General features: G+C 35.6%; 1 protein-coding gene across 1 annotated transcript; it reads right to left on the reverse strand.

Moving 5' to 3' along the window:
• Positions 1-2,559: 2,559 nt before the first annotated feature.
• On the reverse strand, positions 2,560-78,122 carry LOC145694882 (uncharacterized). The gene is made up of 14 exons (XM_081771597.1): positions 73,163-78,122; positions 69,990-70,044; positions 66,160-66,289; positions 52,819-52,905; positions 50,139-50,249; positions 46,979-47,117; positions 39,838-40,034; positions 37,906-38,009; positions 37,159-37,195; positions 28,838-29,811; positions 20,148-20,316; positions 11,927-12,094; positions 8,492-8,661; positions 2,560-2,905 (listed from the first exon to the last, which is right to left on the reverse strand). Exons 1-14 carry the CDS (start codon positions 77,763-77,765, stop codon positions 2,788-2,790), a joined length of 7,062 nt encoding a protein of 2,353 aa, XP_081627723.1. The 5' UTR covers positions 77,766-78,122; the 3' UTR covers positions 2,560-2,787.
• Positions 78,123-102,823: the final 24,701 nt, after the last annotated feature.

The following is a 102,823-nucleotide window of genomic DNA, read 5'->3' on the forward strand; positions in this document are numbered from 1 at the left end:
TATTTTTGTACATATGCGCAATAGGTATCCTTCTGTTCTTTTGACTTTTACGGCAAAAGAAAGCATTACCCATACTTCATTTTGATTTCGTGACATGTTTTCATTGTGTTGCGCATCTAATAACGATATGCAACGATCACATGTTTATGTTTAACTATGACGAAAAGTGCTTTCTTTCAGAAGAAAAACAGACGACAAAAATCATTCTGGGTGTTGATATAATACATCTTGAGATAAAAATTGCTTTAACGACAAAATATTACTGATAGTATTTATTTCTATCAGATTAGTGCAAAACAATAAATTACTTAATTAAAAAGCACATTTTACTAGTGGTGCTTCTTTTCCCAATGGTAAAGTTAACGAACCAATGTCTAAGATATTTGCTTATAAGAGTACATCGTCCTAATCTTGCATTTTTATTTCATTGTAGGTTTAAAAAAAAGTGCGAAGCGACTCTTACAAAAGATGATACAGAAAATATACCTGTTTTCTTTTTTAAAAACGGGTTAAATACAATTTACGAGAATGTTAAATTCGCTTGTGGGTGGGGAACTATAAAGTTGGCCTGCCCATTTATTTTTATAATAAAAAGTGTATTTCTCCAAAACTAACGTAAACTAATGATAAACTAACGATATTAAGTAGAAATTTACGAAAACTATATGGGCGGGCTAATTTCCAACCTGTAGGACAATTTTATTTCTTGAATAAAAAATGTATTTTTCCGAAACTAACCATAGATTTAGCAAACCGAATCTAAACTAACGATATGAGACGGAAAATTATGAAAATTGTTTATAGGCGGGCTAACACAGTACGAAACTATTTCTGCAATAAAAGTGTAGTTTTGCGAAATTAACGATAGTTTTGGCAAAGTTAAACTAAACTAACAATATAAGTGGAAGAATCTTGAAATTCATTTATGGGTGGGAAACCGTGAGGTTCACCTCCTTATTTGTTTTTCCACTAATAAGTATATTTTTCCGAAGTTAACAATAGTTTTAGCAAAGCTAACATACACTAACGATATCAGGTGGGAAATTATGAAAATTGTTTAAGGGCGGGCTAACTTCCAAGTAGGTGGGCAATTTTTTGCTCGAATAAAAGCTGTATTCTTGCGAAACTAACAAGTTTTAGGAAAAGTAACGTAAACTAATTACAAACTAACGGTATGGGGTGGGAAAATGTTGAAATTCGTTTGTGAGTGGGGAACCGTTAAGTTAGCTTGCCTATTTATTTTTCCACTAACAAGCATGGTTTTCCAAGTGTCACACTACTATTTGCTTGAAACTATTGAAGTGAATAAAGTAATCAAAAGTAGGACATACGTGTTTTTCTAAATCGGCTAACGTAGGGGATGAAGTGGACAAACACCCCCTAAACTGTGAACATAGGGCAATATGACATCTTTTAGTAAGGCCATAAGTAGCAACGCACAATGCGGATTTGCTTGAAACTCCTGCAGTGAATAAACGAATCAAAAGAAGGACAAATATGTTTATTTATTTATTTACTTATCTATCTATCTATCTATTGCTAAAAGGTGTCATATTGCTCTATGTTCGCAATTTAGGGAGATATTTGCCGGCATCATATATATTGTATATATGTTATACATATATGAAGCGGGCAAATATCTCCCTAAACTGCGAACATAGGACAATATGACACCTTTACTAAGGCTATAAGGTTAACTAGCAACGCAGAATGCGGATGAGAACCATGATCTATTCAAAATCAGGAACATATCCAAAGCTTTACTGGATGAAAGTCGTTGATGTTATCATGAAACCCAAGATTGTGACGTGCTTCAAATAACGGGCTTACCAATAAGAACGCCAGAACTTTCAAATCGTGTTTTGGGAATACTGACTGGATTGGCGAGATTAAGCTGTCATAGCTGTATGCAGTAGTTTGTGTGGCAAATTAGCATGGAAAGATACACTCGGTGAAACTTGCCATACAACTCGCCAGACTCTGGGCTTGTTGCAGGAAAAGTTCCCCGGACACGTTATTGAGAAATGGTGTGTGACCTGGCCGCCTAGAACATGTGACCTCTTCCATCTGGATTATTTTCTATAAGGTTATCCCTAGTTTTAGGTTTCTAAGCATAACCCAAGAACAATTCGTGAACTGAAAGGGAACATTAAACGCATCACTGCGAATTTATTACGCAAAATATGTGCCAAAAGTGGTGCAAAATTGGACCTTCAGAATTGATTTCACCCATCGAAGGAGCAGATGAAGACATTTGACAACATTATCTTCGAAACACAATGTCACTAATTACTTTTCACAGTTTTAAAAAAAGTGAGGTGGATAAGTAATAAAGTGAATGATTCCATACTAATTGGTGGAATAAGAATGTGGAAGGAAATGGGAGAATCTTGAGAAAACAAACGGACACAATGTTGTTCACCACAATCTCTCATGGCCTAGGATTGAACCAAGGACTCCTCATATCAGAGGTAAGCACTCTACCATGTTTATTTTATGCTTTGTATAGGTGTGTGTTTCATTTATTTTTATTTTTAAGATCATTCACCAAAAGCAGAGTAATAGACACAAATTTATTTATTATACATTTAATAAATACACCACAGACTGCTTTCAAATGTTTGCTGTCGTTTTACCCACAATATGTAATAAACAACAGAATCTTCAGGACCGTTATATCTTGCAGAAACTAATTATAAAGTGAAAGAAAGCTAAATAACGTACGCACACATACGTTTGTTGTACTTTCACTAAACACATTCAATGAAGCAATCACATTACAGATGTTCATACTATCTCACTTGGCAGATATTCATATGCCTCTTCGGGTATCATCTTCAGTCTATGAAGTTCCTTGAATACTTCAACTGCCTTTATCAGATTCCATTCAGTATCCTGCAAGCATCTGTATGAAAGAAAGACAAAATTATTATATGGTAGTGTGGCAACACGGGAAGGAGTAACATATATACTAACACATATACGTGTATATACGGAAAGATAATAAAAACAATTAACACAAAGCTGTTCCCCGTCTTTCGAGTTCATATCCTCTGGCCAGAGATTAAGCTGAAGCTTTGAGACGAAAAGAAAAAAGGAATTTTTAGATTATCTTATTTAAGGCTTATTATTACTATCACAATTAATGTTAAAAATTAGAACATTTGCATTATGTGTGTATTTTTTACACAAACTACAGGGTGCCCGCACAAAACCTGTACGCCTCGTGCACCAGTTAATCATCTCTAGCTAAATTGCTTGTGGGGTGAAAACACTGTCTCGAAAGTTGGCTACACTGTATTTTATCGGAAAGTTGGGTGTAGCAGTATTCCAACAAGATGAAGCAATCGCCCACACATCTAACCAAAGTATGGCCCACATCAGCAACGTGTTCCCCGAAGACAGACTTGGCAGTAAAGGTCTTTGGTCCCCACAAGGTCACAGGACTTACCATTACGTGATTTTTTATTTATGGGGCATACTGAAAAGCAAAGTGTATGCTGACAATCCTCACACAATAGATGATCTTAAACGGAACATTACTAGAGCAATTAACAACAACACGCCTGCAAAATTACAGCGTGTTGCTGGTAACGTCATCAAATGAGGTCAGCGATGCCTGGATGCCCATGGCTACCACCACTTCCAGCGTCTCTTATAAACTGGTAACTGTTTAGCGCTACTATTATCTATTCATTATTAGTCAGCTCATTGTTGCTGTTAAAGTGTTAGTTGAATCTCTGCGCGAGGGTACCGGTTTTTTGTGGGACATCCGATATAATTATTCTCACACATTGCCAACGCAGTTTAAATCTTCTCTTTGACAATTGCTGTTATACCTTCTAAATTAAAATATTACTGTGCATTATATATGTTTAAGAACTCTCTCTAGAATGCAAACTTTCTGGGCGACCGACTAAAACGATAGCGAACAACCAGAAAAAATTAAAATCACCATCCAAGTTTTTCATTATTTACTAGTAACCACTTATATTCTTCCCTTTTTTTGAGAATACACTTCAGGTTATTAAGAGGACGCCGTCCCCCAGCGTCCCCCTTATACAGTTTCCTCTATTTTCTCTTCAATTTTTACTCTTACTTGTTCATTTGTATGTAAATTGCTTGTAAGTTCTCAGCTTTCAATTGCAAATCAACCTTTACTAGCTCTCCTATTGGGAAATTGTTCATTCAGTAAGGATTTTCAAATCAATAAACAATATATATATAATTCTTTCCTTTAAACAAACTTTCACTAATTACCCTAAGTAAACCAAAAGTGTCTTTTTTGCTCTTTATTTTAAACATAAACTGTTCCTCCTCAACTTCCCCACTTTTTCTGGCATACTCTTCCCAGTACTTCGAAGTACAATATTCACCATATGCTACATTAGACTAGATCTTCTGTATTACTGCTTACCTTTACGTTTTCTTTTCCAATAGGATGATCGCGGCCTGTAAGAAATTACCTGGTTACTCTTCAGTTGTATTTCAAAGCATATACGAAACCGTTCTTTCTACCCTCTTCCACCAAATTTTTCATTAACTCAACAGGTATACTACACACCCTAGACGCTTTTCCATTCCTCAAGCCTCGAAATTACTATTCAAATTTCCTTGTTATTCACATTCAAATCTCGAGTACGCACTGTGTTCTTGCTATCATGCGATTCCTCTAAATATTCCTTCCATCTTTCTAGCACTTCTTTCTTTATCATTCCCTTTCCATTCTTAGTTTCTATCTTATTTGTTCTTCCCTTCCTCCGGCATATTTCCATTGATTTAGCTTGTGATACCAATTGCTCATATTCTCTTACTCCTTGAAATTTCTCTCTCTCTTCACACTTGCTTCTTTGGCTTCCTCGGTTTTCCTTCTTAATTCACTATTCAGCTTCCAGTCCATTCTTTTCGCTTCTTCGGAATATTATCAATTTTCCATATTCTCATTTCATCTATTTTATTTAAAAATCTGTTTTACACAAAACTTGAACATCTTCCGCCGTTCATTGCATCCTCTGCCTATTTCTTCTGAATCGGAATACTTCCCTTCAAATTTCCGAAAGGATCATTAAACTGAATAGCAAAGTGGACAGTTCCAGATTTCATCTAACGTGTCTGCCTCAGGCAGAACCTTCGCGTTCTTTAAATTATTTAAAAAATTTTCCCAAGTCATGACTAGCAACCGGATGTTAGCAAAATGCCTATTCTTTAACATTAAAGGTATCACCAAAAATAACGTTTTAAAGTTTATATGGGGAGTTATATTTTCGATTTAAGCCAATTTTATTTTGCCTATTTCGCCCCTTACGGCCTAAATAATTGCTTTAGTGCCTAATGTTGTCTATTCTATGCATTTTCTTCAAAATAAGCCTTCATTGGGAAAATATATAATTTACATATTATAAATAAACCACACATTTATATATTAGATCTTTGTAAACGCAAGCACTGGTATATTAAAAAATATATATAGACTTATAAATATATACAGGATGCACCGGAGTACATGCACTCCCCTCTTTATATATACACTATCTAAAATAAAAAGCTGGTATTGAAATAGCAACACTTTTCGTAACTTTCTGCCGTCATATTTCTGTTTGGGTCTTAAAAGAAAGCGAAGTTTTGCAAAAGCAATAGTTTAAGTCGATTTTCTGAAAGTTGAAGCAAAAGGATTCACCGAACAAGGCATTAACAATTATAAATTTAATTCAAATGCAATGGTAGTTATTGGTGCACCCCCTCAGAAAATTCTGAACCCGGTCCTCTCTCTCTCTCTCTACCCCCCCACATATATATATATATATATATAAAATGCGTATGCTTCGTTTTTATATATATACAGTAAAAGAAGATATTAACATTCTATATTCTTTGAACATTATCTATGACTTGAATCTATTATTTTAATTGTATTGAGTATTTATCTTCATTATTTCGAGTTATATTTTAGTGCCTTTTTTTTTTTTTTTTTAAATTTAGGGGCTTATTTTCCAGGTTTTTAATGTCTAAACAACCGGTCTCTAATCATGACAATCTATCTTATGTCTCTGTCTATCTATTGGAGATCTTTTTTCTGCTGTTGAATTAAATATTCCACATTACTTGTGAGTTCTGTTTGCAAAACCTAACCAATCCTTCTCCTTTCTCATTCATTCTCCTAAACCGTATTTACTCCTATATTATTCTCTTGTCCTACAGAAACAAAATTAAAACTCCTTTTTACATTATGCAGGCACCCTTTTCCATCCTTGATTTCTTCCACTTCATCGTAATTTCTTTACATTTCTTTCGTCGTGTACATTTATGTAAGTACGAGATTTTTCTCATTTCCCTTAAGTATGTCTATCATAAATCTATCATCTACAAACTATCTTTTCATTAATCTTCTTTTTCGGTCGCTTTCCTAGAATCATTCCCGCACTATTATGACGGTGTTTTCTGAGTAAAACGTTCTATAATTCTACGCGGGCTGATCAATAAATAATGATCATAAATGAATAAAACATAATTACCTTTACTAATCCTCCAAATGTTGAGGGTCTTTTTCAAAATAGTCCCCATTACATTCAATGCACTTGTCCCAACGTTTTTGCCAGTCATCAAAAACATGCTGGAAGGCATTTTTGGACAGATCCTTCAAAATCGCCTCCGCAGCTTTCACCACTGCCCCTGAAGATGCGAAACGCTGTTCCCGGAGGTGCTTTTTTCAAAGTTGGAAAAAGAAAGAAATCACAAGGGGCTAAATCAGGGCTCTATGAAGGATGGGGTACACACGGAACGTTGATCTTTGCAAGATAGTCAATAACAACATTGGCAATATGGGGCCTGGCGTTATCATGGTGTAGCATCTATCCTGTTTATTTCAAATGTGGTCGTTTCCAATGAATGTGTCCTTGGAGAGTTTGGAATATACCCTTACAATACACTCCCGTGACAGTTGTATATGGTGGGACGACATGTTGGTACACCATGCCTCGAATATCGAAAAATGAGATGACCGTAGCTTTGTTAGCAGAAGCAACCACTCTTACTTTCTTGGGTGTTGGTGATGAAGGAGACTTCCACACAAAACTCTGCTGCTTGGACTTACGATTATAATGATGAAGTCAACTTTCACCGGCAGTGATGATTTTCGACAGAAACATGGGATCATTTCGCAGCTTTGATTTCCACTCCGAATAAACCTCCACACGCACATCCTTTTGATCGGGAATGAGCAATCGTTACCACCGCACACACACACATGACATATGCAGTTTTCTGTGAGCAGCGTATGAGTGGAACCAAATGAAATGTCCATTCTTTGCGCTCGTTCTCTAACCGTAATTCGACTATCTTCTTTCACTATCACAGCAGCGGTGTTATGTTCACTTCCGTCACAGCAGCTACTTGAGCGCCGGGTACACCTTCCTTTGAAGTTGATTGTTTCCCATCTTTAAACATTTTGAACCATCTTCACGCTGTGCTATAGGGAAGAACAGACTCCCCATACGCCTCCTGTAACATTACATATGCTTCAGCTACTGTTTTCTTCAAGCGAAAACGGAATTTCAATGCATTATACTGTTCCTTGCGTGTCACTTCCACGTTGCCCTATGCGAAACTGTAATTACGTGAACTTGAACAGCTACCAAGGTTATATTCCTGACGTCATGGTCTTCAAACTTGCTCATCTATTCGTCACTTCTCCCACTACACAGTCGTGTTTCGTTTTCTGTGCCTTGTTGTTGCATTCACCTCATAAACACTGAAGATCAGTCGTTACTGATCAGTCTACGTATAATTTCCGCTTCAAATTGTTCTACTATCTTCCCACATAACTTCACAATTCCCATGAAATCTAAATTATTTCACTTCATTTCTTCCCTCCAATTTTCTATTTCCCTGGCTGCATCATGACATGTACGTTAGATATTCGTATTCCTAATTAGCAACGTTAATAGAACTTACTAGTCACAAAATACTCGCAGTAAGACCAGCGATAATATCGAAGTACCAGCAACCGCTAGCATAGATGGCAGCTATTATTTAATGCTCAATGGAAGAAAAGAAAAACTTCACAAAAATTTGCTTACGATTGTGAAATTGGTTTGCATAAAACGTTCACATTGTTGATTTGTCAACAGACACTTTCCATAAATTCACGGCCTTAACGATGAAAAATGCATTCGAAAGTGATACTTTATATATGTATTGTGGATACAGTTATTAATGTCAGAGAACGGCTTCAGTGGCTTATGCTTGTTAAGTAAATAGACAAAGGGATCCTTGAGAAAAGATGCATCAAAGATTAACAAAAACTGGATTTTACATTTTTTTCTAACAAGTTAAATCTAATAAATTCGCTTGAAATATTAATAAATTTGTCAGGAAATAAAATTTACCCCTCTCCTTCCGACTGAAATCCTGGCAAAGAACATATCGTTACGTAATAAAAGTGCTCAAGTAAGGTACATTCATTGTAAAAAGAAATGCAATTTTAAAAACTTACTTTAAAGCCCAAACAGGCTGTAAATCCGTAAAATGTGCTAACGTCTCTATCATCAAGTACTTGGTATATTCATCCAGCTTATCTTCGGGTATGGCGTCCTTTACGCTAAGCAAACTTGAATCTCTTATCGAACGGTAATTCGTATATTCAGGTTTGAATGGAACTGATACCTGGAATAGAAGTGTAAGTGCTTGAAATTACGTTAATGGAAAAATATACTCAATTCTTAACAGAACAAATGTATGGCTAAAGTTTAAGTGCTTGAAACTACCTTAATGAAAAAATATATAATTCTTAACAGAACAAATGTATGACTAATGCCCATATATATAGCCAAAGCAACATTCGAAATGTTCTGTGTAATGAGCACCGTAATACTCTCATTTGGTAGATATGTATTATACTAGTGTGCGCTCTACAAAACCTGAAGATCCAGTGTATTTATTTATTTATGCAAATAAAATTGAAACCAATGATATTTGGCAGCTAACTCCTCTTAGACCGCTGCACCGATTTTGAAGGTTTTTTGAACAGAAAGTGAACCATGATTTTTAGTACATTAGTTTTCCCAAGAAAGTTCACTAGGGGGGGGGGATGGTTCTAGCAAACGGCATTCAAATACTAACATACGGGATAAAATTTAATAATTTATTTAACTTCCATAACATTTAGTTCTCTTGTTTGTTTTTAAACACATTTTAAATACAGCAACGATGAAAAATTCGGTCAACGGAAATTCTCATGTTAAACTACTTCTATTGCCGCTACATACGATGGTAGGAATGAAATGTTTTCCGAAAACCTATTATCCCCGTGCGGGGAACGGGTATGTGTCATAGCTTCTGCTAGCACTTCTTTGCACAACAATGTGTAGAAGAACGGATTATTCCACGTTTTTAAATTGTGGCTTATGTTTGATCTTGGCAGTATCAGAGAATTACATACGGCATGTCATGCTGTATGAATTTCACCAGGGACATTCGGCAAGCGCAGCAGCACGAAACATCAATGTCGTATATGGTCAATATGCTATGAATATACGAAAGAGCCGCAGGTGACTCCAAGGTTTCGGTCTGAAGATACCAACCTTATCGATAAGCGATGAAAAGGAAGACCTGCACAGCTGGACTACGATACTCTGTGAACGGCAGTGGAGGTAAATCCATTGCTTATTCTTACCATGTGAACTCCATGTCACATATTCAACCATTCATCGTCATCTGCAAGAACTTGGGTACATGACGAAGCTCGGTAAACGGGTATCTCATGCGTTAACTCCTCAACAGAAGCAGTGACTGGACATCTGCAGTTCCCTGTTCACCCATCACATACGTGAGTCATTTCTGGATAGAATGATGACAGGGGATGATGAAAAGTGGATCCTCTACCATAACATCACACGCAAACGTCTGTGAGTACCTAAAGATGAGGGTCTAAGAACTGTGCCAAAATAGAACTTTCATCCCTGCAAAGTGACGTTGGGTGTTTGGTGGGATATCCGTGGAATAATCCATTTTGAGTTCTTGCCACGTAACCAGACAATCAATGCGGGACCCTACCATCAGCAGCTTGAATGCATACAGATTGCACTGTTGGAGAAACGTCCTGCTCTGGTTCATTTACGGTGATAACTTGCGCCCACACATGGCAAGGACCTGTGCTAAGATCGCGGAATGTAGTTAGAAGAAAATCTGCCAGCCGGTGTTTTCACCATCTTACACCAACAGTCTACTGTCTTTTTCGCAGCCTGCAAACCTTCCACGAAAAAACTGCAAGATGAGGATGACGTGGGACGAACAATTCTTTGCCTCCAAAACTGGTTACTTCAACTGTTGACACGTGGCAAAGTGTTGTAGAGTCTGATGGAAACTATGGTCCTGACTAACGGTGGTGTCCCAGGTAAGTTATCGTTCTTTTCTTCATGGTGCAAAAATATGACATTACTTATGGGATGAACCAAAAGAAGCCCTCCTGTTCGCTGACCTAAAGGCTAGCGCACTAACATTTAGCGCACGGAGTTTCGAGTTCTATTTTTCGATGGAAGGACAATGAAATTTGAACGCACTGCAGTGTTCGGAATCAATTTTGGATTCAACGGATTCAACTTATATAGCCTCGGTGCTGATAGGAAGATCAAAAATCCAACGGAAGACTCAAAGAAAGAACATGCCATGTTCAATAAAAACAGGCATTTTTCAGGAAATAATAGGTTTTTTTTTCTTTTTTTTTTTTTTGAGATGTGAGTGAATTCACCCCTTGCTCTTGCCTACTTTCAATCTCATGCAATAGAGGTAATACTTAATTCTCAAAGAAAGCACATGCTACGTTTCACGAAAATCGAAAAATTATGAAATTTATCGTGAAACAAAATTTTGAAGATAGTGTAAATTCAGTCCCCCTACTCCCCCCATTATTGATTAATTTTAACGAAAGCAACAGGGATAATTTCTAAGCCTGAAACAAAACATATGCCTTATTTCTTAAATACCGAATAATTTTTTGCTAAAGTTATCACATTGCAATTTGTTTCTAAGGTGAGGTCAATTAACCTCTCACCCTATTTCTTTTATTCTTGATCGATTCCATGCCTTTTTCAGAAGCATCAACCAAAGAACGCGCCAGTTTAAGTAAAATCGAATAAATTTTATGAAAGTTATCACTGAATTGATAAAGATACAATGCATCTCCAGTCAAACGGCAGAAGTTCATTTCAGTACGGCGAAAAAATAATAATAATAATAAAAAAAAAGATATATACTTTGTAACACAGTAAACGGTACACTGAATTCAGGAAATAGAACAAACCTCACATAATGATACTTCTTTTTTCATCTTTTAGCTGACTTTACTGTGAGAGAAAGAAAGATAGCTGTACAAAAGACTACATACTTCACAACACTTACTACTGAGGTTTAGTTGTATTTATGGGCTATATTACAACTGGGGCTGCATGTAACGTCTCGTGACTTAACTATTTTGCCCCGAAATGAAAATTTGTCAAAGAAGTGGTCTGGCTATTCTATGTTATTGTACTATCTCAGCAGTTTGATTTTGATTGCCAATGAGATTTATAACGTTCAGGTCTGACGTTGTAGTATAGGTACCGTCTCATATAACTGCGATGCTGGATAAAAGATGTTAATTTCCGTCGAAGAAACAAATCAATCAACATTTGTCTGGTATGCCTGAGTTTATATATATATATAAAAGTCTTAATGACACGTCCAACTACCAAGGTTGGTAACTCTTCAAATTTTGCTGCACAATATATAAAATAATACACAATGAATTTTATAGGGTAGAAAAGGAAGGTTATTCTTATAATTATAACCTCGTTCTGAGCGTCTTAATATCGTTAAACCACAGTACTAAAATTATGTGACATAAAATGATAATCCAACTATAAGTATTATTATAGAACTATTATGGACTTACGGTATGTTGCTCTGTTGTAGCATTGGTAACATAAAGTAATTCATTGACGATACTATATGCTTCGTCCTGTTGTACAAGAACGAACACCCTCTTGAAAGATCTCAATGGCATTGTGGACGTTTGCGGCTCACGATACACTCCGCATACGGAAATAACAACTAAGCATGTCTGGAAAATAAAGAAGCAATGTTAGTAAAAATGTTCTTTACTTCCCCTTCGATTGAAACAAACAAACAAACAAAGGTTACTGCAAATACACTTAATTGCCTTTCTTGATTTCTGATATATACAAAGTACTTAAATTTTTTTTACATACTAGCTGAACCTGCGCTCTCTACACAGCGCATCATTCGCATATGAGCATAAATCTCCTTCTCATTCCTCACAACATATGTACATGTCCCTTTACACACACAAGTGAAAGACGTCTTGATAAAAAATCGGCAGGGGGTATCATAAAGGGGAGATTTTTATGATTATTTTTTCTCAATATCTCGCACCGTTTGCAAGATTTGAGCCTACTTCCGGTTGGAGTTTCTAATTGAATGGGTGAGTTGAAAAAGGAACATATTCCAAAAACCTCAACTTTCAAACACTGGGTGGAAACATGAACACATTCCAGAAATATCGTCGATTTTTCACACATACGTTCCAATAGACTTTAGTAAAGAGGACCTAAAATTAATGAATGCGTTCCTTGTTCCTCTCAAGCGGTGTAGGTACATATAAAATGAATATAACCATCTCAGTTTAACTTGCCTATTTTCTGGAATGTGTACCTTTTTCAACTCACTCGTTCAATTCATGTATGACCAGTGTTTTCTTTCTTCTTGCATGCAGTATGTAACAAGCAAATACATCACATACACAATTAATTATATTGTCAGTTATATATGGTGTTCATTGGGCAAAACACTCAAAAAATAAAGATTTATCTTAGACTCGAGAAATGCTTATCCTTCCTTTTTCATTATTATTTGGCCATGAAACATACGCCTGAGACATATACAACCCCAATATACAACAATGTGGTGTTGGAATGTAAAACGCGTAGGATATGATGCTTTAGTTTTTTTTTTTTTTTTTTTTAATTTCAACGCTTCCAGTGTACCCTAAAAATGTAAAAGAAATAATCCCATGTCTTTTTTAAATATTCAATTAGAACTGGATAATCTACGCAAAATTTGCAATCGATCAGTGAAAATGTCATCTTTCTAGAGCCTGTAGTTTCCGAGATCTCATTGTCGAAAGAGTTGGCCACAAACATATAAATTTCCAGAAACATATAGTTTAAAAGAACTCCAAAGATGGCAGCATAGTTCATTTGCATTCATTTTGGAGAAGGCTTATTAAAATACAAAGGTTTTAAACACTAATTTCATATCATAAACTTTATGAAAAAGTTATAGTTAACTAATTTAGACTATTTAAAGTACAAATACTTAAACTGTTTGTCTCTGTTAAACGTGAAATCACACATAACCGTAAATGAAAGATTTGAAAGCTAAAGTTGTAGGTTGGAACTCGGGCACTTTTAATTGCTATTGTAGCATTTTAATAGATAGATAATTTAACACATGGTATCTGCATACTCTTTTGTAAATTGAATTGAATTATCATTACAATGTGTAGTATGGTGTTTCCTCAACAGATGTTGGTACTTTCGTGGCTGTAACATGCGACATATGATAGCATAATGAAACAAAATGGTCGATGCACATTTGATATTTAAGAAACGATAGTATATTTTAAAGCTGTACTTCAATTTTGAAAATGTCGCTAACATCAATGGACTTTTTTTTACATTTGGACGACCATGAAGGAGGACGTGTATCGCAGAAAACCCGGTACACTGGAGGACCTTCGTACAGAAATCACAGCAGCACGTGCAGCAATACCTGCGAATACATTGACAGAAATTCTTCAAGTAACTGGTCGCCGTTCATATGTCTAACAGCAACTACTTTGAGCATCTTCAGTAGTCCAGGTCCAGGAAATTTGTATTGTGCTTTATTGTAATATGTACTAAACTTGTGATGTAAAACTAAATTTTGCGTTAACAGTTAAACAATGTAGTTTGCTTTCTTTACAGTGTTTAAATAATATGTACACCTTTGCTTCTGCAGTTTTCCGGTAAGTGGTGTTGGAAATAAACAGATGTAGGCTTCATACAATAAGCTTGGGCATTTGACACATAATCTCATCGAAACATTAGTCGATTTGTGTCCGTATCGTAAAGTTATTCTTGATTGAAAATGTCAGTTTACGAGCCAAATTCTCGTCATTTGAGGGAGGGTTTAATTTTTACTTCAATATGAAGAAATTTGCGGTGGAGACCGCTATTAGTGAAAGAACGTGTCGTGAGTGGTTTCAACGCTTCAAGAACGGCGATTTTGACATCGAAGACCGGCATAGTGGTGGAAGAGAGAAGGTTTTCAAAGATGCAGAATTGGAAGGATCATTAGGAGTGATTCAACAAGCCATTTCAAAATCCTCAAAGCCATGTAAATGATTCAGGGTGCCGTAGGAGTTGAAGCCAAACCAAATGTTGAACAGCGTTTGTTTGCTTGTGAACAGCTGCTTGAAAGACACAGACGGAGGGGATTTCTAAATCGCATTGTGACTGGGGACGAAAAATAGGTTCATTACGATAACCCCCAGCGCAGAAAATCATAGGGATTTCCCGGTCATGCTTCCACGTCGATGGCCAAACCGAATATTCACAGCTCAAGGTAATGCTCTGAATTTGGTGGGGCCAGCTCGGCGTAGTGTATTATGAGCTGCTAAAACCAACTGAAACAATCTCAGGTGATCTGTATCGAAAGCCATTAATGTGTTTAAGTCGGGCATTGAAAGACACGAGAGACACTGCCATACAACGAGAGACACGATAAAGTGATTGTGCAACATGACAATGCTGTATCCCATGTCATAAAATCAGTCAAAATATACTTGGAAACGTTCAAATAGGAAGTCCTGCCCCACCTGCCGTATTCTCCAGACATTGCTCCCTCCGACTATCATGTGTTTCGATCAATGGCATACGGCGTGGCTGAAGAGCACTCACGTTCTTAAGAAGAAGTAAAAAATTGGATCTATACGTGGCTCGCCTCAAAGAATGTGTACTTTTTTTCTACGCTATATGAACAGCGAGCAAGAAATAATGATGAAGATTCACTATTGACTGAAATGAAAACCAAACTATTACACATATAGAAACGAGTAGAAATTTGCTAAAGAACATGTTTGAATTCTAAATAATGACCTAAATATACACAGAAGGGCTTAAAAATGGATGATAAAACTTGCATTTTCTCCGAATTGTGACTAATGAGCTTTCATCCTTCTTTCCTTCGTACTCCTCTTGTTCCTGATCGTAATCATAAATACCATTCATAACCATAATCCACGTCGATCTTCCGCCAATATTCTTTGTTTTACTTAACAATTATGATATTTTACCTTTCACCATACCACCAGCATACTCCCTATTAAGACATTTTTTTTTTAATAATTCTCTAGCAAATTTCCTTTTCTTTATTTGCAACACTGTTCCCTTCTCTCTCAGCCTCCCTTCCTTATCGGTCTTCGGTTTCATCCAGATAATCTTATCCATTCTTCTCCAGATTCAAATTCCAAACTTCGTATTTTTTAAATTGTTCTTCCAAATCAGAATGTTTAATTTCTGATTTGCATGGCAAAATGCACCACACGAAATATTAACGGCCTACAAAATATGCTTCTCTTTCTTCTTTCTTTTACCTTTACGGTTCCCTTCGTCACTCCTATCTCTTTTGTACCTTCCGTCTCTCCTTCAATCCTCACTAATATTACAAGGTGCAACGAGAACGTTGTATTGTTATTATTAAGAATGCTAGGTAAGTCAAGAAAGCATGTGATGAACGTTTGCAAAATCAACACTAGCCTTAGGATAATAATAACAATAATAATAAAAAGGAACAATGTAATATTTTAACATGTATGTTAGTGATTGGCAGTTATATGTGCCATTATTCAAATATGTGTTGATATTCTTTAGATATCCTGATCAAAGTCGGATTAAAAATAAAATACCTATAATTCTTGTGAATGTATTTTATCAAATGAACCAGAAGAAAGAAATGATTGGTATATATGTAAACCAAACCAAACCACTTGGCGTGGCGGCCCGATTTGTTGGCCTGAGCCGCTCTACGCCATCTGTTAGCGATTGATCGAACTACGGCCAACCTAACGACGAACGCGTGGTCAGTGCGCCGCGTCGCCCTATCGCTAGGAGGCGTATCGGTAGCTTTCTAGACCTATTGGCCGTCACGTCTATTATTCACGTGACTCCCTCACGACGCTGAGTGGACGCCGAAGATTGGGGAAGCACGGCCGGGAATCGAACCCGGAACCACGCGGACATGAGTCCAACGCTCTAACCACTAGAGTACATGTAGATACCGAGAACTAATTCTCTGTTCAACATTCCCCTCACCTACTTCTATATTGATGCAATTCTTTTCCAGTGCTTCCTTCTTTACAACATTTATCTTCATTCCACACACTTTACTGTTTCTTCCTCTCAAATTTTCTATCATCATGTTAATTTTCGTTTCAGCATCCGTTATAACAGTTACATCATCTGCAAAGCGAATGCACTCAACCATTCTTCTTCTTCCTATCAAGAGCCTGATTTCAAATATGTACACTCATGTCCAAAATGATTATCGCATATCTATAACTGACTTCTTGTAGGAATATAATTTGATAATGATTTTCTAGGGTACTCTTAATATTGATACCGTGTGTATAGTCGGGAAATGTGTATTTGTGGTAAATTTCATAGGAAAAGATTTATAAATACGAAAATTAGAATGAGTGAAACAAAATGTTGCTAAATGGACAAGAAAGTTTTATTTTAGCTTTATTGTTCTTATATACTGCTCTTTTGACATGAAATTTTCCACATACATGTCTTTGCTGATTATGCACATTCTAACATTATAACAAATACGGGTGAATTCGTTATCAAATTATATTACTACAACAACATATTTATAGACATGTAACACTAATTTTGGACATGAGTGTACATGGGGCCGCGGAGGCTCAGTGGTAGAGTGTTCACCTCTGGTGCTTCTGGTTCCTGATTCGATCCCAGCTCGCGCTAAGTGAACTTTGTGGTGGACAAACACCGTGTGCGTGGTTTTCTCGGGGTTCTCCAGTTTCCTCCCACTTTCTTCATTCCACTATTTCATTCATTATTTCATCATCACCGTCTCCCTTAGCCTAGTTGGCATAACCGTGGGATGTAAAACTCAAAGATTTCATTTCATTTTTGTTCAAATATATACACCCTTCTATATTGAATATTTTGACTAACTGCAACACCCATTACGCACTTTCTAACTTTACCCTAAAATGCAATTTCTACCTGTTCCCTGAAAGGTGATTTGTACCCTATTTAAAATGTGATTTCTACCTTTTCGCTAGAATGCGAATTTCTACTTCTCAAAATTGCAATTTTTACCTCTTCCCTAAAATGCAATTTCTATCTTTTTCCTGATTTCTACCTCTTTCCCCAAAATGAAATTCCACTTGAACGAATGGCGTTTTAACTTTATCGATAAGATTCACGCGGAATCATAACAGCTCTTGAACATGAGGTGTTAAGACAGCGAACTCCAAGGAGTTCTATAAACGACGGAAAAAATTACTGAAATCGTTGCATAGTAGTACTTTGAAGATAATAATGAAAAATAGGATTTAAAATATTTTTTCTGATTTTTACGAGGAAGTTTACGTATACTTCTTCACAACCTGTATACGTTAATTTTTATCTTCTGATTGTGTCTGCGGCAGTATGGCGTAATTTTGGAAATCTTCATATATATATATATGTTCGAGTCCTCGTCTGGAAACAAAAATTGCACTATGTGGCAACGTCGCAAATAAAGAACCATAGATTACATCTACCAATCTATTAAATAATTTTATCAATTCTTTCCAGATGGCACCTAAAGTCGATATTAATTGACACTAGCGTAACTTATTAGTATAGCAATCGATTCAGCTGCTTGTTATACTCGTAGAGCAATGCTAATGGCTCAAGTTAATCTGAGACGTTGCCACATTGTGAAATTTTAATGTCCCGTAACGGCTGAAGGCCCCGGAGGGCATTTCATCATATAACATTTTCGCTTTATTTTAGCCTTTTGAATAGTGCTCTGTGGTCCGTGGGCGCCATTTTTAATATATATATATAAGGCTTTCCAATGCTCCTATATTTCCTACTTTTCCTACATATTTGCGTCTCTTCCTATAAACTCCTATATTTTAACGAATCCTCCTATATTTTTGTGTCATTGCTACTTCCACTTGTGAAAATAACATAACAGCATTAACAGATGCTGTGCAGAACGCCTGGAGAAAGTATAAAGATTAACTTACCTAAAAGAGTGCACATCTAAAGAGGCCGCAGTGGCAAAGATTTCCAGAGAAGAAAGTGCGTTAAGAAATGCGAAACAAGAAGCTATATCAAAGGAAGTTTCAGAATGAATCGCCTGAAGAAATTAAATGAAATGGACGAAACAGTTCAGAAGGAAATGGCAGTAGCTATTAGACTGATGATAGATGCTCAGACAAGATTATCTTCTGCGCTGTCAAAAAACGTCACGGCTGACGTGAGTGTTGCCCAGGGAATGATCCAGACCGCATCCTTGAAGATAAATGAACTACAGAAAATTCAAAACGAGCAGAACAAAGAGAAACGGAAGATGGCAATATGCATATTCATTAACTGAAGAAAATGAAAGTTACACTGGTATATTTACTGTTGTATATATTTCCGTAGGTGTACTAAGTTCTGTGTGCAATTGGTATTTAGATACTTAACAAACCAACTCTTCGTATCATGTGTTTTATGATCTTTTAAATGAATTTTGTGTTGATTTTTACAACTTATGTATATTATATATTTTTTTTAAAAAAAAAAAGTATATTATTTGAAAAAAAAAAAAAAAAAGGAATTAACATAGACATGATAGAATCTTGCAAGTAATTAAATTAGTCACATCCTGGAGAAGTATATTTAAAAACACTGACTTTCTGATTCAAATCCATTTTACACTTTCCTTATGGTCGTTGCTTAGTACTGTGAGCTACGTACGAAAACACTAAGAAACTAGTATAAAATTTTGCAACGAGATAATTATCCATTTAGTTATATTTAGAGTAGAATGTATGTTCATATAACAATTGGTGTAATTTCCATGTGATTTGTTTTTTTATTTCTACCTATTGGATAATTGAAATGTTCCTTCCAATAGGTAGAAATATTGTTATATGAGTTTCTTTGTTCCTTGTTCTTTCAAAATGTTCCAAATGCACAAATGTTCCTTCAAAATGTTTCAGCAAATAATTGAAATCTTCCTTCTTCCTTTTTCACAGCTTCACGAAACCTCCTATATTTTTTCGTCGTGATTTCCTATATGTTTTTCCATTAGCATAAGCCTTTGAAGACGAAGCACTAGAAGTGCTTGACAATGGCTTTTTGCCACATGCACTTCAGCACGATGTTATCAAATTTCAGTAAAAATAAAAGAGAAGCATTTGATTTACATGCTCTTGAGATACGTATTTAATTGTACACCTAGTTACACCACCAAAGTGTCTTCGGTATCACTGGGTTTTGCAATCTGAACAACATTTACGAACGTGTCAGAAAATAGTACACGCTCCCTCACGGCTACCTAGGTTTTCGTCTCTTATGTAGCAACCCGGGTTCGATGGACAGTGTAAAACGGATTTGAATTATCCGATATGGTTCGATCCCACATTAAACCTGTTCATCCACGTCTCATACAGACCCGATGCTCGATAGAGTTAATCTTCAAACAAATGATAAAAATAAATAAATAAATATTTTAAAAAAACGTAATTGTTGAAATATTGAACAGTTTCACGCAATAACTGATCATGTGACAGCAAATATGATTTACATGTACCGTACTTTTAATATTTTATGAACAGGAAATTCCATTCATTTCTTTTCCTTGTAGTATTCAATACTTTAAAAAGATCGCATAATACTCAATATAGACAAAAAAGTTCCTTATCAAGCAGAGAGCTCCAATTATCACTATCTGCAACTCTGCACCCAACGGAAATAAGAACTAGACTTTCTAATTTGGCAACTATAACTCTAATCGAATATAATCTAATCATTAGTACTTACTGCGTAGAAAATAAGGTCTACAGAAAAAGTTTCCCTCTTATGCTCTGTTGGAGGAAGATTTTTTAGACACGCAATAATGTTCTTATTTCCCTTATAAACATTTTTCATTCTGTCTTCAAGATTAAGTCTCTTGTACAAATTATGATCATGCGTGAAGTAGTCAGCAAGCCTACAATTAAATATAATTACATTAATTTTATTTTAAGTATACTAGTATTTTATATCTATCTATATCTATATACAGAGTGGATCACTTATCTTGATCGGACAAAAAGGCATCAATTTTGTACCATACAAATATTGGTAGAGGGACATTGTTTGGCATACTTTGTGATACAAGTTAACAGTGTTGACAACCCAACATGTAAAGCGGAAACAAATACAATCACACTTTGCACACAGTGTTGCAAGCTAAGAACACTACAGTATCACAAACATCAGAAAAACAACAAAATTTTGGAAGGTTCTAAAACAGTAACGAGTGAGACGGACGAGGTAATGCTCATACAAAGTACCTTAATGTCGAATACTACGATCATCTGGAAACCAAGTTATAAGGGATTGAAAATCTGACTTTTTTCAAATGATTTTATTTCGAAACAGTGTTTAGATAGGCATCATATCGAACTACATAGATGGTTTTAAGTAAACATAAAAATCATAATGCTATTACAGCAATTTGATATCTCAAACCATTCGAGAAATATTTTTAAAAAATGTAAAATTTGATATATTGCTTAAAATGGCGTATTTGTAAGAATTTTTAAAGACAATTTTCTATTTACTTTACTTCTATAACATTATAACAATACTTTTTGGTATGTGTAATCGTGTTCCAAATTTTAACAGTTTTTATTTTTAATTATGTCTCCAAAACGGTTTGATATATCATATTGCTGTAAACGGCACTGTGATTTTCATATCTATTGAAAACCTATGTAATTAGATGAGGTACTTATCTAACAGTTTTTTCAAAATAAAAGCTTCTAAAAAAAATGTTGAATCCCCTGTAACTTCGTTCGCATTCATTCGAAATCTAGACACTGAAGTATTGTGGCTGTTCACTGTCCCGTCAATCTCATTTGTGTTATTACTTCTGTAGTGTTCATCAAAATTGGGATATCTGAGACACTGCAGTGTCCTCAGTTTGCAGTACTATATAACAAGTGTGATATTGTATCTTTTAATTTTACATGTAGAATTGAAATATGTAATAATTTGAAGTAGTGATATTTGAAAGAAATACATCACAGAGTATGTCGAACAATGTTCCTCTGTCAATATTTGCATGATACAAATTTAAGCGTTTTTTATGTATTAGTTTAAAAGTTACAAGGGCGTAACAAGATAATTGGTCCATCTTGATATTATATATATACATATATACGAGGGGCAGTCAAAAATTTCCGGAATGTTTTTGTAGTTCTGGTATTGTGATGCAATCATAAGAATCTTGTGCAATACAGTCTCTAGGTTACCTAATTCTGAATTGAACAATATGAACACGTCCTAACAGGCAGTGTACGAACAGTGTAGCTAAACGGAGGAATGTGTAGTAATCAGGTGGTGGAACTTCACACATCAAGCCACCCTCAAACATCAAGGTCATGTGCAAATTGGGGAATATCTGGTTCAGAGAATTTGTTAATTTTTTTAACAAAAGAGACACTGACCAAAGCTTAAAACCCACTTTATTTTAAATTACAATTTGTAACTGTTTCGGATATCTAGCATATCCTTCTTCAGACACTATCGAAAATAAATGAAAATAATAATAATAATAATAATAATAATAATAATAATAATAATAATAATAATAATAATAATAATAATAATAATAATAATAATAATAATTGTTAATTTTAAAAATAATTTAGCATCATCGGATGTTTGGCTCCTTCCGAAGCTACAAATGGGCCTTTTTAGTTACGCCAAAGTAGAAGAGATGAGCACCAATGCGACGACGGCTGAACTTCGAAAGATATCAAAAGAAGCCTTTTGTGGTTGTTTCCACCAATCGTAGGAGCAGTGGAACAAATGTGTGTGTGTGTTCCGAAGGTGCCACCAGCTTTGAAGGCGATTAAGTAAATGTGTAATAAGTGTAATAAAGAGCTACAAGAGAATTCCAGGAACTTTTCTTCCACTGCTTCTCGTATCTAACTATATACATATATAAAGCGAGTTCAACAAAAGCTCTACAAACAAACAAACAAATATTATTATTATTATTATTATTATTATTATTATTATTATTATTAATAATAATAATAATAATAATAATAATAATAATAATAAAGTGCCTAAAACTAGAAAATAATTCATTACTAGGTATGTTGCAAAATGATACGAACTATCCAAATATGTGACATAACTTTGGTAAGTGCACGTCACGGATGAAATACGTGATATGTAGAGATGTATAAGGAGGATATGTATACAGATCATGGATTGTTCACTCATTTTCACGGCTAGCCAAACTGAAAACAAAAAACAATCAAAACAACACGATCATGACTGTTGCAAAATGATACGAACGCAATACAAAAGCTAGTTCTAATAGTCAATAAATGAGCCACTGCATAACACCAGCTTGAACATTCGATTAAACATGATGTTTACCAGCGTTTGCTGGAGAGTCACATCAATTTGATTCCATGCAGCGATGATGGCATCCTGCAACTCACGAATATTGTTGTACTGGGTACCGATGGCGATCACTGGGCAACACAATATTTCCCATAGATTTCCCATCGGGTTTTTGTCTGGGAAATTGAAAGGCCACTCAAGGCCAATCACGTCTTTCTCCCGAAACTAATTCCTGGTAGTTCCAACAACGTGAAAAGTGGCATTATCCTGATGAAAGATCCACTCGGGACCAGCAATTCGCAAGGCAAATGGCAACAAATTGTCTTCAAGTATTGTTTGGTATGTGGTTGATGTCATACGAGATGTAGGAAATTCGAGGCTTGTTGTACCATAACAACCGAAGCTTCTACACACACCATTACCGACTGTCCTCCTTGCTGTCACCTTGAGAACATCTGATCCTACTTCCGCAGATCGTGTCAATAGCATCATCAGCCATCGGGACAACCTAAATTAAATTTATTTTTGTCACTGAAGATGACACGATGCCAGTTCTGTTTCCAGGTCACATGTATTTTGGTCCAGATCACCTGTCGCTCCTTGTGCTATGCGGTGAGTCGTGGCTGACGCTTGCGCTTCTTTTATCAGAGATGATTACAGTGTTTCACAGCTCTTGATAGAGTAGATTTATGTACACGAACGTTAGGGTCTCGTGCCAACTGTGTAAGGGATACTCCACCACAAGTTAGCTTTCGAACAATCTGTCTTTGCTGTTGTGGCTATAGTTAACGCGGCCTTCCTGATGATTTCCTTACTCCATACCGCATTCCAAATTTAAGAAAATTCTTCAGGACACAAGCACTCTGCCCAATTCGAAGTGCGATTTCATTAACAGATACACCTTCTTCTTTATATGCCACTATTTGCCCCTTTTCACACTCTCGCCACCTCACACAGACGTCCTCGCCGTAGTACACTAGCTTACACTTCTACCACTCGTCTGCTATACATTTCGCCTTCTCGTCTAGCGCCCCCTATGTTCCGTAACAGCGACCTAGCTACATGTTATTGCACTAAACATGTCATAGTTCGTATCATTTTGCAACACTTCTCTTGGGCTGATATTTCATTTTTGTTTCGCCCTGTCCTCTGTACGTTGTCTATTTCTACAATACCTGTTTTCATGTAACATAAATACAACACTGTGTCATTCACCCTCCCTTCCATTTTCCGTTTCCTTTCCGATCACATAATATTACGATATCTGGTACCGTTCGTATAATTTTGCAACGCACCTTATTATCTATAAAAAAATTTAGGTCTGCCAAGCTAAACAAATTAGTGACTAACATACAAATTAGTTTTGATGGTAACTTTACGAGGCATTAATTTTTTTGCCTTAGCACAGACTTCAAAAATTGTTATAGATAATAGTAGTGAATTATTTTCTGGTTTTAAAATTTTATTATTTTCTGCTTTTTAGCGCTTTTTTGTTTATATTGTTTGCAACGAAATTATAAATGTGTTACGCCTGCACCTACCTCAGAGACTGCCGAAATTTCCTAGGAGACGGAGAGTGTGAGTTTTGTATAGGAAGCGCGTGTGTTTCAAGACGAGCGTGCGAACTCATCAACGGATTTTGAAAACGACAAAGCTAAATATCGGCAACTTGTTTATGATCCTGATCTAAAGCGTAACTTAATAATACAAGGACCACATCAACCCTTGATACCCTTTTCAAGAGCTGAAAAACAACGCTGATTTTTAAATAGGTATTGATAAAAACAGGAGAAGTAACACTTACGTTGTAGCTGTGCTACTCTATGAAGTTTGATAGTATTTATTGTGAACCACGCTAGCTATGGTATTCGTAATTGGCAACGATATTATCAAGATAAAAGAAATGAAAATACTCGTTCCCACTTGTACGCATGGGTTATTTACGAGATGTGGAGACACGGCGCTTCAACTGACTTAAAACTTACCATTCAATATAAAAAAATGTGAAAAGTTTGGAAACAATTATTCATGCAGGTCGTAGACGTTATCATTACTTTAGCTACACAAAATCTTGCTTTCCGTGGTACAAATGACAAAACTGGGGAACCTCTTAGCGGAAACGGGGCCGCGGCGACTCAGTGGTAGAGAATTCACCTTTGGTGCGTGGGGTCCTTGGTTCGATCCTGGTTCGCGCAAAATGAACTTTGTGGTGGACAAACACCATGTGCGTGGGTTTTCTCCCACTTACTTCATTTCTTTCATTTCTCATCATAACTGCCCCCTTTAGCCTACATAGCATAACCGTAGGACATAAAACTGAAAGATTCCATTTCAATTTTCTTATAACGGAGACTTAACAGTTATTGAATTACTTTCGCGGTACGACTCTTTATTGAAACTGACTCCAGTCAAACAAGTCTATGTCACAGTGAATTAGGATGACCATGGTATTCCTCTGACTGTAAATAAATCTTTTTTTTTTTTTTTTTTTTTAAGTGACTGATTCCAGTGTGGAACTGAGAGCGAAATTATAAGTATACGCGAAACTAATGGTGTGACCATATGCAAATGTCGGGGACAGGGATATGATGGACTAAGCACAATGAGCGGAGCAAAAATATCGAAGAACTAAACATCTTTTTCGTACTCTACAACAACTTGACGTTTTCTTTGGTGAAAGTAAAACACGTGGGGATGTTTTAGAACCCATTTCAGTGAGTTCTGTCACTCTTCATTCTAAGCTCTTCATACATATGATCAAAAGTGCAATAAATTAACTGACTCACTGCCGTAATAAAATCCACGAAGATAAAACAATGGTATCTAACTTAAAGAAAACCAGTGACACCAGTTTTCAAATCAAAGCGCACTCTCTCTCTCCCTCGCAGACACACACACACACAGACATTCACACACACACACACAGAAAAAAAAAAAAAGCTTTAGTGAAGACGAACGTAGAGAAGCGTTTTAGAGGGGAATTGTTTCCACAGATTTTTGACGTTTTATTCCAGTTAAGGAACAGATTCTCTTCAATGGGAAATAGCGCAGAAATGTTTTCTGTTTATCTTGAAGCCTACTGAGTTCTGCGTCTCACTGATGATGAATTGCTGCGATCAGTAGAAGTTGGCTTGATTTTCTAAAGATGATTTACCATTGGAATTTCCTTATGTTTCCTATCAGCACTCAAAGACAAATTAGCAAAGGTGCGGTCAGGATCAGTAAAAATGTGGGTGATATTCTTTTTTCTTCACATCTGTCCCTTATGTACAGTGCTCCAGACGTTGTTACAGCTATACAATTATTATTTCTCACGCTGCTTGTAACTGTAGCAGCAGCTGAGCGATCATTTTCACAACGTCGCATAACAACAACAATAATAATAATAATAATAATAATAATAATAATAATAATAATAATAATAATAATAATAATAATAATAATAATAATAATAATAATGTTGAAATGTTTATTGGGAACAAACAGCATTACAGCCACAAGTGTCCCAAAAAAGGTTTAATGATAATAATAATAATAATAATAATAATAATAATAATAATAATAATAATAATAATAATAATAATAATAATAATAATAATAATAATAATAAACTATTTGAGAAGTTTAATGTCCCATGAAAACTTTTAGGATTAGCATTGCTGAGCATCGGAAGTGAGCGGACAGAAAAGTCGACAACGATAAAATAGTAACTGACTTCGGACTTCATAGATGTGCTTGCTTCCAGTAGAATTCCACTGGTGGTGAAAAGTATGCCTGCATTTTATTGGTTACCTGTTCTTATTATTTATTTCCACATATAATACCCATGTTAAAGGCATCTCCTATCTTATTGTAGGAGATTGTAAATTTTCCGCTACGGCCCTGGCGGCAGACAACTATCAGACTTTTTCCCAAGAAATTCGTAAGTCATTGTAATTGATTAGTTGTTGTCTATATTTGCCGTATTTCATATTAATAATGTTGCGTTTTCTTATTGGAGTACTTTTATTTTTAATACAGTCAGTAAACGAGTTAAGAGACTTTTTATAGTGGTATGACTTGTACTTGAGAAGAAAATGATCACACAAGAATTTTGCAGAATATGCCATATAAATACAGCCTCACAGATACTTTTATTTTATTTACTTTTTTTTTTTTTTTAACAGACAGGAGCTTCTCCTTCATTTTCCCAGGTATTTAAACACTGAGTGTGACAATTATATACAGTAAAACCTGCCTTCAACGGACACTTTATTAAACGGAAACTTACCTTAAACGGAAATATTTCACGTCCCTTGAAAATAGGAACTAAAGACGTGTTACATTCCCTTCATTAAGCGGAAATTGTGGACAACGGAAATCAAAATAAGCCTTCTGACGAAAAATTTAAGTTCCGGATTGCAGCATTTAGAAAGTTTTAAAATATTTATTGAGAGGTACGATACATATACACAAGAGACTACATTGTCAGCGAAACAGAGGGACAACTGATGTAGATGTCTTAGTTGAGAAATATACGGAAAATCTGAAGAAATGCAGGTAAAGAAAGAAGAGAAATATGGCATCCAGCTGTAAGAAGAGTGTAGGGTAAAGACTTATGCTGGTGAAAGTTTAAAGGAACTGTAGCAATTCACCTTGAGTCAAAATGACACTCATATATATTTAGCGCGGTTCCTCAGGTTAAAGTGTTTGTGGGAAGTCGGGCAGCTATGCAGTAATGTGTACAGAAAACTCTCCTTGACTACGGAAAAATAAAGCTAATACACGTACAGTATTTTTTCTGTTCATTGTAAGTTCTACATGTATTAACTCGTAGTAGAAATAAATACTGTAAATTAATTAAGGTACATCTACATATTACTTAATCTTGGTATGTCCATTGTATACATGTATTTTCTGCAAGGTCTACTTTCCTTAGCCTGAAACCTATCTTTAACGAAATTTTTACGAGTCCCATTCGATTCCGCTGAAGACACGTTTTACTGTATTAGCCTATATTTACATTTACAAAGAATACGACTGTATACTGCACACAATTACTTCGGAAGCTATGAGTAATCTGAATTTGTATACCCTCTCTGTAACAGACACTTCTCATTTACGGACAAATAATCATACTCTATTGGTGTTCGTTATTGAAAGGCTAAACTATTTTAACAATTTTACTCCAGCTAAATTACATGAAATTAAGAAAAAAAAGAGAGATCTTGTTAGCACGATAAAAGATTAGAAAGGATCGAGCCACGTTACATCTAACAGCAAACTTTTCACGAGACAACAACAATAATTATGTTTTTTAAAAAATGCATGAGCATTTGAGTTAAACAAATATTGTCAGAAAACAACTGGAATTCAATTAAAGTGATTATTGATTTCATACAAAACAACGGAATACCACTTTTCTTTTTTTAAAAAAATGATACCAATTGTCTGAGGAGAAAACATTAAATTAAAAATTGCAGAATTAAATATATTATTATCAACTTAAATTTGATTTAAACTAAATTTTGATTTGGACTCATAAGAAAAAGTGGAAAAAGTGCATAGTTGGCAAAACAGTTACCCGTTAATAATTTTTACAATAAGCGTATTGTATTGCTCAACGAGTAGTTTAAATCAAATTTAAGACTCTAAAAAGCAAAGCTTGTACTATGGAGAACATTATTATCAACAAAACAAATGAGAGTTTTCATATACATCACACTTTACTAAGCATATCCATGAGGCTTAGATTCAAATAATAAATAAATAAAAATAAAAAAATAACATAAAATAAAAATCACGAAACAATTCGGAAGGAAAAATTCAGAACACCATAATAGATGTAGGAGACAAGACTTTAGTCTGCGCTAGAAGCAGCATCTATGTAAAAGAAGAAAAGGCGACAAGTACTAATACTCTAGTATGTTAACTAAGTTCTCTACAATTGAAATGGAAAGACACTAATAAATTCTAAAATTTAAAATAATCTTTGACAGAGCGCTTATGAACCTTACAGTAACATTTTACATGGAACTTTATCAACGAAATGTAGAAAATTACTCCAGGATGTAACAAAGTAAAGTGCTCAAAAGCAACAAATAAATTTAAAAAAATATACTTACTTAGCTGTCATCGACGTGCTTTGTCCCGGTAAAAAATTGGAAGTTAAACTGAAAAGGCTCTCTTCATGGTAAAGATCAATCAACAGCGACCTGTCTACCGTATCATATAAAATAAAATAATGTTTCAAAAATCCATCAACAAACTGTGTAATTTTCGTATTATTGGTACCCAGATATCTTCGAACAGATTTTGGTACCCCACACGTCCTACTTTCACGAGTAAAAAAATCAGAAGCTTTTGCGGATGGGGGAATTAGTTTAACGGTACTTTCTGGCTTATTCTGAGCACTAATCTGCACAATTTTCTCCACAAAAATATCTGTATCAATAGATGACTTAGCAGCAGAACTGGTCGTTTTAACTGTTGTACTTGCATCACTGCCACACACATGAGTTTGAGTAGAATTCCCTACATTTGTTTTATCCCATCGGTTTTCAACAAGTGCTTTCTTTGTCTTTTCACTGTTAGTAAACACACTTACCACTGCACCAGTTTTACTTTTCGTTTTCCCAATATTCATATTACTTTCAGTTTTCTCATCCATTTTAACTGTTGTACTAACACTGCTGCTCTTCACAGAGGTTTGCGCAGAATTCTCTACACTCATTTTATCCCTTCGGTTTTCAACAAGTGCTTTTTTTGTTTTTTCACTATTAGTAAATACACCTATAGTTTCGCTCCTAGTCACATTACTTTCAGCATTCTTATGCGTTGCACAGTCTGCTACATCGATTTTCTTTCCCAATGTGACTTGTCCCTGTTGTCCAGGAACAATCTTCAAATGTTGGTTACTTTTATCAATAGGAACTTCATGTTGTTTGGTGGTCTGATTTGTAATTTTATCACCAGAGCTATCAGTTTTATTTGATTCTTTATTCGGAGATTTTGCTTTAAATAGGTCTGCTATCTTCAATTCAGGTACAGATTTCGATGGCATAATGACATTTCCTTTTTCATCGAAGCTGAATTTATCCTAAAAACAAACAGAATACTTTGTAAATACATATTTATCAATGGCAATGGCGATTCTTATCATGAAGTTCTAACCCATTAACAATAAAATTCTTTTTTTTTTTTTTTGTTACAAAATGACATTTCAAAAATATATTATATTTTACATACTGCCACTGTGTTAAGAAACACTTGCTTACCTAGAATGGAATTATTGAGGATATTGTACAACATAAGAAATTCATGCTCTTGTTACAACAAGATTACCACTGGAACGTCAATATGAACTTTCCACATAATTTCCACTGGCTGGATTAGAAGAAAAAGAAAAGTACAGGCCATTGCACTAAACTTTTTCGTTTTAATTTCTTAAACTAAATCATGTTGTGCTGCAGTTATTCCTGAAACATTTATTTGTGAGATACGAAGAAAATCATAAGATGTTTTTGGAAAATTTGGTTCGAAGAAAATTCACCTCAAAAGTAAACTATCCTTGTTGGATATTTTCATGAGAAGAAATTTACGTAATATTATACCAGAATGCCCCCACTGACACTCGAAACATTGGAAATTTGTTTCGATATTGGAAATAATGAAAATGTACTAGAAATTATTGTGTAAAACTGGAGAAATGAAAAATTCCCTTTGAGACCCCTTCAAGATGGCAACCCAGCATTTGCGTATAGGTGGTGATAGGGCTTACTGTTCAACTACTAAAGAATTGATAGGATTAAAAAATAAATAAATAAATATATAAATAAAAATAAAAAACAGTAACTGAAATACAAATCTGTGTTCCAGCATACAAAAGAGGAAGCAGAAGCATTGCAAACAAAGATGGACAGCTTCAGTATAATAGTCAAATCGTAACCTGAAAATGTTAATTTTTAACTTATTTTATATGCTAAGACAATAGCACATCTAAATAGGTAAGCATCATCATTAAATATTACTCTTTGATATTTGTTACTAATTGGTCTCCTACTTAACTGTGTATTCTGTCAAATGTAATACAAATGTTAAAAGAGTCTAAATATCTTTAATACAGTGAACCAGGTGAGGAAAGGGTTGGCTGTGAGTGGAAGCAAACACAAAAAATGTAAGTATACATTACGATAGGCATTTTGGGAGAAAAACATCCAGAAAATACTTACTCTTTATTTATTATTTTCTTTAATCCCACTTAATTTTTGTGCATTTTTTCTATTAAAATATTGAAAAACATATTGCTTTTTCAACATAGCATACAGTCGCATATGGCACTCATATTTTTTTTTTAAGTCCACAAAAATATACTGGATTTTTTTTTAAGCAGTACACTGAAAATACCCAAGTCAACTCCAGTAGACACAGTGTATACTGTTATTAATGAAATATTTATGTATGAAGCACATTAACAGATCTCATGACTGTATTTAAGGAAATCGTAAGAAAAGAAACTCACTCCCTAGACTAACCAACCCTTGTGAATTTTTTTTCAAGACAAATGAGTTCTGAAATATTGTCAAGTTTTTGAGGAAACATTTATTTGCGAAACACGAACAAAACTGCCTGATATGTTTTCGAGAAAAATCACCAGAAAAAAAATTAAATTACCCCTTTTGGATTTTTTAAAGGACAAATGAGTTATGTCATATTGTCAAAAATAATTAAACATTTATTTATGAAACAGGAACATTATCGTCTGTTAAAAAAAAAAAAAAAAAAAAAAAAAAAAAAAAAAGTGTATTTTTGTATCTTTTCAGGTTAAACGAGTTATGCCATACTGTCAGGTTATTAAAACTGCTGTAGTCATTTCTGAGAAAATCGGCCTAAAAATCTCACACCCTCAAGAGTAAACTAACCCCTGTGGACTTTTTCAGGACAAATGAGTTCTGACATATTCTCAGGTCATTAATGAAATATGTACAAAATCACCTGCAATAAACTAACTCTCAGGAGTTAACTACTACTTCTAAATTTTTATTTAGAAAGACGACATATACCATATTATAGGATTGTAATGAAACACTGACTTATAAAATATGAACAAAATCGTTAGAGCAGATTATGAGAAAATAGCAAATTTTGATTTTCACTCTTCAGTAAACCAGTGGTGCCCCCCCCCTTATGTCCATGACGCACCCCCCCAATTGTCTATCCGTAGGTGTTCTTCCATGAAAAAATCTTCTTTTCGATTAATTTTACCCCCCCCCATCAAACATATTTATATAGATTTTTAACCCCCCCCTAATATTTCAATGACGCAGTTTGCGTCATAGCCCCCCCTTGTGGGCACCCCTGAGTAAACTACCCTTATTTTTCAGAGTACGAAGAAAATTCGAAGAAAAGCACCGAGCGAATCTTCTGAAAATTTTAAGTTTAAACTTTGGTATCGATACACTGACTAGTATGGCCTTCAGGCGAGTTAAAAGGGACAAAAGAACGGACAGGCATTCAAAAATCTGTTTTTCAATATGTAGAGGCTATGAAACGTATAAATCTACTGAAATATCGAATTCAATTCTGGTCGCCTTCAATAAACTTTTTTTCCGCCTACAGGGTGTCTACTAAAATTCCAAAATGAAATTTCGTGGCCTTTTCTTTACCAAACCATAGTATTACGTAACATTCTCACGAGGGAATTTGGGTGCGAATTAGGCCGAATTATCATTCACGCAATAGAAGCGTGTTACTCTTGCGATTTGGTAGCGTCTAAAGCCGACCATAGACATTTTTGGTGGTGAATTTTGACGTTTTACAGAAAAAAAATTTCCAGTCTGTACTTATATGTGTACAGATTAAAAATATTCGTGACCCAAAAGCTAAATTTCTTGACTTTCATTGATTTCATGACCGTTTTCTGATTCCGTGACTTTCGGAACTCGTAACCGATAGACACCCTGTCCTATCGTCGCTCGAAAGTAAAAATTTAGAATGATATTATTAGTTATATGCCCCATGGTTATGTTCTTTAGGCTAAGGTGACGGATGGTTAATAAAGGTGAATGATAATGAAAGAATTGGTGGAATGAGAATTGAGAAGAAACGGGAGACACCTGAGATATCCCATATGGTTGACTAGCGACCTTTTTTGCATCGAGGCTGTGAGACGTGAATCTACAGCTTCCAAACCGCATGAGCTCTCACTGGGAATCGAATCCGGTCTACCGTCCGGAAGGCGATTATATTAATCATATAGCCACAAGTGAGTTCTCGCATATCTGTTTTCCCTGGACGATTTCTCATAATTGCCGGTTTCCTAAAACATAAACGCTTTCATATATTATTATTATTATTATTATTATTATTATTATTATTATTATTATTATTATTATTACGTATTCTCCCTGTGGCAAGTCCTGGGACTAACGAGTTTTATTTTTTATTTTTTTTTTAATGTTTGGGCCTGGAAATATTTCGTCCATGTTTCTCGATCTACAGCTTTCTCTTTTACCCCCCAATATTATCTTCTAGTTTTCAAGTTATCTTCTTCTTTTTTCCTATTCTTGGGGGCGGGGTGGCTCAGTGGTAGAGATTCACCTCCGATGCTTGGGGTCCCTGGTTCGATCCCAACTCGCGCCGTGTGGATTTTGTGGTGGACAAACACCATGCTCGTGGGTTTTCTCGGTGTCTTTCCGTTTCCTCCCACTTTCTTCATTCCACCATTTCATTCATTTCTCATCATCACCGTCTCCTTTAGCCTAATCGTGGAACGTAAAACTGAAAGATTTCATTTCATTTTTCTTTTTCCTATTCCTCGCTTTTCTTCCATCTTTCCATTTATAGCGGTTGAAGGAGACAAGAGGACGTTAGTGAAACTCATGAGATTTGTGCTATTCGGAATATGGCAGTCTGTGAGAATCTATTTCCACAACATGTTATGGCCAAACGACTACATGTAAGCCATCACAAACTGAGACTGAAAACTGTCCGAACGGCTGACACTTGTGATACGCTTGGTTGCATAACTCGTACTGGTGGCAACCAATGCAATTCCAGTCTGAAACTCAATCAAGATAGTCAGCCCCGGACTGAATATACCACTCACAACCAAATTTTCTTAGTTGTAGAATCCACTGCAAGAAAACAAAGGCAGTACTTAAATAAGAAAATCATATAATGTTAAAAAAGCGAAATTTCAGTTTTTTTTTCTGAAAAAAGAGTCCCCTTTTTTGCATCTCTAGCTATCAACTACAGAGGTGTTCACGTACCAAGACTGATGTAATATTGTGCCTTAATACAAAGGAAAAATCTGAAGTATTTTATGGTTGTTACCGGCCTTTGGAACAGAGAAAAGCTAAAGATTTGTAAGGTCAAAAATGAAGCCAAAGTCAATTATACTGTATTTATTACCAGGATTATGTCCTATCCCAGTTTCCAGACGAAATACTAGTATTGTACGCCGACGACACTCATCGTGTGAAATTGCAGCAGGACAAAACTTCGAAATCACACGGCCTAAAAATCGCTGGCCTTCTACTAACACAACTGCTGCAACTAGCATCCACAATATTTCGTTCGAGGATATTCTCGTTAAAGCGTCCCGATGGCAGGCAGTCTCATAGATTATTGTGCTTTAGGACTTTTCAAAACTATGCTGTCATGTAATGGTTGACAACAGGATTCATCACATCGAGATCGATAAAAGCACATTGGATTATCTTAGGTAAACAACAACTTTAAGTTATGTGAATGGAAATGGATTTCTCTCTCTATAATTTGGCACAGAATGGTGATTCTCAGTTCCACGAACTATCCACAGCTTTTCTTGATCTACAGACATATAAATGTTCAAATAACAATACCACGAACAGTTAATCTCCAGAAGCAAAGCCAATCCACCTTGACTTGACTTGAGTTTGAGTTTTAACATCTCTTTCAGCAGCGAGGCTATATGAGACGGAATCTACTGATTAACGTGGAATCCGAACCAGATGAGCTCCCGCCAGGAATCAAACCCGGGTCTCCCACGCCAAAGGCGCGTACGTTAACCACTTAGCCACGAAGGAGCTCCCAATCCACCTTGTACGGACAAAGAAACACTACCGAGTAGTACTTTTTATGCCATGCTTAGAGATTATGATTTTTTTTTTTTAGATGAAAAATTTTTAGTGCATCGAGATACAGTGTCATCTCTCCAGGACATGATTTTACTCAAGCTATTTGATCATGTTCGACCTGAATTGAAATTCTACGTAGATGACTTGATTTGTTCTTCTGATAAAGTACTTTAGGAAGAATGGAAACTACGGAGACAGAAGTGGAGTGGTTCAAAAATACATAAATAAATAAAATAAATTAAATGTTCTCGCCTCATTACACGAAAAATAAAAGCATCTTTTCTGAATATAAAATATACTACTTAAGACACTTGCTGTACTTCCTGACTCTACAGCCTCAGTTGAACGAAGCTTTTCACAAATGAAATTAATTAAAACGTGTTTGAGGAATAGAAAAAGCGAAAATTGGTTGAAAGGACTTGTTTTAACATTTATTCATAGAGATTTTGTTTTAGGTATCAGTAACGACAAAGATAGACAAATTTGCTGGATCTGAGATTGCAAGAAGTTTACAAATCGTGTATAGTCTAGATAAAAATTTCGAATATCTTCATAATAGTATTAATCTTTTGTTTAGTCAGTGGAGAATCTAAAAATTGCGGGGGGGGGGGGGGGGGAGCCAGAACGCAGACTATGATAGGTATATCATGGGTTTACTATAAACTTTCAAAAATATATAAATAATAAATTATTTTTGCCACTTAAAAAATCCGGGAGCACCCCGCCTAGATCCGCCACTGTGTTTAGTACTGTATTCCTACAATACCATAAGAACTATCCATTATGAAAATTTTCTCCAATCTTTTTAGCTGCTGTTATAGAAACAAAAAATGAATAGAAAAGGAACAGAAAGAGTTGTTTAAATATAGATAAAACTTATGTAACCTCACTACTGAAGTAACATTATGAAGTTTAAATATGATAATATTCATATTTTGTAGAAAAAATGTTTTGAAAAAAGTAGAATAGTATGGAACTTTTTTTTTTCTTTCATTTTCTTACTCCGATGAAAGGTTTTGGACTTGATGAAGTTAGACAATGTACTGTACACTTTATAATTCCAGCACACACAAAAAAAGCTCGCGTATGCCAGTGTTTAACTATACAATTGTTCAAAAAGGATAGATCACATCGAACTGAACATAATGACATATCTGAGGGTAAATACTCATGCGTAGTTTTCGAGAGCATGAATTTTTATGTCGATAAAAATAAAGTACGTCATACGCTGTCAATCTGATGCTGTTTGTAGTTTTTATTCTGCTGGAATAGGCTAATTATATATTTATTTATTTCCTGTTTATAAAAAATATACATTGTTACGTAGAAGATATTACTTTCTTTATTGTCTAATTTTTCCTAACAGTGACAGACATACTCCTAACAGTGACGCATATACTACTTGAATTTATGCATTAATTATATGTAATATTTCACATGGTTTTATTTACAAACAACTAATACATAGTTATATTAACCAACATTAACAATGTGCGTCTTACTACAAATTACTATACTTGTAGACTACATTGACACTAGCGACACTACTGGTCATATGACGATGAAAGAGACAGCGCCACTGCCTTATTTGGAACTTTTATACAATTAAAAAGATTTCAGCCACAAACATTAGTTTCAGGCTAGTTAAATTTTCTTTTTTAGCTTGCAGCGAAGCTTTGCAAAAATTTTACTTAATCTTAAGTCTTTAGTTTGCAGTAGAGCTTTAGGATTTTTTTTTCTTTTGGCTTGCAGTGGAGCCTTGTGGAAACTTTTACTTTTTCTCCGCTTGCAGTGGAGTATTGAGAGATTCTTTATTACAACACTCGCTTAGCTAGCAGTAAAGCTTTGTTAAAATTCTAATCTTTCTTTATTTGAGTACTGAGTGTTTTATTCGTCCTGACGTAGCTTGCTTTGTGAGGAATCCTTCCCGAAACCGTCAGGTCGAAAGAGACACCTATTTTTACCCAAACATTTAAAAAATTTATGCTTGTTTATATTACAATAAAATTTCATAACAAATCTAATAATAATAAAAAATATTCAGACTGCAATTTGTTCTACCTATGCTCTATGTAAGTATAACACAAGCAACCTGACAATATATACACAATATATGTCGAAGTTCTTTAACTGAAATATTCCTAACATTGCTAGAGAGAACTGCTGATCAGTGCAGTCTGAGGAGTAAAATGCAAGTCTTCTCGCAGATAGCTCAAGTTTAAAAACAAATAAATAAATAAATGGGAGATAGAAATTAGACTTCTATCAGCCAACCAAACGGGAAGATTTTTATGTGTTAGAATCTTTGCAGATAAAATATTACTTACCAGTCTTCTTAGCTCAGGAAGATATTGTTTAACAGACCTGCAAAGGAAGAAATATAATTATTGTCAACTGAAACAAAGACGACCCAATTATGTAAATTAGCGTAACTCTTAACCATTATCAAATGATCTTATATCAGAGATGAAACTGTTTACGGAAAGGAACTAGTTGCTTCATCACTAAATTACAGCTCCATAAAAACATTAAAAAATTCATTTCGTAGTAACTCAATGTTTACAAAATATCACCGAAGTAATAATTATTTTTATGGCACTGCTTATTGCCGAAAAATTTCACTTTGTACATACCATGGTGTGATAAGCTAAGAAGTGGCGTAATAAAGATGCTGATACGATCTACTTAAGCACATGGTGTTAAAACTATCTTTACTGCACTGAAATATTCATGGAGACTGAACTTGAAATAACATTCGATAATAACTTAAAAATTTCAATGTTTATTGAAAAATGTAACAGCTTTATATATATAAAAAAAATTAATGTGTCTTTGCTAAAGCGTTCAATACAGATAGAAGAGGACAAGTACTTATGTTTCTGACTTACACTAAAGTTTTTTGAGCGAAGCTGGTACTAATCAAGGGTTGGAAAAATGGCAAATGCGAGCTTCTGAAATACCCTCATATCACGAGCAAGGAATATATTTTAAGATCTTTATTAAGCTAAAAGTTCTTTTAAAAATAAATAAATAAATAAATAAAACAAAAAAGATATTCTTATACATATCCTTACCTAATGAATGTGTTCGTAGGAAATCTTTTCATCGGATTGTTTTCCAAGTCTATCTCTTTTATTGGGCAGCCTTGTAAGAACTGAAGTTGTGATATATCTTTGATCTGCAAATAAATAAATGCAATCACGAGATTTTAAACGAATTATATCCTAAGTTTGAGTCTATATGATGCATGCATTTTTTAAATGGAAAATATTGGATATTTGTCTCATAGTAAGAACATTCCGACTTAATTTGCCGGTATATAAGATGCACTCCATTTTATGTATTCAATTTTGAGGAAATAATATTTTAACACCATATTATATAAATTAAATATAATTTAATACAAAGTGGTATTTCAGCAAGAACATATGTGGAGTTACGAATGTTAAATGTAGAATTGTACTTGCTTCTGAGAATGTCTACAGCGCATGTACATACTATGAAACGATAAATACAGCGATTGTAGCCAAATTACATTTACTGAGTCACTGATTCTGTCTACACACTGTACGAAAACAAAGAACACATCAAGCAACACGTATTCGGTATTGAAATAGAATTAATCAAAATTTAATTAGCGGTATATAAGACGCATTCCATTTTTGGACTTACTTTCAAAGAAAGAAGTGCGCCTTATACTCCAGCAAATACTTTCCAAAAATGTATTGAAGGTCTACATATACATACATTAAAAGTTTGCATAACATGATTCAAATTGAAATTCTGATACTGATTCCCCTTATTTTCCTTGAATTATTTTGACAAAGTAAATTAGACCCACGATATTATCATTTACGTCGACCTCCACCATTCCCATAGCCGTCCAACGCTCTTTATTTATTTATTTTTTATTTTTAAATACCGTATTAGCTAATTTAAATACTCATAATGAGTAAAACCTCCTGTATTTGGAATACAATAAGACATTAATGTCAAACCGTAATTACATACTCATAAACATAAAAAAAGTAAAATATGTCGTATTTGGCCTATCGTTTTATTTACATCCAACAGAACTTTATTATTTTCTTCTTCTGTAGCATCTACATTTCTGATCTGCTTTGTTCTTCTTTCAAAGCCTTGAGTCTTGAGCAGCTGTAATACTTGTTAACATCGCTTGTGTAATAGAAACACACTGAAATTTGATTGCATTTTCCATGATTCTTCTGTGAAATGTTAATAATTTCCCTAACTTTCGGCATATTTTGATTTCCCTGACTTGCCATGACCTTCACTGACTTTTAAGGTCCATGTGAATCCTGCATAAACTACTGTGCGTAACATACTTCTGACAATGTTCCTTTTGAAAATGAAATAAAGATAAATGTCAGTACGCTTCAAACATCTCTTCAACTAAAGCAGACGTAGCGTTAATTCACAAAGTCAACAATTTTCTTCTGATCAAGAATGTTAGATTAGTAGCAGACTATGGACTACTATCCGATGGTCACAAACTATCCATCCGATGGTCAGTATTACATAAATCGAATAACAATGTAAATAAGCAGACCAACTTGTACTATTCGAATAATAACAATAGTAATAAAAAAATGTGACAAAATCTCAATTAGGGTAATTTAAATAAAAGTTATGAAGTGTCAATTACTGTGCAAATTAGTCTAGATGAGAAGGAAAAGGAACACGATAATACAATTGAATTATAATGTGATTGATTCAAAACCACATTTCATGGAAAATTGATATAGGAACGTAACTTCTTTACGGCTCTCTCTAAATTGTTATTGTACAAATTCTACTGAATTAATTACGACTACTTTTTTTTTTTCTTTTTAATTTAACCTTACGTTTTATTTCATGAGTTGTATTTTAACTCACTTTTGCCTTTGGAGAAAGGGCTATAGTTTTGTCCAATATATATATATATATATAACCTTACTGCAAGCGTATGAAGCGGTGAGTACGATCATTTTTCAATTAATACATACCTTATTTTTCGAAAGATTAATCTCTTCCAAATTTCTCAATAAAGATTTTGCAGAAGTCAAAAATTGCAAACTGCTGATTTTATTAGTCTCTAAATTCAATGACTTTATTCCTTGTGTGCACAGTCCTTCCATTACATGTTTGACTATAGTAAATACATTCGCTTCGAAGAGGAGACAGAAGTCGTGATTTGTCAAAGCTGCAAAATCAAACAATACAAACATCACAAAAGTCAAAATATATCTCATAACAATAAATGACGCCGTATATACACGCACATTATATCTTTTTCTAAACTTTTTCACCAGTTAGCTGGGATCGGCTTAAGAACAAAAAAGTTGGTTCGCGTGTCGATCCTGGGGTATACCCTAGCCTTTTTTTTCAGTTTATATTTGATTTCGCAACTATTTTTACAAGCGGCCGCCACCCTACGTCAACCCTCAACCTGGAGCACCAGGACTATCTGTCGGAGTTTTCTTCCCTGATTTGGAAGTACTATTACTACTACTACTACTAAAATTTACCAAGCTACTGTTAAAATTACAAAACTACCACTAAAAGTTACACAACAGCTACTACATTTATTGATCTACTGACATTTACCAAACTACTATTTGACTGAAATATAGATACATATAGTAGCTTTTGTAAAAATGATTAAATTTTGATTCAGTACAGCGTATGGAGGGTCTACAGAAAACACTGGTGCTGTTTGACGGGGTGAAATACTGGTCCGGTTCCAAGCCATGTGAATTTGTAGTGCATAAAATCTTTTTTTTTTTTTTTTTTTTTCAAAATTATCTCGTTTCCTCTCACAACCTCATTCCACCATCCTTTCGTAACCATTCACCTTCAAAGGCATAAGCTTGGAACATTAAATTGAAGATTTCATTTAATTAAAAAATAAAAATAAAAAATAAAATTAAATAAATGAAAAGTATTTGTACTGTGTGAGTGCACATAATTCTCTTAAAATGTTGAGCACCACTTGACACAGTAATGAACATTCAATGGAAAGTACATAATATAGGGTAAATTTTATGAATTATACTTACCCAAAATACCTTACTATGGTATTTTATTGAAACAAAAATACGTCCATAAATATTTTTTCCTAATCTGTCGTTTCTTCAAATCCTTCAAAAGCAAAAAAGCTATTTTCGCTGAATCCATTTCAATAACAACTACAATGTTGTATCCAAATGTTGTTTTACATCAAAAATAAAATGTTTGACGCAACATTAACATTATTAATTTTGGATTAATGCTCGTGGTTATTAACCATACTCCAGGACTTTTCTCTCCTTATTTCTGTACAAGTTAGACGGGTATCTTACTTGTATTCAGAAAATGTTAATAGTTTTCCTAATGTATATACAGTACTAGTATAGTGTCAATGCACGCTCACATCTTTATGGTAGCAAGTGTTCAGTGTCGGAATTAAAAGTAGTATATTAGAAGTGTCACCGTGAGAAGAAAATAAACTCTGTTAAAAACAATAGAGAGGATCACGCGAAATATATGTATGGGATATCGATCCCCACAGTTAAAGTCGTCGTTACCCGTTAGGATTGACCTCATTAACTAACTTGGACAAGATACTCACTCTATCTACTGGAAAAAAACAAATTCAAAAACTCGCTTACATGTATGGGATATGGGCTATAAATAACCACCGTTATCCGTTAATATGTTAATGGACTGACTTCATTAACATTCCATTAACGAACTCGGTCAAGTTAACTGCTCTAGTTATCTATTGCAAAACACAAAATTCAAAAATTCGCTTTTATATATGGGATATGACTACAGATAGTCGCCGTTATCCGTTAACGAATTGAGTCCATTAACGAACTCGGACGAGTTAATCGATCTAGCTATCTATTACAAAAAACAGAATTCAAAATTCGCTTGCATGTATGGGATATGGGATATTAATAGCCACCATTAGTCGCCGTTATCCGTTATTATGTTAACTGATTCACTTCATTAACGAACTCGAAATAATCGCTCTAGCTATCTATTGCAGAGGACATAATTCACAAATAGTTACCGACTGTTAACGAACTCGGTCGATATAATCGCTCTAGTAATTTAGAACGAATTAATGAAAAAAACATAATTTCTTAGAAGACAGCATTCTCCTTCATTTTACGATGATGAGAGAAAGAACAGATCAGCATCTCCACCACTTTACGGGTGCTTAAATTGAAACAAGAATTCAACTAAGCAGTGTTGTCGAAAATAGAAATAATAAGAATGTTACTCACATGGGAGCAGATGTGACTGGAATCGGACGAAGCTCCGTTTAAAGTCATGTAAAATGAAAATGAGAGTTTTCAGAAATATTGATGAGAAATTATTGGGAAAGAGTCTAAAAGAAGGAATTCTGAGATCACAGTATCTGTCGATTCTCCATGGTCTCTACCTGGCTCCTCATTGTCCTCTCTCGTCTTCTCCTTCTACGAAGGTGTGTCGGTTCCAATGTGTTTGATTAAATTTAGCCTAAAGTTAGCTACTTCTCAGACTCGCGATACAGCTCGTAATACCAGAGCTACGCTAACAGACCGTTTGCAAGAACGGAAGTCTGTCGTACTGATTACAAACGAAATCTTTCTCTCTAGTCGCTGGGCTAAAAACCTGCCAACTAAAATAGTAGGTCGTTAATCTACCAGAGGACTGACTGTCCGCAACTAATCTCCTCTGCTATATCACTCCCTGCTTCCAGGTATCCTGAGATTTTAAAGATCCAATTAGCTTGTGTTGGTGATGAGTTGGGCTTAGTTTCAACAGAGATAGGTTAGATAATCGAGGAAGGAACACTCAGCGTTTATTATACAAAATAAACATTGACACAGTTAACATTACATAAGCGGAAACAAATACCTCTTTAATTCTGCAAGAAAATCATAAAAATACGGAAGAAAACATAACCTGAATTCTCACACGAGAATGAATCCACCTAAGAATTGTCCTTCCGTGTATATGTTATTCTCAATTCTGTCAAAACAGTTGTAATTAGGATAAAACAGAGCAATATCACAACATTAATGGTAGTTCCTCATGATAAATAATGATTCTTAGTTCTCAATCAATCGATAGATCGATGGGTGGGAAATCAATACAATCAATAATCAATAAACACTGATCTCTTTACACTGTCTACTGCAAAAAATAGAATTCAGAACTACGTTACGTGTATGAGACATGGGCTACAGATAGCCACAATTATCCGTTAATGTGGTAACGGATTGACTATTAACGATTGTGTGAACGGATTTGATAGAGGTAATTGCTCTAGCTATGTAAGGCAAAAAAAAAATCGCATCCGTTTAAGTTATTGTGCAGAGTAACGGATGGACGGATGAACAGACGGACATACTAACAGCACTTATTAGTCTCACTGCGTGATTCTAATAAACAACAATGGATACAATCTGCTGGTTAGAACGACATACTTTTTTTAGCACCATAAAAATTCGTTTAGTCGATTTTTTAAAAATCCAAGCATTGGAATGGGCTATAGATTGCCACCGTATGGAATACATCATTTTGTTACCTTCAAGTACACCATTTTGTTTAACTTGATGTCATCTATCAACTGACACATGTATTAAATTGGACGTCATTTTAGTTAAACAGAAATTAAAGTTTACAAGTGAATGATATTTTGAACTATTCCTCATTAGCCATTCTATGTATTGTTATCTTGATAGTGCTATAAGTGAAAAGAATGACGAAAGCATTCTTCAGTATCAGTTCCATGTTAATATGTGGCTTGGGTTCTCGTATAACATTTTTTTTTTTTTTTTTTTTTTTTTTTTAAAGATTTACAAACAAATTAGTTTTTCTAGATTTTCTCGAAAACTACACACAAGGTTTTACAGTCACCCATAACATTTGGTTCACATTAGTATGATCTAACGATTGTTTTAGTCTCATCTTTGTTTTGTTTTCATACACATTATATGTACGAGGGTCATTCGGAAAGTAAAGAACGTTTTTGTATAAACACTTTAATAACTGATATACAAAGGTAAAATTTGTGTTACATACTATGTGATACTTAAGTTACTTTTCGACATAGTCGCCGTGTAAATTTAAACACTTGTCATACCGTGGTACAAGTTTTTCTATGCCTTCGGCATACACAGTTGCCGCCAAACTGTTGAACCAATCACTAACAGCTTCCTTAAGTTCATCATCACTGCCGTAGTGGCTTCCACCCAAAAAGACTTGAAAATCGCCTATCCTCTTGAATTTTCCGCTCAATTCTTCCTTTGAGTTCGTCAGTCACAACAGAAGGCCGGCCCGAGCGTTCCTCATCGTGCACATTCGTCCGTCCGTCCGTCCGTCCGTAAACATAATGCACCACTTACGAACTGATGCTTCATTCATTACATTTCCATACACCTCAGTGATTTGTCTATAAATTTCTATCGGACGCACTTTTCTTGCACTCAAAAATCTTATCACACTACGAACCTAAAACTTGGCGGGATCAGTAATTGTATCGCACATTTTAGAGTCGCACAGCGAAGCAATAACGGACCGTAGCGGATCGCAGCTGGTGCCAGACTGAGGCTAAAGCGTGCCCAGGTCAATAACCCAGCGGCAGCGGAGGTGGGGGAACACGCGCACGCGCTAGCGCAAAACGTTCTTTACTTTCCGAATGACCCTCGTACGTATTAGAAATGGTAAAGTTTTCCGGAAACCTGATAATTTATTTTCCGGAATAGATTTCACTTTCCGGATTTCTGAAAAAGTCCAGAATTCCGAAAAAAATCGGATTTTAAAAAAATCCAGAATTCGAAAAAAGTCCCGAATTTCTACAAATTCCGGAATTTTGTAAATTCCAGAATTTTTCCGATTTTATTTTCTGGATTTCGGAAAGTAAAAATTACAGAATTGGCCATTCCTAGTATGTATGTATGTACGTAAATTAATTCCTTGACTAAGTATTTGAAGGTTTATTCCCGTAAAAATTATAGTTTGATTAGGTTACATAAGCTAACCCAACTGACTATCGCTACTAGGAAACCATCTTCACAAATGCTAGGTCATGTACAATGAGTTAGTTTCTTCTTCTTCTTCTTATATTATTATTATTATTATTATTATTATTATTATTATTATTATTATTATTATTATTACTATACCAGAAATATTGGAAGATTTGAACTACGTATGCAACTGATCTCATTCTCAACAAGCTATAAACTTTTTCCGTTCTATATTCATTTTCACACAATATTCTAGAATAGTGATGTCCTCACTTCCTTCCGTTACATTATGATCATCTTTTTTTTTCTCGTATACAGTCTTTGTACTTGTTATTATATGCTCTACCTTTTGCCCTTGTTACATACTCTAGCTCAGTGGTTCTCAAACTTCCTAATAACGCGGACCCCCTGTTCAATGGGAAAGTGACCTGCGGACCCCGCAAATTTCACAAGGTCTTAAAAAATTAGTAATTAGAATTACCATTGACAAGAAAAAGATAAAGAAAAATAATGCAATAAGTGATTTATTCTAAAAATACATGATTGTTTCCTAGTGAACGAAATTTCAAATGAAAATACAGTAACTTTAAAGTTTTTTTTATTTTTTTTTTTTTATTTTTATTTATTTATTTTTTTTAAAGGAAATCCATTTGATAAACAATGTTCTCAAATGTGGGTTCATTAATGTGAGAAATGAAATTCTTTATGTTTCGCCATAATTGCATTGAAATCTGAAATAAGTTTTGTCACCATCAATCTTAGGTTCGATTCCAGTTGAAGACGAAATCCATGAAATTCCGAGACTTCGTGCAGTTACTGTACAACTGCTTTTGAAAAAGTGTCCTAACAAAGAAGGAATTTCTCTTATTTGAATTAGTCCTATATAGCGGTTGACCGGCTTCAGGGCAGAAATTTAGTAGAGAAAAACGTTTAATTCCTCTATTTACTTTCTATATAATTTCTATTTACTTTCCTTTTAGTATCTGAAAAAATACTTCTTGTATAACAGCTATGAGTTCCATTTTATTACAGCACATTTCAATTTTTAGGCGTCGCAGACCCCACTTTGAGAACTACTGCTCTAGTTTTTACTCGTAAAATTGTTTACTTCATCTAATACTGTAATACTTATATCGGAACTAACCGCATCACCATTCCAACTTTACCTTTAGCCTTAGTGCGTCTGGTACAAACATGACGCTTATCATGACAACGTACATAATTTGACACAAGCTTAATACATTCGTGGTTTGGTGGGAAATTGAAAAAACAGCAGCACTTGAGCTATCAGCAACACAATCAGTTTTCTGTATTTGTTGCTTGTTTAAGTCCCGTGTATCTACATATTACCTGAATATTGTTTTCTATTGGAAATCCACTATGACTCTGGATATTACGAAAGCTTATCTATTTACGGTCTTCGATTCCCTTCTAATCCAGATTATACTTTCTCCCTATCATAAATTCTTTAAATTTACTGGTATATGATTATGCCCTGTTGGTTAAAGATAGTGACAATAAACGTAGCTTATGGTGGACAATATCGTGTAAGTGGGTTTTCTTGGGGTATTCCCGTTTCCTCCCACAATCTCATTCCACCAATTCTTACATCATCATTCACTTGCCTTAATCATCAGTTTCCCTTAGCCTAAAGGGCATAAACGTGACGTTAAACAGAAAGATTTCCATTTTTCTTTTTCATAAATGTACCTGAAGATGGAATATCTGATCGAATGATAAAATGGAAACACATGCAACTCTAGCAAATCCATTCACATACCATGTTTCTTCTCCAACACAACGCTACACTATCATATAGAAATAAAATAGATTTGCTTGCAAATCCATATTTCGCCACAATGTACGACTTAATAAGGGTCTGGTATTTCTGATAAAGGTAAAAACGGTACTAATGGTTTGATTCTGGTATTCACTTAGTCCTTGTAATACAGTAATAAAATTAAATTATGTAACAACGTAGGCTCCAGATTACGAGCCAAGCTAGATATTCTCTCGTTATACACTACACATGCATAATAATATTAATATGACACAGCCAGTTTTCATTTTAATACTATTTATATACGGACAATTGATTGTAGAGTTGTAAATAAACATGATGCGTAAAATATTTACCAACCTGATGACTTATAAAACTCCTGTAAGTCTAAACTTTGGTTTGTATTATTCCATCGTTCTTTAACAGCCAATTCAATTTTCTGCCTCAACGTATTTGTTATGCTGGGAACCCAAACATACACTGGCTTAATTGTAATGCTCTGAAAAGAGGCAATTATTTCATTGTAATAAACTGGGATAAAGATACTAAAACATTAATGACTTACAGCAATATATTAATCCTTTAATTGGCAAGCATTACCATTTACCGGCAATTACAGCATTACCATTAAAATATTTACTTTACTTTTATGGTTGAACCATGTCTTCCTGATCATAATTTCGTAATTTTTAAAGTATTTTTGTACTTTGGTTACAAAATGCAGGATGTTTATTTCAAAGGAACATTGCCATAAAATAGATCCTATGTGTAGCTACTGAGCAGCATTACCCTATTATGGTCAAATATCGTAAGATTACTCTCAGTAATTAGCAACAGTTTCGTTGAAATAGTTTCTTACAGAGCAAGAAACCACAAATTAAAAAATAAAAATAAATAAATAAAAAAAAAACCTTTCGCTGAATGTAGGAGAAAGAGCTTCTACAATACTAAATTTCACTGTCCCTTGTTGACGAAGATTAGAAATATCTAAACAAGCGACCTGCAAATCATGTATATGAATATTGTATGAAAGCAAAAATGTCAATTAAATGATCGCTGAAGTTATAATTCGTGCGGATAACGCAATAGAATGGGATGTTGCTTGAGAGCAACAGTGCCAGATAAAGGGTTAAAATATTTTTTCATAACATAAAGCACGTATTAATGTAAGGGGATAGTTCCACAATAAATGCAGATGCGAGGAACATTGAAGATATGTCTAAACAAGGCGCCTACGGATCACAAGAAACTATTATACAGGTCAAAATACATAAAAAATGTTATAGTATACCTTTCGGGGCCTCCTTCAGATGCTACGGCCAACCTAAAATCTGACAATGTGACAACGACATAGATAAATTTCCGGCAGTGATCTACGAGACTTAAGTAGTTAACAGATTCTTTCCAGATGGGACTTAAGCCGGTAGATGTTGATACTAATTCCATCTATCAACATCGGTACCAGTTATGAATATGAATAAAAATAAAGATAACTTACTTGCTAACAGAGGAACAAAAATCATATATACACAAATTGTTAAAGGGGCCATGGTGACTCAGTGATAGAACGCTTATCTCTGATCTCTAGTTTAATCCCAGTTCGCACCAAGTGAGCTCTGTGATTGAACAAACATCGTGTGTATAGGAACTCTCGCGTTTTTTCAGTTTCCTCCCACTTTCTTTATTCCATCATTTCATTCATTACTATCACCACCGTCTCCCTTGCCATCGAAGCATAATCATGGGACGTTAAACATCAAACAAAGAAAAAAGATTTGACCTTTCCTGGAGCATGATATAACTTGTACCGACGTTAATAGATGGGATCAACATCAACGTCTGCCAACCTTAAATGCCCTCTGGCGAGGGTTAATATAACTGCTTGATGAATTCGTAAAGTAATGATAATGGTTGAAAAAGTTATGCTAATTGTAATGCTAATGGTTTACTTTCAACGACATTGTCACATTTTTGGTTCTATCTAGCTCCTGAAGGAGGCCTATCATTATACATTTCCCTATTATTTTGACTTGTCGAATAGATTTTTATGGTCCGTGGATACTATTTTCAGAAAACCTAACATACGCTTAAGATAAATCGGTAGTGATGACTAAGCATTAACTCTGGATTATAAGATTCTTTTTAATAATAAATCAGTAATAGAGAAATACGGAAGTTCTCTTCGACTAATATTCGTAGCAAGATAAAATTAAAACCATGTATAACGAATAAAGAAAAACATGAAATTAAGTGTGACTTTGGATACCATCATTATTAACAATTAGCAACCATAACCTAACTGTTAAAATTGTACAATTTTAACAATAAGCAATCATAATGTAATTCATTAGACAAAGAAACAGAGAAGAGGATACTTCGGAAAGCACGAATTACGACATACAGGAAAAGAGGAAGCAAAAGTCGTGTGAAGCAGATGATTAGTCATTGTAGTGTGTTTGTAGTCATTATATTTTCGTTACTTCTATCACTTATTTAATCATTCTAGATTAAAAATATAATTATGTATTGTAGCTATTTTGTTTGTCTACAGCGAAATTATCATCTGCATACTGGAATATTATCGTTCAAATTCCACCCTGACTATAGTAAAAACGCAGGGAAAAAGAGCTATATCTAAAGGGAATTCGTAAGATCTAGGGTTATTTTTTTCGGACTTTGTCTCTGGAAGGCAGTCCCACTTTTGGTGACCAGAATTGTGCATTATTGGTAGGTTTGATATATATGTCAGTCTCGGGATACTCACTCTCGAATCCGACGACCAAATATAGAAAGTGATTGTATGGTTGGGGAGGTAAATTTGAATGGGTACTTGCTATTCAGAGATTGTAGCAACAGCTCCAATGTCATTTTTTTTTTTTTTTTTTTTTTTTAAGGTTCTGGACGCGTGTTTTTTAAAGAGCCTGAGGATGTGAGTAAATAGAATATTGGTATACAATAGTGTTCATCTGCAGAGATTAGAAGGTTTGGTGATAAAGCGAATAATAAACAAAGTGATTTGTGTCTTTGATGTATGATTTGAGCCAGGACGTGATGATAAATGTGGCACCTGAGGAAAATAGATACATTCGGCGGGGCTAAACATATTAGAAAATATGGATCTCCTTGGGTTGCCGAAGTTGTGAATTTTTGGAAGAATAATAATTTTGGTGGGTTGGGATAGGCCTTTGAGTGGACCATGGTTAGCTAAGTAAAATTGGATTTAGTTACGAAATCATGGATAGGATCCTTTGCCAGAGGCCTGTACTGGATGTGGTTAGAAAGAAGGCTTCGGACCGGTAGCATAGGTAATGCACGATCACTGTGATAGAGCTCTTGTTTGTGGATCGCATGGTGATGGTCAGATCAGGGCGTAGTGCTGAGATTGCTCTATAAAACTATGGTGCGTGCGGAGAAATTTTAAATACTTTTTGGAAATAAAGAAAACAAGACACATGCTTCCAGGATGGCTATTAGGAAGAGAAGATTTCTTAGAATCACTAGAATCAATAATTATACTTACTTTTACTAAATTATTTGAGAGCATATTTATCTCCTTTGAATGCTCATGTAACAAGTATGTTCCCATATGTTCGTCACTAAAGATTTCAACTTTGTTTTCGTATACTTTGCGCTGAAAATAAACAAATAAAATAATATTCAATGAAAACAAGCAAGCTGTAATGTATCAACATTCTCTTGTTTGACGAAGAAACTGTTAGTAACAAAATCTTCCTTTTTTTAAAAAAAAAAATTGAAACCAATCTGAACTTTTTAAAATGCAGCAACGGAAAAATCTGGCTCCAGGTCTCAAACTTTGATCTTCCACTTACTAAATGTTTATTGTTTTACCGATTGAGTTACTAACAACGCGACCATTGGACGAATACTGAATGTAAGTATTCATCGAAACCATATGGAAGGGTTAAAAACGCTTTCTTCAGTGCTTGAAGTAAGATAACTGTTATTTTAACTAGTTAATATACATTATATCGTCCAGTTTCATTAATGTAATGGTAATACCACTGTTAACGGTGTTCTGAACATAAATACTGGATTGTCCAAGGACAACAGCTAGCTTCTAGTGCAAGCTATGTGGTCTGAGTGAAAGAATACCCGAAAGGAGAGACAGTAATACTCTTTCGTCATTTGCTTTAAGAGATGGCACTTACAAAATCAGAGTTTTCTCTGTAATGATAATGTAATCAGATTTTTATATCTAAACAGCACATCATTAGCACATCGTTATCATCAACTTCTTGCGCTTAACGGCGCTAATGTTACATCACGTAGACGGGTGTGAATTTGGTACAGAGCTCAATAATGGCAGGGCAGCGCAAAATCAGCAATGTTCTAGCTGACTAAACATATACATCACAGATGACAATATGTATAGCATTAAAGAAAGGTTTTTAATCTACCTGGGTTATTAAAGAGGCATCTGAATGGCAGGGAATTTACAACTGACAAGGAAGTTCTGAAAGCCATAATGTTGTGGCTTCCAGGATTTGACATTGGTATTTTTTTAAGATGATGTAAATGTACTTGATGTACCGCTAGGATCAGTATTTAGACAAGTATACATGTAAAATTAATCTTATCAAGGTCATACTATTGTCTACATGAGATTGTTTGCTTTATATCCGACAATTTTTGACGAGTACTCACCTTAAGAGATACCGCGCCGCTACCACCGATCATGTTCTATTGGACTCCCAGCACTGGACAGGCATGGAAATTCTGTTCCACTCCTCTCTGCAAGCTTTCCATAGGCCATCCTGGGTGTGCGGGCAGTGATGCTGAAGACGACGTTTCAACAGTCCAAATGCGCAAAAACCCATTGGACTGGCAACTGGGCTTTTCACAGAAATATCTTCAAACAGAATAAAACTTATTCCTAATTCCTCTGCCACTGCTTGATAAAAACATGATGTTCTGGCGATATTGCTCGAAGCCTTGTCCATATTAATCATTATCTGGATCGCGTCCGTTCCATACAATTGTGCGATGCCTCTCCAATAGATAGATGTTAGAATGATTCTTCGAAGTATCTTTCATTCACCTTCACGTTTTTGTCCACCTTGCGTATCACCAACTTACCCTCATATACGAATTCCGTAAAAACCATAACACCACGAGGGAAACTTTTCCTGCACTGCTGAACAAAGTTGTTGCGCCCCTTGCCGTCAATATCACGGTATGAGACAGCCCGGATGTGAACATCAGGAGTGAGATGGACATATGATTCAACTATTGTAACAACTTTCTTCCATTTGGAACCAACCAGGTACTTTTTATACATTTTCCTGCAGTTCATCTTTCGTTTGGCAATGTGACGCGGTAGCACGGATCTTCCGCACACACTTCAATCTGAGGCGCTTGCGAATTGTTCTGTTCACAGTTGACAGTGCGAGGTGGAATCTGTGGTCTGTATCACGTTCAGTCGGGGAATTTTCTTGGCACGCCAATCGACAGATCACCCTTAGCACTACAAGTGTCCCTTTGCTTGGAGCCCTTCTCCTGGTGGTTTTCGTGGGTGAATGTTTTGCAAGGGGAGCCTATTCTGTGTAACGGGCCACAATAGCTTTCGCAGTCGTCACCCTTCGTGTTAACCCATTCTCCCGACACTATTTCACAATGCGTACGTACGAAAACTAGCATTAAAAGGGCCACTACGTACACTTCCCAATACCGGTTGATTTTCGACGCCATTTGATAACACTCGCGCACCTACAAGGTCAGACACAACACTGCTCCCACAAGCAAACCCATAGTTCCAGCATGATACACCAGGTGGCAGCACCGAATCGAAAATGGTCTGATATACAGCGAACAACCTTCTGTATAAGTATATGTACGAAGTTGAAGAAATTTATGCAATAAGGCAATTAGAGATCATTAGCTTACTTACTGAACTGTTCTCCTCATTTTATTCTCCAAATATTGTCGAACCTTCCCTATACACATTAATGCAACACACTTACTAGGTATTCCGAAAACGTGACGAATATAAAGGACCTCTTTTCAAACACCTACCTAAAAAGTTATATAGTTCGAACAGTCGGATACCTTTCATTATCTGATTTCATTAGCACACACAAACTTTGAAACTAACGTCTAAGTAGACGAAAGCGAATACAAAATAACGGCTCATCTGGGCCTTTCTAAATAATTCTATGAATACCACTAATACTAGGACTTACGAAAGCAAGATTTAATGGGCTCCAGTACTTCTGAATGAATGCCGCAGTCTTCACTTCGGAACTTGTTACACTTGGATCGACTGTAAACTAATATAAAGGAAAGAAACATCAGCATATTTGTTTTCAAAATAAAGCATATATACAATATAAACCCAACAACTTCAAATTTAGAAACTATCCGTATCTTATCAAGATTATACGAATCACAGCATGTTTTATTTCTTAGTATGTAATATACACATAAATTCATATGACTCTTGCGTGATAAATAAAAACCAAATCTTCTCACGTAATATTTAATATATATAAAACTTTTTACTTTCTTGCAACTTATTTTACTCTTAATACGAAGGGGGGAGTAGTAGTCCCCGACGTATATGCAACTGAGTCAGCAAAAATTTTTGTGACGTCATAGGTCAAAGGTCAATGACCTTGGCCCGGGGTCAATGACCTAGGGGTACCTAGGACCACCCCCTCTAAATTTTGGCAGAGGTACCTTGGCCCACCCCCTAAATTTTGGCAGGGGTACATAGGACCACCCCCCTTAAATTTTGGAAATTGCCAAATCTAAAAATTGGGTATGGTAGCCTAGGACCATAGTATGTACCTCTATTAGTATTGGGGGTCTATGTCGTTCCCTTTCATGGGTAAAAAATTGCCAAAAAGTCAAATTTCGGGGGTTTTTGATCTAATTTATTCCCTTGGATGAGGTGTTATTATCCTATATAGTTATATGGGCGTATACAGGGGTTCATTACCTTTCATAAGACATGGGTATATTAATGCACCCCTTTAAAAATTTGGGAGGGGTACCTTGGCCCACCCCTTAAATTTTGGAAATTGCCCAATTTCAACATTTGGTATTATAGTACAGGACCCTAATATCTATTATGATAAATTTGGGTGGTCCACCTCATTTCCTTCTAGGGGTACAAAATTGCCAAAAAATATAAACGTAAGCAATACGTTATACCACGTGTTTGGTTTTTGGCTCAATTTATCCCCTTTGATGAGGTGTTATTACCCTATATGGTTATATGGGCGTATACAGGGGTTCATTACCTTTCATAAGACATGGGTATATTAATGCACCCCTTGAAAAATTTGGGAGGGGGTACGTTGGCCCACCCCTTAAATTTTGGAAATTGCCCAATTTAAACATTTGGTATTATAGTACCGGACCCTAATATGTATCATGATAAATTTGGGTGGTTTATCTCGTTCCCTTCTAGGGGTACACAATTGCCAAAATATAAACGTAAGCAATACGTTGTACCACGTGTTTGGTTTCGACCTAAGATATCCCTTTGATGAGGTGTTATTACCCTATATGGTTATATGGGCGTATACAGGAGTCCATTACCTTTCATAAGACATGGGAATATTAATGCACCCCTTTAAAAATTTGGGAGGGGTACCTTGGCCCACCCCTTAAATTTTGGAAATTGCCCAATTTCAACATGCGGTATCATAGTACAGGACCCTAATATGTATCATGATAAATTTGGGTGGTCTACCTCATTCCCTTTCATGGGTACACAATTGCCAAATTTTAGTACAACCACGTGTTTGGTCTTTTGACCTAATTTATCACCTTTGATGAGGTGTTATTATCCTATATCGTTATATGGGCGTATACAGGTGTTCATTACCTTTTATAAGATATGGGTATATTAATGCACCCCCAGGAGGGGTACCTTGGACCACCCTTTAATTTTGGAAATTGCCCAATTTAAACATTCGGTATAATAGTATAGGATCCTAATATATATTAATGTAATTTCGTTCCCTTTTAGGGGTACAAAATTGCCAAAATATAAATGTAAGCAATACGTTGTACCACGTGTTTCGTTTTTTACCTAATCTATTCCATTGGACGAGGTCCTATTACTTTATATGATTATATGGTCACGTATGGGGATTCATTTCCTATCATAAGACATAGGTACATTTGTGCACCCGGGAGGGGTACTTTGACCCACCCCTTTAATTTTGGAAATTGTCCCTTTTATATGTTTGGTATTATAGTATAGGACCCTAATATAAATTACTATAAATTTGGGTGGTCCACCTCGTTCCCTTTCATGGGTACACAATTGCCAAATTTTAGTACAAATTTTAGTGTTTGGTTTTGGCTCAATTTATCCCCTTGGATGAGGTCCTATTACCTTATATGGTTATATGGTCATGTATATATTGGTCCATTTCCTATTATAAGACATGGGTACATTGATGCACCCTTTAAATTTTTGGAAAGGGGTACCATGGCCAACCCCTTAAATTTTGGAAATTTTCCAATTTGAGCATTCGGTATCATAGTACATGCCTCAATATGTATCATGATAAATTTGGGTGGTCCACATTGTTCTCTTTTAGGGGTACAAAATTGCTAAAATATAAACATAAACAATATGTTGTACCATGTGTTTGGTTTTTGGCCCAATTTCTCCCCTTTGATGAGGTTTTATTACCTTATATGGTTATATGGTCATGTATATAGGTTCATTTCCTATCATAAGATATGGGTACATTGACGCACCCTTTAAAAATTTGGGTGGGGTATCTTGGCTCATCCACTCGGTTTTAGAAATTGTTTAATATAAGCATTTGGTATCATAGAACAGGTCTCCAATATGTACCACTATAAATTTGGATGGTCCACATCGTTCCCTTTTCATAGGTAAAGAACTACCAAAAATCAAATTTCGGAGGTTATTGACCCCTATTTAATACGTTATATGGTTTATTACCTTTATATGTTTATGTTCCCTTTTAAATTTGGGAATTATCAAATAACAAAATTTGGTAAACGTTTTCTAGGACCCATTGGTGTTCCTCTTATGGCCAAATATTCAAAATTTAAAGGTTATTGACCTGCTTTATTATTGAATAAGTACAGGATTTATTACTTTTTTTTTCATAAGACACAGGTGTATTTGTGTACCAATCTTAAAATTTGGAAGGGGTACATTTCTTATTGTCGTATCAATAATTGGTAATTGGATAGTATCTCATTCATTGGGTAAATCATTATGATCACGTGATCGGTTATTAACCTATGATGGGATTAGGAGTCCAGGACATTGGTACATTGAAACTTTGTAGGATAATTTGAGAATTGTGTCATTGGTTTTGATTATTCCCGCCAAATATAAACGTAAGCAAGACGTTGTACCACGTGATTGACCTTGATGAGGTAGTGTACAGGGATTCATTTCCTTTGTTGTGGTACTTCTTAAGTTTGAGTACACACACACTTCTAGAAAACAGTTGGTTCTACTCAGGTAAACAATTGACGGACATTATTGACCTTATTGAACATATAATGATATGATTAACTCTAAGACTTAGGTATATCAAGAGAAGTATTCTTTAAATTTGGGAATGGTGATAAACAGAATTTTAACATAAGGTGCGAAATTTGAAACAATACATTGAACTTTAGTCACAGCTCATAGTCTAAGATCATTGGTGGTGATTGATTTGAAATCTGATAGCTAACCTTATGGAATCTTATGACTCATAGTCTTAAGGGAATACATGCTACAACACTGGCAAAGTTATTGTTGATGCAATTTGATCGGATGATTAAATCTTTGCTGTATTCAGTTTTTAAGTTTTGTTTTACATTTAAAAATCTTGTTTTCGTTCAACATTTTGCACTCAATGATAAATATGATCAAAACCGTTTATTTGTTAATCGAATAGTTAAAAACCGGATAAAGTATGACGGTTAACCGTGAAACGTAAAAATTTTTTAGTTTGAAATTTTTTTTGCTTGAAACATTTTGTTTGAAAATTCTTGCTTTCAAATTTTTTGTTTGAATTTTTTGTTTGAGAATTTTGTTTGAAATTTTTTTGACAACTTTTGTTTCAAAATTTTTTGTTTAAAATTTTTTTTGTTTGAAATTTTTTTCGTTTCAAAATTTTGTTTGAGATTTTTTCGTTTGAAATTTTTGTTTGAAATTTTTTTCGTTTGAAATTTTTTGTTTGCAAATTTTTGTTCGAAAATTTTGTTTAAAATTTTTTGTTTAAAATTTTTCGTTTCCAAATTTTTTGTTTGAAATTTTTTGTTTCAAAATTTTGTTTGAAATTTTTTTTGCTTCAAAATTTTGTTTGAATTTTTTTTTGGTTTGAAATTTTTTGTTTGAATTTTTTTTTCGTTTCAAAATTTGTTTCAAAGATTTTTGTTTGAAATTTTTGTTTCAAAGTTTGAGGTGACATTTTTAAAAGTTTGTGCACTTATTAGTAAAGAACTGGAACTGTTTAGAACAAAAACCTTTGACAACATTGTGGTGCAATAGGACACGTCAGAACCTGGGGTTGTACTTGAAATGAAAAAACACAATTCATTGAAATGGATCATTTTATTACACTCCACATACATCCATACCAGATAGTGGTTCTGGATATTGTCGATACAATGTATTTTGAACTTCTTGCACTAGTTTGTCTTTAGCGTATAATTTTAATTCCAATTGAAGTCTTTTAAGGTCTATTGCAATATCAATTGGTGGAAACTCAATGTCCATTTGATCACAAATAAACTGTTTATCAATACAGGTATGCACCCACGAACGCTGTTGACAACCATCACAATATCTAGATACATGTTGTACAATATGCATAAATAGTACTTTTTCAGGAATATACTAGTTTTGTTGCACACTTCCACTGCATGTTTCACACACTGAAATACGCTGATGAATTTGTTCCATTCAGTTTGTGTTAGATACACCATGTTGCGAGGGACATGGAATGTACTCTTTTTACGTAACAGCACCATCTTCTCTTCGAGGACTGTACGCAGCACCACTTCATGATTTGAGCCTAATGATTTGACTATGGTCACATTTAGCTCATCGTTCATTTGGTCGATTCGTGCCATTCTTCACAGGTCAGTTGTACACCAAATTGTTCTGCTTTGCCCAATCGAATCACTGGTTCAAATGTTCTAGCACTGATACCAATCATCACATGTTTTGTTTGAAATATATTTATTGGATAATAGCTTGCGAAGATGAATTCTTTATCGTTAGAAGTACACATCTTTCCTCCTGAAAAGCACTTGCTCAAATGATTTCGTGGGATGACACTGTATTTGCTGGTTTATAGAACTACGGCTGACGTCATGTGCTGACGTTTGAATTCATGATTTCATCACAGTTCCTGACGTCATGGCGATCAATCAAATTCATACAACTATGTCTGACGTCATTGGAAAGAAATGTGCTGATTCATGATTTTGCTGACGAATCCGGCTGTGTACTAAATTCAAACTGATGACTTCGACCCAAGAATCCTTTGTAACATAAAGATACAGATCCAGTATTTAAGAAACGCAACAGTTCTTCTTGTTTTGATGCCTCCATGGGAAAATATCTTGCTGGTAAAATTATATTCTTATCATTTTCAAGCTTCACTACGATTCTTAATCCAAACTTTGTAGGGATCATTTGGCTAGCTAAGATTCTATAAGGTACATTCTGTTGTAAATCAGTAATCTTGGTAAATGATTTCATCACATCACGTGTGTTTAGAAACTGCAGACAAGTAGCCATGATGATGTTATCATGAATACTAACGCGAACGATAATGCAAACTGATGACGTTTCATTATCATGTTCTGACGTGTACTATTGCACCATGTTCTGACGTGTACTATTGCACCACAATGTTGCCAGAGGTTTTAGTTCTAAACAGTTCCGGTTCTTTACTAATGAGTGCACAAACTTTAAAAATGTCAAACCAAACTTTGAAACAAAAAATTTCAAACAAAAATCTTTGAAACAAAATTTTGAAACGAAAAACATTCAAACAAAAAAATTTCAAACGAAAAAAATTCAAACAAAATTTTGAAGCGAAAAAAATTTCAAACAAAAAATTTGGAAACGAAAAATTTCAAACAAAAAATTTGAAACGAAAAAAATTTCAAACAAAAAATTTTAAACAAAAAATTTTGAAACAAAAGTTGTCAAAAAAAATTTCAAACAAAATTCTGAAACAAAAAATTCAAACAAAAAATTTGAAAGCAAGAATTTTCAAACAAAATGTTTCAAGCAAAAAAATTTCAAACTAAAAAATTTTTACGTTTCACGTTTAACCGTCAAACTTTATCCGGTTTTTTACTATTCGATTAACAAATAAACGGTTTTGATCATATTTATCATTGAGTGCAAAATGTTGAACGAAAACAAGATTTTTAAATGTAAAACAAAACTTAAAAACTGAATACAGCAAAGATTTAAAACTCATCAACCAATCAGATTGCACGAAAGATAGTGATCAACCAATCAGATTGCAGGAAAGATAGTGATCAACCAATCAAATTGCATTAACAATAACTTTGCCAGTGTTGTAGCATGTATTGCCTTTCGTCTATGAGTCATAAGATTCAATAAGGTTAGCTATCAGATTTCAAATCAATCACCACCAATGATCTTAGACTATGAGCTGTGACTAAGTTCAATGTATTGTTTCAAATTTCGCACCTTATGTTAAAATTCTGTTTATCACCATTCCCAAATTTAAAGAATACTTCTCTTGATATACCTTAGTCTTAGAGTTAATATGTTCAATAATGTCAATAATGTCCGTCAATTGTTTACCTGAGTAGAACCAACTGTTTTCTAGAAGTGTGTGTGTACTCAAACTTAAGAAGTACCACAACAAAGGAAATGAATCCCTGTACACTACCTCATCAAGGACAATCACGTGGTACAACGTCTTGCTTACGTTTATATTTGGCGGGAATAACCAAAACCAATAACGCAATTCTCAAATTATCCTACAAAGTTTCAATGTTCCAATGTCCTGGACTCCTAATTCCATCATAGGTCAATAACTGATTACGTGATCATACTCATATTTCACAATGATTTACCCAATGAATGAGATACTATCCAATTACCAATTATTGATATGACAATAAGAAATGTACCCCTCCCAAAATTTAAGATTGGTACACAAATACACCTGTGTGTTATGAAAAAGTAATAAATCCTGTACTTATTCAATAATAAAGCCGGTCAATAACCTTTAAATTTTGAATATTTGGCCATAAGAGGAACACCAACATCTACAATGGGTCCTAGAAAAAAAAAAGGTTTACCGAATTTTGTTATTTGATAATTCCCCAAATTTAAAAGGGAACATAAACATATAAAGGTAATAAACCTCTGTACATACCCATATAACATGTACCCATGAAAGAGAAACGAGGTAAACCACCCAAATTTATCATAATACATGTTAGGGTCCAGTACTATAATACCAAATATATAAAATGAGCAATTTCTAAAATTTAAGGGATGGGCCAAGGTACCCCTAACAAATTTTAAAGGGGTGACACAAATGTACCTATGTCTTATGATAGGGAATAGACCCCTATACATAACCATATAAACATATAAGGTAATAGGACCTCATCCAAGAGATAAATTGGGTCAAACTGTCAAACACGTGGTACAACGTATTGCTTACGTTTATATTTTGGCAATTTCGTACCCATGAAAGTGGCCGATGTGAACCATCCAAATTTATCATGATACATATTAAGGTCCTGTACTATAATACCGAATGCTTAAATCAAAAAAATTCCAAAATTTAAGGGGCGGGCCAAGGTACGTACCTCTCCTAAAATTAAAAGGGATGCACCAATGTACCTATGTCTTATGATAGGAAATGAACACCTATACATTACAATATAACCATATAAGGTAATAGGACCTCATCCAAGGAGATAAATTAGGTCAAAAACCAAACACGTGGTACAACGTATTGCTTACGTTTATATTTTGGCAATTTTTGTACCCCTAAAAAGGGAACGAGGTGGACCACCCAAATTTATAGTAATTTATATTAGGGTCCTATACTATAATACCAAACATATAAAAGGGACAATTTCCAAAATTAAAGGGGTGGGTCAAAGTACCCCTCCCGGGTGCACAAATGTACCTATGTCTTATGATAGGAAATGAATCCCCATACGTGACCATATAATCATATTAGGTAATAGGACCTCGTCCAATGGAATAGATTAGGTAAAAAACGAAACACGTGGTACAACGTATTGCTTACATTTATATTTTGGCAATTTTGTACCCCTAAAAGGGAACGAAATTACATTAATATATATTAGGATCCTATACTATTATACCGAATGTTTAAATTGGGCAATTTCCAAAATTAAAGGGTGGTCCAAGGTACCCCTCCTGGGGGTGCATTAATATACCCATATCTTATAAAAGGTAATGAACACCTGTATACGCCCATATAACGATATAGGATAATAACACCTCATCAAAGGTGATAAATTAGGTCAAAAGACCAAACACGTGGTTGTACTAAAATTTGGCAATTGTGTACCCATGAAAGGGAATGAGGTAGACCACCCAAATTTATCATGATACATATTAGGGTCCTGTACTATGATACCGCATGTTGAAATTGGGCAATTTCCAAAATTTAAGGGGTGGGCCAAGGTACCCCTCCCAAATTTTTAAAGGGGTGCATTAATATTCCCATGTCTTATGAAAGGTAATGGACTCCTGTATACGCCCATATAACCATATAGGGTAATAACACCTCATCAAAGGGATATCTTAGGTCGAAACCAAACACGTGGTACAACGTATTGCTTACGTTTATATTTTGGCAATTGTGTACCCCTAGAAGGGAACGAGGTAAACCACCCAAATTTATCATGATACATATTAGGGTCCGGTACTATAATACCAAATGTTTAAATTGGGCAATTTCCAAAATTTAAGGGGTGGGCCAACGTACCCCCTCCCAAATTTTTCAAGGGGTGCATTAATATACCCATGTCTTATGAAAGGTAATGAACCCCTGTATACGCCCATATAACCATATAGGGTAATAACACCTCATCAAAGGGGATAAATTGAGCCAAAAACCAAACACGTGGTATAACGTATTGCTTACGTTTATATTTTTTGGCAATTTTGTACCCCTAGAAGGAAATGAGGTGGACCACCCAAATTTATCATAATAGATATTAGGGTCCTGTACTATAATACCAAATGTTGAAATTGGGCAATTTCCAAAATTTAAGGGGTGGGCCAAGGTACCCCTCCCAAATTTTTAAAGGGGTGCATTAATATACCCATGTCTTATGAAAGGTAATGAACCCCTGTATACGCCCATATAACTATATAGGATAATAACACCTCATCCAAGGGGATAAATTAGATCAAAAACCCCCGAAATTTGACTTTTTGGCAATTTTTTACCCATGAAAGGGAACGACATAGACCCCCAATACTAATAGAGGTACATACTATGGTCCTAGGCTACCATACCCAATTTTTAGATTTGGCAATTTCCAAAATTTAAGGGGGGTGGTCCTATGTACCCCTGCCAAAATTTAGGGGGTGGGCCAAGGTACCCCTGCCAAAATTTAGAGGGGGTGGTCCTAGGTACCCCTAGGTCATTGACCCCGGGCCAAGGTCATTGACCTTTGACCTATGACGTCACAAAAATTTTTGCTGACTCAGTTGCATATACGTCGGGGACTACTACTGGGGGGGGGGGGTCAATATTTTTTTGCCCTCGTATAGAAATGTTTTAGCTATTTGTATGAAAATTACGTACGAAATGCGGCAATGTCTGATGAGACTAATGTGAAAATTTTATGCCTCTAGGTTCAACACTGTTGAAGATATGGCGTCTAGAAAGAGTGAAAGTGTAGAAGTAGCAAAAGTGGAATATCGCGCGGTCTAAAGTTCCTCCATCTAAAGGAGATGGAAGCCAAGGACATCTATACAGAGATGAAAACTATTTATGGTGAAATATGCCCATCTTTAAGCACTGTTAAAACATGGAAGAAACAGCTGAAATGTGGACGGATGATTTTGGAGGACGAATCTAGAGAGGGAAGATAGTATTCAGCGATATGATTCGGAAAGTAGAACTCTTAGTGATGGACGACAGACGAATAACCATAAATAATATTGTTAATGAGTTAAAGAATTCCCATGGCTCAGTATTCACTATCTTGCATGATCACCTGCACCTATTCAAAGTGTCCTTATGGTGGATTCTCAGGTTACTCACTCCTTTTTAAAAACAGCAACGCGCTGATCGTGCATCGGAAATGTTGGCTCTCTATGTACCCAATGAGAACAACTTTTTCGATCGTCTCGTAACAATGGATGAACATTGGGTATATCACTTTCACCTAGAGACTAAAGTGATGAGTAAACAGGTGAAACATAGCAGCTCTCCACCCCTAAAAAGTCCCGTATGCAGCCTTCTGTTAAGATGATCATGCTTTCAGTTTTCTGGGATTACAAGGGCATTACTCTTACGGATTACCAAACCTATGGGCATGGTGTGAATGGAACATATTACAGAGGTCTGCTGGAGAAACTTCGAGATGCCCTAAAGGAAAAGCGCCGTGACATCTTCACCAAAGGTGTTCGCCTGTTAGTTGACAATGCTCCCGCCCACAAAGTCCAGAAAACTATGAATCTTGTTCAACGCCTAGGGTACCAATTACTTCCCCATCCTCCATATTCACCTGACCTCGCGATGTCAATTTCTTCTTGTTTCCAAACCTGAAACAGTCTCTGAAAGGACGGCGTTTTTCTTCAGATGCGGAGGTTATTGCTGCAGTGGAACACTGGTTTTCCAGCCAATGTGACACTTTCTGTGTACAAAAACGGGTTGTGGAAGCTGAAAGACCCGTTGCACAAATGTGTTACTTTGCTTGGTGACTATGTAGATAAAGACTAATCATATGTCTGCATTTAGCCCTTTTCCCTCAATCCTTTCATAGTGAGGATAAAAAGTTATTGACCGCCCCTCATATATAAAGCTGTTTATTTTCTTGTAAGTACACAAGGTTGGCATCCTTCAAAAGTTCAGATGAACATAAACTAAATTACTCTACAGATTTTCCGTCAGTTATCATGGAGAATATTTTTAACCTTTGTGAAAAGTTCTGCTCAAGCAATGTCATAATTCAGAAAAATTATAACTAGCACCACTGTTCTACATTTACACATCCTAATTTTAGGAACATGTCATTATAACGAGGAAAAAGCAATAAAAATATAAACAACTTTAAAAAGAAGTATGTGATGATGATAGGATTCGTAAACTGAATGGCGTTGTGCACTAGAAGAGGGAGAATATTTTTCATTCTTTCCTTTTAAAAGTTGGAGGAGCTCCTTCGCGGCTATGTGGATAGCGTACGCACCTTTTGCGTGGAAGACCCGGGTTCGATTCTTAGATGGAGCTCATGTGATTCGGATCTGACGTTAAGCTGTAGGTCCACGTCTAATATACCCTCGCTGCTGACAGGGATGCTACACTTAAATCCAATCACACATCGAAGTTGGGGGGGAGGGCGGGGTATCACTATTCTTGGTTTACTTTGACATCAACCAATAGGATTAACTCTTAAGCTTCAAGGAAAACGCATGCGGTGTTTAATGAAAATAGGAGTTATTTTAGGAAAGTTATTAATGCATTTCTTAACGCTGGGGATGAATCAACCTGTTACCCTCGAGTTCAACGCCAAGCAAAGATCTGATTCGGATTTTTTTTTAATCACAAGCCATGTTTCGTGAAAATTTGTGAATTTTACAGAAAGTTATCGGTACATATGTTTACAAGATGAGGGTGCATTCATTTCTTTTGCTGCTAACTTTTAGCCCAAAGCAAACTTGGTCATGATCTTGAGCTTGGAAAATAGGTTTCGAACTATGGCGAGTGTATTATCACGATGAAGCATCCACTGTCTTCTTGCCACAGTTCAGGTTTCTAATCTGAAAAGTCCTCTCTCAGACGATTTACAACAATACGAGGATGTTGACTACCTGCCTCTCACGACGAATTCACTGTACTCATCCTCCGAATGAAGTGCTGAGTAGGCTTTTGGTGTGCTTCATCTTCTTTAGTCTTGGGCTCTACGACTGTGAAGATCTTGGTCTGCGACCTGTGGCGGAAAAACTCTTATACCTAATAATGACTGCAACATAAAAGGACTGGGCCAGCAGGTTATCCAATAACCGCTGAAGAAAATCGAAAGAAATTTTAACAAGATGTGCCTTCTTTTTGGTCAGAGTTTTGAGCACAAATGTTGCATAAATGCAGTACATATTTTAAAACTGATGGGAGAATGACCTGCATTGCCTCATGCACATATTGATATAATAATCTGAAGCAAAATTTCTGAGTTATTCTCTGAAATTTTTATGCATAAGTTTCCTAATTTAACAGCACTTTTGGGGGTTGTATTAGTGGAAGATATCTGACTTTTCTCTGTCTTTCATTGGTATTCCTCGCATTGAGTCATTGATACATAGCAATAAGCTGACAAATCGTTTCCAGTACTCCTTTCCAAATTTGCCCAGCTTCATACAATTTCAGGCCGTTAATACCCCTTTAACTTTACGTCTCTAAGTCATCTCAGGAAGGACATTCAGCTCAAATACCCGAACTGTGGTGCGGAGACAAGTGAATGATAACGGTTTACAGCAAATCCTGAAATCGCAAATGTGCACTGTCAGAACTACTCGTGATATATAACCCTCAAATGTTCAAAGGGAGGAAAGGCAGTTCAATGGTAAAGCGCGGGATCGCTGGTTCGATTTTCGGCCAAGTAAGTTTGTAGTGGACAATAGTTTCTCGGAGTACTACCATTTCCTCTTACATCTACATTCCACCAATTCTTCCATCATCATTCACTTGCTTTACCCATCAGTTTTTCCTAGCCTAAAGAGCATAGTCACGGGACGATAAATTGAAATATTTCATTTCATTTTAAATGTTCATAGAACGTCATTCGGTATACGGGTTCAGGAAGGTTTACTACTCTTTGAAGACGTACATGCATTCTCGTGCTACCTACCCTCCTTTATCGTATATTGAACTTCTTTCGTCTTGATACTGCCTTGTACTGCTAAGCGGAACTACTCAATACAAAAATACGCATCTAAAAGTACATAAATTCTTTCTTTTTCTTGTCAGACTCAACACGCTTTCTTTTCCGCTTTATTGAGAGCAAGAAGAGGGAGCGAGGAGTTAAAATTAAAGCAGACCACAATTCAGAATTCTCAGTGGTATAGTCAAGACTTCACACATAAAAAAAAATAAGCACATGTTGCACTGCGGGTTGACTATATTTGTAAAGACCAACAAGGAGACTATCAAGTTTACAAGAAGGGGGCAACAAGAAAGAAAAAAATAGACTAGGAACATATGTTTTCGAGGAGGAGCACTAGCAGAAGTGGTAGTGGTAAAGTAGTAATGATGGTAGTTGGTGGTAGTAATAATAGTAGTAAATAATAACAATAATACTAATGAACTCACTATGATTCTGTACCAAGGAGGAAGCTCTACCCAAAAAGGTTCTGGTTCTTCAACACCTGGTGCTAAAGGTTCATCTCCATGCTTCTCAATAACTCTTACTACATTGTCAAAGATTTCGTATTTAGGATGGCTGCAAAGAAAATTTAAACAGAATATGCTTTATTATCAGTTATCATAAGTACTACGTTCTGTGCATTCGGAATACGCATTCTATGTGCTCATCAGCTCCATCCCATTCTTTTTTTTTTTTTTTTTTTTTTTTTTAATGAAATTTCTGGAAAAATCAAAAATTAAAATTTCTCTTTTGTAATCCATTAGTTCTTAGAAAATATACCTGGGCTAAATAGTCTGCGTTGCTGTTCATTTCCCCAATGATGTTAAAAATTAGTAATTAAAAACAAATTATAATGTCATACACTTATATGGACTGAACAAGAACAAAGACCATCTGAAAAACATTGACAAATTACGTTATAATATTTTATATTTATTCGAAAACTGCACAGAGAAAAATTCGTACTGGTGTTTGATTTCAGCTGTATATTCAAATAAAAAAATAAAAATTTGAAGAAGAAAAAACCGAAAAAGTGGTGGCAGGGATGATAAGGGCCTTTAATATTCAAAACACACACATAATTTTCGTTTACCAATTAAAAAAGATCTTTGAATACACGCGCATACACACGAAAGCACACACCCACACACACAGATGAAGAAGAAAAGAAACGTGTTTCTACGTTGTAGTAATATGGAACCAACTGAGTACTTATGCAGTGGAAAACTTAAATTTTAATGTTTGCTGTTTTTCGAGCAAATTTAACCAGTACTTATCAGTAAGTACCTGTTTTCACAAGACCAGTAATAATAAGAATAATTATTTCACGCATCGATTACAGGACATGGAGGAAAATCTAACCACCATATGTTTGACGTAGCAGCGAGTCTTCTTAACGTCAGCAGAGGCAGAAGCGTGTTTATACTTTGAAACAGTACGCATGAATACATTTCACTGGATGACTGAGGTAGCAAAGGTTTTCCATAACCAGTACTTCTATTTTTTGCAACTATTTGGAATGAGAAAGATATCAGTGCGATATACTGAAATACAGTGGACCATCGGGTTACAAAACTTCATCCGTTCCGTAACGTTGTTCGGGAACCGAAACTGTTTTTCACTTCTAAATTAATGTAAATAAAATTAATCTCTAGCCACAGACACATGGTACTGTAGATATGAAGAACACAGAAGGAAAGTAACATTATCTTTTTTAAAGACAAATTAGTAACACTAAATTAAACAAAACATTATGAGTGCTAAAAACACAAAAGGTGAAAAAAAGGCACAAATAGTTTTTGAACACAACATTCTGGCAGATAATGTTTATGGTAACAGCGTAAAAGCATTACTGAGCGCGTGGGATTGTCGGTATAGATTGTGTGCGTGTGTTCGTACCTCAAAATACTCTTCGTAAGCCGAGGAAAAAAAAAAAAAAAAAAATACTCACAAACCTTGTTCATAAACAGACTTTTTCGCAAACTAAGGGGTTCGTGAACCAACAGTCCACTGTAATTTCCAGCAAAATATCGGAGAGGCATATTGGTGATTGCCACTTTTCCTTTTAACTGATACAAAAAATTCGCCATTTGCAAACTTTGATACATTTCTTATTAGATTGTGCAAAGATTCACACAACAATAGTTCTTCTCCTAGATGTTAGTAAGAAAATGGTGGTATTCATGTTACAAAAATACGTCATACATGAAAAAATGGAAATACACCTACTTATTGAAAAAATAATCTTGATTTAATTACTCATTTTAGAATATCAGCTTAGCTCCTACTATAATTCTACATAGTTAAATGGTGTTTCCTCTGAAGTTGTAATAATTAAATAGCGTTATCAATTCATAAAACAAAGAATAATCTACAACATACGTGATAAAACATTATATTATGACCTCGTACCCAATAAAATATAATAAACGCTTTTTGTTCGAAAAACAATGGTCACTCGGCAAGGTTCGACTACATATGACGGCGATAGATACTTTGATGTGTCTGACATACAGCACATTTCGTCAACTCACGTACACTTCCGAGTTGTTGATGTTCCACAACTTATTATTATTATTATTATTATTATTATTATTATTATTATTATTATTATCAAACAGCCTGTGTTTCAGTGAGTTCATACCTGGTGAATTTTTAGGTATTGCTGTTAACTGGAAATAATCATGTTGGTAACGGGCATCACTGTGGGGAACACAGCTGACATGTTCGAAGAGCTAACAGCTATCAGTGATTATTCTGTTGATATAATGGACTCCAATGTATCTCATGAAAGCATCACTTACAGAAATCAAACTGCTGCCAGCAGAACACATACACGTCATGGGTCGATCCTAAACGGTATATACACGCTCTTTGTCGACTTGATCGACGACCTGGATTTGTGTGATCAGGGAAGTGTTTACAATTATACACAGTCTAGTTTCGATGATCCTATGGTCTTCCACTCGCTGTCGTCGATGAAGCGCAGATAACATTTGACATATAACTAGATCCTTTGATTAAGTAGGCTCATAAGTAAGTCACGATTAAAAAAAAAAAAGAAAAGAAAAAAAAAAAAAGAAAATGCATATTTTAAAGGTTAATGCATCCATATTCTAAGGATACTCGCATTTTTCCGCATATACGTATTTGAAGTTGAGAATCATTTTAAGATTCGTAACGTCCTAAATCGACAATTTCATGAAAGTACTGAACATTTTTTAAGAAAGTACTCTTCCTACCCTCTATGTATGAATTCTCTTTTTTAGCATGTCTTTCAAACAAACGAACCCTGCTCACGGTCACAACCGTAAGTAACGGGAATACTCTATCCTAGCATGCTTTTCAAACAAAAGAACCGTCGTGACAGTCAGAGGGACTCACCATCACTATTCACAGACCTTAGAAGGGTTAGTCATACATCACACCAGTGAAATATACCGATAATCTATTCCTTGAGAATTAAAATCTTGTATACCTGTACCAGTTAGTGTTGTGGATAGTAACAGAATTTCTATTTTATAAACTAGTTTCTGAACGTGCGTAAGAGAAGTGTAGTGGTCGAAGCTATTAAAACAGTGGATTTCTGGCCCATAAACTTACTTTAACAGATAGTAAACGAAGTTTGAAGTAATAAATAAATAAATAAATAAATAAATATCAAAATGAAAAACTGGAAAAACCCTAGTAGTGTACTGCGAGAATTCATTTTGCGCACTGTAAATAGCTGTTCCTTAAAGGCATATTATTTTGTTTACAATGCCCATTATTTAACGTTTTAGTGTATATTTTCATGTATTCACGTAATATTACCATATAAATTCGGGATCCACTCAACTGTATGTTGGAAGACATTGCCTTAGTCACTACTATTGTAAGTGCAGCTGATTTCATGGACTGAGACCCTCCAGTTGCTTTATACAATGAGTAGTAGCCCCTGCTTTCATTGTGCTGCGGTCGATACACGAATAGGCGCCGGTTGATCGCTGCTTCTTGTTGCCCTATTTCTGATACCAAACTCAAGTAGGTATGGAAGCAGCCCAAAACTCTTGCCGTTTCAGTGGCGCTGGTTCCAAGGCGCTTATCGTTTACGGAACAATAAAGCTCTTCCCATTTCTATATCGTACCAACTACTAACAAAAAATTCATGCTGAGTTGTATACATATACTCTGTGACTTGACACGTGTGCCTGTTCCTTCCCAGAGCTTCTTGTAGGTGGGGAGGTCATAACATAATGACTGATTATGTAAACAACACGTAAAAATATTTACTTACAAGGAGTAGTTTTCCAACGTGTGGTTAAAATACGATTCCCAAAACCACTTAGAATCTGAAAAAAAAACGAAGGATTAATTAGATTTATGTAACCATAAGATATTAACTACATTAACATTAATGTACAGTAACTGACGCACACACAACACTTTTATTTACTTATTCTTACCTTTGCTGTGAGTTTCTAAATGCTTACTCAAATATCCCCTGGCAAAATAATCTACAGAAAAATATCTGGGCAAAGTTTCAAATACAGCTAAGTCTTTAGGTTCCTTAGTACATGCACCTTCAGCGTGCGAAACCTAGATTTGATTCTCGATGAGGTATATGGTTTGGATCCCACATTACTCTGTAAGACCACATCTTATATAGCTTCGGTGATAAAAAGAAACGTTAAACTCAAAAACCACATCAAAATGGTTGTTACTTATTTTTTTTTTAATTTGCTTCTCTTTTTTGTACATTTTTAGACGAGACAACAGTTTTCAGCCTAAAGTGCCTATAAACTATATTCAACGTGTCATTTTACAAAACTATTAAGTAATTACACACTAGCTTGAATCATGTACGATAATGCCTCTGCTGAAGTTCAATGCTGAAATAATTTAAACACTCTGCTTGCTGCTTACATCGATTAAGCTGAAATATGAAGCAACTACTGCTATACTATTAGAATTCACACGACGTTCAATTTAACCCACTCATCTCCAAAAAATTAACCAGTGACGGCACTAACTTCTACTTGAATCCACTACTCACAAAACACAAACTATTACTTTGGTTTATTTTGTGAGTAGAGTAGTGCATTAAATTGAAATTCATGTGAATTCAATTAGAAGTTAATAAAGTGACTATTGTTTATGTTTCATGAGCAGTGAGTGAACTGAGTTGAACATTTCTGTTTGTTTCTAAGCTGGCTGATGAGGGCATCAACTAGACTACTGAAATAACTTCAACATAGAACTTCATAGTAACATTAAAGGTACATAATTCATATGAGTGAGTTGTTCTACATTATATTATTTGAATTACATATCAAGTAGTTACTTTATTTTATTATTATCATATAACGATCCAGTTGCGTACGTGAGCTCCTCCGTGGCTAAGCGGTTAGAGTACGCGCCTTTGGCGTGGGAGGCCCGGGTTCGATTCCCGGCGGAGCTCATGTGGTTTGGATTCCACGTTAATCAGTAGGTCCACGTTTCATATAGCCTCGCTGCTGAACGGGACGTTAAACTCAAAATCAACTCAATCAGTTGCGTACGTAAGGGGGGTGAATTAGAATTTACCCCTGGGGCCGCGGTGGCTCAGTGGTAGAGCGTTCACCTCTGGTGCTTGGGGTCCCGGGTTCGATCCCAGCCCCCGCCAAGTGAACTTTGTGGTGGACAAACACCGTGTGCGTGGGTTTTCTCGGAGTTCTCCCGTTTCCTCCCACTTTCTTCATGTCACTATTTCGTTCATCACTCATCATCACCGTCTCCTTTAGCCTAACCGGCATAACCGTGGGACGTAAAAGATTTCATTTCATTTTTTTTAGAATTTACCCCTCCCCCCTAGCAAGATATACAAAAATGAACTTGTATCATATTAAAATATGTAAGTACACAAACTCCTGAAATGATACTAACTTTGGAACTTGAACCATCCTCTCCCCTTAATGAAATCATGCATACTCTACCGTACTCATGTCACAATGCCTTTACTCTAACTACGAATTACAGTATGAAAACAAACATAAAGGATGCTTGCACGAAATTATGAATTTAAGGACAAAAAACACATCGAAGAAACTACAGGATGTTTAGTGCAAGCTCATTTGACAGATGCCTCCGCACCAAGTCTATATGAGACATGAGTTTGCAATTTAAGTTGGAATTCGAACCACCGTAATACGCTTAATGACCTTAAGCAGGGATCAAACCCAGGACCTCGTGTACCAAAGGGTGCGCGCATTATTAGACCAGCAGGAAGGGCTTATGATGGTTTATATATACTGTATGAATAAATGAGGAATCTGGATAATGCAAGAATAATAATTACTGATGCCGGCAGCGAGAAGAGTTTCCGATCTCTCTGTTATAGTGCATTTTAGCACCTGCATGATATTGGAGGAATCCCAAATGCTTAATATGGTAGAATGATTATTCTTTAAGGTTAAACGGTGAGACAAATAAATAATAACTAGAGAAACGTATGCGCACACTGAAAAAATAATACAACAATAAGTGTAAAAACTGAAACATTTACACAACTTAGAGAAAAATATTAATGCTGTTATGTTTCGACTCACTACTATACTTGGGCTTTTGGAGGAAAAAAAAATACTTATAAACGGACAAATAGTTTTTCTTGGTGTGTGTGTGTTTTACACCTTTATGCTACACCAAATTTATAAAGGACAGGGGCTACTATTAACATTGGTTCGAAATACAATCGAGCTTGAATCCAATGTAGTTGACGGATGGACACATCACCATGCAAGATCAACCACTACAGTATAGACCATTCCCCACCACTTTATCTCGCCTCCAAGATACATAAATTACAGAAATATTCCGCCGGCTCCAGCTAAACGGACAAATAAAAAGGGAAGGTTAATAACAAACCTATTAACCATCATGAAGATATAAACTGCAACAAACATACAATTCTATACCAAAGTGATTGTATTGGTATCACAGCCTTGTAATAAGTCCTATATTTAAGTTACAGCTAGGCATCTGGAGCGAAGACTTACCCATGAAATTTCTAGTTCTATAATTATGCCCTTTAACCTAAAGAAAACGAATAATTAATGAAAATGATAGTGGAATGATAATTACAGAGGAAACGAGAGAGCCAGAGAAAAACCACACAAACAATGTAAGCCACCGCAAACTCACATGGCCTAGGATCGAATCATAGACCCTTCACACTAGAAATGAGCGCTCTCCACTGAGCCACCGTGCCCCCAACACTTACCAAGTTCTAAGATATAGATAGTAGGTCGATATGCGCCTTTAAATATGATTCAGACTGCTTTCGTCCAACTCTTTCAATTTTGTACTATATGACTGACGAAGATTCTCACCAAAAATTCACGATTGTCTTAAGTTTTCAGAACATAAACATTTAATAAATTTTGAAAATTTACGAACACAAGTAACAAAATAATAATAATAAATAAAACATACCTATATTTTCGTCTACAATAGGTGATGCTACCCTTTTTTCAGCAGGGACATCCAATATGGCTTGTGTATCTGTGTCATCTGTGGTAGAACTTTGCTTCCTCCTCCTTCTCTTCCTCTTCCTTTTCTCTAAGTCTAAATTCGAGTCTGACGACGAGCCTTCATTCACGACATCCGTTGGTGGTAAAGGTATTTCAATTAATGGGACGTTAGTTGCAGGAATTGAACTGGCAACATCCATACCTATTTCACAAAAGTTTATGGTGTCCTTCGTGTCATCATCTTGCATACTTACAGAGGAGGTAGCACTTTGCTTGCGCTTTCGTCTGCGTTTTCTTTTCCTTTTTCGCCTAGTATCCTTATTTTCTTGTTCTGTTTCTGAATCTCCATCGTCATCATGAACGCTCGGACTTTCAGCTACCAAATCCACTGTTTCTACTTTGCAGTTCTGCTTTGAATTTGAAAAATTGGCCCCTGAATTCACTACGGTTTGTGAGTCACTTTTCACTTCTGCTTCAGAATGTTGATTACTAATGCTATTTGTATCTTGTTCTCTTTCTTTTAGTTCTGAATTTTGTTTGTCGTCACTTGCCGATGTTTCTGACACAGACTTTTTCACAGGACTATCGAAAAGTACAATTTCTTCAATAGTTTTACATTTATCGTCTACTTCGGCTGTGTTTTCTATTTTCGCTTCTTTGTCCTCGTCATCCTGATTTCCTTTAGTCCTTTTTCGCCTTCTTTTCCTCTTTCTCTTCTTCTTCGTAGAGCTCTCTCCTGGTTGCTCGTCCCCCTCCGATTTTGACTGAGACTCACTACCTAGGTCTATCAATATTGGAGCGTCTTTATTTACGTTTGTCTCCACACTTGCTTCTTTATCTACTCTATCCCCCCTTGACGTAACACACATTTCTTCTATTTTACTTACAGAAACATTCTCAGTATTTTTCTTTGGTTCTACATCTGATATATCACTAGTAATATCTATTATTGGTACCGCTGCACCACTATCTTTCTTCAATGTTCCCTTATTGTTTGTTTTTGCTTCATCTTCATTTACTGCATTATCCAATTGCAAACACGTTGTTTGTTGTTTGTCTCCTGTATCATTGATTTGATCTTCAGATTCAAGTAATTTATCCTTTACTGGTACCATTTCCTTACTGCCATCAGTATGGTCCCTAACCAGTTCCTGATTTTCTTCTATTTTATTACTATCATTCCCTAGCTGGTTAATACTTTGAGCGCTGCTCTCCTTCGAAGCACGTGTTTGATCTACATTATCAGAAGAAACTACAATAGCATCTTCAATATGTTCTTTGGTAGTATCACCAAGTTCAGTTTCCACTTTCGCTTTATCTGTGATGCTATCAATTTCATTCATTTCCGCGTTTTCATGAGAACTACTTTTATGCTTTCTTCTTCGTCGTCGTCTTCTTTTCCGAGTTTTACTAGTATCTTCAGACTTCTGTTCGCTTTCGTTGTCCGAATCACCCTCCGACTCCGAATCTTTATCTTCAAAAGCAACAATATTCGATGATGTTTTATCAATTACACCAATAGATTCTCCTATAGCATCACCATCTTTCTGGTCCTTGTTCTCACTGCTCTGCGTAATTGGGTCACTGCACGATTCACTATTCAACTTCAAATCTTCAGTCCTAGAAACTTCTTTCTCGGACGATGTCTTGTCAATTACAGTCTTGGATTCTTCAATAGTATCAGGCTTCACTTGGACACCATCTTCACTAGCTGCTTCGCTAACGCCAATTTCAATTTGGGTGGCCGGTACATTACTATATTCACTCTCCGACTTCGAATCTTTACCTTCAACAGCAACAGTGTTGGTTGATACTTTACCAATTACATCAATGGATTCTCTTACACTATCTTCGTCCTTTTGGCCCTTATTTTCACTGCTTTCAGCAATTGGGACATTACACGATTCACTCTGTAACTTCGGAATACCATCTTCAGGAGCTACTTCGTCGGATGAGGTCTTATCAATTACAAACTTTGATTCTTCGATATCATCACGCTTCACTTCACCAATTACTCTACTAACAGCGTCAGCTTCGATTTCCGCAACTGGAACACTATTCAAATCATTATTCAATTTCGAATTACTATCTCCGTTGGTTGATGTTTCATCAATTACACCAATAGATTCTCCCACAGCACTTTCATCCTTCTGACTATTTTCCCCGCTACTCTGCGCAATTGAATCACTACATGATTCTCTATCCATATTCGAATTTCCGTCCCCACAACTCACGTTCTCCGATAATGTTCTGGATTCTTCAGTAGTAACAGGCTTCACTGGTTCATTATTTTCACCGGTTTTTTTGTTAACATCGACAGCTTTAATTTGGGTAACCGGAATATTACGAGATTCAATGTCTGACTTTGGTTTATTATCTCCAAATGCGTCATTATTTGATGATACTTTATCAGTTATTTTAATGAATTTGTCACTAGCATTTTCTCCACTAATTTGTTTAATGTCAACATTTTCTATTGGCGTAACTGCGATATTACAGGTTTCACTCCTGCTACTTCTGGAACCTAAGTTGTTTGATAACGTCTTATCAATTATATTATTTGAGTCTTTAACAGTATCGCACTTTACCAGATTGTTATTTTCATTACTTGTTGTGGTAGTGTCGATTTGCGTATTTGTATTACAGGGTACATTTTCCGAGATTGAATCATTATCCCTAGACATTACGGTTTCGGACGCTGTATTAACATCACTACACTTATCACCCACTTTATTTTGAAAATTTGTCACCTGTGTGCTATTAACATCGACTTTAATCGCTGTATACGATTCATCATTCAATTTCGATTCATTACTTTCAAATAAGTTGTTGGGTGTTCTTTTATCTATAATTTTATCGGGTTCTTCCACATCACTACACTTTTCCTGAGGTATCTCATTTCCATTGCTTGTTACTTGCATTTCCTTACTATCAAAATTTTCTACTTCACTTGACTGTGGCTTTAAGTTTTCACTTGCACTTTCAAGCGGCACATCGGTATAACTGCTATTTTGGATGTTACCTGCATCAAAAACAAGCTGATTTGTTGAGTGTGTACACTTTACAATAGGATCTGTGGTGCTAGATAATGACGCACTATCATTAAAAGTTTTGATTAATACTGATGCCGCTTTGCTTTCATTGTTCTCAACTGGTACCTTTTGTTTTAACTCTAAGTTGCTTTGAGACTCGTTCTCATTTTCTGTTTTAGTTTCACTTGCTGTCGCAACGTCATTAACTACGGACTCTTTGTCAGGGGAATGTGTGAACGTTTCAATACCTTCATAGCCTGATTGAGAACTGTCTTTTGACGATTCCGTAATTTCCTCTACACGGCTAACTAATTCCCGTAACACCTTGTTTACTTCCGCAGTCTGCAAATTACTGGTACCAGGCGTTTCTTCTTCCCTTGTACATTCAACGGATTTTGTATCATTAGTGTCCAGTACTGGACCTGTTACTGGAGTATCCGAAGTACTATGTTTTGTACGTAAGTGTACTTCATTAGTGTCTTTTATTATTACGTTATCATCAAGAACTTCTACCGGTACGTTCCCTGTTTCGCTTCTCTCAACATCACTCACTACGTTATCAATACTTAAACACTGTCCTTCAGATGTTATTTGCGTATTTTTGGACGAACTATTGTCTGTACTTACATTAGAACGATTGCATTCGTTCTCGTTTTCCGTCGAAGAGGTAGTAGAAAGTTCCTTTTTATTATTTTCATCAGTAACATTTTTATTAAGTACCCCACTTTTGATTTCACCTGTATCAGGTACCGAATTGTCAGATGTGTTTTCACTTTGTGTTATGCTATTATCACTTTTTACATGAGCACTTGTCTCTTGATGCAAACATTTTACGGTTGCACTTACAGCATGCTTCGGATCAGCAGAAACAGGTTCCGTGCTACACAATTTACTTAATGGACCCGAGACATTCCGTGGACCAGTATTGTTTTGAGAGTTCTTACTACCAGCAATAGCACTTGAATGCCCTTGTACAGTACCCGATTCCAAACCTTTACTTAATGGACCCGAGACATTCCGCGGACCAGTATTGTTTGAGCTTGTGATAAGTTTTGAATTCTTATTACTAACACCTGACTGCCCTTGTACAGTCCCTGGTTTCAAAGCTTTACTTAACGGACCCGAAACATTCTGCGGACCAGTATTGTTTGAGCTTGTGATGAGTTTTGCGTTCTTATTACCAACACTAACACTTGACTGCCCTTGTACAGTTCCCGGTTTCAAAACTTTACTTGACGGACCCGAGACATTCCGCGGACCAGTATTGTTTGAGCTTGTGATGAGTTTTGCGTTCTTATTACCAACACTAACACCTGACTGGCCTTGTACAGTCCCTGGTTTCAAAACTTTTGCAAGTTGTCCCTTAGCACCAGTTGTCTTACTATTGGGCTTTCCTACCGGAATGACACTTGGCTCATCATCGATACCTGGTATCGGCGGATTATCTACAAGTTTTTGACGCTTTTTACCCTCTTCAATAATTCTTTTTAAACGTTCTAAGGCAGCAAAATGATCTTCTTCACTCTCAGCCATAGCGTTTCTTTTACATAAGGTGGAAAAACATGAAATACGCACTATAGAAACATTTACCACATCTTGAATAACTAAGGTCTCTTTTTTAATAATACCACAGATAAATAAAAAAAAATAAAGTGTGTAGTTTCCTTCTTTAAAATAATTAATGTATTTTACATGTTGATAACTTTTATATATTGTTTGAAAAATAGTTTTGACTTAATGGTTTCTTTAATTCTGGGAGTATACCATCCAGTCACACATAAACATCTCCGCTCTTCTGTTTTGATTATGCTTCAGGAAGCAAATCTGTTGAGCAACCGAGAAAGTAAACAGACATCATAAACGGGACAGATGACCACGACAATTCTGTGTGCTGCTTTTCCTGACGTAAGCAAAATACTGAAGAAACTTCAATACAAGGTTGGAAACTTTCACAGTGCAAACCAAATGCAATATGTAAGCTTGAAAAAGGGATATAGCTCACAGGCCACTCCCGTTGTTAACGGAGTGCGTACCGGTACAGATTATCTTTTAACACACAATTCGAAACAATTGTTAACAAATTATAATTCTTTCATTCATTTCTTTCTTATTGTCTCCTGAATGATTAACGCTGGGCGACATGAAAACATCTGACTTGGCATAGATAAAATTCAAGGGGACCATAAGAAGTAATTGTTGGAAAAAATACAATTATTTTACGATTTGCGGATAAATACGGCGTCCGAACGGATGGCATAAAAGTACAGCGCAAAAAAAAAAAAAAAAAAAAAACCTGTGCTCCGTACCGGATTTACGTATAAGCTAAACAAGCTATAGCTTAGGGTCCCACTCTTTTGGGGGGCCCAAAAATAGAGAAAGAACAAGATTTACATTTCCGCAATATAAGAGAAACAGTAAAAAAGATAAAATCTACATATAGTAACAGCACTTCGTGTTGGGTAAGTCCTATGATATAAGTAATGGGCCCCCTTCTGTTAGCCTAATTTTAAAAATCACTAGTTTCTTCATTTCTGTATATAGGAGGCCTACGTTCATCTGGACACATAAGGGGCTTCATTATCTTCAATATCTTAGAGCCCCAGCAAACATAAATCCATCTCTGCCTGTGCTAAGTGCCCCTAAAAGCGAATTAAAATACGAACTACATACCCAACTATCTCCGCTTTATCCGAAAATTCACGAATACGAATGACATCAATGAGCGTTCTTAAGAGATTCGACGTAAAAGTTTTTGACTTGAAAGTTCTAATTTTGAGTTTTTAACAGTACAGAGTAGTAACAACATACTAACAACAGTCACTAATTAAAAAAGAATTAATTTTCGTACAGGTTTACAATAGATCGCTAAATATATAGAATGTTCTACAAGTCAAAATAAAGCGAAAATCCTGTATAATGGCATATCTTCCGGAGACTCACTTAGCAGCTATGGTGAGCCTAAGATCTCAGTATGTGCTAACATTGTAGATTACCTTTGAAGCGTAGCCTATTCTGCTTGACGCCAGTGGATCTGTTATCCCTCGAAGAATTACCGAGTTTGATCAACATATGATACAGATATGGCCAATTCCTTACAGGTTTCTCAATACTGTTAAATTAAATTGGATAACACACACACAAGAACTATGTTAAAGCTTACTAGGGTTCTCTATATGTTGAGGAAGCTTAGGAGAAGTGTGGGACATGAAATAATGATAACATCATACTACGCTTTCTTTCATTCTCACTTACTATATGGGAATTTATTGTGGGGTTGGAGCTCATTCTATTTTCAAATGGCAAAAGAGAGCGGTTAGGTGTATTGAAGGCTTACCAGACACAGTGTCCTGTAGGGAAATGTTTAAAAAATATTGAATCATGACTGTACCATCTATATACGTTTACAACTGTTTAATGTTCGTAAAAGAGAACCCTGATTTGTTTCCTGTACGTGGAAATATACATGAATATAATACTAGGTCTAAGTTTAGCATTGATACTCCACATGTTAGATTATGTAAGACTATAAAAGTCTTTAATTTGCTCCCTCAAACTACGCATGCACTGAATTTGACAGATTTCAGAAGATATATAAAAATATGCTTATAGACTACTGTCTATATTGTTAGAAAGAGTTTGAGGAGTGCATGATGATCAACTCCTAGTATAAAGTTAGTGTAATAGTAGTATTTATATTGTATTACTGAATATTGTAATATTAATTGCTATTGTTCTTATTATTATATATTTATTCCTTGTATATTATCTCCTATAATTATATGTATTAATTTTATTCCTGACGAAATCTATTACAACATGTTGGGCCTTATGCAGAGTCGTTCTGACAAGTGATTAGTGCAATACTAAAGAACTCGACTAACATATGTTTCCTGCAGTAGTCAAGCTTTTAGTATGACGCTAATCATTAGTCAAAACGAGTCTGCATAAGGCGGGTAGTGTTTAATGATTAATAAAGTATTCTATTCTATTCTATTCTATTCAATACATACCTAAACATTCAAAGCCGTGTATCTCAAAATCATATCAGTATGGGATAACATGATTTTCCTCCGAGGTCTTCTATATATCGTGCAGGTTTACTTTTGGCGCACCACACGAAATAATTGTTCCAAAATTAGAATTCTTTCACTAATTTCCTAAATGATTTGCGCTGGGTGACATCTAATTAATTCACATGATATAGTTAAAATTCAAGGGAGGCATCATAAGCAATTGTTGAAAAATTACAATTCTTTTATGATTTGCGTATAAATACGGCGTCCGGATGTATGCATAAAAACTACAGTGAAAAAACACAAAACGTTCTGTGCTAGGTGGCCACTAAAAAGCACGAATGCTATCTAACAGAGTCAGTGCAAGGCGAAGCTGGGGAGCTCGAGCGTTAGCGAGGGGGTGCGTCAGAAGGGAGCAAGACGTGTCAGCAAAGCTGGGTATATGCATAAACGAGTATAGTGAAAACGAGTGAGTTTTAGCAATGATACGAGTTTCATTAGCACTTGTCATGATTTCAAACTAGTAGCGTTCCCTTGTAAACATAAAATGTATTTCTTTGTAATTAATTCTATCACTTACAGAAATTTATTCTTTTTAAATATGTCTTTCCATACAAAGTATTGAATTTTACCTGTAAATCTTCCAAAATGTGTGTGCCAAAAATAAAACAGCACACCATACATACATAGCTATATAGCTCTGTGTGTATACATATAGGCACGAGTTTTTCGCAACGCGCTATAAAACGAAATGAGTTAGAATTAAGTAATTTTCAGTTTCTTCATGTTTTATGATATTCTATGTGTCTTTTCATTGGTTTCTGTTGCGCGATAAAACGCGAAATTGACAGTATTGCGCGAAATTTCTAACGATACGCGATATAACGCGAAATTTAAAAAATACGTTTTCATTACTTTAAAAACGCTAGTTTTCCGCTGATGGATCGGTAGAACGTGGCATGAACTGGGCATTTTGGGTGATTAGGACACGACTATAGGTAACATGTTGCCAGTTAGCCATCACCATCGAAGCTAGATGGGGAGTTCCGAAGTGGTGATTGTTTGAAGTTTGTTATAAATGCACTTGCATATAAGTGGCTTTCAACAAGCAATGCCAATTGTGAGAATTTTTTTCCAAATATGAACTGATGATAAGTATCAAACGTACAACGATGAAGTAGGAAAATGTGGAAACAGTAACGTGCTTATGTTTTGTAACGCCCCTATATAATCTAACTAGAATTGTAATACTAGTGTAACTTTATAAAGTACTTCTTGTAACAAAATTGTAGTTTGCAACCCTGTAGAAACATCATGTTCGCGGGCGCGCGCAAAGGATTCTGGGTACTCTGCAAGAAGATGGAAACGTAATGGGTGTTAGCATTTTCACCTGGTCAACTCATTTTCGATACATCTTGTTTAATAGCGTGCATCTGAGTCTTAAGAGTTGGTTTAACTCACCTTACGATGTGTAGAACATTTCAACCTAGTTAGTTTGCACAATCAGCATAATTTGAGGCAATATTCAGATGGAGTTGGGAAACAGGCCTTCGCTTCAGTTCTCCACGTGAGTGGGTATTGTGTGAAAATTTCTCACGTTCCTTACAGTGGCTTCGTAGGAGTATCTTTCCGCAGTTGGTGTGCTATTTGTGAATTAAATTGTTCATTATGTCAGTAGGCGCACGCAAGTTTAGTTCCCAGCATAAGTTAAGCAACAACATGTGCAGATAAGCTCTTATTAGCGGGCCCCCCAACCCATCCACGTCGTCAATGAAATAACACAATGGTTGAGTATTCCATCTACTGCATTATTATCCTTCTTCAATTTTGTTCTCTTCTGTGGAAGTCTATGGATCTTATTGTCAGCCCATCAAAGACTGACCAGTTTTTGTGAATGTGTTTTGGGAAGCAGTCAAAACAACATGTCGAGTGATCCGTCAGTATTGATACGTTCTTGTTGCGTTATGATGAAAACTATGAATTCATCGCTCAGCAGTTTAAGCTCATGTAGCCTTATAACCAATCTGAGCACTTGCATCCATGCACTACGTGTAAAGGTGAAGATGAAATTCTGCGTCATTCAAGTGAGATAGAGTCCTGTGCCTTGGATGTAGATATATATATTCACCTGCCATGAAGTTTACTTTTACACATCTTCTCTAGCATTTCTTAAATATGTTGGTGGAATTAGCCAGCCTTAATTTTGTTGTGATGACCCAGTGTTTGTACTTTCCATACAACTTACTCAGGCGTATCATCTGGAATCACGTTATAGTCACCATATCATTGGGACTGCCCAGTACTATCCAGGAAGTGGATGTACCACCAGTTTTACCCTGCCCGGGGAAAGTCATTTGCAGTGAGGACAGTTTTCCTACAATCAAACTCCAGCCTTGAATAGTCAAGAGGATCAACTTAGTGATAGTGAATTATCAATTTTCCCAAAATCCATATATTATGTGTGGGAGTGTTGCAGCAATTTGTGTGTTTTCACGTGATCATTATTCTTTCTTAAAATGTTGCACATTTGTGTAGTTAGTGCCTCTAAGAAAATAATAGCGAGATAGATTTATTCAATGCCTGCAATTATGGTAAGTATCCCTACGGGATAAGCGCCTGCCCTCGCAGCAGGTCAGTAATTCTGCTTTGTACAGAATTTATTGTCATTTATAATGATTCATTGTCACTATGTGCACGTATTGCACCCTTGTTGTGGATTTGCAAGTGCATTACCAAAATATTGGTTCGCAGGTAATTATTTGCAATTATTAAGAGTCCTAGTTGAATTATAAGCATCTTATGAGTGAGATGAATGGCACAATTAATCGTTGTCTTTCGAGATCATTATTGCTAAGCCACGAGCATGTCTCCCCCATTTAAAGTTTGCTTGGCCACTTAGCACAAGTTGGTTGAGAGTGTTGTCCTCTTTGGTTACTATGGTTGTGTTACAGCTGATTTAACTCACTGTAGAAGTCATATTGTTCTCGCTCTAGTTCTTTCTTCTTAATCTCTGCCTGAAGGTATCTTCACCGCATTGGTATGCCACGGCAGATGGACTACATGGGTTTTTATTATGGTATGTCACGATGTTAGTTATCACGGCTTGTCACAATGTCTTTATAGCCATGTTTGTCAAACTTGTCCACCTCCTGTCCACCGTAGAGAATCCTACACAGCCAGCATCAGGATACGTTTGTCGTTTTTGGCGACGTTTACTGCAAGCAGCATTAATATAACATGATGTTTCTTTTAAAAGGGTCCATTCGTCTTTTAGTAATAATTCAGCAGTGTATGATGTTCGTTTGTGCTAATACCATATCCAATTCTATGTCCACCCGACTAGTCGTGGTTCTTAAAGTTAAAGTGCTCGAGCTATTTTGTTTTAAGTATGTATGTATTCTTTGTGTATTTGTGTAACTATGTAGTATGCTTTTTTTTTTTTAGTTTATCATTCTGTGCAGTATGAGTCTGCTTAGCCGCACAACTGTGCGAGTTCAAAAGTCACAGAAATTTTAGGTTAATTAATGCTAGTCTCTGTGTCAGAAAATCACATCATTACATTTACCCGTGTATAATAAATATTGAATAATATTGCCTGTGAAAATATACTCCGTCAAATAAATATTACAACCCATATAATCACAATGTTTATATTTAGAAAAAACAAACCTCACAGGTGTGTATTTAGTGGTTGAATTTTCCTTGTTTTATTTTCAGGTAAGGAAATCACGGCACAAGGAAAGGGCTGTTCCCTGTGCACTCGTAGAGTGTACAGAGGGCAGTCTCGCATAGGTTGGATTCGTTTACCGTTGTACCGTTGTATTTTTTTTATTATTATTATTTATTTTTGCAGTCTTAGTATTTCTTAGATGCAGGTTCATCCTGTATTCGTTTATACGTGTTTTGGTTTACCTTTTTCCTGTGTTCCAAGCCGTCCACAGGTGGCGACCCCTTTCATACATCTATTAACTCGGTGCTCCGGCACTGAGCGTCAAACTTAGCCGTAGCCTTCCAGGGATTAGGGCCCTCTGGGGCGCTACAGTTTAATGCTTAAATGCAACTTATGCCTATGTTTTCAGAAGACAGCAAAACTTTTCTACTCATAGTAAGTTTAGTTACTGATTCTCCTCACAAGGCAGGGTACCCAGGTGTAACACACCGCTTATGATAACATTGCACAGACATAAAGAACATTGAAAAAGAAGCGACACGTATTTTTTTTTTATATCAGCCAACAAGCGCATTGGAAGGGTCAAATAGGGGCATAAAAATAGGGTAAAAATGAGATCATGTGGGATATAGCGAGAACGAGAAGAGATATCGGAAAAGGTTAAATATACGAAATACTACCCAAGGTCGACGCAATTCAATGAGGTAGAACGCACCCATGAGAAGAGAGCAGAACATCCGGAAATGGGCCAATCACGTGTACAACATTGTCACAATGTGTTACGAAAATGAGCGAAAAGTGTGATAAGAAGCAGGATGAAAGAAGAAACGAAAACAGAAAATACGTGTTTTTGCTTTGGGTGCATACATCACCCATATGCGGGGGGAAAAAACGCAGATTTATCTCAATGCACGAAGATGGGATAACACGCAGGAAGGATGCAAACTCCGTTCGTATAGGCAGCCAGCGAGACCGTATTGAGCAGTGGGTTGCATATATCGGATAATGATAAAAATTCATAGCACAGTAGAATGTAATAGTAGGTGGTCCACATACGTAAGATAAACAGCAACATTAATATCAGTACCACACATGAGTATCAACATTATATCACAACGAAAATACGCGTACAACATAACAGTAATAGTAACAATTTTGTTTCTGTTACTACTGCCTACACACATTTTCGTTTCCAACATCCACCTCATCGTTTTTCTCATTACGTGATATATGCAATCCATCTAGCCGTTGACAACACTATTACTTGGAACTTGAAAAGCACCGATTTGAAAGCAGTAGAGAAAACACCTCATCTCCACTCGCAAAATATTCATGAGAAATTGTTCGGGGTAAGATGATGACCAATGTTTCATGAAACTGTAGGCATTCTTGTGAGATAGACTCTAGCAAACGGTGATACTATTGAGAGCTATTAAGACGTTTAAGTAAAAAAATGTGAGATCGTCGTGAAAACCTATCTAAAATGGTTTTGATACACCAAGATAACAACATACAGTCCATAGGTGTAACCAGCGCCGTACCTTAGATTTTTTCCGGGTGGGGGAGCATTAAGACGCGTATTAGGGTCCCATAGAAAAGTTGTTTTTCTAATTCTTGGGCCCCCTTTTTCCATCTTTCTCTTACTCTTTATGGACCCCCGCAGCCTGTGGACACTCCCGCACGTCAAGGTCTGCGGTTCCATTAGTTGCGCCCCTGAGCTCGTTTCATACATGGCAAGTTAATTAAGGGGACAATATTGACAAATCGCAAAGCCATACTAATACATATTATTTCTAGAGCACCTAATAGTAGACATTTTTTATTGAAATACGCCCCGGACTCATTTTTGTTTTATTTACCTTTTGTGTGCTGTTTTGTTTATATAATGTAGTGAATCTGTTTGATGCTTCATTTATAATTTCATCTTTTTATCGTGTATGGAGTAAAAAAAAAAAAAAAAAAAGTCTTAACATGGGCCCCCATCGAACGGCGGGGAGCTTCTCTGGAAGGGACAGTTGCCCGATGCCCTCCACAAGTTACGTCCTGGGTGTAACAACAAACTAGGAGGAAATAAAATCTCACCAAATTTAGTACCCTAAAACCTTTTTTTCTATTTCCTACTTATAATAATAATAGGCCTAATAATAATAATAATAATAATAATAATAATAATAATAATAATATATTTGATTTTGAGTTTAGGGTCCCTTTCAGCAGCTTGCGTTTTGGACTTTTAATTAAGGTATACGCCCCTTAACGGTGCTGGAGCGTCTGTTTCCCGAAAAACGTAATTTTTTTACATTTCACATTACGCTTCTAAAATTTTCTGGAATTTAGAATCGGCGACGTTCCATCCTGTGTGTGACTTTGTTAAAGTCTCAGAGATGTGTAAGAAGTTTATATCATCTTGATTTGGAGACGAACAGTCTGAAATGTGCTCTTCGCAAATGTTCAGGAATTATGTTCCATTCCAATTCCATTCAATTTGGGTAGGTTTGCCGTTTCCTTGCTCTTTCACACGATGATGCTGAGTTTTTCGAGTTCCTTATCCCTTTCTTCGCTGGATCGACGGTTGTCTGTGCGTGTGTGTGGTCGGATGAGAAACAACGATGGTCAGTATTGTTAACCCTTACTCTTTCTATTGAAACTGTTGCTCAGGTGAAAAAAAAAGGGACATTGTGTTTGAACTAGTAGAAAAACTTAAAGAAAATTGTGATCCTGTTTGCTTTGAGTCTTTTTTTTTTAATACATATACACAAAATTTTAAATGATATTCACTTCTAGTAGTAAGACGTATATGAAATTAAATGAAATTAAAATTGAATAACAATGGACACAGACAGCAATTGTTACAAAGTCCATCTTCCATTCTGAAGCTTATTGGATGAATTGTATATATCACAAATTGGTTTCTATTTAATATTTATGCCTAGTAGTTCCATGCGTTTAACTTATTACTCACAGATACGGGAAATATGGTTATTTATTATGTTAGCTATCATTCCAGAAAAGAAAATGTTAAGGCGGGGGCCCTGGGTATTCTCTTGCGCGGGGGGGGGGGGGGCATAAAACGTAGGGGGAGCACTGTTGAGAAATATAGTTTTTCATTTATGTAAATTGATTTTAAAATTATATTTTCTTTTATAACATTCAGAAATCTTTCCAGGGTAATAAAAAAGTAAGCATGAGATTGCTTGTTGTGCATCCTACATACGGAAAAAACTGGTTCTGATGCGTATATTATTTTTTGTTTATTCCACGATTATGCACCGAGGCTAACAGAAACTGATGATCATAATGAATGAAACACAGACTAGAATATACAGACCGCAAACTCTGCGAAAAACTGGAAACTTGGTGCCAGTATCGCCTCTAACACACGACGACGAAACTAAACAAGTTGATCTGACGTCACCTACGTGGAAATTTCGAAAGTAACCACAGACTAGGATATTTTTTCTTATTATTTTTCGTCTACTTTGTTATACAATCGTAATATTGGATAGTAGTATTCACCTTTCAAAACAGTTTCTGAACAATAACGCAGGCGCAATATTTTGTAATTACAGTTTGCAATAAAAATCATGAGAGATTTTTGATATTTAGTATACAATCTTTCTGCCTTAAAAACAAATTTAATAATTAAATATGAAATATACTTGTCACATTTGTCAATTAATGTATGGAATTACGTGTATACTGATACAAGTTTGGATAAGAACTTGCCAGATTACATTTCCAGAAGGAATATCTATATTTTTATTACAAACTATTACTCTTTCGCTCGTTTAGTTGCATTTGGGGAACAGTTTTTCTGTTGATGTACTTCGCGGAACTTTGATATTTTCAAAGTGAACTCTTTTAAAAGGAAGAAAATTTTATTAATATAAAAAAAAGCTGGAAAGGAACGTCCAGTCCAGAGACAGAACAAGAAAAAGTGAACATTAGCTTATCTGATCTTTCTGCACTACATCTAAAGCTAGTTTTAGACGGAAGCATTTATCGTAACATTTCTCATAGCCGATATGCTGCCAAAAGTCTCATATAATATCCTATGGCATCAAAAGTATATGGTGCTTTTACATGGTAACATTTTGATAAGTATCTTGTCGTGACGTAGCAAACAAATCACTGGAGAAGAGCGTAATTATGGCTCCAAAACTAAAGCGTGAGATAGGTAAAGCTATAGTGGTTGTAACAACAGTTTTCGCCGGTTATATTAAAAAATGAAAACCACAAAAAGTGTGTGGGCAAAGGGCATCCCTACTCCAACTCATTTTTCTGTACTACAATTCAATTTATCACACAAAACAAGAGTGTGGATATTTGGCACAAAATCTTTCGCTTCCTTTTAACACACCACGGTGCTGCAATCGGACCAGAAATGCTGGGGAAATGCCACGAAATAGAACAAGTTCTATCGACAAGAAATTCCATAGGATATTGCTACTTTACTGGATCGATGATAAGATTTTTAAACAATCCGCCAGTTACTATGACAACCCATGACGTCAAGTTATAAGACCGATTGCAGCGCCATCCACACACGACGACACAGATCCGATCCACCGAGAGAGTTGATTGGTTCTTTCGCTGTGCAGACGATCCAAACTGATTTCAATAGTCCATATAGGAAGTTGCTCGTCTGTATGTATTCTAGTCTGTGGAATGAAATGAAATGTATCAAGTAAATTAAGAAAGTGGAAGAGATGGTAGACCCATGTACAGAGAATTTGTCCACCAAATTGGTTACTTGGTGCGAGCTAGGTTCGGACTGGGCTGTAATAGGAACAGGGCCGAATTAACCCATCTGGAGGCCAGGGGCTGGAACAAAATATGTGGTCCCTGCTGACTTCATCTACTACATTTCTGTGAAAGTACAGTAAGAAAGTTAAAGGAATACAGGTAATTATATGACATCAACATGCCATTCATTAGATAATATTACTGTATACTTAATGGAACTTTCGTAATGCATAAAAACACAAAGTTACCCTATTATATAAATGTAATAAATAAAAAAATGAGTACCTAAAAATTTCTTTTTCTAGCTTTCGTCCTAGCTAAGTCCTCTATCACATCCTAAAGTCAAGAGAACTGGTCACCACACAAATGTATTCTAAGTAAACCAACTACTAGTGTGATCAAAAATTCTACCTTACTGTGCACAGAGTTCATAAACAGATGGAACTTGTTGACATAAAAGGAACTTTAACTATTGTGCATCTAATCTACGCAGTGACTTAATTTTTCTTCCATATTGGGACTGGATATTCTATAATTACTTGAGACTGCAGAACTAGGGATGGTACCGAAATCTAGGCGGACTTTTATATACCGAGACGGACTTATTATAACTCTATAAATCGAGACTTAGGTCAGTCTCGGTCTCGTCTCGAATATGGATAGCTCTCAAAATTGCCTTTACTCAAAATTTGTTTCGTAGCGTGTTAGATAATACAGGAACAGTTTACTGTTGTACAGTGGCGTATATACGGGGTGGCTATAGGGCTCAAGCGAAATCAATTTTTCATCATTTTTTCGCATTGCACGTACAACATAAATGTTTCTTACCCATTCTTCAAGCCTCTCCCGAAACGAAATCCATTAGTGATGTATATAGCTTTTCTCTTTCTCTTTCTCTCTCTCTCTCTCTCTCTCTCTCTCTCTCTCTGTCGAAATCGGTTTTTGAAAAAAGTGAAATTTCATAAAACCGAAATGTCGGTTTTGAAAACCGCTTTTGCGGTTTCGGTTTTGAAAACCGCATTTGCGGTATTCGGTTTTCAGAAAACCGGTTTTCTCAAAAACAGAAAACTGCAAAAGTCACAAAAATTCGACAGCACTAATATCAAGTAACGACGAGAAAACAGCAAACAATCTTTTCTATCTTCGACTCACAGTTGCCAGATGGAGGGAAAATTCCCTCGGCGTAGGGAAAAAATGCTCAAAATTTGCAGAGGGGAAAGAAGATATTTTTTCCTTAAAATGTCTTAATGTGTAGGGAAATTCTTGTTTAGTATACTTTTACAATCGGCAGAATAAAAATAATAAATTGCAGTTTCTCACAAAGGCCTACCGCTCACTGGCGACAAAACAGTTGCGCAACTATCTCGTCGCTGTCGCCTGCAGTCAGCAACTTCACGGAGACAAAACAGTTTTGTTGCCATACCCTCGCTCACTGGCGACGGCAACAGAAAAGTTGCCGAGCATTTCATATCACAATTTACATAATCGGCAATCGGAACAGTTCACATAATCGCTGGTTTCGGACATTTAAAAAAACTACCGCCCATTCCAATGGTTAAATAAATAAATTTAAATAAACTTTCGAAGGTAGCGTCAACAGGGACGTTATTTCAGACTTCACTTGAGGGGGACAAGAGCACCACCGACATAAGACTTTCACGTTTTGTACTAGTATATTAGTAGACAATTGATTAAAGTATATGTATTCGTCAAACTCTTGAGGAGCAATTGCACCTCCTGCCCCCCCCCCTAAATGACGTCCCTGAATGTCAGTGAGTGACAAAAATAACAGCATTGTGTAAGCTAATACGAACGGGAACAATTATTCGAATCAAAAGATAACAAGAATAATGAAAATATAAAATGACTGGAAATAACTAACAGAACGAAACTAACAAAAGCGGCAATCCGATAACACTGTACAGTAACTGTACTGTCAATGTTCTACGTATAGCCATAAAACAAAATTAGCCTTCTTCGTTCTTCCCGCGTATTCTTCACGTTTTAAAATCGGCCTTTTATACAGTACAGTTTTTTTTTATTTTTAATATTTGAAATGGAAAGAAACTTGAAAATGATAATTTTATCTGTATTTTTTTCTAGTTGTGGGAAATTAATGAAAGTAGTAGTGTGTAGTATGACAGCGATATGTCACTATCGAAAAATGTAGCTGCCTGTGTTGTTTTTTCTTGGCTGGAAAGCTCATTCTAGTTTCTTATAACAGTGAAACACACTTCCTTCCATAATTTCTTCTTTATATATATATTTCTTCTTTAACGCTGAGCGTTTCTCTATATCCTCAATTAATTTTTCATAGTCTTTATCACTAAAGACATGCTAGTCACTAATCAAATAATGTATTAGTTTCCATTGCGAACACTTCTTTTCACGCGCTACACACGGAACGAACTGTTACGTGAAAAAAACTTGTAGAAAACATTTATTTTTTACCTTTCTATTTGGAGATACCTCGGCAACTTTTCTGTCGCCGTCGCCTCAGTGAGCGGACTCCCATAAGACTCAATGCATTTTTAAATGTTGCGCAACTGTTCCGTCGCCGAGCTGTTGCCCTGCTGTCGCCCTGCTTGTCGACACCTCGGCAACTTTTCTGTCGCTGTCGCCTCAGTGAGCGGACTCCCATAAGACTCAATGCATTTAGCCAGAGCAACAAGATAGTTGCCCAACAAAATGTTGCCAGTGAGCGGTAGGCCAAAGAGGCACGGCTATCGTTATTGGGAAGTAAGGCCTACCGCTCACTGGCGACAAAACAGTTGCGCAACTATCTCGTCGCTGTCGCCTGCAGTCAGCAACTTCAAGGAGACAAAACAGTTTTGTTGCCATACCCTCGCTCACTGGCGACGGCAACAGAAAAGTTGCCGAGCATTTGGTATCATAATTTACATAATCAGCAACCGGAACAGTTCACATAATCGCTGGTTTCGGACATCAAAAAAAAAAAAAAAAAAAAAACACCCATTCTAATGGTTAAATAAATAAATTTAAATAAACTTTCGAAGGTAGCGTCAACAGGGGCGTTATTTCAGACTTCACTTGAGGGGGCAAGACCACCACCGATATAAGACTTTCATGTTTTGTACTAGTATATTAGTAGACAATTGATTAAAGTATATATATTCCTCAAACTCTTGGGGAGCAATTGCACCTCCTGCTTCCCCCCCCCCTAAATGACGTCCCTGAACGTCAATGAGTGACAAAAAATAACAGCATTGTGTAAGCTAATACGAACGGGAAGAATTATTCGAATCAAAAGATAACAAAAATAACGAAAATATAAAACGACTAGAAATAACTAACAGAACGAAACTAACAAAAGCGGCAATCCGACAACACTGTACAGTAACTGTATTCTCAATGTTCTACGTATAGCCATAAAATAAAAGTTAACTTTCTTCGTTCTTCCCGCATATTCTTCATGTTTTAAAATCGGCCATTTTTATACAGTACAGTTTTTTTCTTTTTTATATTTGAAATGGAAAGAAACTTGAAAATAATAATTTTATCTATATTTTTTTCTGGTTGTGGGAAATTAATGAAGGTAGTAGTGTGTAGTATGACAGCGATATGTCATTATCGAAAAATGTGCCTACCTGTGTTGTTTTTACTTGGCTGGAAGGCTCATTCTAGTTTCTTTAACACTGAAACACACTTCCTTTCATAATTTCTTCTTTAACGCTGAGCGTTTCTCTATATCCTCAATTAATTTGTCATAGTCTTTATCACTAAAGACATGCTAGTCACTAATCAAAGAATGTATTAGTTTCCATTGCGAACACTTCTTTTCACGCGCTACACACGGAACGAACTGTTACGTGAAAAAACTTGTAGAAAACATTTATTTTTTACCTTTCTATTTGGAGGTACCTCGGCAACTTTTCTGTCGCCGTCGCCTCAGTGAGCGGACTCCCATAAGACTCAATGCATTTTTAGATGTTGCGCAACTGTTCCGTCGCCGAGCTGTTGCCCTGCTGTCGCCCTGCTTGGCGACACCTCGGCAACTTTTCTGTCGCTGTCGCCTCAGTGAGCGGACTCCCATAAGACTCAATGCATTTAGCCAGAGCAACAAGATAGTTGCCCGACAAAATGTTGCCAGTGAGCGGTAGGCCTAAAAAGATATAGAATAAAATATGATCCGTGTTCCCTTCACGTATGAACTATTGCAGGTGTCTGGGACTTGCGATAAGAAACCAGTCAACACATGCAAAACCACAACATTCACACTTATCGGAGTGGCAACAAATCAACAATAAAATTGTGTATTGCGATCTAAATTTTCTTCTTTTCTTTTCTTTTTTTCTTTTTTTTTCTTTTTTTTTTTAATGAAAGGGAGGTGGCGTTTTTTTGTTAACAAAAGAAAGAGTGGCAGTACAATTTAAAAACAAGGTGAATGAGTAATGATAATATAAAAGATCTCAGTCTAAGTGGATGAGATTTCAAGTTTGATTCCATGAGTTGCAGGTGTAGTGATCTTAAATAGGGATATACCTTATTTTCTATTTAGCTTAGTGTTGTCATATTACCCGATTTTTGCGGGTACCACCTGATTTTCAGGTTCTATATTCGTCCCTCGCTTAAACGTATGTTAATCACGAAAAACGACCCGCTTTTTGGGATTGAAGAAAAATCTAAGACGACTTAATGGATAAAGAGTTGGTATATTCAACGTAAACCGCTACACCTTTGACAATCTTAATCGCGATTGAGTTAAATTTGGACTCGCGCTCAGGCTCAGGCTGTGAGCTATCTGAGCAGTGCGCGGGTGTAGGGCCATTTGCTAAGAGATCTGCTCTAATGCAAAATAGTTTCCTTTGTGTAGTTCATGTGTTTTTAATGTAATGTATTGGAGGTTCTATACGAATGAATATTCGTTTGTAGATGTTGTGACAAACATACTTGAATTATTCATGCCTTCATAAGCTACATGAATGCCGAACGACAATTTCAAGTGTAACTTTAACGACTCTTATAGAAGCGAATTTACGCATGTTAGCCAGGGCAGAGCTCAGTTTGAAGCAAAATGTACATTCTGGAAAACTGTTTCGTTTGAAAAGTAGGCTGCAGGGAAGCAAACTGGACCTCACCTGATTTTTTATACATTTTGTAAATTAGACCACGAGAAACACGAATCTGAAGGAATTTTCACATTCCGAATTTCGGAACTCGAGATATTCAAACATAAAGTGACCACGGAAGTAAACCTGATTTTTATATATTTCGTAAACTAGATCACAAGGAACACGAATCTGAAGGATTTTTGACATTCCGACTTCCGGAACCCGAGATATTAAAACTTTAAGTTTAATATAGATATATTCTCTATACAAAACATATTATGTCCTGTGAGAGATATAAAGGTAACCAAGAAAGTTCTGTCGCTTTTTGTGGAGGTCTGTGTTCAATTGATCCTCATACCGTGAGTTAAATGCGAATGGAGAAAAGGCGAAGGTCAGATGTTGGTGTGGGTATATCCAACATTCTACCTGCTTGTGGCAGTTCATTAACAACGTGAACTTGTGTAAGAACAGAGTGAATATGGAACCTCCACAGAGCGTCATAAGGGCGTGTATGCTGTACGAGTTCAAACTTGGGTCAAACGCCACTGCAGCGGGGCGGAAGATATCTCAGGCCTTTCGTGAGTATGTCGTGATTACGCAGACAGTGCAAGGGTGGTTTAGAAAGTTTAAGAACGGTGACAAAACACTCACGAAAGACGCACCACCTGCCGGAAGACCAACACATGTACAAAATGAAAATCTTCAGGTAGCAATCGTGCATCGGGAACTGCTACCAGCTGGTCATTGCATCAATCTAACTGTGTACTGTTAGCAGTTGAGCCGTGTTCAAGAGAAACTGAAAACTCTGGAGCCAGCACTTCTGAATCCCAAAGGGGTCCTTATGTTACAGGACAACGCTAAGCCACTTGTGGCTAGGATGACCCGGGACACCATTTTACGCCTTGGATAGGAAACACTATTGCATATGCCATACTCACTGGACATTGCACCGTCCGATTATCATCCCTTTCTTGGATAATCACCTTAAAGGATGCCAGCTCAAATCCCAAGTAGAGGTGCAAAATGCACTTGATACCTTTTTCGCTTCACGGAACACCAACCTCTACCGCGATGGAATAAATGGCCTTCCAGAGCGTTTGCAGAAGGTTGTCGATCTATTCTTAATCTTCCAGATACGTATTAGGTGACATATGAATGTCCGGAGGTGGTGGGTGAAAAAGCGATAGAACTTTCTTGTTTACCTATAGATCGGTTCTGTGTATTGCAATAGTTATGCACAAAGGTATAATGTGTGGTCGGGGGCAGTAGTACTTGGTTAAACATAGTACAAACTATCTGTAATATAATTTATAAAATTATTATTATTATTATTATTATTATTATTATTATTATTATTATTATTAATAATAATAATAATAATAATAATAATAATAATAATAAGAAGAAGAAGAAGAAGAAGCTAAAAACAGTGTTTTTAGTTTTCTGGAAGGAAACCACAATTTTCCAGGTTTTTTCAGGCTTCAAAAACACTAGCTGCAAACCTTTTTTTTTTAAATTGTAGCTGGCCCCCCTTCAAAAACGACGAGCTCCTCCTACAGAAACCTGCTGGCTACACCCCTGGTCTTAGGTGACATATCGATGCTCTAAGGTGATAGGTCACAAAGCGACAGAACTTTCTTCGTTAATTTTATATATACTATGTAAAACTATTGTATGTTCTAGTATCTCGAGTTCGGGAAGTCGGAATGTGAAAATTCCTTCAGATTCGTGTTTCTTGTGGTCTAGTTTACAAAATATATAAAATTAGTTTTGGTCCAGTTTGCTTCCGAGGTCACTTTATGTTCGAATATCTCGAGTTCCGAAATTCGGAATGTCAAAATTCCTTCAGATTCGTGTTTCTCGTGGTCTACTTTACAAAATATATAAAAATAAGGTGGGGTCTAGTTTGCTTCCGTGGTCACTTTATGTTCGAATATCTCGAGATCGGAAATTCGGAATGTCAAAATTCCTTCAGATTCGTGTTCCTCGTAGTCTAGTTTACAAAATATGTAAAAATTAGTTTTGGTCCAGTTTGCTTGCGTGGTCACTTTATGTTCGGATATCTCGAGGTCGGAAATTCGGAATGTCAAAATTCCTTCAGATTCGTGTTTCTCGTGGTCTACTTTACAAAATAAGGTGGGGTCTAGTTTGCTTCCGTGGTCACTTTATGTTCGAATATCTCGAGATCGGAAATTCGGAATGTCAAAATTCCTTCAGATTCGTGTTTCTCGTGGTCTACTTTACAAAATATATAAAAATAAGGTGGGGTCTAGTTTGCTTCCGTGGTCACTTTATGTTCGAATATCTCGAGATCGGAAATTCGGAATGTCAAAATTCCTTCAGATTCGTGTTCCTCGTGGTCTAATTTACAAAATATATGAAAGTCAGGTGGGGTCCAGTTTGCTTTCCTGCAGCCGAAAACTACATTGGAAGTGTCATCAAAGAAGTAACTATAAAAAATAAAAAAAGTGCGAAGGATCCCAGGTCAGTATTTGTAACACACAAGTTCACATCAGTATTTACGGTTTAGAACTCCCCACTTTTCTGAGTTTAAAATATTGTAACCTTAATTTAGCTGTGACTTGTACAACCATCGATCTATCCCTTTCGCACAGTGCTGCATATGTTACCATAATAGTCTTGGAGCAAATAAAAAAAAGTTAAAACACAGACATAAATCAGTACAATTGTCTCGATCGATAAGTGCTTTCACAATTGTTAAAAGGTGTAATTAAAAACATCAAACATTATTTCTGCTTTGAAAAGGACAAACAAGGTTTCGTTTATAAAACCGCAAACACGGTTTCGGGCGGCTTTCGCTTTCGAAAAGAGCTTTTGCGGTTTCGGTTTTAGAATCCGCTATTGCGGTTTCAGTTTTGAAAACCGCATTTGCGGTTTCGGTTTTGAAAACCGCTTTTGTGGTTTCGGTTTTGAAAACTGCATTTGCGATTTCGGTTTTAAAAACCGCAAATGTCACAAAAATTCAACAGCACTAATATATATATATATATATATATATATATATATATATATATATATATATATATATATATATATATATATATATATATATATAGCACCCTGATACCAAAAGTGTACCTTTAATGTCACAGATCTCGGTTCGATTCTCGGTGGGAGAACGCTAGTTTTTTGTTTTCACTAAGAAGTAACATTTGTTTCAAAATCATTCGCTTATTTATAATTTTTATGTGGAATATTCGCTATGACAACATAACAACAAGTAAGGAGAGTTACTATCTGGTAATGTTGTTGAAAAGACATAGTAGTACATACCGTGAACAAAAATGAATATGAAAATAAATATATATAAAATAAAGAATAAAAAAGGAAACAATAAAAATAAAAAAACGAGAAGTAGTAAACTATAAAATGTAAATGAAATTTGTATAAGTATTTTTAAAAAACAAGCACACAAAATAAGGAAATTAATAAACGCGAATTGTGAGTGAAAGGGTTCATTTGCTATCATGAGAACAAATAAGCCACTTCTGTATAAATTATATTTTTTACTGACATATTTGTCAGTCACCTGAAAGAATATTTCGTGTGGGAAATTCTTCATAATGCAACCAAAAAAATATGAATTATAAAATATATCGCCATTGAGATGTAGTACTTTTGAGTATGTACATTTCCCAAACAAAATTATAGTTCTCGTTTATGTATACCCTCGAACAGAAAGTTTATATATATATATATATATATATATATATATATATATATATATATATATATATATATATATATATATATATATATATAGACAGATAGATAAATAGATAGATATAGATAAAGAAACTAGCTGAAATACTTGTTCTTTGCACGAGAAGAATGTTTATAGAAAATATTTGAAAGGTATATTTGAACTTCTTTTCTCTCCATTAGGATTTCTTTCTCTTTTTTTATTGACAGAAATTATAACAACTCTGGTAGACCCAGGTGTTCATTTAAAAAAATCATCGGAAACGGTTGAACCGTTATTTCATAATAGTCAAAGAGACAACATAAACATCATTTTTATACACTGAGAAAAATATTGTAGAAATTGCATCCCTTAAGAAGGGAGTTTTCAGAAAAACTTGACACATTTAGTTACTTTTAATTAAAAAAAAAAACAACTTTCTAATATGAGGGTTCTATTTTTGTGTACTTTTTGAACCCCTCCATCCCCTTAGGATACGCATTTTCACCAAAGCGATATGATAAAAATGATATTCGAAGTACGTATCAACTATGTTCAAAAATTCATTTTAAACGGTTACATCGTGTCATTCTGAAACAGACAACATCAATTTCATTCATTCATTCATTCATATATATATATATATATATATATATATATATATATATATATATATATATATATATATATATATATATATATATATATATATATATATATATATATATATATACTGTTTACTCGTTTAGCTCAATGGGAGTCATTTTGTAGGAAAATAAATGGGTACTATATTATCAATACAACTGTAAATTACTCCAGTTTTATTGTATGTATTTTCTCTGGGTTCTAGACAACATTCATGTCAGTATAACAGCCATAATTTTAATATAATAGAGCCAAGATTATCCGAAATTAAGATTATCGTGTTGTAGTGTCAAGCAGAAGCCGAGGCAACGCGGCAATTGATACAGTATATAAAATAACAAAAATAAGGATAAAAATCGAAAGAAACCGAGAAGTTTCGAACACCCGATCCTGGGATCACTACCATAAAACTCCAACACATACGGCTATCGAGCTGCTTCCACTGCCGCATTCGAAAAATCTAGTCATTCTTTCTCTAGTCATTTGTTTCCCTTATGAACCTTCATGTCCCCACGCGTAGTAATGGCACAGCTTTATAACCATATGTACTGTTGTCTATGTTCGAAACTTCAGAACTTCTTTGTGACGTAATTTTGAAAAATACTGTACTGTGAGTTTTTTTTTTTTTTCTTATTTAATTTTCTGTGTTTTGATGTTTTACTTGTCAACATGCACTAGAACGATTGAACATGCAGTACAGCAATTAATGTAGGTCTATTTAATTAATTTGTTGTACCTTACGCCTTTATTATTGTACGTGCAGTTTGTCGTTCATTTTACAGAAAGTGTATTATCCGAGGTTGGTCAGATCAGCAGTAGCTCGGATAATCATGGCTCTACTGTACTGCTTTTCGAATACTGTAACGTTTGATTTCTTATAATAATTAACGAATGTATTTTATGGCGTAAGCAACCTGGAGGTTCATCGCAACAGAGGTATCCTCTCTATTTGATGGTATCCTCTGCCAAGCCAAATAAGTTTTGATTATTATTAATCTACCTAAAATCTTATTACTCAAGATAAAATCTATTAAGAGGTATTAAAATCTTACTTCACGTTTTCTTGCTCTACTCAAGGAATCTCTTCTCTCAGGCGCCCCAATTACAACCTATTACAACTCTATGCTCTACTCAGTGGTAGGGCGTTCACCTCTGGTGCTTGGGGTCCCGGGTTCGATCCCAGGCCCGCCAAGTGAACTTTGTGGTGGACAAACACCGTGTGCGTGGGTTTTCTCGGGGTTCTCCCGTTTACTCCCACTTTCTTCATTCCACCATTTCATTCATTACTCATCATCACCGTCTCCTTTAGCCTAATCGGCATAATCGTGGAACGTAAAACTCAAAGATTTCATTTCATTTTTCTATGCTCTACGCTATAATTTACCGTGCTCCCATAATAGATGTCTCATTACATTATCCACATGTTATTCGGCTACATGTTGGTATTGAGACGTTTCACATTATCCAATATAAAGCCATTCATTTATTGTAGACAGTGGCGTATTTACGATTTTGTTTCGGGGGTGGCTTTGCTAACTTTCGGGGGGGGGGGAGATTTGCCTGAAAATGTGAAAATTCTGCAAGATATTTCATATACTTTACTATAGTAAGTAAGATTTCGGAGGGGGGCTTAAGCCCCCCTAAATACGCCACTGGTTGTAGAGGTCACCAAAATCTGGATATTTGTGATACTCTAACGTCCTTAGTTTGCAACGCTGAATAACAAATGTGATATTATAAGTTTTTTTGTTTGACGGGTAGATTTTAAATAGTGTAATAGCCTGACGTAGTGCTATTTGAAAAAAAATTATAACATTATGTTGGATAGGCAACACTATTAAACTCGTGGTACCACAGAGTATCTGAAACAATGTCCTCCTGCCAATAGTTGCATGGTACAAAATTTCAGAGTTTTGTATGTGTTAGTTTAAATGTTACAAGGGCGTATCAAAATATACATGGTTCACCCTGAATATATATATTCAAAATTCTATCCCTAGTAGTTCTGTTGATGAGTGAATTAATACAGATATACACCGTAGATTAATATGCGCACTCTCATAAATATTCTCGTTTGCAGAATTTATCCGATTCTGACTTTTGGTATCCTGTATGTATATCTTAGTATTATACTTAAACATCACGATTATTGTAAAGAAAAGTAATTAAACAAAATTGATAGAATATTCACGATAAACTTCAGATTGTCATTCTATAACTTTAGTAAATATTCGTATGAATCATAAATACCTAATATATGTTCTTGTATTTCATGAAACTATTTTGTTATCGACAATGTTGCTAACAGCATATAAAAAAAAGTAAGAAAGAAAGGAAACACAGTTGTTAGAAAATAGCATGACTCATGCTTGCACTGAACAAGAATTGCTGAGAAATTTAAAAAAAGTAGCTGCTATACAAATGTAAACGTGATAAAAGAAAAGGGCTATAAAGTATGCATTATCGTTTGAAGTGATGTAGTTTTCTAGGAAGTAAAATAGAGTCATGAAAGCTAAAATAAATCGCTTCTTCGAAAGCCACATGCAGAAAACTCTAGCCACAGTCAGTGAGATTAAGTAAACATTATATATATATATCAGTGGCGGCGATTGGACGTTAAAAGTGGGGGGGGGGGCAAGACATGATCTGAACAATTGTGAATCAATGTTAGATTTTGTGGTTGTTTCTAACACTGTTTGATGAAAGGTTGTATAACTAATAGGGTACTATCTTTTTCACTTAAAAATGCCTTATATCGTATTTCTATTTTATGTTAATTCGTAAGAGCAATACAGGTACGTACTAGCACTTTATACTCTTAAACATCGAAAATGTAAGAAGAGATTTGAGTTCTTGCTCATGAACATCTTAAAATTCTGTCTGGAAAACTGTGTGATCAGATTATTTAATAACAAATTTGCAAAACAAATACATCGAAAAGATAATATTAATCATAGTAATGAATAATGAGGCTTGTTTTGCAGAAGTTATATTGAAACGGGGAATTAATGAACAACTTTTAATTCCACACATGCCATTAAAGGAATTTTTTTTTTCTCTTAGAAAATGAAATACAGTAAGTACTGCAAGCATATGCTATCACATTTAAAGAAATATGCTATTGCAATATTAATTGCTTTGAATTGCAATTAAAACGCAATTCCTGTAGCTTTCTTAACTCCATGGGAAGACAAATAACCAATACGTACTCACGCAACGGCAAATATCATATGGCAGCATTTTTTCTATGAAACAGTAATACACACAAAACCTTTACCAGGGTGTCCACATTCTGGAAAATAAGTGAAAGTCAGGGAAAGACCATGGAAGTAAAAATGTATCAGGTGAAGTCAGGGAAATGGCAGATTGGTCAAGGAAAGTCAGTGAAAAATCGATTTAGGTCCATTGTTCAATTACTGAATTTATGAAATAGGGTTGATTTCTTTACTGTTACTGGGTGCAAAATGTGGTGTTCTCAATGATGATATTGAGGGAGTCAGTGTTCTCTGATATAGTTGTTGAAACTAATTTTCTGCGAGAAACACATCTAACTACATCCTGGCATATTTGCTCAAAAGGGTAGACGCTGTTCTAGAAGAATTCCATGGTGCCAAGAGGATATCTGCACAAGTGGCTGAGAACGCAAAGAAATAATATCTCCAGCTCACAGCGAAAGCTCAAATTGAAGAATTTAATGAACACTAGAATGAATTAATAGATGGTATTGCACTTGATGAGATTTTTACTTAGTCTTAGGAAATGGGAAGAACTTCGTTGACTTATGGTCAGTTATGAAATTTTGTTTTATCTTCTTTCACGGAAACGCATTTTTTGAAAGTGGTCTCACAATAAATAAAATTCTCATTGTTGAGAACTTATAAGAAGAATCTCTGGTTGCTCAACGGATCATATATGATTCTGTGATGAGAATAGGTGGATCATCAGGATTAATAATTACAAGAGGTATGATAAATTCAGTGAGAAGTTCAATGAGACAATATCAGGTGTATTTGGAAAAGAAAAGATAAATAAATGCTGGAGACGAAAAGAGGAGAGAGAAACGGAAGATTCAGCAACAACTAAAGGAGCTGGAGGAAGAAGAGAAGAAAATTAAATTGCAGAGACAACAAGAAGGATATTCAGATCAATGAGAAGAAAACTATGAAAGAAAGGATGAAAACAAATTTTTAAATGGGTTGCATTTAACAACTGCACCAGCAAAAGTAATGTATGTGTGTTACATAATGTAATGTGTTACATAGTGTGTGTGTGTGTGTTTTTAATAATCAGTAAAATCATGTATGAACTGTTTATTACTATAGGCAATATTATAATGCTGTGTAATTGGTATTATAATATGTAATTTTTTCATGTCTTTAAGTACTCTGTATACTGCACATTTTCATTTCTAACTTTACGTTTGTGTAATATGTAGGCCTAATCATTATCGGACTAATGCACATGTTTGTAAATTTGCATTCCTTTGGAAAGAAAATTGAAAAAAGAAAGAAAGAAGCAGAAGAGAACAAGGCCAACTATGGGGAGTGTAGAGGCTGGGGTTTGTTTTTACTTTCTGTATTTTTAAGTTATTCAGGGGTCAGGGAAATCTGGAACTTTCGTCATGGAAAGTCAGGGAAAAGTCAGAGATCTTTTCTCCAAATTGTGTGGATACCCTTTTACATTTCCAAATGAAACTATATAAATTAGGTCTCCACTTCAAAAAAGTGAGGGGGCAACTGCCC

This window comes from Thermobia domestica, chromosome 9 (assembly GCF_964235325.1).
Source record: "Thermobia domestica chromosome 9, izTheDome1.hap1.1, whole genome shotgun sequence".
NCBI lineage: Eukaryota > Metazoa > Arthropoda > Insecta > Zygentoma > Lepismatidae > Thermobia > Thermobia domestica.

Excerpts from the sequence above, each read along its gene's own strand:
- LOC145694882 (XM_081771597.1), bottom strand. The coding sequence starts at position 77,765 with ATGGCTGAGAGTGAAGAAGATCATTTTGCTGCCTTAGAACGTTTAAAA. Across the intron at positions 52,906-66,159 it reads CTCCTTGGTACAGAATCATA|TTTACAGTCGATCCAAGTGT; the intron begins GTGAGTTCATTA and ends CCTTTATATTAG. Across the intron at positions 38,010-39,837 it reads TTAATCTTTCGAAAAATAAG|ATCAAAGATATATCACAACT; the intron begins GTATGTATTAAT and ends ATTTATTTGCAG.